This window comes from Mauremys mutica, chromosome 8, assembly GCF_020497125.1.
Source record: "Mauremys mutica isolate MM-2020 ecotype Southern chromosome 8, ASM2049712v1, whole genome shotgun sequence".
In the NCBI taxonomy this organism is placed as follows: Eukaryota; Metazoa; Chordata; order Testudines; family Geoemydidae; genus Mauremys; species Mauremys mutica.
The window spans coordinates 13,568,702-13,712,880 of record NC_059079.1 but is presented as its reverse complement, the minus strand read 5'-3'; the positions used below and the strand labels follow the sequence as shown (position 1 = coordinate 13,712,880).

General features: G+C 43.1%; 1 protein-coding gene across 1 annotated transcript; it reads left to right on the top strand.

Annotated features, from left to right (window-relative positions):
* Positions 1-23,913: 23,913 nt before the first annotated feature.
* On the top strand, positions 23,914-96,740 carry PLPP3 (phospholipid phosphatase 3). The gene is made up of 6 exons (XM_045027540.1): positions 23,914-24,555; positions 62,299-62,456; positions 71,954-72,234; positions 73,168-73,225; positions 86,726-86,902; positions 94,906-96,740. Exons 1-6 carry the CDS (start codon positions 24,288-24,290, stop codon positions 95,029-95,031), a joined length of 1,068 nt encoding a protein of 355 aa, XP_044883475.1. The 5' UTR covers positions 23,914-24,287; the 3' UTR covers positions 95,032-96,740.
* Positions 96,741-144,179: the final 47,439 nt, after the last annotated feature.

The window sequence follows — 144,179 nt, the reverse complement described above, 5'->3', positions numbered from 1 at the left end:
AGTGGTCTCCTCAAGGATTGAACTCACCACCCTGGGTTTAGCAGGCCAATGCTCAAACCACTGAGCTATCCCTCCCCATGAGTGCTGTGAAATGCCAGACTCCTTCATTGCTGTGTGCAGTGATACTGCTATATTATACTAGAGATATTATTTTACATGTGCTCTTTTGTATGTTTATGCGTCACCATAATTTTGCAATACCAGCCAATGCACATTTGAAGGCAACGGGTTTTCCACTGCCTTCAATGGCTCAGGGTCTTTCTGAATAATGCAAGAAATAGGCATTTTGAAGATTATTAAAATATACTAATTCACACTCATGGGATAGAAACCTTCCTTCTTCAGAAGAGAGATTGGCTCATTCTAGTGCATACCAGATAGAGTGACCAGATAGCAAGTGTGAAAAATCGGGATGGGGTGGGGGGTAATAGGTGCCTATATAACAAAAAGCCCCAAATATCAGGACTGTCCCTATAAAATTGGGACATCTAGTCACCCTAATACTGGATATTTGTCATGTAAATAAAAAATCTTTTCAGACAGTTTTTCTCTGTCCTCAGGAGATCTACTAATCTGTTTTCATCATGTTTGTAAATCTGGCATATTATAAACAATTCCTCTCTCTGTGAAGATTATAGTGCCCTCCCCTCCTTGGAATGCTTTCAGGAGTAAATTTAAGGACTAGTCTGAAACCAAGAAGCAGCAGCAATAACTTCTGGAGATATGTTCATTAATAGAAACCAGAATGTTTTCACATAGTTTGCTGAATCTGGAAAGGAGAAAAATGTTTTGGATACACAGATTTATTTGAATTCCCTTGAACTTTCGTAGTGAGACCCCCCGCCCCAGTACAAACATACACAGACCCACAACCGTACAGCTGGAAGCTTAGATCATTCAAGGTCAAATCTTGGTCCCAGTGAAGTCCACAGCAAATGGGCTTCAATGAGACCAGGTTTGGGCCTCCACTGACGTGACCGCCTATCAGTAGGGCTGAATTGGAGCTTGTAGTAAATAGGCAACAACAAATGCCACCTTGCATCTTTTAAGTCAGTGTAGCTAATGTCTGCTTACTAAGATTGTCCCAGAGATGCATGTTAAGCAAAGCAGATTACAATATGCTCACTTCTTTCTGTCTGTGGGAGAAGGGGAAGATAGTTTGGACATTTTTTCCAGACAGAAATGACTAATCAAGCAATAGTGAAAACAAAAGGCTTAGGGCCAATGAATTTGTCCCTCGTTTTTTTAGGTGAGTGGGTAGTAGACTTGGCCAATGATTAGTTGAAAAGACATTTAACCCTCTTTAATAAGTTGAACCCTCTTTATAATAAAACATTGGCCTTCAGTGGAGAACTGTCATTGGAAAGAATGTAGGCACAAAATCCAAAGCAGTGCTGCTCTGCAGAATGATTTCCAGCATGTCGTGTAAGACATACCCAGTGCAATAACTGTATGAAGGTTATACTAGGGGTGATCATTTATTTTTATGGGGAGGAAGTATGATGTGTTCCAGCTCATAGGGAAACCGTTTAGGCAATGCATTGCTCCTATTAATACTGTTATTTATTTATTATTTGTATTACCATAATGCCTAGGAGCCCTAGTCATGGACCAGGACCACACTGTGCTGGGCGCTGTACAAACCCAGAACAAAAAAAGAGGGTCCTGCCCTAAATTTCCTCTAAGCTGTGTGGCCACGCAACTGCCTATTAAGCCCCGAGCAGAGGCTCAGGGCTGTGGCAGGGAGAGATGTCTCTCCCCCCGCAAGGCCCTGCCATGGCGGTGAGAGATGCCCGTCCCCGCTGGCCCCGGCACGGACTTGCCACGGCGGGGGGAGAGGCGCCCCTCCCTCAGCCCGGCCCTGCCCAGGCCCACTGGAGAGGCCTGGTAAAGGAGCCCCTCCCTCGGCCCAGCCCAGCCCAGCCCCGCCAGCAGCGAGAGATGGCTGAGGGGAGTCCTTTCTCTTCACCACAGCCCCGGGGCAGCCTGCAGCCCAAACCTCTCATCCCCAGCCCCACCCCAGAGCCTTCATCCCTAGCCAGACCTCACACCCCAACCCTCTGCCCCTGCCCTGAGCCCCCTCACACATCCTGAACCCCTCATCCCCAGCCCCACCTCAGAGTCCACACCCCAGCCAAAGCCCTACCCCCTCGCACCCCAACCCTCTGCCATAGCCCTGAGCCCCCTCCCACATCCTGAACCCCTCATCCCCAGCCCCACCTCAGAGTCCACACCCCCAGCCAGAGCCCTACCCCCTCGCACCCCAACCCTCTGGCCCAGCCCTGAGCCCCCTCCCACATCCTGAACCCCTCATCCCCAGCCCCACCTCAGAGCCCACACCCCCAGCCAGAGCCCTCACCCACCCCCGCACCCCAATTCTCTGCCCCAGCCCTGACCCCCCTCCCGCACTCCGAACCCCTCGGCCCCACCCACACCACATGAATTTTGTTATGTGCACATAACAAAATTCATTCTACACATGGATGTAAGAAATTAGAGGGAACACTGGACTCCTGCCCATGGCTCTACCTGCAACATGCCACCATGTTTCCCTTTCCTCTGCCCCATCATTTAGGACCTAGGAGTCTCAAACCACAGCAAATAACACCAGGCTGCCAGCTAGGCCTTTTATACCTAAACATATATACATTACCACTGATTTCTAGGGCACAAATAATTGTGAATCCAAACTTGACTCCACTACTTGGAATACATTTATCGAACACTTCCATAAAGTCAACATGCGGAGTGACACTATAGCTGTCACTCAGTGGTGCCCATGGAACATTGCTTTGATGCTTCGCAAAGCCCGAGGAAGGAGGACCTTGCTTTGCATTCCCGTTTGTGGTTCTCGGAGGCCAAATGGAACACCAGCCCAACAGTGCTTTTGTCGGTATAGCTCAGTGGTTCTCAGCCTTTTGTACTGGTGACCCCTTTCACATAGGAAGCCTCTGAGCGCACCCCGCCCCCCCTTATAAATTAAAACACTTTTTTATATATTTAACATCATTATAAATGCTGAAGGCAAAGCAGGATTTAGGGTGGAGGCTGACAGCTTACGACCACCCCCCCACATAATAACCTCGCGACCCCCTGTGGGGTCCCGACCCCCAGTTTGAGAATCCTTGGTATAGCTTATACCTGATCCCCAAACAATAAATATAGACCAGCAAAAGCCCTTTTATGCTAGTATAATTGTGTCTACACTAGAGTTCTTGCTTGTATAGAAATGTAAAAAAAAAAAAATCACACTATTAACAAGATTGCTATGCTGGCAAAAGTTTCTAGTGTAGACCTGGCTTTATTCTTACATTACCATGGTTCCATGCCAGTACTAGTTTCATTAATTTTACCATAAGGGTAAAGTTCATCTGTGGAGGAAACAGCTTTCTGGGTGTGGAGAGGGGGAACGGGGAGGGCAGTATGTGTGTCTCTACATTGCAAAAAAGTAACCGGCGGCAGCAAGTCTCAGACTCAGGCTCATAGGCCCTGTGCTAAAAATAGCCATTAAGACTGTGCCACTTGGACAGGCTCAAACTGGAGGAAGGGAGGAAGGGTTTCCCAAACGAGGACATCGCCACGCACCATAGCGTGAAGCCAAGTCTGTAGACTCAGGCTCTGAGACTTGCTGCTGCTGGGTTGTTTTTTTGTTTTTTGCAGTGTAGACATACCCTATGATGCTGTTGAACAAACTCCCCCAGGAACTAAGGCCCATCCCAAACCTCACTACCTTCCATGCCAAGCACAAGGTGCAGTTTTTCAACCTGCCTTTTCCAATATAAACACACAGCAGCTTGCACATTCTTTTTTAATCCCAAAACAAAACCCTACCAAACCAAAACTCTCCACTGCACACACAAACCTCCTTTCCGAGTAGCAGCCGTGTTAGTCTTTATCTGCAAAAAGAACAGGAGTCCTTGTGGCACCTTAGAGACTAACAAATTTATTTGAGCATAAGCTTTCTCCTTGGAGAGGATGCAAGAGCTAATGACCCACCTACGACAGATGTTAGACACATTCCTTAATGCACTACTGGAAGGCACTTCGATACTTTGGTGATGGGAGTGGTACAAGACCCTATATAGAATATGTATTCCTGTTTTCTTATCTTAATTTTTCCCATATAGTGTACTGATGCAGCATCTACTGAGGTTTTTCTCTTTATACAATGCTATTGGGGTAGCTCATAGAATAAAAGGTCAAATCCTGAAGTCTTTACTCAGGCAAAATTCCTATCCATTTCAGAAATTCAGTATTAAGGCCTTCAGGACTTGGCTTGTTGAAATTAGAGATGAAAAAAACCTCGTAGGTTGGCTTCATCATCCTTTACTTAGATTATAAGGTCTTTGGGGCAGGGGCCATCTCTTTTGCTATGTGATTGTACAGCACCTACCACAATGGACTCCCATTGCACAACTGGGGCTCCCACACGATACCACAACATTAATCATAATAAAATGAAAATAACAGAGGATTGTTCCCCGCAATATACTGCTTTGTCAGTCTAGTTTTAAATATGTCTCTGACATGCTGTATTCATTCTTCATGACTGACTTGTTTCTCTGTTGCATTTTTTTTAAACTAACCATCTACCTACCACGTTGTTTGAATCTAAATTTTTGAAACCACGGAAAGATTTGATAAGGAATCCTATTCAATATCAAGGAATTCTTGGCTCAGTAGGATCTTCAAAGGTACTGCTATATTGATTTGGTAATGTCTGTTTTACCAGCAACACATAAATTGTAAGACAGCATGTGCAGTGGATGTACCTATTGGGCATAATCAGAAAAGAGAGACTCTGTTCTCTCAGACTCTTCTGCTTGCTAGCTGACATGAGCCAACTAAGAGGGTGAGTACTTTTTTTTTTGTAAACAAGGGGTGATGGAGTATGTGTATGAGAAAATGAATCACCTTATTCCAAATTCAAGGGAAGCTGTGTTGCTCCTGATTCACAGCCTAGAGAATGCAAGTGATTCATGTTCTGCCACACACCAGAGACAAATGCAGTCTGGCTCCAGCAAAACAGATGAGCTGAATAGTTCTTGAAACTGCAGTATCACTGAGTAGGGTCATATATAAAGGAACAAACCTGGAATATGGCATCAGAAGGTTCCTTTAAGTTGCACTTGCAATACAGTGAGTGATGGCACTGCAGCCAGACTAGCCAATTATTGACAGAACTGTCATTAGAAAGAATGTAGGCACAAAATCCATTACATTGCAGTAGTGCAGTGCCAGGAATGGTGCAAACGTATAATCAATGGCAGTCCTTGCCCCAAAGAGCTTACAATCTAAAAGAGAAAGCTTCATGGGATAGTGAGAAGAATGTGTGCGTCTGCTGAGTTTGGCTGTCTTTTGCAACTAAGGGTCTGGGTTGAACTGATAAGAAAGGATAGGCCATAAAGCAAACACACAACACTAAGGTAGAACTCATTTCAAGCACTGAGGGCCAAATTCAAAGGGTAATATCACTAGTCTAGAGAATAAGTCTAGTGGGTACAACTTACACCTTCTTCCAACACCCTAAATGTGGCAATTTCACAGCTGCCTGAGGAACGTGGGTACCCAGTTCCCTTTAGAAAAAATTGGCCATACAACTCTTCTGGAGGTATTGAAAAGTCTACTTTTTTCTTTCTCGCTCTCTTCTTTTCTCTAACTATTCATTTATTCAGGAGGTTTTATCAGGTTTACAAATCCTTGCCATGTAAATATCAGAAACAAAACACAACTATAGTCATTACAACACAGTTTGTTTAGAAAAACGTTATACAATAATATAATAATCAAATCTCTGTATTTAACAGGACGTTACCATGGAACAGAGTAAACATCTGTACACATTCCACAGCATAGAAAATTCTACCCTTAATGGTTAAGGCTTTGCTTACCCACAAGTTTGCAGCAACTTAATTAGGCCTTGTCTACATGGGAAAGTTGCACAGGTTCCGAAACGGATTTAATTTAATGGTTGCAATCCTGGCATAGACACTCATTTTGGCTTATTTGAGTTTAGTTTAAACTAATTCGTAATTGACTTAGGCTATGTCTACACTACAGAGGGGCCTGGTCTACACTGGTGGGCGGGGGGGATCGATCTAAGATACGCAACTTCAGCTACAAGAATAGCGTAGCTGAAGTCGACGTCTGTTAGAGCGACTTAGATTGACTTACTTTGTAACCTTGCGGCGTGGGATCGACGGCCGCCGCTTCCCCGTTGACTCCGCTTCCACCTCTCGCCCTGGTGGAGTTCCAGAGTCGACAGGGAGTGCATTCAGGAATCAATGTATTGCAGCTAGATGAGACGCAATCAGGGGCAGCTCTAGGAATTTTGCCGCCCCAAGCATGGCAGGCAGGCTGCCTTCCGCGGCTTGCCTGCGGACGGTCCGCTGGTCCCACGGCTTCGGCGGACCTCCCGCGAGGTACTCCAAAGCCGCGGGACCAGCAGACCCGCCGCAGGCACGCCTGCGGGAGGTCCGCTGAAGCTGCGGGACCAGCGGACCCTCCGCAGGCAAGCCGCGGAGGGCAGCCTGCCTGCCGCCCTCGCGGCGCAGGCAGAGCGCCCCCCGCTGCTTGCCGCCCCAAGCACGTGCTTGGCGTGCTGGGGCCTGGAGCCACCCCTGCACGCAATACATCAATCCCCAATGGCTCAATCATTACCCGCCGGATCGGCGGGTAGTATAGACATACCCGCAGTGTATGCTGACATAAAGAGTTCTGCCAGCATAGGAACACCATCCCGCTGACCAACATAAGTTGCATCTATTATGCTGAGGGTTTGGTTGGCAGAGCTCTGTCTTTGTGTGTGTGGGGAGGGGGAGTTTCACACCTCTGACTATCAAAGCTATGCTGGTATATGTTTAAAGTGTCAACCTGGCCTTGAACTGTGCAAAAAGCTGTGTGGACATTTATTTTGGTTTATCTAAATCTGTTTAACATCACACTGACCTTAAATTAAATTGGTATAATTCTCTCAAGTAGACAGAGCTTAAAACTAATTTAGTTAAACCATGTTAGTATAACCAGTGCAAATCCTGTGTAGGCATTCTGATACTGGTTTAAGAGTGGCTTCTTTTGGTTGATCTTAAACCAGTTTCTAATCATCATCACCACCATCATTCTTCCCATGTCATCAGTTGCATCAGGCAGAAGTCAAAGGGTACCTATCAACCCCCTCCTGGGCTCTTCGTTTCAAGTTCTTTATATTCAGATGTAATTATGCTGCTTCAGCCATTATTGTGTTATGGAGTATGCACTATTGTGCTAGGGAGGTTGGCCTCTCCAATATCTTGCCCTGGGGTCACTACATAAATGCTTGTTCAGGCAGCCTGTTATTCTTAAAAGATTCCCAGTGAGGCCCATCACTTCTGCTGTACTTTTTGGTAAGTAGTTGTGTCCGTTCTCAGACCTCTTCATTACTTATTCTATCAGGCCTTTTTACTTTGAATATTCTACACAGACCCCTGCATTGAAAGCTGTTCAATTTGGGATGGGTGGACATATTAATTTTCCAGAGGAGGATGCTCAGGTTGTTGCTTCTAAAGATCTTAAGATCTTATTGGTTTTCCTTATCCTATTGGATATCCATACTATATTGTTTTTAAAATACAGCACGACCCAGAAAAGTAAACTTATTAACAGATTTCAAGGCTTCACTTTCCAAGTAGATAAAATAATTGGTAGGTAAATTAATTTTCATAACTTCCTTCTTTGATGTATTGATAGGACCTATTTGCTTGGCAGAACTTGCAAAATTATCTCTCTTTTGCTGCATATCTTCATAAAACAGTTGTCATCTGCTAAATCTCCAGGCTTGCCTTTTTTCCATGCAAAGCCAGTTTCCAATCAGCTCAAGATAAATGGATATAAATCAGTTTTAAACTGATATAAGACTGTCTGCTCAGCCTCCTGCACCAGTTTAGGCTTGACTGCATGGGAAAATTTACCGGCAGAACTATACCAGCATAGCTATAGCTATGCTATGATTATACTGCTGTAGCTATGCTGCTATAACTCACCATGTAGATGCTCCTTTGGCTTTTTCGGGGATTAGCTTAAACCACTTCCAAAGAGACATAAACTAAACCAAAAAAAAAAAATAGGCATTCTAAATCCAGAAATGGAATGTCAACAAGAGGAGTTATATCAGCATAGTTATGGTGGTATAATTATACTGATATAGTTCTGTTGATAAATTTCCCCATGTAGACAAGCCCTTAGACTCCCTCTGCCCTTAGTTATATTCACATCTAATCACTAATGTGGAACTTACATCTTACCTGTCGCCTTTGAATTTGGCTCACTAAGTATATGGGTGACTAGGGCTGCACTACAAAGCTTTGTCAGCATAACAATGTTGATCCGGGTCCCATATCTAGGGTGACCAGACAGCAAATGTGAAAAATCGGTACGGGGGTAGGGGGCAATAGGAGTCTATATAAAAAAAAGACCCAAAAATCAGGACTGTCACCCTACCCACATCTCTTACTGACACAGCTATGCAGGCAAAAGCCCCTTGGTAGACTCAGCTTACCTCAGCAAAAGGGTCTTTTTGCCAATATACTATGTCATTTGGGAAGGTGGTTTAACTATACCAGCGAAGGAACTCCTTTTGCCAGTAGAAGGTGCATCTCCACTAGGGGGCTATACCGGTTCAGTTGTATCGGCAAAGCCTGTGTAATGTAGACTAGCCTGGGGAGTCTGAGCTGCTGTTGCTCACACAAGAAGTCAGAAGCAGGGGCGGCTCTAGCTTTTTGGCCGCCCCAAGCAGTCATGCGCGGGAGGCGCCCCGGAGCCGCGGGAGCAGCGGACCTCCCGCGGGCATGACTGCAGAGGGACCGCTGGTCCCGCGTGGCTCGGCTGGTCCGGTGGCTCCGCTTGAGCTGCCGCAGTCATGCCTGCGGGAGGTCCAGCCGAGCCGCGGGACGAGCGCCCCCTCCGCAGTCATGCCTGCGGCAGGTCCGCTCGTCCCGGGGCTCCGGTGGACCTCCCGCAGGCATGACTGCGGCAGGTCCGCCGGCCCAGCCTGCCGCCCCCCCCCGGCAGCAGGGGACGCCCCCTAGATTTGGCCGCCCTAGGCACCAGCTTGTTTTGCTGGTGCCTAGAGCCGCCCCTGGTCAGAAGAGAGGAACAGCAAGAAAAGCAATTAGCATGAGAATGTAAGGAAGTGTCAGTTAAAGTAGCCCTCACCCTGTTTTAACTTACACATTCTTACACCTTGTTACCGCTCCTCAGTGTGCTGCAAAGCCAGGTCTACACTACAAATTTTTGTCAGCACGGCTTTGTTGCTTAGGGGTGTGACAAAACCCACACATTCTGCAAACATAATGATGCTGGCAAAACCCCCAGTGTAGATGCAGCTAGGCTGACAGAAGATAAGGGAAGATAGACCTTTAGGGAGGAGGGGCTGTGGGACTGGGGTGAAAAAAATAAACTTAAAAGGAAAGACAAAGGAAAGGAGGGGCTGGGCCCCATTGAAACAGGAATGAAGACTTTGTAGGTATGAGTTCTATTTGGAAAGTCTTTGTGCAGGACTTAATAAACTGGATCCCAGAAGGGGAATGCTTTGAATATACGGACTGTGTGGACTTTTTAAGGGGAACTGATGTGGGCCTCAGCAGAGCTATGCTGGCCAGAAGGGGGTGCTGTAGGGCAGGTGCACCCTTCGACAACAAGACAGAAACAGGGTGGGGAAAGAGAGAGAGAGCACAGAAGCAGAATGATGGTTTGCAAACATGTTAAAATTTTCCTTTTAAATTCTCTCTTTGGTTTATCAGGAGGAGGTTAGCTAGATGGGAAGATAAATGAAGGCAGAGGGGCCAACCCACCCACCTACATACACAGGGAGAGGGGTGAGCAGCAGGAGCGCAAACCCACTTATCTTGAGCACCTGAATGTAGGGCCTGGATTGGCTGTGTTTGAGCACTGGGTTTAATTCCCCCATATGCCCTTATGCAGCCACACATCCTGGGTAATGAGCCGGCCATCAGTGAACCTTTCACTGGTCCTTCACTTCCTGCTTATCCTTACATCTGAAATGCAGTCTCTTTGATAGGCCCTTAACTAAATGTTTGTGTAGACAAGCCTTTAGGTTCCTACATGCCAATCTGACTTTCGAAAATGGGAATTAGGCTCCTAAATCAGTTAGGCACATGAGCAATTTTTTTCCTCAATTAAGAGGATACTCTCTTTCCAATCTCCATGTCCATCGGGGAAAACATATGAGTCTTAGAAAAAAATATATCAATACAGGGAGAAAAGATGGACCCTGTTCATATTAGTTGTTATTGGATGGCTTCCTAGTTATGTTTCCATTTCCACTAGTAATGCTGAGTGCTACTATATATCAACTTGCTGGCTTAACACTTTCTTTCTGAAGGTGTTGCCATTCTATTTAATTAGCTGTTCTCTCTTTATTTCCTGCCTTCATTTGGTTGTTTTTATTTCTTTTCTGTATTTCAAATTGTTGTCTATTTTTCTTCCATTCTCGCCTCTCCTCTCCTACTCTGTGACCTGTAGGAACAATCTCCCCACACAGACAAGGCAGCTAAATCAACATTAACAACCGGCTTAAACTCACTCAGCACATTAGCTGTTTTTTAGAACTTGTGTGCATTATATTGTGTTGGCTTCTGGCAAGCTATCTGAATGTTTGCGGACTTGATTTCAAAAGCCTGCTGATTGCCTGTTTGTGTTATCCTTAATGTTGTGTAATTTAACAAACAAAAGAGAAGAAATCAGAAGAAGCCCTTCCTCCCAACACCAGATATGATTTCTGTCAAGGTCCTGAAAAAAATTCAGCAAGAAAGTCCAGTCAGACAGGGCAAACAAACTCACTGAAAAATCAATTGGTTCAGTGACACAGAAAGGAAATGGCAGCATCTGGCAAAATCAGTAAACAAGGAAGACAATAGCATCTACCCCAGACAAGCTCAGACCATAAGAGAGTGTTTTAGAGGAGTAGCTAAAACTGGGGTATTTGCATAGGACTTCAAGCATGAAAATACTGAGTTCCACCTGCCCATCTAACTAACTAGCGAGCTGGCGCCTTTTTTGTTTGCTATATTAGTTCATCTGAATTGATAGAATTGGAGGTTGTCTGATATCCGAGGACAATTTCATGCATGGTGTAACTCCATTTAATGGAGTTGTCTCAAAGATAAATTTGGCTCTCTAGTCTTGACAAATCTGCATTTCATAGTGAATGAACACTAGATGGCGCACATGCCAGAGAATTAGAATTCAGGAATACTTCAATGCTCTTCAAGCCTCAGCTTGGACAGTGATCATTACAGCCTTAGGAAAAGAAAAAGGAGAAAAGTAAAGAAATGGTGATTTTACCATTTGCTGCATACATCCAGTGTACATAATGCTCTCCCTATATTTTACTTCACTAAAAAAACCCTCAGCTCTGTTTTACAGTCATTCACTTAGTAGAAACTAAGGTGTGAAGTCAAAAATTTGACTGCGTTTGAGTGGAAAACAGGCTGTTCTGTTTGGAAAAACATCTCCTCAGGCAGACTCTCTCCCCAGACTTCCTTAAAAGATTTTAACTGTCACCCCACCCAGCTCATCTCCCAAATTACACAAGTTGTCACCATGCTATCAGTATGCTCTGGAACAAAGTATAAACAATTACAGTAATGGGCAGCTTGAGGTGAGCTCATTTGCCTAGTGATTTTTTTCTCCTCCTGTTATTTTTGCTACAGTGGGAAAACAACTTAATAGATTTATCAGAGCTTCCCCACTCCCCAACACGTAGAATAAACATTGTTCATCACAGGCTAGAGGGACTGACATGGGGGTGGGAGGGAACGTAATTGGCAGTATCTGACTCCAAAAATAGCTGCTTGCTGTGATGAATGAGCTACTTAAACTGGCCACTCTTGCCCATAAGTGATGTCAGCCACAGCTAGTTCAGTAATACTTAGCTAATGAAGGCCCGGAATCAAGAAGATATTTAAGCACATGTGTGACTTTAAACACAAGGTAGGGGAGGTGATATCTTTTAATGGACCAACTTCTGTTGGTGAAAGAGACAAGCTTTCAGGCTTCACAGAGCTGAACTCAAATGCGGTTTCTTGTGTCCTCAGGCTGGGGCAGAATTTTAAAAAGACTCTGAAAGCTTTAAAAAGATAGTATCTCAACTCCACTATACAGATCAACATCCCTCTGCTCCTTCCCCCATAACCAGTCTTAAAAAATAGAATAAAATAGCAAAGGTGGGTACAGAACCTTCATTCTACAACTTGCATAATCACAACCAGGAACCTGATCACTGTCTCTCTTCCTCCTCCTAGTCCGATAAATTAAGGGCTTGTCCTCACATACAGTGCTAGAGCGGTGGTGTGGCACTGATGCAGCTGTGCCGTTGTAGCGCGTTAGTGAAGATGCTACTACACCAACAGGAGAACATCTTCCGCCAGTTAATTAATCCACATCCCCAAGGGAGAAACTCTCCCATCAACATAGCACTGTCTGCACGGGGGTGAGAGGGGAGTGTGTCAGAAGTTAGGTCAGTATAACTATGTCTCTCAGAGGTGTGGATTTTTCGTAATTATACCGATCATAGGTGTGTAGTGTAGACCGGGCCTCAGTTGTAGCACTGAGATCTGAATAACAGAGACATGGAAGTATCTGCTTGGATTCCTTGCCTGTTTGTCTGCCCGAAGCTCTGTCCCCTGGGTGGTTAAGGTGTCTTGGTCTCCTGGAAATCATTTCCCATTTGAAACACCTTTGTGTTTAAATAACAGGCACTTTCAGCCACTCTGAATAAGGCTCTGTGCAAAAATTCAGGAGAATTATTCCAGGGTCCTTTGGATGCTAAAACACTTTTCTTTCATAACATACATGTACCCATAAGAAATCTCTTCAACCCAAAGCACTGGGCAATACTTATTCACCACAGACTACTATTTGTATACCCTTTTCTGTTCCTTTCAATTATGGGGAAATTGACATCTTGTAACCAGTGCAAATGTATGAATAGCGTTATTATTTATTATTAGTCCTAGAGGTGTGTTTTTCTTCAGATCATATCTGCACAAATAGGAATAATAATAGTCTTTTTGGCTGATCATGAAGTGGCTTGGTTTGATTACTGAAGACTCTGGAACTTTTGAAGCAAGATCCTGTTTACTGCTTTTTAAAAAAATAAATGATATTAAAATGACAGTCGTGGCGGAAAAGCCCTCGCTTTAACCAGGCTGAGTTCCGTAAGGGCAGACTGTCATTCTGTCGTCCTTCTCCACCAGCGAAAGGCTGTCTCTTGTTACAGCTTGGTGCCAAGCTATTTTGAGAGTCCCCTTTTATAGAATTAATTTCTTCTCATCTGAATTTGACAAAGGCTATTGCATTTGTTGACATTTTATTTCACTGGTTTACTCTGTTCCACCAGAGCCCTCTCAATCCCAACTAGCATGCATAATTTATGGAGTGACACTGTCTGATATTAAGACACTACAGTGACAGGCATGGTAGAAAACCCTAAAATAGATAGATTAAGTGGATTAAGAGCAGACATGAAAAATATGCTGATTTTTCCACATGAACTTTAAGTATGGACACATGCAATCTTTTCAGTGAAGTCCAGTGGCAATAGATAAAATCAGCATTTGGGTTCATTAGTATTTATTGGTAACATACCAGCATTTCTCCAGGCTAATCATCGGACACAGAAAGCCATCCACATGATCCACCTTGATAAAGATTCTGGCAGCAACTGAGCGGAAGATGAAAACTAAAGTGAATGTAAAGCGATTCCATGAGTCAGCCATGCCATGACTTGTAGTTTTGGCATCAGGTAAGCGATACTGCCAATGAGTTGCAGGATATTTGATGTTTGACTTAAAGCTCCAGCTCTTAGTGGGGTAAGAGTCTCAGCTTTCATTTTTAAAAAGAGGATGTTTCTTGCCCTCGTGATTGTGCAGAAGCTTGAAAGTGTGACCCAGGTGCACCCTGAAGACTCAAAGCCCAAAGGTCAAATAAAAACAACTCAGCATTGATCATTTTAAAAAAACTCTGGTGATTTGGGGGGAAGGGATGGGGAGATGGGAGACTGATTCATGATTTTTATCGTTTGGAGTTGGCAATACTGGATAAGCCAGTCCAGAGAGTGAGGGATGTGGTGGTATACAAGCAATTTGTGCAGTGGCTGTTGATGAGTCTGTGCTTCCATATGTTTCAAATGTGTTTACTGGCATTGCCCTATCAGCTATTTAAATAGTCCCAGATTCAGAGAGGATTCAAAGATCTAAAGCCAGAAAGGATCCTCTATTCTGACCACAGGCCATAGAATTTCATCCAGATACCCCTATACTGAGCCCAATAACATGTGTTTGGCTAAGACATATCTTCCTGCAAAGCATCTAGTCTGGATATGAAGACTTCAGGAGCTGGAGAATCAGTGCTTAATTTGCTCCAGGGCTTGCCAGGGCCGAGCCCTGGCACCTCTAAATTTGGCAGTTCATAGGCCTGACACCTCTGGGCTTGCCACATTACTCATTAAAGTAAAAAAATTGCTTGAGCCCCAGCACCTAATGGCTTGAACCCTGGTAGCTCTTTCATTACAAATTAAGCACTGTGGAGAATCTTCCGCTTCCTCTGTATTTTGTCGCAGTGGATAATCAGCTGTTAAAAATGTGTGCCTTACTTCTAATTGGAATTTGTCTGGCTTTAACTTCCAACTACTAGAAGTTCGAGCAGGAGAAGGCATACCTATTAAGATAAAGTATGCCTCTGGCCCTTGTTGAAGTAGAAGATATCAAAACGTTTTGATGATATGCAGAGAAAGCAACATCAGGAGCATTCATCAAGTGGGTCTGTATTTCAGGCTAGTGGCAACATAAATTTTATCATTAAGTCAGCCAAGTTGTCTAAGGTCAATGTGAGTTCTTCAGCATCATTTGTCTCAAAGGTTCTTTTCATGGCATTTCTGCAGCCTTTCAAAATTGGGTGTTCCCCTGTGATGTTTAATTGGCTCTCGGAAACACAGTTTAAAACAAGTTTTGGACATAGGCGCATGGAACAAAACCAGCATCGGTGGGGAATTCATTCTGGCTGCAAAAAGAAGATGGTGAGAGAAGCCTCCCTCATGAGGCATCATATGGAAGGAGGCCTGAAGCAAAAAGCCCGGCCCACACCCTTTGGGGATATTTGAAATCCACACCCAGATCTGAACGTGAATTGTGTCAGTGTCTTCTAACTTGATAGTGGATCGATCCCAAAACCTGGATCCAAATACTCCTAAGTTTGGTGGCTTGGACTCATCTCTGATCATAGTTATCTAAACACCCTAGACAAAATTATTCAAGTGGAGAATGAAAATCCTTTGCCCAGATTTACACCAAACCATCTTTTCACTTTGTAGGAAGCTTGGCAGCTTTTGGGAAGGTCTGGAAAAAAGAACGTGTCAAGATCCCAACCAGGAATGAAAACGTTAATACAGCAGGGGTGTGTTCCGTAAATCTGTACTGCAGTGAAGCCCTTGATAAGTTAAATGAGAGCTGAAGAGCAGGCTTTGAAGATTATGGTTGAGATTCTGTGCTGAGCCTGTAAGAGATACAGTGCAGAATTCGTGGCCCAGAGGAATGGCGGCGGGGAGGATTGGGGGCGGGGGCTGGCTAAGGTGCCTTTAAGCCACCCTTGCACTCTGCTGATCCTGGAGAGGCCCCTGGCATAATGCAGACAGCTATTGAAGTGGTGGCAGCCTCCTTGGGCAGCCTTATGGGCTGCAGTGCTGCCCAGAATCTCTGCAGTGCAGTGGTCTTGTCCTTGATGTGCCCCTACATCATCCAGCCTGAGCTGTTTGACCCCTCTGCCAGGGCTTGAGACTGTCTCACAAGGCAGCCTTATTACAGCTGTCATCCAGAGTGCAGTGCTTGCACCTGGGGAAGGTCCACCAAGCAGAACGGGGGCTTTTATGGCCCTTTGACATCACTCTGGCTCTTCTGGGTAGCAAGAAGGGGCTGAAGCAGGCGGAATGAGGTCAGGAGCTCACCCTATGTGCTTTGACTAGTGTAAACCACAGACATTTTTATCTTGGAACAAATATTTGAGTAGTAAGCACAGTCGGGAAAGGAACTGAAATAATTCCCTGATGGATTTTATTTTCGAACAGGTCAACCTATCCTAAATTCTCAATTACTAAGAGACAATCTTCACTCGTTGATATATTTGCTTTCCACAACCAACTCTCTGTATAACTTTTTATGGGTGATGTACCTGAATATTTGGATGCTAATATCTAAATTGTCTCATTACATTTGTTAATCAGATTTGGGTTCTTGCTGATTATGTACTATATGTATTGTATTACTTTTAAACCAACGTTTGTACTTTTGGATAATTTAAGCACTATATCCAGATGTACAGAGACTTTTTCTTAACTTACGGATTATATAATTTTAACATTAGCTTTAATATAATTTTTAAATTCAGCTTCACCTTGTCAAATGTGTCAATGACCTGAAGATAACCAGCAGTGAGTTAACTATGGTAAAAACTCTAGTGTAGACAAGCCCGTGGCAAGAGTTGCATACAAATCTTTGACCCAGCTCTGCAGACATTTCATATGCAGACATCCGATTGGCATTGAAAGGACTGATCCTGAAATCCTTTCACAGGTAAAGCTCCCATTCATTTCAGTCATCCCCAATAGGAAACGTGGATTGATTTCAAAATTGGACCAATACTGGAAACAGAGCAGACCTGGGGACTAGATATGTTATTTTCCTTGTGCCTCCTTATCTCTTGATCAGTCTATCAACTATCCACATATATGCTTCTCTAAGACCCATTTTAAGAGCTTCTCCTTGTTTTTCCAGTAACTCATCCAGCCCCCATCAACATCAACCTGCAAGAGATTTTGTCTCCTGCTTAGAAGACACTAGCCTACACACACAATCTTCAAAACCCACTCTTCAGCTCTCATTTACCTTTTCAAGTGCTTCACTGAAGCACAGATTTACAAAATACATATTAATCTTCTCATTCATTGTCATGAACATGACATATTAATCTTTTAAGGTTTTACCAAAAGCTATCAAGCTTCCTATAAAATGGGAAGGTGGTTTTGTATAGATCTGGAAAAGGGATTTTTTCATTTGGCCTCTGAACACTTTCATGCAGGATATCTGGATAATTTATGATCAGAGATAGGTCCAATCCACCAGATTTAAAAGTATCTGTTTGCCCTATAAACCTTAAAACTTGCATCCAGGAACAAACATCTGGGGAGTGTCAAGACTAGACTTTACAAACACGTTAGCTACCGTGAGTTAACCTGCAATCAGTTTAGAAGTAAAAGCGCTAGTGTAGACATATCCTGTGAGGCTGCTGTTTACAATGAGACTTTCATTTACATGCTGACGTGTGTACATCATTAACACGTGCCACATTACCTGAATTTCAAACAAACTTATGGAAGCCGGCCAGCAAAAAGCACAAACTCAGATTTTACCAGACTTTACAAAGACTGTTAGATGATGTACCACTTCTTTTACTAACTATGGACTGTGAAAATACTTGTCCTGGGTAAATTGCACATCAGGGTGCAGTATACATACAACTCTTTAAGGTTTTGCTAATAAATGCATGAAAATATTTGGGGAGACTATATGACTATATAAACTGTTATATATAAACTCTTTTTTGAAAAAAATCACTAAAGCAATAAAATGACTATGATTTTATGCTGGATCTAGTCTTTATTTTAAAGTCAAAAACTTATTCTAATTCCTCAGTAAATACTATATTTGAGCAGAATTGCATTTTAGCAATCCAATGATGATAAGATCCTGGAAGATTTTAATTATGACCCTTTGAAATCAGTTTCATTGAATTTTTATTTTATAAGGAAATTCCAAAGAAGGGCACTAGATGGTGCTATCATTCTCTTTTTGAGCAATCAGGCTATTGCTCAAGCTTTAAATATACACATTATTACTGCTGCAAGTGCAGTTCTGCCAGCCACAAGTGATCAAAAATCATTTAGCCCCCCCCTACAATCATGAGATTGTTTTAAAAATCATGAATTTTTTAAAATCTAAAAAAATTGGCTTTCATTTCCCCCTGATCCCTGTTCTGGATTTTGAACCTTTAGGGTTACACTATTAGGTCACATTTTCCAGCTTTCCTCCCTATCCAAGAAACTAGAAACCAACTTGTTTATTTCTTTAAATGAAAGCTGAGATTCCCATGTAATCAGCTCATCCCTTGAGCGAAGGCTTTAAGACAAACACTAAATATCACAAAACTCATAAAAATCGCGAGAACTGATAACCCTGCAAATGTGTGCTTCAAAATACACTGGACTTTACTAAAAAGCACAAAGCCCATTTTATCAGCAGGGTGTTAATCACCTAAGTAGCCTTTTATGTGAGTCAAATATTTGTGACCTGATTCTTCGCTCAGTTACACCAGTTTTACTCTGCTATCCTTATGGTGCTACAGAGTGAAGAATTAACACCCCCTTTCAGTTTATGCATTTGTGCAAATGTATCCGTGTAACAGAACTGATCTTGTGCCCAGGGACTCTTGGACTTTCCTCAGACCTGGCAAATAGTTCTGAGCAAGGGGTGCCAGGCTGATGGTGTGTGGAACTGGTGGTGGTTAGGTGGCAGGAAAGGCAGATGATATCTAAAAGGGGGCATGGCCCGTCATGGAGTGCTCGGAGCCAAGTGACAGCAGTAATTAAACACCACTCTAGCTCTGACTCAGATCTCTCTCTCGGATGGTAACCCCTCAGATAGTATTCCCTCAGAATATGCAACAGCTTGTGGCATGAGAAATGGACCCCAGCTGAAAAGTTTCAATCCAGATCTGAGCTTTCCAAAAATATGGTGCTGTTCAGGTCTGGGGCTTTGATTCAGGCCTATTTGGTATGCACAATATATCCCAGCTTGGTTCCTCCATCTGCGTTTGAAGCTTGTATAGACAACAACCAATGAAACAAACATTTCCTCCTTTCTCGTTTTGGTTTTGTTATATTCTTGTTAGTTAGTGACTTAAAAATAAGACCCAGGGTCTGATTCTCCACTGCCTTGCATCTGATGCAGGGACTTGCACCCGCAGGAAGGATCTGAAAGCCCATGAAAAAGTCAATGAGAGTCTTTCCACTGACTTCAATGGACCTTGTAGCTAAGAGGCCCAAAGTAAGAGTAACCTGGGTATAAAATACTAGCATTGGTTTGAGGGGAGAACTCTGATTTGGCAGTGTTTTACACAGGGGTAAATGAATATAGAAGGAGTATGCTTTAATAACAAAAAGATAGGCAACAGAATTCATTTTTATGGTGTGGAGTATTGGCAATAGAAAGATGAACCTTGTAGATGAACAAGAAAAACTGACCTGAGAGGTCTAACTTGAATCATGGGGACAGATCAGTTCTGCATTGCCATTTAAAGCAGCTCTCCTCTTCCATCCTGTCAGCCCCACGAGGAAGGAGTCTTCAGGAAGGATGTTCTTCTGAGGAGTGTTTTCTCAGCCTTGCACCTGTTGCATCTCCAAGTAGAGCTAATTCTTCTCTCAGACTTGGGATGGTGGATATCATCTTTGATATTTGGCTCTGCTTACATAGGTGAAATTCCCAATAACATTAAAGATAGTCTAAACAGACAGGACAGTTAAAGTGGAGAGCCACTGTGCTGATCTGAGAGCAGAAATTTAGCCTAACAGTGCACCATCTCAGATAAGGAGCAGTTCAGCTTGTTAAATGGAAGCATATTTAGAGGTGGCTGTTGCTGCAGAAAAGCCCATCTGCCATGGTAATAGTCATTTATAGAAAGTAGCTACAAGTAAAATAAAATAAATGATCCGCCCATAGCATGGAAGTTTGGGAATATAGGAATTGCCAGACTAAATCAAACCTAACATCAATCTAGTCCAAAATCATGCCTCTGACAATAGCCAAGACCAGATATTTCAGAGAACTGTGTAAGAACCCCACACTAGGCAAGTGTGGGATAATCTACCCCCTAGTTTAGGTTTGGTTTAAGCCTTGAAGCATGAGGTTTAATATCCCTTCAAAAAATGTTATAATTTATTATGATAATTCTGGATATTCTTCTTAACCATATAAATGTCCAATCCCTTTTTGAAACTTGCTACATTCTTGTCCTTAGTGACTTCCTAGGGAAATGAGTTCCACAGCTCTGAGTCACCTTGATTTGCACTTCTGCTTTTCTCCATCTGAAATTTCAAACAATATTTTAGAAATTGAGAGTGGGAGATAAAGAGGCACACCAAGGAGAAAGATGGGAGAAGACGTGAGATAGGAGAACGGAAGAGTAAAAGAAATGATAGATAGCTAATATCCTGCATTTATCTAGTGTCTTTCTTTCTGAAAGCTCTCAATGCATTTTACAAAGAAATTCACATTAAAAAGTACAAATTGGAGCAATTTGAGATTGAATGAAACCACTCTGTTGTGCTGAAATGTAATGACTACTCATGCTTCTCTTAATTTTAAAGTGAATATAACTGAATGGGAAGTTTTTAGTGATTAAACTCAGTTATTTTTCAGGAAATTATTCATTAAAAATATCAAGATTAAATAAATGAAATGTAATTGTCTATTTAATATATGTATTTAAAATATTCCCGTTAAACAATTACATACAATTCTGGTCAGTAACGACCTTTGCTGTGAACATAATATACCCTGATGAAGCCTGATCTGGCACTCCTTTTCTCCATTATCTGCAATGCCTTTTACACCCAGTGCCCAATCCTGCCTCTGCTGAAGCTGATGAGTTTTATCATTGACTTCACTGGGATCAAGACTACGTCCCCAAACCATCCAGGGCCAAATTCTCTGCTGGTGTAAATCAAGTGACTAAGTGAAGTAAATCTGGCCCCCATTTGGAAAGTTTAGTATGGGAGAAATGAAAGATTGGGCCCTAAAATGATAGCTAATGCATAATTTATTAAATAATTGAATTTATGAATAAGCAACGTATCAAATTATTATGACTCTCTCTGGCATTTTATTAACTAAAGTCTTAAAGCTGCTTTTCAGTGCTAACAGCTTGATCAGCTCACACGTTACAATGGAGAATTGTAGCATTCTTTGCCCTTAAGAAAAAAATCCAAACTTTGGACTAATATGTGTGCAAGTGCATGCATCAATTAACAGCACAATCATTTTGTTATAAAAACGTAAACATGAATAGCCTGAAGGGTCTTGTAAATGGAAGCGAAAAACTTTCATTTAAACACCCCTCACTTTCCCTTGAAGTACAAGAAGAGCCTCCTTTTTTCTTAATTCACTGTTACAATAATAGTCCCCCCCCCCCTCCCCCCGCTCTCCACTTTAAAAAGATAATTGAATTTAACCCGGAGAATTCTAAACTGGGATAATCTACAGGCAACATATTTTGAAACAACCTAATGCAGGCTCAAAGAAAGTGTTCTTAACCAATGAACTCATCTCGTAGGCCATGAGCTACCAAACAGAAAAGACACATTTGACTACAGTCAGTGGTAAGTCTCTTGCTGTTTTTCTGAGTGTCTAACACTGATGCAAGAAACTCTCTGGATACTGTTATTGTGAACCAGTTGCAAATTTCTTAGGACTAGACGGGGCCTTTAAAAACAGGCCTGAGCAAGGAACCCTGAAGTAGCCCCTGGAGATACTGTACCCCACAATTCCCTGGATGCTTCCTCTTGCTCCAGAGCAACTAATTAGCTTGTGATATAGGCCAGCAGCAAATTATGACACCCCCCCCCACACCCACACCCACACCCCAGCTCAGATGAGTGCATTGTAGGAAGCACTGTGTCATAGACATGGCTTCTACTCCAGTGGGAGAATAAAGTGAAGACACTTGCATGCAGATCTAAGGTCCATGTAGGCCAGTGGTTCTCAGCCAGGGATATGTGTACCCCTGGGGGTACGCAGAGGTCTTCCAGGGGGTACATCAACTCATCTAGATATTTGCCTAGTATTACACCCAGCTACATAAAAAGCACCAGCGAAGTCAGTACAAACTAAAATTTCATACAGTGACTTGTTTATACTGCTCTATATACTATACACTGAAATGTAAGCACAATATTTATATTCCATTTGATTTATTTTATAATTCTATGGTAAAAAGGAGAAAGTCGGTAATTTTTCATAATAGCGTGCTGTGATACTTCTGTATTCTTATGTCTGATTTTGTAAACAAGTAGTTTGTAAGTGAGGTGAAACGTGCGGGTACACAAGACAAATCAGACTCCTGAAAGGGGTACAGTAGTCTGGAAAGGTTGAGAGCCACTGAGGTAGGCTGTACTGGGGCATAGGACGGATACCTGCCAAATCACAACTGATAATGAATTCATGTGAAAAATGAGAGTAAATTTGATACCCAAACCAGACACTAGAGAACAAATCCGATGAGAATGACTAAAGCAAGCAGGGTTTCGCCAGAGGTGTATGGATGCAGACGTACCATTATCTGCAATGCCACAGGAAATGTATATGCATGGAGTTTCAGGCTCATTTGGGCTTTGTCTAAATAGGTTCCCAGGGAACTTTGGAGGTGCTATCCTGAAGTCGTTCACATACAATAATCCCCTTGACCTTCATGTGAGTGTTCCTTAGAATTTTCAAAACATTGTTTTTATGTTACTGGAAATACCACACTTGGATGCTTGACCTAGACATGTTTCCTCACTGGAAACTTACTACCCTATACATAAGCTTGTTATTGTAGGGTTGCTCTTTTCAGAGTTGCTTCTTATTAACTAGAACAAGTCCCCCTCAGTGCACACTGGAAGCACTGGGATTGCACAGGATGTAAGTCAACACAGGGTTTTGGTCCAGTGGGTGCTTTGCTTGTGCAAGGACTGAAGGGACCACTCCAGTGTAAGGAAAAAGATGTGGGCAGGTGCCATCCTTAAGCATAAGCGCTCTGTGTAAGCTCAAAAGCTTCTATCTCACATCAACAGAAACTGGTCCAATAAAAGATATCACTTCACCCTCCTTGTCTCTCTTGCATAATGACAGGCTCCCGTTCTTGTATCCTGGGACTGACTGACTACAACGACACTGCTTACATGTCCTTAACAGTGTCCTTTTAATTCAATTTCAAGCATCTTCATACTTTAGTCTCCCTGCCTTCAACTCAGGGTCATTAAAATTACAATCCCGCCAGTCAGGATTCCAAGGTAGAATTTCCATTACTTCCTAGGCAATTTTTAATCAGATCAAAGGGGAGATCAACAGAGGTAATAATCCTGGGTAAATAGTGTGTGTGCAGCCTTGTAACGCTGGGACCGTTCAAGCCAAAAATCCAAATGCTTTAGTTATTCTAGCTTCATTAACACAACATTCCTTCTGCAGCCGGGCAAAGCAGCCAACTTTGTGGAGGGATTATGCCATTGGATTCAGCAGCCAGGAGGGATGTCTGTGGTCAACCTATTCCCTACATACTGTGCAGTGGTTGTGTCCAGGACCCCAAGAGCAGTTGAGACCCAAACCTGCTTCTGTATCCCCGTTTGTGGTCTGGCATAGCAGGGTGCTTGCAAAGAGGTTTCACAATAATCCCTATACTAGGTCACAGGGCACAACAGAGCGCTCCCTCAGAGGGGGTTGATCTTAGCACACCTCACCTGTAGTCGAGCCGATCAGAAGAAAAACCCAGTGGAGAGATTTAAAGAGGCAGTAGCCACCACATACCCCACCCCCAATGTGGAAATCCTCCAGCCTGAAAACATTTTCTTTTCTTTTTACACTTGGACTGTGAACACTAGGGGCTCCCTTCTGCTTGGAGAGAAGCTTTTCCTGACTTTTTTTTTTTTTTTTTTGTTGCTTTTCTTCCCTCTGCAAAAAAAAAAAATGTGGAGTTAATTATCATATGTATATGTCAGCCTCAGGAAGGGGGCTGTACTTGGATATCCCATCAGCGCCAGAGTGACTTCGGGTTTCTTTTCTTTGTGTGTGTGTGTGTGTGTGTGTTGTTAAAGGGGTGGAAAGGACCTGGTGAAATAAAAGTCCAGACACCAGCCCCTGCCAGCAGTAGAAGCTGCAGCCCCCAATCAAAAGCAGAGCTTTGTGTTAAAGCGGCTGGGGAAGTTGCTTTTGCAAGATCCCAACTTCCATTCATTGAGCCAGCATCCACAGGCGGCTGCGGTGCCGTTACTACGACACCCCCCCAGGACCTGGTGATTTCCAAACTTGGCCAACTTTTCCCCCCCTTGTATTTTTCTCCCTCCAAGGACATTGATCGATCTGAGACGAACACAAACGTCCTCTCGCCTCCCTCTGTCCCTCCCCTGCTTTCCCCCGCCGGGATAGAAGTTTATGCAGCAGCCTAAACAAAGTCTGTCCACCAGCGAGCGCCTCCTGCGAGCCCAGCCCGGGCAGCGCGCCCCTGCCGCTCCAGCGCCTGGATTGCCGCTCGGGGACCGGCTTCGCTTCCCCCCCCGGACCATGCAGAACTACAAGTACGACAAAGCGATCGCCCCGGAGAGCAAGAACGGCGGCAGCCCGGCCCTGAACAACAACCCGGCCAAGAGCAGCAGCCAGAAAGGGCTGCTCGTCTGCCTGGATCTCCTCTGCCTTTTCATGGGTGAGCGTCGCCGACCCGCAGCTTTCTTCTCTCTCTTGGGCTTCGTGCACTTTCCTGGGCAGCTCCGCGGCTCTGTCTCTGCTCCCCCCCCCCCCCCACTCCTTGCAGCTCAGCTCTCTGCTGACACCGAAAAGGAAGAGCTTTGGGGTTTGCTTTTTTATTTTTTTTGCCTTTTGCAAATGCATCTGACTTGCTGACTTCTTCCCCGCTCCCCCCTTGCATTTTCCAGTTTTGCTGCTTTTGCAAGAGCTTTCTGTGTCCCCCCCTTTTTCTCCTGTGCAGACAGCTGTATAGTCCCCATCTACCCGCCCTGTTTAAAAAATTATGCAAAAAAAAAATCCCACTGCAGAGATTTGCTAGAGTGGCAGTTTACACTGGCTGTGACCAAACCAAAGCCCCCTCCCGAGGGGTTTGTTACCAAAGTAGGGACAAAGTTGCGAAGATGTTGCTAAAGGCCACTGGGGCAACGAACGTGGCTTGAGTCGGCTTTCGAAAGCCTCCCCCGGTGAAAGCCACAGCGATGTATTGAAAACACAAAGTAGTCCTGGTGTCAATCCAAATAAAATGGATGTCCCAGCAGTGAGCAGAGCTTCTGTCTGTCCTCAGTATGTAAACACAGCATCTCCCACCCTTGCTAGCTTTAGGAGCAGCCTGGGGACCAGGCATGGGTTTCATTTTGCTGCTGTCTAAACAATAGTTTGAAAGGTGCCATCCCAGAGTTAGTCTGTTGGGAACATGTAGTATGTGTCCCTCTGCAGAGTACAAGAACCGCAGGGGGGGAGGGGAAGCACTGGTTACAGTTTGGGAGATAATGTGTGATTTGTCCTTCCAGGTTGCTGTCTTCAGGGTTTTAGGTGTTGTCAGACTACAGAGCGGGTGTAGCTCCGTAACTAAGCAAAAAAAGGGGAAATGTATTGGTCTTATGGGTGGACTTCGTACTATACAGGTCAGTGTAAGAGGTTGAAAAGAGTGAGATAAAGTAGTTGATATGCCCCACTGCTGACAAACACTCATCTGCCACGGTAGCAATGGGTCTCATTAATCAAGAAACAGGCCTGCCTCAAGTTTAGAAAACTCATTGAAAGAGATCGGGGGGATGGGCGGGGGGGGAGGCAAGATTAAGTCAGGAAACTGATGAAATCACAGTTTTTACTTGTAATAGGTTTAGCTACCAAGCCTTGTTTTGATATGATGATAGGCGTTTCATAGAGAGATTCCACCGATAAAGAAACCAGGCCCTGCTTCCTCTTGAATCAGGCCAGGTTGTGGCATTAAAAGACCCCTAGCTGGTGTAAACTGGCACCAATCCACTGACTGCATTGGAGGTTCACCAGTTTACACCAGATGAGGCTCCGACCATGTGCCGAGTAATTTGTGTTGATACTGCCCAGTGCCATGACCTGAGGCATGTATATAATGTGTTAAAAGCACTTTCCCAATCATAATAGTACCTCCCCAGTGTAAATTAATGCAAGGACAAGACATAATAAGTCACTCTTGTGAAAACAAACTCGGCCCGTTCCCCTCAGGCGCTGTATAGTTTGTAAATGCTGACTGAGATGCTGTGTCAAGCTGCTGGGCTCAGAGACATTATTTCAGGAGGTGAAAGCTCTCTCTCATTACTCTATTATGTGTCATGTGATGATTAACACTTAAACGCAAAGGAGTCAGAACAAGCCTCTTAATCTCAGAAAGCCTATGTCAGATGCTCATTTTCCCTTACTGGCTGTGTGGAACCAGATAAGAATGTGTTAACTATTTGCAGTAACCCATCCCTGACTCATAAGGCAAACTCAAGAAAAGTGTGGGCACGTGTGTTTTGGTGGCTGTGAGAGGTTGGCAAAGGTGATTTTGTTTTCTTAAGCAAATAGAGACCAGATCCTACAGTGCTCCCAGTGAGAGTTTTGCTTCAGTGGAGTAGGATCAGGCCTCCTGCTTCTCTTCATACTCTCTTAGATGCAACTTTGTGATGCTGGAAAGTAGCAGCACTAACTTTTCTGACAGCTGTAATTGACAGGAAACAGAACCAATGGGGTAGGCTTTTAGGTTGATTTTTCCAAGCAACAATTCCCTTCTCCCCACAGAGGGGAAAAAAGTGCATAGAAATGTATAAAATCCAAGCGCCAAACTGGAGAAAACACTTGGGGTTTATTACAGCTCCCCTCCCCCCCCCAAAATCATGTATCACAACACATTGTGCTGGCAACAAAAGAAAAAGGATATGGCTGTAAACAGTATCCAGGGGGCACTGTAGTCTAGTGGATCAAATGTGTGGCTAGAAATCCCAGACCTGGGTTCCAGTCCTGTTTCCAGTGCAGACTTGTTGTGTATCCTTGGGGAGTTCAACTTTCTGTGCTTCAGTTATCCTGTCTGAATAGCCATACTTACTCACCTTTTGTAAGCTTCAAAGACAGCTACAGATGGAGATGGGTGCTGTGTAACAAACAACTAAGCACATCATAACAAATGTCTAAGCACATTTCATGAAGTTTAGAAACAGCTGAGAAGGAAAGGATGGGCATTGTAGGTTATTTTTGGTTGTTGGGATACATCATTTGCTCTAGTCCAGTCTTCCCTTTCCCCTTCAAAGTACAGACGTCTCATTATATGTATTTATAGAATAAAAAATAACTATTTCCTTGAAGTATTGTGTGTGCACTGAAGAAAGTGATTTAAGACATCTCGTAGTAACATATCTAGAAATCTGTTGATTTGCTTTGCTAGAGAAACTCTGCTTTGGCATTTAAAGAAAAGTATGGCATTGTCAACAGTTTCTTTCAAAATATCTTGCATGCTGAAACATCTAGCATTTGAAGATAGTTTTGTATAAGGTTGACTATTTATTTGACGCATGCAGGAAAAGTCGACTAGCTTCCAACAAATAAATTAATAACAGAAGCATGTGACTTTAATATTCTAGACACCACAGTCTTTAAAACAATTGTTTCTGCTTAGAGCACATTTTTCTGAAGACTGTCAGTTTGATTTAATTTTTACGTAGTTTATTGATCATCTGGTCTCCATTACTAGGCACTAATATATTAAGAAGAGAGACATGGTTTTCTCTTTATATTCCCACAGGAATACAGACTAGTGCAGAAAGCTAAATCTTCTTGTATCTGGAAAAAATAAAATATTTGATATGCTCTATATAAAACTGATATAAGTAGAAAGATATAAACTGATTCTTCTAAAGAGAAGGCTAAATTCTTGGTGAAATGATTCCTACAGGTCAAATCCTCCAACCCTTTGCTCACGTGAGTTCTGTTGACTCTAACAGCACTCCTTGCACGAGCAAGTACTACTTGAATGAGTAACGTTTTGCAGGCTGGAGTCCTGAACCCTACAGCAATTATTGACATATGTTACCAAATTTACAACTGATGTTAGAGGTGGATAATGTATGCAGTGTAACTATCTCTTTATGTTGTTTTGATGCCAATTATTTCAGGTGGGAGCAGAAAGGGAATGGTGAATATTCTAGTATATCTAAGTAACATTTGAAAGTGAGAGCATAATTTGAACAGCTGAAGGAAGGAGTCTGAGTCTCACTTAATCATGTGCAGATGCAGAGAGCCGGTAAAACGTAGTAAGACAATTATATACCCTGTAACCATGATGCACGTGTGTGGAAGGTCTTTACAAATATACTCAAATTAATAATGATTTCAGGATTGTTGGGGGATTATTCTGTGACACAACTACCATGTGCGAATACACTAACAAAGATCAGAAGTTATTAATTTCAAGGGAAGGAACTTTTCTGCTGACCAGCTGGCAGAAGAAGAGTAATTACCTTCTTAATATAATCTCATCCAGGGAAGAGAATCCAGTAAAATGTTGCCGTGTTCATGAGCTCTTGATTCCCATCTAATCTTCATTTTATACCTTTGAGCTCTTTAGAAAAAGGCTTCTTTTAGTTCAGTGTGTCTTGTGTTCATTTGGTTTGTGATGCAAAGAAGGTATTTCAGTGAAAGGAAATGTGATCTATTGGCAAAGATGGGACAAATATAAGAAGATGAATATTCAGTTGTTTAGTAAAATGAAGAGTAGTGACTCCTGTTCAGAACTATAATGAAAAATGTGATCTATTTTATGGTGATGGGAGGCAGTAGTAAAGACACTGAGCCAGATTCTCAGCTGGTGCAAATTATTGGATTCAGTGGACCTGTGCCGATTTATACCAGCTGAGAACCTGGCCCATAACATACAGAGTTGACAAGGGGACAAGTCCTTAGGCTCTTCTGATTTGGAGGTAATTCATAAAAATTAGTAAAACTTCCCTTCATTTGCAAAAGAATAGAATATCAGGGTTGGAAGGGACCTCAGGAGATCATCTAGTCCAACCCCCTGCTCAAAGCAGCGCAAATTCCCAGACTTTTTCTTTTCTTTAAACCCTATGATGCCATATTTACTTCTACCAGTGTGAATAAATATTGGGGGAGGTGGAAGAATATAAAATATTCTTGAAATTTCCATTAAAAACATGCTTTCTCCACTATTAACTTTCCAGGATTTAGTTCTGTAGAGACTCCCTTGTTTAAATACATAAGCAACCTCCTTCTGAGAGCAAATTACCAATGAGAAGGAGATTACCTAGATTATTATTATTATTTTTTTGCCTAGATGTGAAACATTTATTCTGGGACAGCCAGATGGAAATAAGAACAGTAGCCTGTCTCAGGTGTTTCCTTTAACTTAACTCTAAGTGTGAATAGTTATGGGAACCTAACCCACCTTTCCATTCATCACTAAATAAAATGTTTATCTTGATGTGGGGAGAATGGTAAACACTTAAAAGAAGGAGTCACATCTTTATTACAGAGGGATCACTGGGAATAAACTAATTGAAAAGCTGGCAGAAAAGGGTTCATTTTACTGGCTGTCAATTAATTACAGGTTGAATGGATTAGACCTGGATGAAGATCTTTTGAAACAGACCAGGTCACGTGTCTTGCTTGTTTACATATTTACCTTTCATTCCTTATCAGAGTTCTAAAACTTTCTAAGCATGGGACTCTGAGGGTATGTCTACACTACCTGCCGGATCGGTGGGTAGCGATCGATCTATCGGGGATCGATTTATCGCGTGTAGTGTAGATGTGATAAATCAATCCCCGATCGCTCTCCCGTCGTCTGCTGAACTCCAGCAGTGCGAGAGGCAGAAGCAAAGTCGATGGGGGAGCCGGGGCCGTCGATCCAGCGCTGCGAGGACGCAAAGTAAGTAATTTTAATACGATCTAAGATACGGCGACTTCAGCTACACTATTCTCATAGCTAAAGTTGCGTTTCTTAGATCGATCCCCTCCACCTCCCCAGTGCATCTCTACAGTGTTCTAGCTACACAGCAGCTGTGTGATTTAACTCCTTCCAGGCAGAACTCTAACCAGACCTGTGGGCATATCCTTTTCTGGTGAAACACAACAAATAACCAAGAGGATAGATGACTAGGGACTCTTGACTGGCTTGCTTGCTGTCCTAACTATTTCAAGGAGTATCCTCTTATTCTCTAAACAGAGTGATGATTTCTTATTTCTGTTAATGAATAAAACTCTGACATAAAATCTGTGGACATTGCTCAATGCCAAAAATAAAGGTTAAAATCATCCACGTTACTCATAGACTTTAAGATCAGAAGGGACCATCATGATCAGCTAGTCTGGCTTCTAGCTCACTGTAGGAAAGGTTTATAGCAGAGGAGGGAGAGGCCCCTCCTCTTGATTGGAGTGTCTAGCTCCACCTGTATATTAAGCTCTGCCCAATCATATATTCCTTTATCTTTGCCAACAGTCTTTGACACTTCTCCCCCATGCACAGAGCAGCATTTGGCAGCAGTAATGCATAGCAAAAGGAAAGAGTGTCTGCTACCTGAAGCCCAGATGCAGAAGCCAGCCAAAAATTCTGTGTAGGCAAACTGCCATTAGTTATGGCAGGAAGGATTACAGGAAAACGTAGTACCGTGGAGGGCTGTAGACTAGAGCATGTGCACTCAGGATAGGGTGCAAAAGCAACCAATACGCACACAGCTGTCCCTGGAAAGCAAACACAGGATATTCTCCAGCTCATGTTAATATCCATGATGACTTTCAGAGTGGAGGCCTCACTGCAGCAGTACAACTGACAGTAGCATGACAGTCCGACTGAGCGGCAGTGTTTTCCTGGAGAGTGGGAAACATAGATTGAGGCAAACTAGTGCAGGAGGATCCACGTCTGGCTATTATACAGACTGAACTGATGAGGGAATGTCCTTGGCCAGGTCAGCTTGTAGATAGCCTGTTACTCCATCTATAGACTTGTGGACAAACTGGACCGACAGTTGCCTGGTGCATTGGTTGCGTGCAGGTGGTTGAGTAATGGGCCAGACAGACCTGCCTTTCCACTTTGCCTCCTGCACAGCAAAGGCCCCTTCCCCTATATCCTATAGTTGGGCTGCGTTGGAAGATGCTCAGACCATTGATGAATGCAGGGTGCTCTGCACAAAACAGCTTTTTTTGCTTGGCAGGGGACCTACATCAGGAAAGCTCTAGCCACCTAAACTTTGTCAACCGGCTCTCAGTCAAGCATCGTTTCTATGAAAGGAGGGAGAACTCTGCCAGTAAGGACGATGGGGCAGATTAGGAACTTTTCTATAGCTCACACAGGTGCAGTGACTTTCGAGAAGTCCTAGTGGTGCCACATGACAGACAGATTTCATTTAGCCTACGGGGTTGTTGGAATCCTGGAAGTCAAATGATAGACTTTCTTGAGTCTTGAGGCTTATGTAGATTGCTTTTTACTCTGGACAGCTGTAAGCCACCGTTTTCTTTTATACTCCACTCACTACACTTCTCATTCCTCTGTCTGAATGTAGCTTTAGTTTTCTCCTTTACTGTCATCAGTCCAGGGCAATCATTACCACAGACAATTGCTGCACTGGGGAAATCTGGAAGCGACTGAGTTGCAACCCACTGAGCATTTAAAAATCTCTTCACTTTCCTCAAAGGACTTCGTGACTCTCTTTTATATATATACATAGAGATTTAGTCCCGGCATGATCCTAAACCGCACTTTAAGAAATAAACCTAAATATTATATTAGCAAAAATGTCAAATGTATAAGTGAGCAGAGGATGTAGTCTAGCAATTTGGGAACTAGTAATCTAGTAACTTTTTCTATGAGGAAAAATGTGTGTACAAAATTGTGTCACCTTCCTGCTTCTCAGGAGCAAAAATCCACCTGGGACCTGATCCAGGTCCTGTACAAATCAATGGGAGCAGTATGTGGATCATGATTTAATTTTAAGGATAGGGGCTAGTTAAAGATGAGGGGTGTTGCAAAACTAAGACATGTTGGACCAAGCAGCATTAATGATGATGTTTTGAAAGAAGATTCTGAGTGTGCAGTGTCCGTTTTAGCTTTAGACGGCATCGCTCGATTCACTCCTAAAAAAAACCAGTGGCGACCTAACCGTTTTGTTACTTTATTCAAGAGATAAATCTATCTGAAAACACTAAGCAACAAAGACTCCACAGCTTACTGGCACCATCTTCCCCTCTAAGGTGGCTGATACTGAAAATTTTAATATCTATTGGATCTGTTATGGTGACTCACCTTGATACATTTTCATGGGGCTGTCTCTGCCCACTCTTCATTGGGAGAAAAGTTAAGTACAAGCTGAACAGATCTGGCTTTGTGGAGATACCATGAGGCCCAAGACCCTTCAACATAAGCATTACCTAGGAACTGGCAGGGGCATCTTGCGGATGTTGGAAATGTTGTAAGAAAAAGGCTTCCTGAAGTGATATCTTGACATTGGACTACATTCATTTGGCTGGTTACTTTCAACCTTTGTTTTGGAACAGTGGTTCCTTTGGTATTTGGTGGGTTTCTAGTTAGGTCAGAAATTAGCATCCATGCAGAAATTAATCAGTGATGGGTTAAAGTGTGGGGAAACCTTTGAAATGGTTTCTTTTATAATTCTTGCAGGCTTTAAAAGTATGTACAGTGAGCAGGATATTACTGGTGATTATGTTGTAGAAGTTAGTTATCAATTAACTAAGTTATATACCTCCTGGGCCAGACTGTCATCTGGCTTACAACTGTTGAGCTCTACTCCTATTAATGGAGCTACACTGATAACTCTGGGTCAAAGGAAATGTAACCACTTAATTGTAATAAGAAATATGCTCAGATTCCTATTTACCTGTTGTGGCAGCACATAATATACGTATTACATTATGCCAGAAGAGCTCTTTTAATCGTCTGTGTTTACAGAGGGAACAGAAGTTAATGTAAAGCATCAAGTTTAAATTGATTAATTTTGGACTTTTTAAATCTCATGTTATCACACATGACTCTGTAGGCAATTCAGATTTGATTTGGGTTGCCTTGATATATGCCATTGTCTTAGTGTATGCCAGCCTCACTATATAGCTGATCATTTCATTTGTTTGAATTGTTTATAATGACAATGACCTAGGCAAGTTTCAGTGTGAAGGTTGTTGAGAGGTATGGCAGAAGCTTGCTGTCAGATTGTTGCAGTAAGATGTTTTCCAAAACACTACGGGCATGTTGTTCATAATCTTGGTATCCCATTTTGTGCCTGCAAGATAGGTAGGTAGACATGTACATGCCCTCATCTATGCCTGAAATGAATTGTGTCTGATTATGTGCGGCTGCAAAAAGGAAAGTTAAGGTTCCTTTAAAAATTAGGGACTATGGTGTTGCACATGGCAAGCTCAATCCTCCATACTTACTCACACAATACACCTGTTAATGCCAGTGGAGTCAAAACCAACAGCCTTCCCACCCTTTGGGTAGACTAGCTTTATGAAAGTACAATATAATTCCAGTTACCTGAATTCCCTGTATCTGAAAATCCTACTTATCCAAATCCACAGTGTGTCCCCTGGGTAGCCCTACATTAGTTAATAGCACTTCCATTTATCCGAACATCCGGTTATCTGAAAGCTTTGGCTGTCCCCCAGGCATTTGGATAACCAGGAGTGTACTGTGCATCCATAGCTGAGAACTGTGTTGTCAGTGCAGAGTGCAGCATGCTGTGCAACTGTCATTAGGATTAAGTAAATCTTGTGTACATAAATACATAGCTGCATGGTCTAGTGATAAGAGAAAGGGGAAAGGTGGGGAACAGGGAATCTCCCATCCCCAAATAAAGCTTTCTCCCTTCACACAGAGGGGTATTAGCACAATGTTGCCAAATGTCATGATTTTATTTTGTGTCTGATGACTGTTCTTAAAGCTCCACTTCCTTCATTTATGTTACTGTGGGAGAATCTCGGCTTTTGTCTTCTAAAAAAAGTAGATTTCTAGCCCTTATGGTTGTCGGGTTACGCTTGAAAACATGACGCAGGTGAACGCTAAAGACTCAGAAAACAGGTGGTAAATTAAGAGAGTCAGTGAGGGGCTCATTGAGTACTCTTTGTCTCACCATTTGGAGGCTGCAGGAAGCCATATCTTTCACCTCTTCCTTGTGCACCTGAAACCTGCCTGCTTGCAGATTTTGGCCTGATCCTGTCATTGCCCCAGGAATGGAATTGCCATTGAAGTCAGTGGGAATCCCATTTGTGGGGCATCTTCACAGCTTGGACATAGGTAATACAAATAATAATAATAATTAATGATTACTTTTTCCTATAAGAGCTCTAACCTATCAGGAAGACTCATTTCTATCACTTTTAAACATGCCTTATATTTCTTTAATTCCATTCTCTTTTTATCTGCTGTCTCTCCTGCACCTTCCAGCATGCTAGAGTGCTTAACTGTCATTTTTCACATTTCATTGTATGTGACGTCCTAATTACAGCTGTGCGGTTTAATCAATAGAAGGAGCTTCTGAACTCCTGTGAAGTTTCCTTCATGATGAATAGGCAGACAGATGCTGAAAAGAAGAATTGAAGCATCTTTAAATAGCTTTTGATGGAAGGCTCAGACTTGCAGTAAGAGTAAGATAGTTCCCAAAGGAGTATATTTTAAAAGTATGGAAATTGTGTTCATCCCAAAGAAATTAGGTGTATCAGAGATTTCCACAAACTCCAACTCTGTCAAATTTTGTCCTTTATTTCACTGACAGCAATGTCTTATTCTTAATTTTGTTGGGTATTTTGGAAGTTAGTTCTAACTAAACTAGTGGAAGACAGGGCAATTATTTGACTCCCCAAGTCAATATTAACTATTAAACAACATTGTTTTGGCATATTTAATGTATTGAACTCCAGGTCCTGTGACGAGTTTGCTTCTCAAGATGGTTATAATATTTATGCCTTTTGTATTTGTATCACTGTGTTAAAATTGATCTAAATAATGTGTGCGTGTGAGAAAGTGGTTAATAACCTAGGAAGGAAACTTCCCCAGTGGTGAAAGAACAAACGCATGTGTTTAGTCTCAGGTAAACTTAACAGCTCAAATAACCGAGGATCCAGTTCTACAGTCCACACTCTGGCTAAGCTCTCATTGATTTCAGCCATGCAAAGTACATCTTGACTGCAGAGTAACGTGGGCTGTTACTCGGGTGTTGTCCCTAACCTCCCTCCTGCCCATGCACAAAATCTTCTCACCTGGGTTTAGTGGCACGTTCAGCCTGAGATGGCTGGGCTGTCTGAGGCTGTAATAAAGCCCAAGTGAGGCTGTCATGCAGGCTGGTAAACCTAAACCACCCACTTTGCAGTGAAGATGCAGGCTAACTCCTTTGAGTGCTGATAGTCCTCTAATGCCTTCCCACAATTCACTGGGAAAGAATCATAGAGTGGCTCAGCTTACTGTAGCACGGAGAGAACCACGTCTGTCAGTAGACGCCCTAGCAACACACACAAAGGTGAGTGCATCCAGGGCACAATAACTGTAGTTGGGCTTTGCACTGTGGCTATTCACACCAGTGCTAGGCTAAGCTGTGCGCTGATCATCCAAATTAACTGCAGTGAAGACTTGCCCTTACTGAGGCCATGATCCGGCAAACACTAATTAATGCCTATGGGTAAACATGAGTGGGTCCACTGAAATTTAATGGAACTGTGCTTACGGTTAAATGCATAGATAAGTGTTTGCAGGGTCAGGGCGGTAAAGACTGCAGGATCAGGAGTCACTTTTGTTTTATCAGTAACAGCAGCCGAAAAGAAGGCCTGTTCTTCCCTTCACTAGATCAAACAGGAAGACTGAGATTCACTGGTTAGCAGCTGTGGGCGTTCCTCTCTTTCATGCAGCAAATGACAGGTTTTCTGACAGTTTGCTGCTTCGAAGGGGGGTAGTTATTGATGCTTGCCACCACAAAAAGGAAGTGACAAAATGGTATCACACCTATATGTAACTAACCACAAAATGGTTTTATTGTAAACCCGTCAAAGTTACAGCTGTTTTGGAAAGTTTTTACAGCATTGCCCTAGGGTCTGATCATGCCTGCGCTGAAGCTGGGATCACAGAATGCATATGAATTCCATCTCCGCTGTTTTCATGATACACTTCTTCAGAGCTTAGACATAATTGCATGACTTGCAATGTATTTGCCCAAACATTTAATTATAAAGAGGAAAAAAAAGACAGTGAATGTGGTGGAAGCATTTTCTTCTTCCCCGGTCTTTCTGGTATTTTCAAAGTAATTACAACTCGGCATTTTGGATGTTATGCCACATTCCTTAAACCCTCTTGCAAGGGTTAGTTCATGCTGTATGGAACTAATACAGAAGACGGCTCCAGTTATCTTTCCCACTGATGTTTACAGGCAAGTCTTCCCTATAGTCATTGTACAAGTGCAGTGTCCATAGCAACTATCCAAGAACCCCAAACACTTCTTAGCAGCAGCGATTCAAATGCCATGGCTTTTCATAAAGCCCTAGCAAAAATATATTGCCCTGCTCCTTGTTTTTAAACTGAGATTTTCATAAGGGAAACACTAGTTAAAAATATCTCATTACGACATTGTCTTTACTGATCCCCTGTTGAGTTCCTTTTAGTGGATCTCCCTGTGCATTTGTTTTCTAAATGATGTTCTGCAGCTGGTCTAATAATTTGGGGCAGATTCTCAGCTGCTGTAAATCAGTGTCGCTCCGTGGAAGTCAATAGGAATGGGACAGTTGACACCAGCTGTGGGTCGTGCACTTTGTGTTAAACAAGAAGTCGATCCTATGATTACTTAAACCATCAGGGCTTTTTTCCTTCCTTGTGACACATTATTTATTATTATTTTTGTATCACAGAAGCACATAGAGTCTGCAATTGAAATCAGAGCCCCATTGGGCATGGGGCTGTCCAGAGGCATAGTAAGAAACAGCCCCTGTCCCAAGGAGTTTACAGTCTAAATAGACAAGGCAGACCAAGGATGGGGAAAAAAGGAAGGATTTTTATCCCCAGTTTTCAGGTGGGAAACTGAGGCACAGAGAGGCCACATTTTAAAAGATATTTAGGTACCTAAAGATACAGAGAGGCACCTAGTGGGATTTTCAAAAGTGCCTAGGCACCTAAATCACATGGGAACTAGGTGCTTAGGTGCTTTTGGAAATCCGACTGAGTGCCTAATACCTTGCCCAAAGTCACACAGGAAGTCTTGTGGCAGAAGACGGAATTAGACCCAGATCTCCCAAGTCACAGTTCATTGCCTTAAACTTCATCTCAAAGGAGGAATGTGTATAACTCCTGTTAATATTAATGGGAGTTCTGTGCATCTATCAGTAAGACACTAGATTGCTAAGACTTTCAAAATTAATGTTTGATTAACTGAACCTATTAATGTTTACAAGTTTAAGTGACCACAGTTTCATGTGTAATTCTCAAATAAGGGGAAATGGGTGTCGTGCCATCTGGCTACCTTTTGTATTTGGAACTGGCTTGTCCAAACCCGGAACAGAAGAGTTGTGGTGTACCTTGATAAAAACATACATGAGACATCTGTTAAACAATGACACATAGTTCAAATGGTTAATCCTAAAGATAAATGATTTACCAAAGTTTTATCCTACTTGTAATTGCCAGGCTAACAAAAATCTTCCCGATTTTACTAGCCACAAAAGGCTGTACTTTTATTTTAGGGCCTAATCCTTATTTATATGAGTGTTTGCAGGATGAGGTCCTATATTCCATTCAAATATGTTAAGTAGGATAATAAAGTGGTGTTTCCCAAGAAATCGTTGTCACTTTCATATCCCCACAGAAGGAGTGCAGCTTTAGCACGCAGCTGTCATTCTGGTGCAGTTTCCACAAAGCAGTTAAAAACCAAGGTAACAGCAACATTTTGAGTGAAGGGGCATGAAATGTGGAATAGGTTCAGTGTATTTCTATGCCATTGTTGGAGTCCTATTCAATCTGAAGCTGAATAGTAGAGTGATTAGCATGTGGGCAAGTTTCTAAAGCATTGGTCTGTATGTTTTTTTCTTAAATGACAAGTTTTGTGGCATTTATTTTTCTGACTGAGTTGGCATGAATCTTTGACAAATACAAACCCGTGAAAAGTCAGATGGGGTTTTGGAGAAGGCCCATTTTGATAAAATCTGCACATTCGAGGTTACAAAGAAGCTTTCTAAAGACTGGGCTCTAAGCGCTGTTACAGAATGTATTCTGGACACAAAGTTTTTTTTAATGAGTGGCTACAAATAGGATATGATATTGTCAACCATAGGCCCCTGCATGGATATAATTATGCCTTTAGAGACTCTCATAATGCTTCCACTGAAGTCACTTGCAAAACTGCTGATTCTCTATCATTGGCAGGATGAAAAATGTGAGGTTGATAGGAGTCAAATGCAGTTGAGAGCAAACTGACTGCTTACAGAGAGGTTGATTAAAGCTGCAGGGCCTCAGTCTGATTTCAGACAGGCTTATAAGTTCTTTGGTTTCAATGCAGTTACTCTCATTTGACAGTTATATGAAATCTTCAGATCAAGACAGAATACCTTACTGGACCATATGCTTTAGTCAGATACAAGCTATTAGCTCAATATAGGGCTGTCTGGATGAAATTCCGTGGCCTGTGTGTTATATAGGGGATCAGACTTGAGGATGTAAGTCTATGAATGAAATCAGAGTCAAACCACTCATATCAGTGGAGCTGCGCCAGTCCCTCATAAGGGCCAGTTCTCAGTCAAGTGGTTTGAAAGTGTTCCCATTATAGCCCATTGTTTTAAGGGAGTTATAACATGCCTTTGAAACTCTGCTGGGCTGAAAGGTAGATGACATATAATCAGGAGCGTTTTTTCCCCTGCAGTGTATATTGTAAAATAGTCTAGTGGGTTGAATTTACAGTACAATAAATGAAAAGCAAAAATTAACCTGCTTTGAATATTTTTGAATATTGACTCTGTTACTGTCATTGAAAAGCATTTCATAGCCCATTATTCCATTCTATGCACTGTGGCCTTTGATTGCCATCAAAAAGGTATGTTTAGACTAACCTATGAATTTTGATTAAAGGCATGAGCTAAATCCGTAAAGGCCAGGGATATTCTCAGTAAGGGTTTGGAACCCAGTCCTGTTCCCATTGCAGTCAATGGCAAGAATCCCACTGACTTGGGTACTCTGTTCTGCCCTGCCTTTTAGAGTCATTTAACCTGTGCAACTGGGTGCAGTCGGGGCAGAAGATGCCAGCAGACCAGAACGGTGGCATTTCTGCTCCGAGAGAAATGCTTTCACAAGGGGCGAGGCAGGGGAAATCAGGCTCTCTGTTCCTTATCTCACTTTGGGCTGCTCAGGCAGGGCTTTATCCAAAGCCTACTGAAGTCAAGAGAAAGAACCCTCCCCCATTGGCTTGAATGGGCTTTGGATCAGACCTGTATCAAGGGGGGGTCTCGAACAACTGGCTGGGTTCTGTTGTAGGGCTGTTGCAAAATCTAGGCGCTATGTAGCGAGTCACAACCTTCATTCATGCTGTGATGTTCAGGTTAGTCACTTAAAGGCATTTGTGTGATGTAACAGTAAGTGGGATTCTAAACTGCATCTCTGATACTGGTAGAAAGAGGCTGGGCTCAGAAGTCAGCACAGGACAGAAACCAAGATATGTTGGGCTTGGGTTTTTTAGGTAGATCAGATTTAAACATTTGGGTCTGAAACACTGAGCTCAGCATCATATGGCAGGCTTATTATCCTCATTTTTTCAGATGGGGCATAGAGGGTTTTAGTGATTTCTCTCAAGTGGTACATGAAGTCTGTGGCAGAACTGGGAATTGAACCTAAAACCTCCCTAGTCCTAGTTCCATGAGTCCACGTGTCCTCTCGTGAAATGTGGTGCCCATGATTGTGCTTTCAGATGAGGAAGGTACACTTTTTTTTTCTTTTCCCTTTAAAATATTCCGCTTTGGAGAACAAGCTGCATTTCAAGCTTTCTGGTGTATCTTACCCTATATCATTTAAACTCGGGGAGAGGTGAGGGAAGGAATTTAGTTCTTCTGGTAGCAATTAATGATTAAAGAGTTGTTGGAAGTAATTTTGTAATACTTTCTTTTTTCTCTCTTTTAACTTGAAACGAGTTCCTTAGCAATGTACGTGCCCTAGCACTGAGGTTTTGAAAGCTATTACGGGACCACAAACCTGCTGGCGGATCTTTCTGCTGCCAAGGCATCTGAGCATTAAAAAAAGCATTGGGGGTTCAATCTGAGGATATGCTGATTTGGAAAGAGAATACAAACAAAGAGGCTTTTCAGTGGCGAGGCTGAGGCTTGGCTTCTAAATGAGAGCAGTTTAGGGTTGATGAAGCATCTGCAGGACTAGAACGATGTGAGGTGGATGCAGGAAAGTATAAGACTTCTCAACACAGCATGGTTTTGTTTTCCAGGCGAGGGAATAAGCTGTAGGTGCTTGTCTCTTTTCCCTACTGGCAGGGGATTCGCCAAAGTGGTGTGAATATAGTTTTGCAGGGAAAGATTCTCTTCCCACGAAGATAGGTGGATTTCTCTCCCTAGCATCTCTGGCTCCAAGAGTCTTGCTTGTGTCTCTGTCTGACTGCCCCTCAGTGCCGTAAGATGACCAGAGTCCTGATTTTATAGGGACAGTCCCAATATTTGGGGCTTTTTCTTATATAGGCTCCTGTTATCCCCTACCCTCATCCCGATTTTTCACACTTGCTATCTGGTCACCCTACAGTGCCGCCACAATCCCAGCACTCCACAATGAGCTGGTCAGGAAGGGCCATTTACTTCTGAAATCACAGTCCCATCGCTGGTTGGCTAAGGGGACAGACACGGGGGAGAATTGAGGAGGTAGTTACCGAGAAATTGTGGTACAAGGCATGATATCAGATAAAGGGGCAGAGTCATCGAAGGAAAAGAATGGAGAGGGAAGAGAAAGCACTGTACCCTGCCCCCAGTAATGAACTCTTACTTGGGCTGCAGGAGAGAGAAAAAGGAGAGGAAGAGAGATGGAAGGGCAAGGGTCTGCATCCATGTTTGTCCGTGTTCATAGGGCAACCGCTGAAGGTGGAGAGTTGTGAGCTCTTTGGAGCAGGGACTGTCTTTTCATTGTATGTGTACAGCACCTAGTACAAAATCGTCCCAGCCCCCAACAGGGGCCTCTGAGTGCCACCACAATACAAACAAATAATACTCATATAGAAGGAGGGCGCTGCCTGTAAAGTCCCAGTCCAGCCAACTGGATATTTGGTTGTAATAGAGGAAAGCTGAAGTATTTATGACCTCTCTCACATATTGTTTGTTGTTTTTGTATTTGTGGCCTGGATAAAACCATGCCCCATAACCTGCCAGTGAATGCCAGGACTCAATAGTTTGATGCTTTCTCTCTCTCTCTCTTATTATGGTATTAAGTTTTTCCCCCAGTTGATTTTCCCATAAATTATCCAGGCAGTGATAGTTGGCATAAGGACTCAAAGCATTAAAACAATCCAGGGAAAGCAAATTAGCTTGGTGAGGGATAGCTCAGTGGTTTGAGCATTGGCCTGCTAAACCCAGGGTTATGAATTCAATCCTTAAGGGGGCCATTTAGGGAACTGGGGTAAAAATCTGTCTAGGGATTAGTCCTGCTTGGACTAGGTGACCTCCTGAGGTCCCTTCCAACCATGATATTCAAGCATGAGAACAAATGGAAGAAAACCTAAATATCTACATGTCAAGCACAAGGAAGCAATAAAATGTCAGGTCCATATTTTCACTTCCTGTTTATTAAAAAGCCTCATGATAAACAAAAAAGCTTTCATGGCTGGACAAGACATGTATCCTGTCAAACACATTGAAAGGTTTATTAGAAAACAGAATGCAAGGGTTGGGCTAAGCTGCAGGCCTGCTGACATCAGCAAGCCTTGGAGTGTAGGCTGTTCAAACATGGCGAAAGTAATATTGCAATGACATGTGAGAAGTGGAGAGGTAAGTTCAGAAAGGACTCATGGAAGACCATTTCCTCTATGGATAGCAAAGAACACAACGATTTGGAAACGGGAGAAAATGTGGATTTTTAAAAGCCCTCAAAAAAATAAATATAGTGAAGCAGTTGCTCCTGGAGAGAGATGTAGGTAAAAGCTGAAGAATGAAGACTGAAATCTTTCCTAGTTAATGCTAATGAAGGACCCTTGGTATTTTAAAATATACCTGACAGGCATAATACACTCAAATGCTGCTGCTTCTCCTTTTGACTTAACTGGGAGCAAAGTTAAGCCAATGCTGAGCACTTTGGAAGAATCTCACCCCTCATGTATATTTACTATGATTTCTGTCTGAACACTCTAGGCATTTCTGGCAAATACTTAAAAACTCAATAAATCCAAAAAGCAGCAGCAGTTCCATAGCAGACAATAATGTCAGATAATGAGGCAGCACAAAAATTAACCATATTCCCCACTTCCCTTAAATTTTATCACCAAAGGATTTGCTTCTTTATCACCTCTCCAGAAAAGATGTGGCTTACAGCCTGTCCTGAACGTCCACAGACGTGGGCTATTTGGGGGCCAAAGGTCAGGATACATGTATTCCACATTAAAGGTCACAAGTTTCATTATTCCACATATGTTACGGATCCAGCCCAGCGCTCAGTGAAGTCAATGGAAAATCTCGAATGGTCTTTGCTGGGCTTAGAATAAAGCCCCCCAAAGCAGATTGGCTTTTCAGTGATTTTTAAGACCTAATAGCAGAGGCCAAAATGACTCTTTGGGAACTATTACAATGTATTCTGTATACATATTTAGAAGTATACTTCAGTTTCTGCTCTCATTATACTTGTGCAACCCAATTGTGGTCAATGGGCTATCCAGCTGCAAATGAGGGGAGAATGTCTATTAAAAAGGTAAATTCTATGAAAGTTAGTTCTACAGAAAAATTCTAAAACCTTTCCCCATTGGCTATTTTTCATTTCATATTTTTCAAAAACTCACTTTTTTGAAATTTGATTTAAAGACCCCACTTCTTGGTTAGCCTCTGAGAAGTAAATATCAAAATAATAATATGGCACTGTCGCCGTGTGATTCCTGTAAGCAAAGATCTCTATATGCTTTTGAAAATCCTTTTTTTTCTTTAAATTGTTTCAACCTAGATCCAATGTTTACAAGTCAGCTAATACACCTTTTAATATAATGGAGGTGTGCTGATTGACTACTGACTCCATAGGCAGATGACTTTGGCATGCGGCCCATCAGGGAAATCTGCTGACGGGCTGAGACAGTTTGTTTACCTGCAGCATCCACAGGTTTGGCCGATTGCAGCTCCCACTGGCCATGGTTCGCCGTTCCAGGCCAAGGGGGGCTGCGGGAAGCGGCGCAGGCCGAGGGACGCTGCAGGTAAACAAACTGTGTCGCCCCACCAGCGGATTTCCCTGATGGGCTGCGTGCCAAAGGTTGCCGATCCCTGATTTAGACCAAGATTATCAATGGTGACTAGTGATTTTGGGTGACTGACTTGAGATGCCTTAAAGAGGCAGTGCTTAGATACACTGATGCTCATACAGGCTAAATATCAGCTTAATTATTATTTATTATTTTGTATTACCATAGTGCCTAGGAGCCCTAGTCATGGACCAGGACCCCACTGTGCTAGGGGCTGTACAAACACACAACAAAAATAAATGAAGATAGTCCCTGACTCAAGGAGTTTACAATAGAGTATAAGACAAGATACAAGAGATGGATACAGAGAGACCGGGGTTACAATGAGGCAATATTTATTAGTCAGCATGATAGGCATTGGTCTCAGCACAGCAGCAGTCTTATCTGCAAACACCTATGCATTGAAATCAGAGGAACGCCTCGTTTGCTTAAAGTTAAGCACGTGCATAGGTGTCTGCAGTATCAAAACTTTAGTAGACCAAAATCTGGGTTGTAAAGTGATAACACCATTTGGTTCGCAGTATGAACATGCATGGTACAAAAACCACAACAGATACAAACCTACATCTCCTAATAATAGCTATCTGGAACAAAAGGATTACAATGGACAGTGTCAACTATCACATTTATGTCACGTTTTTTTTTCTTTCTTACTATTTAGGTGTTACAAATAATGCCTAAAATGAGTGCAACTGAAAAAGATTAGAGTAGAAAAATATTTTTCTTTTCTTCCCCCCCGTTTGTTTACACTGTGCATCTAACTGCACAGGGAGTCTTGTCACTGACTTCAATGGATCCAGGATTTCTGCATATAGTCAGTTTCACTATTTCCCCTGTGCAGTCCTGCAATCTTGCTTCATGTGAGTAGACCCCTGTGCGCCAGTCTTGCAATGCATTACTGGATTGGGGGCATTAGTCAATTTCTCCTCTTGTTTATGAGACACTTTCACACTACAACAGGGAAGGAAAATATTTTTATTAACATAGAACAAAATGTGATGGTAAAACCATAAAAATTAGCAGGGGGTCTCAGTGGGAAGCCTGAAATTACTTTTAAATCATTTCCCTGTATTGTTTTTTAAATCAACTAGATTAAAGCTTCCCCTATTCCTTCAAAAGCAAATTAATTGGAGCAGTACACCTGCCATTGTATTACCTTCCTGCCGGAGTGTATTATTATGGAACGGTTGACAGACTATTTAACGTGTATGTTTAATATTAGGCTTAATGTAATAACAAATGTACCTCTGCAGAGCTCTGATAGATCTTCTGAATGGCATCCAAAATACTATACTCACTGGGTGCCTGAGGGCATGTCCATAGCAACACTAATCAGTTGTTAGATATGTGTTATCATTTTTCCATTCTTTTGTTTCCTATCTTCCAATGGATTCCCACTATAGGCTTCCAGAAGAGGCTGCCTCTTAGCTATGAGATTGGAACCAAATCCAAGATAGGCGTGAAAGTCCCTATGCTTTTTCATGGGTTATGGCAAGTGGAACAGCCTGGAGGGACAATGATGGCACAATCTATCAGCACATTGTTCTCAGGACTAAGAGCTTGAGAACAAGATGAGTCATTGGTTTTACGGTGCCTCTGCAAGTTGTTGGCTAATGCAGGATGCAGATGAAGATTGGCTGTCAAAACAATGCATTCGATCCAGGGACTGTAGAAGCGCTATACAAATCATTAGAGAGTGTCAAGTAGGATAAGAAAGAAGAGACCTGGCAAACCAATCATTGTGATAAATTGGGGTATTTGGAAATCTGTTATTATGTTTAGCCCGTTCAGATGACTGTGGGTCAAGAGAGCGAACAATCCTTAAATCATAGGGTTTTTGCACAGAATTGCAGTTCTACGTTTCCTAAAAAATGTATCATTTAGAGGATTTTTTATAACAATGCACAGCAAAAAAAAATGTCAAAAAAATTGCCACTTAGCCTATGAGTGAAGAATACCCTTTTAATAAGATCTCTTGAATAGTTGCACTTTTGCTCATTATTTTTTTCTGGTTTATGATCGAAAGGTTCAAATTCTGCATATACTCACATCATATGTACAGCCGTACAATCCCATGAAAGTCAAAGATGTCAGTGCAGCCCATTGTTGTGCACGTGGCCCTTTAGGCTTGACCCACAGAGAACATGAACGTGTTATAGCTGCCAGCTAGAAGAATTAGTCTTTTCTCTCTGGCTACAGAAGCTCATGCTTTAGTTCTGGAGGTCCTGGGTTCAGGGCCATCCTTACCCATACGCAAAGTACCCAACTGCGTAGGGCACCTGGTGCCCTACGTAGCTGCGTGCTGCTCCAGCCCCTGTCTCGCCTCTTCCCCGTGGCCCCTGCCCCGCCTCTTCCCCATGGCCCCCTCCTCTGTCCCCCCTCTTCCCACCCCTACCCAGCCCCACCCCCACTCCCCTGAGCTCTGCAGCAGGGCTGGGGCTGCACTCACCGGTGGCGAGAGTGCAGCGACCAGGCCTCAGCCGTACCACTGGTGAGTGCTGGGGGTAGTTTCCCCCTGCCCCCCAAGCCAGCCCTGCCCCCCCGCACGGAGGCCTGGGGCCTGCTTCCCCCCCCCACGGAGGCCTGGGGCCTGCTCCTCATCCCCCCCCCCCCACAGATGCCTAGGGCCGCAAAGGCCTGGGGCCCACCACCCGCTCCTCCCCGCAAAGGGAACAGCAGTGACACTAACCAACCATAGATTCATAGATTCATAGACTCTAGGACTGGAAGGGACCTCGAGAGGTCATCGAGTCCAGTCCCCTGCCCGCATGGCAGGACCAAATACTGTCTAGACCATCCCTGATAGACATTTATCTAACCTACTCTTAAATATCTCCAGCTTTGAAGGATGTTAATGCTCAGGAAAAAGTAGGATCCTTTGGTTAAAGATTGTAGTGTTTATAAAATAGATTCACTCCTGAAAACTCCCAGGCATTACTCAGTTTGTATGCCTGTCCAGTGCCATGGGGAAGCAAAGAGACGTAGCCTAGTGGGTGGGTAATGAGCAGTTTAATTCCAACCATCAAGGTTAAAGATTAATATAAATTTTGCTCAGTTAAATTGGATTGTAGCATGATGCCTTCCAGTGATGGAAACTCATAATTATTTCTTAATCATTAATTAATTCCTACATAGTTGCGAAATAACTGCCTCCATGCATCGTGCTTCACTGAATGTTAGGTGGAGAATGCTTCTTTGTTAGTAATAGGAGTAACGTGCATTCTTGGTAGGGGAGGTGGCACTTTAACATTGAGAAGTGCAGGAAGAAAGCAATTTGGTGCATATGATTGCGGGAGGAGGGAGGGAGAGATTTTTCCAACTAGTGTGATAGTGAGTGAAAAATGACACCATTTCCCATAGTGTTGAGGGCAACTGGTTGATCCTTTGCTGGGATTTTAGGTTGCTTTTAGAAAGGTGTTGACAGGGGAAATAATAGTGGGTTTGATATATACAGGAGCCTTTTTGCCTCTGAAGATCTACATTGAAATTCTAATCAAGTCATAAAGAAAATGAGCTGCATTGTCACAACCTAGTTCCCAAGGGAACGTTTGCCTACAGAAATAAAAACCCCTTCAAAGTATGGCACAACTGTGCTCATGAAAGAGAGCAACAGTGAAATGACTGGGCTTGTATCAGATTTAGGGCCCTATCCTTCAGTTCTCATTCAGGCAAAACATCCACTGACTGGGCAAAACATGAATTCCATGGGAGGTTTTGCCTGGGAAAAAATTGCGAGATCAGGCTCATTGATTTGTCTCCTATTAGCAGAAAGCATGAGGAAGCTTGTTCGGTACTCTCCTACCACCTGTCATGGTAATATCTCCTTTCCCGAGCACCACAAAAGTTCAGTACTTTAAAAAAAATCAACTGAAATCAGCATATGAAGTTTGCTGTGTGGGGTGCATACGTCTTGACATTAACTACCTGTGAATCATCCAGCAGCATGTTAATTGGTACCCCTTAATAGATTAAGATCTGGCATCAAGTCTGCATGTAATTACAAGCCACACACAGAAAAGACCAAGGCAGCTAATGAACTCTTGCCAAACCCGAGCTCAGTTTGTGAAGCTTTTGAAGTTTGCTGGCCTTTCAACAGTTTATATAGTAAGCATATTGAAAAGCATCAAATCTTTCCTTTTGACAGGATTTAATAAAGGTTAGTTTGTTGAATAACTAAGACCCTCCAAGGCCCAGTCTGAGGACTAAAGCATCTATTTGCTTATTTTTAAATGAGGCAGTGATTGGAAATAGAAGGCATTCCTAAGAATTCTCAGAGATCCTGTCTCTTAACAGGAGCCAGGAATATTCCTTTTTAAGAAAATAAACTATTTTATTAGAAATCATGAAATAGTTTTAATGGTGTGGAAAAAATGCTTTCATGTAATTAGAATGCTTAAAATACTTGGCTGTGAAAAGATATTTAAAATGCATTCTCCATATCTATACTAGGCTCAGTGTTATAAGGTAGGTGGTAAAGGAGTTTGAGAACGTTACTCTCTGGGAAGGGAGTATACATTTTAATGAACTCCGGGAGCCGTATTGTGCAATGCTGAATTCAGATGTTATTTGTGCTTTTCTCGTAGTTGCTGTGGCATTTGCTCAGTGCTTTGTTCCTGTGATTAGATTTCAGCCTGAGCGCTTCTCCTCCTCTTTTCATGTCTAATTTTACAAAGGGAGTTGTTGTGGAGGAAAAACAATTTCCATGAAAACCTACGATTTTCAGGCAAACATACCAGGCTGATTTCATGGCAGTACCATGGTGAAGAGGAATAATGTTACTTGGCACTAAGCCCTTCAGAAAAAATGGAGAGAACAGTGAAGGCTTTGTCGAAATTTACCGCAATAAAGAAAAAGGGACTGCCATTCCCTTGGGCTTCTTTAACCTTTTTTCCCCAATTTATTCACACATTGCTTGACAGCAGGGCACTGCATTGTTACAAGAGGTCTGAAAAGGGAAGTTGAGAGTTATCCATTTTTGTGTTTAAAAGAACACTACACACATTGTGTCCTGGGAGTACAGTGAATAGCAGGCTAGCTGCTGCCTGCACCATTAGAGTTAGGAACAAACTTGGGCCTGATTTAAACTGTAATCGATGAAAACGTGTGCATAAACCAGCACATTACCTGCCTGCTTGCAAAACGCAACTGGGCAAACAAAGCATCAGCCCTTCGAATGCATTGCTATTGCCGTTACAGTGTCGACTTCAGCTGCATTATGGTAGGAGCTAGTTTGATAAGGGTGGGAAATTGTGCCAAAGTGTAAGCTAAGATGACATAGTAAAGGTCTAATGCTGCCCCTTGCTTACATGGAAGCCAGGGCCTGTATTTTTGAAAGCGGGTAGTATATTTTTAAGTGCCCAACTTGAAACGCCTACAAGGGGCCTGGTTTTCAGAAAGTAGTTGCTCAGCAATTTCTAAAAAAACAAACCCATTTAAGGTACCTGCAATTTGGGCACCCAAAAATGGAAGTGCTCAAAATCCCTAGTCGCTTTTGAAAATCTCAACCCAAAGAATGTTGGGAATATAAATAATATGCAGGCAAATTAGTTGCCTATGAACCTTTCCGCAGAGTGGCAGGAACGTCAGGGTGGGGAATTCATCCTCCCTCCTCTGGTAATGGCTTGTGAGGGATTTTTCAGTCCTGTAGACAGTGGCTTTCCCTTTCACTGTAGGTTTTCCAGCTACTTCACACTGGAGTAATTGAAACCATGAAAGGTCTATCAGTTCACTGTGATGTGGTTGTGTATGAACCTGTGTGCCCACATAACAAATCCAGGAGACTTAGCACTTCTGTATTCCCAGTGAAACCAGGAGATTGAGGAGACTGAAACAGGATTTTCAAAGGTTTAAATTTCATTCCTAGTTAAAATGGCTCTAAGGGGACATCTGATTTAGTTCTGCTCTCCCTGTTATCCATTTCACAGTGGTCCATATCCTCAAGGCACTATGGTTGCTATGGGGATCTGGTTTGCAAGCTCCTTGCCTGAAAGAGAACATGGGTTGGTATGAGGAGAGAATGGGCAAAGCATAGGGGCAGGGCATTCAGAACAGGGCCCATAATCTCTGTGGGCAACTTGGTTCATCAGTCCTTTCTCAGAAAAGCTCCCATGGACCTCAAAAAGGACCGAGTAACGACCTCAGTGCTGGCCTTTTGATAAGAAAGTGTTTATTGAGGCCTGGTCTACACACACAATAACTATTTCAGTTATGGGTGTTTTTTTTTTTAACTGATATCTTTAGATCAATGTGACCTCTAGTGTGGACACTGTTACTGTGGTATAAAGGTGTCTTATGACAATGTATCTTATTCCCCTTCCTCAATGGTAATAAGCTATACTGATATAATCACCTTTATGCTAATGTAACTGCATCCACGCTGTGTGTGTATGTGTACTGCTTTAACTACAACAGCAAAGTTAAACTGGTACATCTTCAGTGTGTAGACAAAGCTTGTTAGGGTCTGATCAAAAGTTCATTAAGGCCAAACTCCTGTTGATGTCAATGGGCTTTTGACTGGTCCCTTAAACACCTGCCCTTTTCTCTTTGTTGTGTTGCTGCATATTGCTTCATGGACAGGTCTGTGGAAAATGTACCAACCCTTGATTATCTGGCGGGGGGGGAGGCGGAAGTTTCATTTCCACTTAATCATGGGAGTTATGTAATACCATTTATTCCTGGGGAACTTCCAAAAAAAGTGTATTATCTAAGGCAAATATAGCAAGAGGAAATAAATTATAAATAAAAAGTGATTAGTGAACTTTTAAGTAGAAGGTCGAAAGGGTTTTTTTTGGACTACAGACTTTTTAAGCTTTCAGTGCTTGTATTCAGTTACAGAGTTATATCCCGCGATTATTTGTGCAGGTGGCTGCTGCTTCAAATCTGAAGAAGGTTTCTGCCTTTACAATAGGTACATTAACAGAGCTGCGTCAGAAAGCTCCTCACTGCAGTCTTCAGTGCTACCAGCCCGGGGCTTGTCGTATCCTGAGCAGGCTGGAAAGGGAAAGTTGCTCCAAAAACATGCGTAATTACAGCTGAAATGCTTGGGCAGGAATCTCAGGGGGGAGAGCAAACAAAGCTTGGGAGTAAAACAGATGAAACTGAAAATTTAATTTAAAAAAAGGCCACACATGGAAAAGGTGAACTGGTTTCAATTTCATTTCCAAAAGCTTCTGCATTCACCTTTTCTTTTTTTTTCCCCCCAATGTATATGAAGTTTTGTGAATGTCAAAATGTGGACTCATGGAATTGCAGGGATGTTATAATGAATGTTGTATGACAAGTAGCCAGGGGTTATAGCTTACGCTGTTTTAGGGCCGTGTACTGAGATATTGAGGCCACTGTGGGAATAATGGGAATAATCCCATTAAATTTCAGCATATGTAACAATTGATGGAATAGACCTAATTCTGCCACCTCTCCTTGCACCCAACTCACATTGACCTCAATAGCAGGATCTGGTCCATAATTACAATAAAAAGTCTCTGAGTACTTGGGTTTGTTCATGGTTCCTATTTGTGTCAATGGGAGTACTGTTTCTCAAGGAGAGAATAGATTCCATTTACTCTTAAACCAGTTTAAAGAAGAGCTCCCAGGTTTCCTTGAAAGAATATAATTTGGGCTTTGTGGAATTCCTTCTTTCCCACCCCCACCACCTCTGCCCCCCAAATTATGAACTTAATCATGGGATTCGAATCCAGAGGCCTTATGTGGTCTCAGGCCCTTCCATTGGAATGACAAGTCATAGTCGAGCAATTTATACACAAACATGAACAAGTCATGATGAAGCAAAACTCAGTCCAAAATTCCATTGACCAATATAGTAAGCTACATTCACTGCATTTATAACTGAAAACATAATAATCTCCTCAGTATATTTTTCACACGGTGTATTTTCCATGAGTATTGGAGACATTGCAAACCCATTCTAAAACCATTTCCCCTTCTAGCTGGGACATCCAAGGTCAGCCATGTCATATCTGCCTATTTCTTCCAAACTTTCAGAGTTATAGAGGTGTCTTGTAAGATCTTGACACTTTGGGTTTTTACTGCATATCATATTTTATTTCTTGCTGTAGACCATCTAAAATGATGTCTTTGTTCCCATTCTTGTTGGGCTGCAGTTGGCTCCGGTTTAGCATTTATAATAACTTTTGTATTTACCCTGTCCAACACTGGCTGTCCTGCCCATCTGGCCCTGTGTTTCAGCACATGAATTTTATATACACCTGGGTAGTGTGTCTTGGATAAGGACTTTTAATTCTTATTAGTGCATTTTTATCCATTACAAAAATAAATGTGTACTTTAATATATAAGCCTTTTTTAAATATAGAACTGCAGGTAGAACTCCCAGGAGGAACAGCTGACTTTACTGCTTGATATTTTCTTCTTGCATAATTTTCTCTCTTTCTTTGTATGTGTTGTTTACCTCAGTAAATAGATAACAGTCACTTTTAGAGGCCCAGTCTTGCTCCCACTAAAATCAAGGGGAAAACTCCCATTCATATAATTTAGAACAAGACCTGGCACGTTAAGATTCCAATAGTAGAGTGAAGCCTTTTCTGCTTAGACTTTGAATCAGAAAGAGTTTGATGATGATCTGTCAAACCCGCCAGTGTGTGAGGATGATTTGCTATTTGTTTTAAATGTGTTTGCTACCAAGATCTTTTCTATATAACCAGCCCGGAAAGCCCACACAGGTAATCACTGTCAGGATCTGACCTTTTAACAGTGTTATACTTACAGATGTACCTCAAAATCTTGAAATTGTTCATTGCTGCTTTCCTGATAAATGCATTTGACCAGTAGGTGGAGACATAGTTTACCTTGGGCCGGCAGTTCCCAAATTATGGTTCATGTATCACAAAAAATGGTTGTGAAGTGAATGGATGGAACGTCAAGCTCAAGTACCACTAGTAAATTCCTGCCTTAGGCCTCAGCACTCCAGTGGGATTCTCTACACTAGTGGTTCTCAACCTGTTTTCATGTGTGGGCCCCTAAAATATTTCAAATGGAGGTGCCAGACCCCTTTGGAAATCTTAGACATAGTCTGTGGACCCCCAGGGGCCCGCAGTTCATAGGTTGAAAATCACTGCTCTACACCAAATCACAGTCTCATTCACTTCAGAAGGAATACACATGTGCATAAGGGTCATTAGTAGCACATCTCATTGGGGCCATAAACATTACAGGGATGTACATGCAGGAATTAAATATTCTTTCCTTCCAGGTTATGTGAAGCAGACTGCAAGTATCATGTGGGAAAACAGAGAGAGATTAATGTTGCTCAGAAAACGTGAATAACGAGCTGATTGCAAATAATGACACAGCAAGATTCATGTCTTGATCACAGCGTGCACTGCTTTCCCATTAGCACACCTCTAGGCTCTGTAGCAGATGATGGACTTGGCAGTCTGTCCGTGCTTAAGTTAAATTATGTCTCTACCTATTGGCTTAAATGCAATTAATAATAGTAGTGAAAAAAGGTGAAATGAAATGCCACCCCTTTTGTAAGCAGGAGGGACACGAGACCAGACTAACACAAACAGAAACAAAGCTTAGTGAGTTGTGTAGCAAAATCTGTTGTGAGTAGAAAATAAACTAAAGCCTGTATATTTTCATTAAAATCAACATATGGTATCATATGACGTTTTCCATAAACAATCAAACTGAATAGCGAGTGATGACTTTCTATAGGATTTGTAGGATTCTAAAGCAGGCTTATGACCCATATTAAATTGAGTGGGTTTTTAGAGTCATTTTTATCCCTATTCATTTCTGTAGGTCTTTTCCATAAGAGAAGTGGAACTGCTAATTGATTTGAATGGGGAGTTCTATTTAAAATGTGGATGGTAAAATTTGGCCACTTGTTAATGAAGTCAGATCAATTTCCATGTAGACAAGGGCAAAGAGAGGTCTACTGGACTGCTGGAAACCAAAGGAATAACAATTAAAAGAAGCAGACATTAAAATACGGAGCTAAAGCGATTTCATTTACTTTCAATAAGACACAAATACTAGTAATTTAGGCTGAGATTTCCATAGGAGTCTAAAGGAGTTAGGCATCCAGATTCATTGGGAGTTGGGCAGACTGCTTTCGAAATCGCAGCCTTAGGGCCCAATCCAACACCCACTGAAGTCAACAGGATCCTTTCTATTGACTTCAGTAGGCATTGGCTCAGGCCCCTCAATTTTTTTTTACAGTTGATAAAAATCCCGCTGGTTTCATTGCAGTTTAAGCTCCTTGATAAGGCTGGTATGGTAGGATTCCCTGTGTTTGACATGGGGGAGGCACCTTAATGCTCAAGTCTTCTTATAAATATTTATTTTCTAAATGAGCCATACTCAGACTATTTCACATTAGCAGCAGCAGCCAGGGCTAGTGCTTTCCTTGTCTGAAATGGCAATTCTTCTTTAAGAGCTGGGGAAAGTCTCAATAGGGGCCCACCTTAGTCTAATCTGGATTTTATCCAACCTTCAAAATCTGAAGAAATATTGTAAACCAAATAAGTTTTATACATTCCCAAGCCCGGCCATTAATTACTCTAAAAGGAACCCCTGTCACTTACATGTAACCCAAATATTTATACTCTGTGTCCTGACTGAGGAATCAGATACACCACGCCGCCCCACCGTATTATTCAAAGATCTTTTTCAACTATTAGGCTAGCACCCGAATGCGGTGAAACTTTAAAAACCTCCATGGGGTCTGAGCATCGTAGACTCTAAAGCAAATACAGGGCAGAATACTTGTAGCAACGGCTCAAGTAGCAATTCCTGACATTTAGCTGAGATGCCTATGATGGGAAATATAATTCTTGATGACTTGTGATGTCTAGGGAGAGCAAAGAGTAAAGATTCTTCCAAGGATTTAAAAAAAAAAAACCTTCAAAAAAAAAAAAAGACTGTTTAATTTAGTGCACAGGTGAAGCTTTGGCTGGGAAGATCAGAGCTTCATGGCTGGGTCACCCCAGTAACACCTCCCACATGACTTTATCAATGGGTGGCCAATGAAAGCTTATCCTGTTTTTTTGTTTTTTTTTAAATCTGCACAAGTGCTAGCTTTTCAAAGACTCCAAGTTTCAAAGCATTGAACCCAACACAGAATCCTTTCTTCAGCCTTTGATTTTATGCATGTTGGAAGCTGGTCAGTGAGTGCACGGTTTTTTGTTTTTTTTTCCTATAGGTTGTTAGCATTCCCAGGAGGTATTGAAAATGAATTGATTGTTGGGAAAAGGCATTAATAAAGAGGGGAAGAGATGTCTCTCCTCGATGCTAGATTTCAAAACCTGATTAGCCTCCAGGATAATGTGCTTTATTAAATATAAAGGCAAATACATTTAAACCCTTTACTGAAATATCTTAGTGTAGGACACCAGCAGTGAGGGGTTAGAAAGTCGCTTTGACTTCCTCCCAACAAAAGCAACATAATTTTTCACTGCACAGCACCACGGAGTCCTGCAGTGCCTAACTGAATTCATTAATATCCACACCTGCTTCATGCTGCATTTAGCAGAGGCTCGATCCAGCTTCAAATGAAGTCAACGGCTAAACTCCCATTGGTTTTAATGGTCCGGGATCAGGCCTCAAGAGATTTCTATTATGTTCATGGGTTGGAGCAGAGCCCTGTTGGGGAGCAGAGCATATCTAGTTCAGGGTGTGTGGTTGAATTTCATTGTTTTGTTATTACACCCAAAACTCTTTATATGACCACAGGCTAGAAAGATGGTCCTGCAGTTAAGAGACTGGACTAGGAATCCAAAAAAACTGGATTCATTTCCCAGCTCTGCCAAAACGCTCTGTGTGACCTTGGGCAAATCCCTTAATTGCTCTATGCCTCAGTTTCCCTATAGGTAAAATGGGGACAATAGCACTTCCCTACTTCACAGGGATCTGGTGAGGATAAATCTGTGTGTGAATGCCTCAGGGCCAGGCTACACTACAGTGCTACATCTGCACAGTGTCGCTGTAGCGCGTCCAGTGAAGATGCGCTGTGCCGATGGGAGGCTGCTCTCCTGTCGGTATAATTACTGCATCTTGGTGAGAAGCGTGAGCCATGTCGGTGGGAGAGCCTCTCCTGCAGATGTAGTGCCGGTGTGGACTGTGCGAAACTTGCATCACTTTGGGGTTGGGGAGAGGCTTTTTCATACCCTTGAGCGACATAAGTCAGATTGACTTAACCCTTGGATAGTAGTGAAATGGTACTTTCTTGAAGCATTACAGTAAAGTCTGCCTGCCATTATCTAGGTGTCCAGAAGGGAACTGTCAGTACTAAAGAGGATGTGATCCCTTTGCGCTGCAGCGGTATTAGAGGACAGGTTTATTCATGCCAACCTTTCCCATGGAACTGAAAGCATAGGTCTCACCCCCCTTTACCCCATCTTCCCCCCTCCCATCGGCCAGGGGCAAGGGGGCCGATGCTGGGGCTGCAGCTGGGGAGGGTGTCGGGGGCTGGGAGCGGTGCTGCAGCCAGGGGCCGAGGCTAGAGGTGGGGGCGGGAGCTGGGCTGCAGTTGGGGCTGGCACCTGGGCCGGTGTCCAGGTGCAGCTCCGCTCCTGGCTTTGCCCCCAGCCTCGGCCCTGGCCCGGGAACAAAGATGTGGCCAGCATGAGAGGCTGGGGCTGGTGCGAGGCCGGGAGCTGAGCTGAGCCACGCCAGAGCTGGGGACAGTGCCAGGTGCAGGGCCGGGGAGTCGGTTATGTGGCTGGGAGCGGGAGTGGAGTGGGGAGGGGCTGGATGGCACTCCCTCCCAGCCACTGTGGGGGCTGGCATGGCCCTGCCCTGCCCACGCTATACCCCCCCCCGTTTGTTCCTCCATGCCCTTCTGTGGTGGGAGGGGGCGCCCCACACTTTGGGGATTGCTGGCATAGAGGAACATGAGCCATGAACAGAAGCACCAGGATAAATAGCTACCAGAGATCATTTTAGGATGGAGTGATCATTCCATTAGTACAATCTATTGCCTACTACATGGATCAACCAATCGCCTTGGTATGGACTTACCACCTCTCCCCTGCTTTCTAAGGGCTGCCTCTTTGACTGTCATTACTTTCTAAACACTCTGAGGGCTTCTGCCATTGTCTTCTAGTGATATTAAGGGATCATGGAGGATGGTAGCTTTTAAATGGTGGGTGCCTTAAAATGTTGTCCAGATCTTGAATTTGGATACACAAATCAGTTCATAAGGACACAGTGTGTACGTTTATGGGAAAGTGTCAATATGAGCATCCAAAATGAAAAATGTGGATGTCTTATTAAGATGCCACAGTGGAAAATTGGACTTTTTATTTTCCTTATGGCACTAGTACAGGAAAAATCATGGGGCCAAACTTTGCTCTCTTGCTATAACTTGATTGATTTAACTCCATTGTTTCACCCTCCATGACACTCGCCTTCTCTTTCTGATAGACAAGTGCAACCTCTCTAATCTGGAAGTCTTTAACTCTCTGGTGAATATTCCAGTGTAAATGAAAGCAGAATCAGGAACATCTCTGCAAGGAACCCTCAAGGGACCTTTCCTTTTGTTCCTTTACTGTGTTCTTTTTCATCCATAGCATCTTCAGTAAAATCCATTCTCCAAATAGCTTCTGGTACTAGTACAGGCTTCCCTATGTTGCAGTCTCAGTGCTAACCATTGCCAGAAAGCATGTGAAGTGCCTGAAAATGTGAGTGGTGACAGTCACTTAGGCCTGGTCTACACTACGCGTTTAAACCGGTTTTAGGAGCATTAAACCGATTTAACGCCACACCCGTCCACACTAAGAGGCCCTTTATATCGGTATAAAGGGCTCTTTAAACCGGTTTCTGTACTCCTCCCTAACGAGAGGAGTAGCGCTAATATCGGTATTACCATATCGGATTAGGGTTAGTGTGGCCGCAGATCGACGGTATTGGCCTCCGGGCGGTATCCCACAGTGCACCACTGACCGCTCTGGACAGCAATCTGAACTCGGATGCAGTGGCCAGGTAGACAGGAAAAGCCCCGCGAACTTTTGAATATTTCCTGTTTGTCCAGCGTGGAGCTCCGATCAGCACGTGTGGCGATGCAGTTAAAAATCAAAAGAAAGAAAGAGCTCCCGCATGGACCATGCGGACGTGATCGCTGTAAGGGCAAGCAAATCTGTTCTATCAGCGCTCCATTACAGAAGACGAATTAAAAAACATTTTTTAAAAATCTCCAGACAGACGCCATAGCAGGGACTCAGCGCACTGCTGCGTGACAAGCATAATGGAAAGCCAAGGAATCAAATGGACACTCATGGACTGGAGGACTCAAGCTATCCCACAGTTCCTGCAGTCTCTCTGAAAAGCATTTGCATTCTTGGCTGAGTTCCAAATGCTTCTAGGGTCAAACACAGTGTCCGCGGTGGGTCAGGGCATAGCTCGGCAATTTACGCACCCCCCCACCCACCCCCAGAAGTGAAAGGGAAAACAATCCTCTCTTGACTCTTTTACATGTCACCCTATCTTTACTGAATGCTGCAGATAGACGCGATGCTGCAGCACTGAACACCAACATCCTTGCTCCCCCCCCCCTCCCCCCGCTATGGGTGGCTGATGGTGCAAAACGACTGGTACCCGTCCTCATCATCAGCCTATTGGCACATGGGGCAGTGCAAAAGGGCTGGTAACCATGCTGACTAGCATCCGTCAGGTCGATCAAGGGCGCCTGGCCCTAATTTTTCCTGGTAGATGGTACAGTATGGCTGATAACCATCGTCATCATAGCAACAGGGGGCTGAGCTCCGTCAGTCCCCACCCTTCATGTGTAAAAAAAAGATTCAATTGCCCCTGGACTAGCAGAGGGATGCTGGGCTCCTCTCCTCCACACTCCTTACTGTCCTGTCTGGACTATCATAGCAGCTGGAGGCTGCCTTCCACTCAATTCTCACTAACAAGTCAGTGTGTCTTATTCCTGCATTCTTTATTACTTCATCACACAAGTGGGGGGACAATGCTACGGTAGCCCAGGAAGGCTGGGGGAAGAACGGAATCAACAGGTGGGGTTGTTGCAGGAGCATCTCCTGTGAATAGCATACAGCTCATAATTTCTGCAGGATCTGACACAGAGCAGCTGTGCTCTCTGATACAGTGGTTCTCTAGTACACTTGCCCATATTCTAGGCAGGACTGATTCTATTTTTAGATAACAAAAAGGAGGGATTGACTCAGGGAGTCATTCCCAATTTTGGCTTTTGCGCCCCTGGCTAAGAGCAGCCAGGGGCACTTATGACAGCAGCAAATGGTGCAAAACGACTGGTAGCCATGATCATCTTTTTACCAATTTATGGATTGGTAGATGGTGCAGTATGGCTGGTAACCATCTCTGCTGTCATGCAAAAGCAAAAGCATGCTGCTGTGTAGTGCTGCTGAATCGCCTCTGTCAGCGGCATCTAGTACACATATGGTGACAGTCACAAAAGGCAAAACAGGCTCCATGATTGCCATGCTATGGTATCTGCCAGGGCAATCCAGGGAAAAAAGGCGCGAAATGCTTGTCTGCCGTTGCTTTCCCAGCGGAAGGAGTGACTGACGACATTTACCCAGAACCACCCGCGACAATGATTTTTGCCCCATCAGGCACTGGGATCTCAACCCGGAAATTGCAAGGGGCGGGGGAGGCTGCGGGAACTATGGGATAGCTACGGAATAGCTACCCACAGTGCAACGCTCCAGAAGTCGATGCTAGCCTCGGACCGTGGACGCACACCACCGATTTAATGTGTTTAGTGTGGCTGCGCGCACTCGATTTTATACAATCTGTTTTACAAAACCGGTTTATGCAAATTCGGAATAGTCCTGTAGTGTAGACGTACTCTTAGACAATCTGTGCTCAGAGAGATAATCTTTTCAAAGATGGGCCATCTTTAGCAGGGTATCTGGCAGCACATTCTTTATTACAAGAGTGGTGCCTTCTGTCACTTGGCTAATAACCTTTGAAAGAACAGCCTCTAGCCCACAGTCTAGAGTATATTATGTCTTCTAAGCAATATCCGTTGAGCTATTGAGGGTATGTTTATGCTTCTCCTGTAAAAAAGAAAAAAAGGAAAAAGAAATGAAGGGAATCTGAGGTTACTGTTTTGCTGGAAAAATGTCAAGACTCTATTGGCAATATCCCACTAAACCACAAGTTTATAGGAGAGAAAACAAAACCATTGGATTTTTCTAAACTATATCTATGTGCATTTTAGGAAAATATACACAATGTATGCCACTTATGCTCTTATTATAGCTGTGGCAATCAAACATATGATTGAACACACAGAAATACTACAACCTCATGCTGTTCAATGAATGAAGGGAAAACAAATCTTTATTATTTCTGGGTTCATATAGTACACAGGAACACTATTGTTCTTTCTTTCTTTCATTCTTTCTTTCAGATGTGTTTCATTGTCTGTGGGAACATATGTTTTACAGACTTGTCATGTGAATGCTATTAAAAAGAGGAACTGGAGAAATAACAATAAGCCATGTAACTGTGGTATGTCTACTCCCCAAGTTCAACTGTTATGCTGCAACAGAGTTAGCTTTTCTGGTGCGATTTTTCATCAGGCTACTCTGGATCTTTAAAGAAGGCTATTAATATCATATTGCCAGCTTAAGAGATACCTTTCAGAACCAAAGTGGCTAGGTTTCAAAACTCTTAGAGAGTGGAATGAAGATGAGCTGGATCCACATGAGATGTCCAATTTTATTTGCAAAGCCTGAGATGAGCTGACAAGAGGAATAGTTCTGAGACATTTATTCACGATTTCATTAGTGTGTTGGAAAACCGACAGCCCATTGCAGGCAGCCTGGATCTCTGTGCGTTTAATATTACCAGCTCCTTATATTCTTATAGAAAATCACACACACAATAACCCGGAACACTGTGCCAAATTGTGGTCTTGGCTATATTTGAGAAACTGAGAACAGAATTCAGCTCTGTGTGTGTGTGTGTGTGTGTGAGAGAGAGAGACCTTTTTCAGAGTTATACATTTCACATTGTGAATCTTTTATTTAAGGCAATCAGCAAAAAGTAATAACTATGGATTAGAAAAATCTGTTAAAACAGAATGAAGGAACTCCAAAACAGATTACAAAACGTAAGCACCTTAACTTGTTTACACACAAATTGAAACCATTTTTAAAATGAGCCTTTGATTTTACCTTTCTGGACAAAATCCTTCACTAATTACAGAGTAGCTGTTTATGACAGCAGTAAAACTTTGCTCTAGGCAAATCAAGTGAAAACCAGGAAGCAACATTTCTTAATTTAAGAGAAAAAAATCTGATAATTTTAAAGTTGTAGGAGTGTAAACAAGAACTCAGACATTTAATCCAGTTAGTGGTCAATAAATATTCCATGACACTTTTTGCAGCAGTAGGGTGAGCAGTCCTGGTGTTTTAGCCAAATGCCAACTTGGATAATTACATTTTGCTTACCTAAATGCTATCCCCTGTAGTTTCAGTCAAACATTGTTTTTTGTTGCTGTTTGCGTCATGTCCCAAACTGTTAAGTAGTGTTGCTGCATTGTTAAATTGTTTTTTGTTGTACCTCAATGGGGCTATTATTTCAGAGACGGAAGAAGATTTTCCTATATGTGTAGTTGTAAATCACTTTGAAAGGGTTACAAAGAGCTTTTGGATCAAGTGTATTGATCCTGCTGTTATTGAAGTCAACAGCAAAACACTTGGTGAAACCGAGGCACATAGATGTGTTAAGTGGCCTGCCCATACTCATCCAGGATCAGCGACAGAACTATGAAAGATTCCCAATTCTCTACTCTAACTTCTAGACAAGGGATCGGCAACGTTTGGCATGCAGCCCACCAGGGTAAGCCCCCTGGAGGGCCGAGCCAGTTTGTTTACCTGGCATGTCCGCAGGTTTGGCCGATCGCAGCTCCCTCAGCCCACGCTGCTTCCCACAGCCCCCATTGGCCTGGAGCGGTGAACTGTGGCCAGTGGGAGCTGCGATTGGCTGAACCTGCAGACGTGGCAAGTAAACAAACTGACCCGGCCCACCAGGGGGCTTACCCTGGCAGGCCGCGGGCCAAACATTGCCGATCCCTGTTCTAGACAATGCTACATTCCTCTGAAATAGCATTATTATTGTTATTATTGAATTATACAATTCTAAGTTTTATTAGCTTGTATTAGAACCAGTTTCTATTGGTCTGTGACCATATATTGTACATCTGGTTTGAAGTTCCAGCTACAGTGTGCAATTAAGGTCTTTAAAACAGTGTTTTAAAAAGGTATTTCTCATGGTTGCAGCCAATAGGATCTGATGCGGTTTCATCAGCTATTGTAGATGGTTGGATACATGCTGTGTTTGACTGGCATTCAAAAAGTGTTCAAAGAAAGATTGTGCTAATGATGTTTATATCCTTTGTCCACATTGGCCAGGCAAACTATGTTGGAACCCCTTTAAGACACAGAGGTATATTAACCGTGGAAATGCAGCCTTGTTTTGTTTTTTAAACACTGTATCGAAGCCAGTGTAGATAGGGCTTGGCCTGGTCAATATGGCAGGAAAAGCATGACCTGATATTTGATAATTTGAGTTTGTTTATTCAATAACTCCTCCTACAGCCCTGCTGAACTCAGCTTCCATCATGTCATAGAGACATTTTGGTGCTCTGGTCACAGCACCAGGCACTCTGTGGGGAATAGTATCATATTATTTTCCATGCCTTCTTGCAGTGATGCTGTTGGCATTCATTCCTGTAAGTTAATATTTGCAGTGCGCAAGGCTTCAACTGGGACCATGCAGCATGTACATCTGATAACCATAGCAGAATAGGTACTTTCCCCCCGGAGAAACTCAGTAAAACAGTTCCCAACACTATGCACTTTGGAGATGGATTAGGAAAAAAAGAAAAGCATCATCGAAGTTGTGGTGCATTGTGTTTTGTGGAGTTCTTGGGGAGGGCTCTTTGTTGCTTTTTGTTCGTATGTGTCCATGTTACTGATTTTTTTTTCTTTTGTGTTGTTCTCTGTTGTTTGTCTTTTCTCTCCCCCAGCCAGTCTGCCCTTTCTGATCATTGAAACGAGCACAATCCAGCCGTACCAAAGGGGGTTTTACTGCAACGACGAGAGCATCAAGTACCCTTTGAAAACGGGCGAGACGATTAACGACGCTGTGCTGTGTGCTGCAGGGATTCTCATTGCCATCCTTGCGGTAAGTAGAATCGGTCACACTCTTCTGCCCCTCTCTGACAGGACTGTGTGTTTGTGTCATCTCCTAGGCAGGTAATGCCAACAGAGCCCTATTGACACTCCCAGACAGCGTGCCAATCAACACAAAAAGACTGTTCTAAATTAATTGCTGAGCACAGATTTTCTAAGGATTGGGAGTTAGGACTGTGCCTGGAACAAGTTAAAAAAAAATCTTCTCAACAGCAACAAGGACAAGATGGTATTGGTAATAGGATATGAAGCCTTTCACCTCTGGGTCAGTTGTTCAAAATCAGTCCAGGTTAGTGACTGAAACTCATTACCAGCCAAAGACAGTCTGGTGTCCCTGGTGAAATTAACCCGTTAATAATTTGGTGGGTAGCTGAGGGTTGATTTGCTTCATTTGTGGCAGAAGAGCTCCCCATTTCAAATACCATTATACTAATGAGCACTGACCTGTATGCAGACAGTTGAAGCAGAGAAACTAGAAGGCCTAAGGTCTGCTCCAACACCTATTGAAACCAGGCAGCTTTTCTGTTGACTTTTAAATGGAAATGGATGGGGACTGATGAGATTGGCCTACTGTCCCTATGCAAGAAGCCCTTTCCATATCAGATTATCAGCATAGGGAAGCATCATCCTATTGATGTGCCTTTACTGAGTATATGAGGCATAAATTTCCAGTGCTGTTAATCATCTTCCACAATACGCACAACAATCTGCAGTCATATGCAAATGAAAACTTACAGCAGGAAGAGTAAGATTACTTCTGAAGCAAGTAAACAAGTCTTGCAAACTTTACAATATAAGATAGAGTTCACGTTTCAGGAAGCATGCTCCTTACCAGCTAAAGGATTTAGTGCCAATAAGGATTTGGCATGTTGTGTCCACATTTGAGTGATTGCTGTGGTATTTACATGTTCCACATTTCATGCAGTTTTTAAAAAGAGGTTGTGCCTTTGCAGCCAACGGCTGCATGGAAAAGTTTTGGAGGCAGTATTAGGCTTTAATAAATAATAAGCTAGACATCCATTAAAGCGCAGTTCTGCTGCTGTGATCTTACTTGTGTCGCCTTTCTGATTACTTTTGATTTTTTTCCCCCCTATCAAATTTCCCACTGCTGTGTGGAGGGATTATGTTGTGCGTGAACATATTTGCTTTAAGTTTCAGCAAATGGGCCAAATCCAGCCCTGGAAGAGTCAGCGGAGCTGAGGCTCCTTGCACCAGTACATTTGTCAGCTATTTACTAAAAACACTTTGGGCTAAACATGTAACAGGAAGCCTCATTACACTCAAGTCACAGTGCTCTACTAAAATGTGACCGGTGGCTGTAATGCCATCATGAAAAGCTGAAATGAAGCGCAGTTTGTTATTTAAAAACAAAATAACACCTTTGGAGGTGGTAGATCTTTGCCCCTGTTCCAGTCCCTTGGCTCCACTCCTGCAGTGCGAAACGATATCTGGGGATTCCTTTGATGTGGGGACAGCCATTGGTGACACTTACCCAGCTCAGCACCACCTGCTCCACCTCATCCCATCCTGATGGAGGGGGGCGTGGACAGAATTTGCACTCTGACATTCCCCAGCTGCATAACGGCCCCAGGCAGGTGTTAGTGGCCAGGATAAGTTAAAGCAGCCTGCTGTCTACTCTAACGTATGATGGGTGCCAAACCCAAGCTCCCCACGACTGGGAGAGTTCAAAGGGGGTTTTGACCCACCTTCCTCCCTGGCCCCCCGGGTCTAGCACCGAGCATAGCTCATTCACATGCAAGGTTCTGGCCCTTAATTTCTGTTTAAACACTTATATCAAGATACCATTTCCATTCCCCCTCACCCCCAGCGTTTCTGTATGAGAAGTACCGAAGTTTCCCTTTATCCCGCTTCGAGCATAATTTAGGTTTTTCCTTAAGGAACCACTTTCAGAACAGTCCTTTGCTTAGTTCTGTCTGCTAAAGCAACTGTATTGTGAGTAGGTAGGTTAAGGCAGGGAGTCTCAACCTTTTTCTTTCTGAGCCCCCACTCTCCCCCCTCACACACACACACACTATAAAAACTCCACAGCCCACCAGTGCCACAACAACTGGTTTTCTACATCTAAAAGCCAGGGCAGGCGTTGTAGCAGGCAGGGCGATTGCCTGGGGCCCCCTCACCACAGGGGCTCCCGCATAGGTACATTGCTCAGGCTTTAGCTTCAGCCCCAGGTGGCGGGCGTCAGGGCCCTGGGCTCCAGCCCCATGCGGTTGGGCTTTGGCTTTCTGTCCTGGGCCTCAGCAAGTCTAATGCCGGCCCTGCTTGGCAGCCTGCCCCCCCAGGAGGCCTCGGACCCCTGGTTGAGAACCACTGGATTAAGGGACAGATATGACTTTAAGCTCGTATTTCCCCCTAGCTTTCATTCTTTGTCCTACAAGCACTGTAATGTCCAATATCTTTAGGACGCCAAAGCTTTATACTGTTCGTTCATATGCTGGTGGTTCAAATAGTAGATTGTGCACATGAGTTTTCCTTTCCTTTTACTCCATCAGAAGCTACAGCTGTAAATTAATCAGAATCATGATACTGTCTGTTTGATTAGAAGGTTCATGCACTCTGGGTAGAATTCACTTCACCTGAATAAAGCCAGAGCTGTTGGGCATTGCATGGATGAAGTGCACAGGGTGTGTGTGTGGGGGGGGGGGTTGTTGGGCACAGGAGGTTGTTGGGGCTGTGGGGAAGAATTAGCAGGGAGAGAGTTTATGTGAAATCCACTTCCCAATGGGAGCAGCTTGAGGAACTGATGCACAGGCCCTCAGTAGCTGCTATGCAAGCCTGTGGGATACAGTAGCAGTCACAGCCTCCTTATGCCCCTTTCAGGTGAATGTGGATCCTGTGAACCCTCCCTCTGATTTGGCCCAATCACTGCCTTACCCACTAGCCTTTGCAGGGCCATAGGGAGAGAGCTTAGCTTGCATAGTGTACCAGCTCAAGTCTTAAGCTGTGCAGAGGGGTCCTGTGCTGAACCTGCGCACTGGGATGAATTTCATCCTATGAATTTTTCCCTCTGGGAAATATTTCACATGTATTTCAGTATTACTGTCTGAGCCTTTCAGCAGTGATTAAAGCTACATGATAGTCTGCGCAAAGCTAGGAAGTGATCCCCAGTGGAACTCTCTCTCCCGTCAATGGGAGTCACGTATGTATAGGTTGAGGGTAGTATATGACTCATTGTGTTGTGTCTACCAAACAGATGGCTGATTTCTTTTCAAAGTCATCCTTTGGCTTGTTTTTTTTTCCATTTCCAAGATAATTATCTGTTAGTTTTCCCCCTCCCCCAAGCAGCATTGAAATGAAGCCAGGTTTCAGCTTTCCTTGATCGCAGCATTGTTTGCCAGCCAGTTTATTCATAGAGCCATGGGCAAACAGTCCCAATAATTCTCTGTCTCTCATTCCAAAAGTGAAAGTGGAAAAAAAAATCTATAAACAAGGAGAAATTTTTACCCTGCAGGTAAAATTCCATACCCCCAAGTATGGAAAAGCCATAAAATAAAATGAAAAAAAAAATCTCATTTTCACATTACTGCCTGACATACCGTCATGTTGGCTCCATGCAGAATCTGCTTCTGATCAGTAGTGAGCCAGTGGCAAATATGAGTTGGAACTGAAATTGGAAACATAATCAACTGACTATTTAATCCATCAAGTTTCTAACATGAAATGGCAGGTCAATTAAAAAGAAAAAAAGTTTCCCTGAAAGAAATGGATGTTTTCTATGTAGGTTTCACTTCACTCACAACAAAAGTAAATTGGTAAGGAAAATACAAAAGCTCAGTTATTTGTTGCTGAGTGATACAAATGGCTAACAAGTGATTTAAGAAACAGATTTCTTGCTATGGCAGAATATGTGGAAAATTCAAGTCACACTGACCTCTTTTTCAGATGTAACCCAGATACCAGAATTTTTGTAGCATAATATGAAGTCCTTCCAAATCCACAAAGCCCCAATATCTCTCCTTTCGTTTGAAATGTTTGCTCTTCAAAGACATGACTGTAGGTAGGGGCAATTTAGGACAATAAATAAAACAAAACCATTTCACATTCCCAACTCCCAGCTTTAAATACTGGCACCGGCAGAATCTTTTGGCCAGAGTGAAAGGTCCGGGTTGTGTTTTCTGTGTCTTGAAGACTGCCAGAGTCAACTTTAGAGGTGAATATTTCTGCTTCTGTGAGGACATAGAGGGATATGCATTTGTGTTCAGTGCCCACATATTTACTGACTTGGAGACAAAGACTGCTCTTGGCATTGAGATACTAATTGCCCCTAAGATTTTTGCTCTCAGACCTCTACTAAATGCTCATAGACCCATAGACTTTAAGATCAGAAGGGACCATCATGATTATCTAGTCCAGGGGTTCTCAAACTGTGGGTTGTGACCCCAAAGTGAGTCGCAACCCCATTTTAAATGGGTCGCCAAGGCTGGTCTTGGCCCTGGGCTCCCGCAAGTCTGAAGCCCCACTGCCCAGCGCTAAGGTTTCATGCCCCCACCCAGGGCAGAAGCCCTTGGGCTTCAGCTTTGTCCCTCCCGCCCCCCATGCCTGGGGTGGTGGGACTCGGGTGGGCTTGGTCTTTGGTTCCCCCCTCCTGAGGTCGTGTCATAATTTTTGTTTTCAGAAGGGGGTCACGGTGCAATGAAGTTTGAGAACCGCTGCTCTAGTCTGACCTCCTGCACATGGCAGGCCACTAAACCTCATCTACTCACTCCTGTGCTTTTACTTGTGGAAAATATTTGACCCTCATGGAGACTGAAGGCCTCTTTTTATCCATAGACGAGGCTTGGCATAAGCTATGATAATACAAGATTCTCCACACTGACCAGCCAGCAAGCATTAAAAGCCAGTTGTGGAGGGACTCCCTGTATCAAGGAGAGAATTATTCATGTCCCTTCAGTTCTTGGGCTCTCTGTTCCTAATGTTAACAAGTGAGGGGCAATTGCTCACTAGGACTGAAATTCAACCTGTGCGGAGGACAGCACAAGGCTTATGCATCACTGATGTCCTCAAAGAGGGCCGTCTGTGGTGCACAAGCTTTATGGTGGGTTTCTGCACAGGGATGAATTAAACCCTCTGATCTTGAGTGAGGCCACAAACCTATTTCACATAGGCCACCGAACAGGTGATAACAACTGGCGATCACTTCCAGCTAGGCTTGGATTTAAAGCCATTTTGGGGAGAGGGATACCTCAGTGGTTTGAGCATTGGCCTGCTACACCCAGGGTTATAAGTTCAGTCTTTGAGGGGGCCACTTAGAGATCTGGGGCAAAAAAATCAGTACTTAATCCTGCTAGTGAAGGCAGGGAGCTGGACTTGATGACCCTTCAGGGTCCCTTCCAGCTCTATGAGATAGGTATATCTTATTTTATTATTATTATTACACCATGCCCTAGAGGCAAAAAGTTCTTTATTCCATTTCCTGAGCCTCCTTATGGCTAATACTGTTGTTCGTACCCAACTCCATGTACTATCAAATCTTGACAGCTTTAGAAAAAAACCAACAAGTTTTCTAGATCAGCTAATTTATAAGAATACAAATGTGGATAGTCAGATACTTTATATTTCAATGTTAAGTGGTCCCATTTGGCAAGCCACAGAAAAACAATACCTTGGAGACAAAACTGATTAGAAAGACCCTGAAAGTGTAATTACTGGGCCAACTGGATAATTGATGATAATTGTATATAAAACTTACACTTGATCAGAAAGATTGTAAAAAATACTAGAGAGAAAAGTTTGATATTTGTATCTTATAGTGACTATGTTAAATGTTTCCAGCAATTCACACTGGGAAATTCTCTATATACCACATGCAAATTATTTGCTGGAGACACAAGTCAGAAAAGGAGATTAATACCTTTAAGACTTGTTTGTTCAGGATGAAGTTTCAGTTTGTGCACATCTGTGCTGAATTAGTTTTCTAAGTCCCTCTTTATCAGGGAGAGCGTTGCCAAAAAAACAACTTCGCCCTATTTTAGCTTTTCATTAACGTTCAGCCATGATTTTAACTAAAATAGGGAGGGGTCATGACTACCCAGCAGTGTGTTAGCGGGAGACTGAAGTCTCCAATTTACAATCTGCTACATCTGTGCAATTACCAAGACCACCAGCAGTGAGAAAAAATATTAATCCCTAGACTTTGTTGGTCCCTGTTTAAAATGGTCACATGTCTAAGCTTTAAGGGGATCCATTTGTGAACTCTGAGAATAATGGTACATCCTGTGGTGTCAAGTATCATCCTTAATTCAATTTATTTTCCCTCTGCAGTTCTAAGCCTTATAAGATGCAGGCACCTCTTCCCTGCATGACTATATGCACCCAGCCATCAAAGAAAGTTGCAGTAAGCAGTTGGGGTGAGGTATCCTTCTGCGGTGTGGTTGCAGACTGGACACCTTCACTTTGAGAGTGGCAAAATCCACAGGCCATTTCTTTGGGTGTGTCGACACTATGAGTGGCACAGCTGCAGCTATGCCACTGTAGTGCCATAGTATAGACACTTCCTAAATTGATGGAAGAGCTTTTTCTGTCAGTGTAGGTAACCCAGCTCCCTAAGTGGCAGTAGCTACCCAGTGGTTAACTACAGCTAGGTCAATCTAAATTTTACATGTAGACCAGTGCTTTGTGTGTAGTGGAAACAGATTCCCGAGTGCCCACAAAACCCACAGGAGATTCCTAAACCACTCATTTGCAGATAAATGAGCAAACACAGAGAGAAATTGAAATGACAGCGGCAGGGAGAAGAACTGCCTCCAAATGACAATTAGAAAGCATGAATGTCCTTTCCATGACACAAATGAACTGTGTTCTGCCACAGGAGAAATGTCCAGGCATTCTTTTTTGGTCCTCATGCAAATATACTCCCTGGCTCGCAGCCTGCATTTGAAGATAGTCCAAAATCTAGATAAACCATCATCTGCAGAGCATTTGGATTCTCAAGAGATTACAAATGACTCTGGAACAGGTCAGCTGTAAGACCAGACAACCTCAGTCAAGCCCACAGGGAGCTCGATACTAATATTCTTTTGTAAAATGTGACTGTGGTTTGTAAACTCTCCATGGCAGGTCAATGGCCCCGATGTCTTTCTCCAAGAAGTATGGAAGTATAAGTGCCTGCTTGCAGCATTTGGGGTTTTTTTTTTACTTCCCTTTGATAAAGCCTGCATAGCTATTATTTCAGTTACTTTAGGTCAACCTTTGTTTTTCAAGCCCTAGTACTCAGAGTTCAAACCATGATACAGTTTCATCTCTTAGTCTAATTGCAATACTTTTCCAGTTTATTAGTTTCCAAAAGTTGTGCCAAGTTTTTAAAAAGGTAGGCAGGGGAGAATTCTCTTCAGCATAGAGTTGGCTGGCTGCCATGCTGTGAAGAATATTGCGAGCTGTTTCAGAAAGGGATTAGCATGAAGGTATTTTTCCTGACAGTTAAATTTACATATCACAATGCTGCTGACTGGATCAGAAAGGGGAGTGAGGGAGAAAAAAAAACACCTAATTTTATTACTCAGGTATAAAAACATTGAAAGTAATGAATAAAATCCTAAAGCTGTAAATCTGGAGCTCAAAAACTAGGTGTGTAACGTGACAGAACAATTTAAGCCTTTGCCTCTTTTGGAAAGGTGAGACATTTGGACTTCATTTCATGGCCTGATTTTCATTAAATTGCCTTTTAAGAGTTAGGATTACAAGAAGCCAGGTCCTCAGGTTCATAACTATGATTTATGACAACATTGTCAAATCTACAACACTCCCCCACTACATGGCACGAGAAATACATAATTTGCTGCTTAATAACTGCAAGGACCATTGGAATTCCCAGGAAAGTCCTGTGTTTATGGAAGCTTTGTATGATTTAAATTGGGTCTGGCCACTGCAAATTTTGGGCCAGATTCTAAATACTTTGAGGATCTAAGAATCTGATTCTCTGTGTTCATTTTTTTTAAAGCTATGAAAAATAATTAAAAAAAAACCCACCTCTGGAATGTTAGATTTTTTTTTTCTATATGGAATTTAACATAGTAACCTTGTTCCTCAAGGAACCTTGATTCTTTTGTCTCTCTGATTAGGTTGTAGTTGAATTCTGATCTCAGTTACACTGGTATAAATCTGGGGGAGCTGGAGCATTTGAAGTCAATTCAGTTATTCCGGCTTTACACCAACGTACACGAGAGCAGATTTTGATCCAATGTCTAGCTCGGCCTTAGCATTTTTCCTTATGTTTAAAAAAAAATATTGGTCTTGATTTCTGGAAATTTAGGATGTGTCGGAGAAGAGAATTCCAAATGGTGAGATCCTGCAGGTGGCGGAACACTCTCCCATTTGACATGGTGGAAGCCTCATTACTTGAGATATTCAGAACAAGAAAAAGCAAAGCATTGTAAATTATACAAAATATAATTAGGGAACAATTTACACTAGGATGGAGAAGAACAGAACACCTAGCAGGTGTTTTTTGTCTCTGATATCTATGATTCCATGAACATCATCCGGTTACAAAGGTTTCTCTGGAACTTAAAGGATCTCTGGTTTGACCAAGTTCAGCTTCATCCATGTGTGAAGAAAATGAAATGGCTGGATATTTCTGAAAAGGAGTGTACTGATACACTGGTCTTTTATTTACCTTCCTGCTTTATGCATCAACAACATAGTGAAAACACAGCAAAAAGGTGAAAATTCTGTAATCCACTGTGGTTTTGTTATATTAAGAACAGTGGCATTCCTAGGGCTCTTTCTCTCTCTTGCTCAGCTGACTGACTCAAGCCAAGTGAGCACTTCTTAGGAAGTATTCGCCTTTTGGAATCATTTGCTGTTGATTTGCATTGTGTCTCTTGCTACGTCCATGAAGCAAGTGTCCAATCGCTGATATGGTGTTGCCAAATTTTTTTAGGTGTGACTGACGGCTTTTGTTGACACAGGAATATGGGATAGCTAGACTCTACAAAAAAAAAAAGAGGTTAGATCAGTTTCTTCATGTCTCTGGGCATGTCACTGTAACCTACAGAGGGGGGAAAGAGAGAGATTGGTAAGTGCCATTTTACAGTGCTCCCTGCAATAAACAAAAACATGGTTTTTTAACCCCGTGTTGCATTCTGAGGTAGAATTGTGAGTCTGAGATATAATGGAACCTAATAGTTTTCAGATGGGCAAGTTGTTCTTGGAATTCCGTCAATATTTATTTAACATGAGTCTGCTTCTAAGACAGGATTTGCGGATAAATATGTATCATTCAGAAACATGCTTGCCTTCTGTCTGAAACAAAAATTCTCTCACTAAGAAGTGTTAATATGCACCTGGCCGTAAGCCTACAGTAATTAATGGGGCTCTGAAAGACTTGAATGCAGGACCCTGTAGTTTATTTCTTAACAAATGCTCATTTATTCTGAGATCTTATTATCTTGTGCGGTTGCACATTTACCTCATGTGACCTCTTAATGCAAAACGTGTTTTTTATTTATAGATTTTTTTAAATTCCTCCCTCAGATCATAACCGGGGAATTCTACCGGATTCACTACTTAAAGGAGAAGTCTCGGTCCTTCATCCAGAACCCATATGTGGCGGCTCTCTACAAACAAGTGGGCTGTTTTGCCTTTGGCTGTGCCATCAGCCAGTCCTTCACAGACATTGCCAAAGTGTCCGTCGGACGCTTGCGACCTCATTTCCTGGACGTTTGTAATCCAGACTTTTCAGTAATCGACTGCTCTAAAGGCTACATTCAAAACTACACCTGTAGGGGAAATGACAGCAGAGTCCAGGAAGCCAGGTGAGAGGCATTTCCTTGACAATATAGGGGGGGAACTGTTGTTTCTGCCAAAATGGTGTCCCACAAAATACTCCTCAGGTCCCTTCTGCCAGCAATGGATCATTTGGAAACTTCCTTCTCTGGAAAGACTGTCATTGAGCTACTACTATTGACTGGCAATTTCCCTAAGGAGTTACTGAACTCGGCTGAATAATACTTCTCCTTCCTTCTATTAACTCCCACACCATTGTTTTATGAATGCTTGCTCAATGTGGGAATTTACCATAAGAGCTGACATCACAGTTCAGTGGTTTGGATCTACACGGCAAAGCAGCCCTTCCTTTGTGTAAAGACAGCAAACAGCGTCAGGAACTCTTTTTCAAAGTCTTTTTTGTGTCGTGTTCATTGGATATTTAATTTTGATTTTTTAGGGGGTGGGCGGTTTTTACAAGTTATACTTAATGCACCTGGATTGGTGTTTACCTTTATTTCTATAGAAATTCCCAGATATTTGGGGCTAGTTTGTAAGTTAGCAGTCTGCTGAGTATATAACAGTTCATAGCCGTGCTGCCCCAAAAGCAGACCAGGAAGGGAACTGCAATCCCATGATTCTCCACCTATTCATCCAGAGAGGAAATAATTTGCTACTGGTCTTCTTGTCATGTCACCATGCTCAGCTGCATTGGCTGGAGTGTCAGGATGGGGGTGGAGCCAATGCTGGATACATACCCTGCTCATCCACTCACTCTCCACCCGGCTGGGTATGGGGGGAGCAGCAGCCCCAGAGAGGATGCTTCCCCATCCACAATGCCAGGTAGCCCATACTGAAAAAATAAGGGTGTACCTTACATCTTTTAATTCCCCTGTTGCAAGAGGCAGGTCACAGTCCTGCCTCTTCATTATTCATAGGCAGGTTCGATCTAATATTTCAATGGCTGGTTCTTTGTCTTGCAGGAAATCCTTCTTCTCTGGTCACGCCTCCTTCTCGCTCTATACCATGCTTTATTTGGTGGTGAGTACCCTTAATTTTTTGAGAGCCAAACCTGTTTCCACACTGCAGCATCCCCACATGGGACGCTCACCCCCACTTGTAGCAATCTGGCAGCTGATTACATTGCTCTGACTGCATCAGAAGACTGCAGGGACTGAATAAACAACTGCCATTAAAAACTCAAAAATACTTGTACTTTTAGCATTGTTTGGTCTTGTGACTCCTGAAATTTCTGTCCGGTTACACAGACCTTGGCTGCACCAGGACTGTTACCAAGTCTCCAGATCAATCCTGCATTCCTTGCTCAAACTCTCACTGAAGTCAACAAGAGTACTTGTGGCACCTTAAAGACTAACAAATTTATTTTAGCATGAGCTTTCGTGAGCTGCAGCTCACTTCTTCGGATGCATAGAATGGAACACACAGACAGGGGATATTTATACATACAGAGAACATGAAAAGGTGGAAGTATGCATACCAACAGGCAGAGTCTAATCAATTGAGATGAGCTATCTTCAGCAGGAGGAAAAAAAACTTTTTGAAGTGATAATTAAAATGGCCCATAGAAGGTGTGAGGAGAACTTAACATAGGGAAATAGATTCAATTGGTGTAATGACCCAACCATTCCAAGTCTTTGTTTAGGCCACAGTTAATAGTATCTAGTTTGCATATTAATTCAAGTTCAGCAGTTTCTCTTTGGAGTCTGTTTTTGAAGTTTTTTTGTTGCAAAATTGCCACCTTCAAGTCTGTCACTGAGTGGTTAGAGAGGTTGAAGTGTTCTCCCACTGGTTTTTGAATGTTATGATTCCTGATGTCAGATTTGTGTCCATTTATTCTTTTGCGTAGAGACTGTCTGGTTTGGCCAATGTACATGGCAGAGGGGCATTGCTGGCACATGATGGGTGAGCCAAACAAGAAAGCTGCATCGCCTAAGATCAATGCACAGGGGCTCTATTTAGGGTTATATTAGGCAGCTTGCTCTGGTCTCTGCACTTGATGAATATATAAGCCTAACTGGCTGCCCCTATAGCTTAAAGTCTGGTTTCCATGTCACATTTGGGGCCAAATCTGAAAGCAAAGCAGGTGAACTGGCCTCCCGACACAGTCTGATCCAAAACTGTGAGCTGGTCTGTTTTTCTTTGTCAATGAAAAATGGTTCTGCCCTTCCTCTACTCTGCCCTTGAATTGAGCAGTGTGCCAAGGTGCTTCCTGCTTGTAGTTGCTGAAGGCATGCTTGATAGCACTCATGAAACAACCCAGCACAGGTCAATTATGGGTGGAACTACAGTAAACTTTTTTGGAAAGGGGATTTGGGCAGTGATTTGTGCAAAAAATAATTAGGAGAAAGGTTTTTGGATACTTTCAAAGATTTGCGGCCCCCATATCTCCTGTAACCTTAGCTTGGAAACCGAAGAAACAGCCCGGTACTTATGAAAACATTAAACATGAACTTTTATTTATCCACGAGCTGCACTTCCCCACCTCCTCTTTACTTTGCCATCTGAAAAGATAAATTACCACTGCGCTCTCCTGGTTTTTTACCCCCCTCCCCCAGGCTGGAAGCAGTTTCTGTAATTTAATTACTGGGTTTTTAGACAGTTGTGGGGGTTCCATTCATTGAGTTCCTCATTTTCTTTTTTCTTTTCTTGAAAGATTTCAAATGTATTCTGGAAACATTCACGCCATTTCCTCTCAGCGACGTTAAAACAACGTTGTCAGTGAATGGCTGGGGATATGTGATGTGAAAGGAATCGGACATTTCCCATCCTACCCAACCCCCCAAACAAAATTGGGTTGAATGTTGTGTTTGTGTGTGTAAGAGAAAGGGAGACTCAGGGTTGTGGCAACAGTTCTGCACGACAGATTTCTGAATGACTGTTTTGTTTTACCCATCCACAAAAATCACTACTTCAGTTTTCCGTGAAATAGTAACTCCCCCCGACCCCAGCATGCTGTCAGCGAGTGATCTCTATTTATATACCCTTAAGTGCAGCAGCTTTAATTAAAGTTAACAGGTTAAAAGTTCCTTTGCCGTGTCAGGAGAGGAGGGGAATCATTCATAGTGCCAAAGCCAACGCAGTGACATTTCACAGAAATCTAAGCCCTTAATGGCTGATTTGCAAAAACTTTCCAAACTGAGCTTGGAGCCATTGATTGCCATGAGTATTAAATAAGGTTCTGCAAGCAGTCAAGTAGGTCATCGCTAAGAAGCTTTCAGGCTTGGCTTCAGGAAACTATGAGGACTGGCGGCTTTAATTAAACAGGTGGCTGGTTCTGTCAGAACAATAAGCGAGACTGGTGCTGTCTTTCTGTGTTTGATCCCATTGTTTGCTAGATTCTGCCACCACCCTTTCAAGGCCTCTGCTGATCCTGATACCACAAAGGAGTGGCTCGCACTCTTTAAATCATAAGGATTCTGTTCTGCTGCTTCCTTTATTAAAATAGATGGGGACAAATCTTGAAGTGCTGACTCAGGCAAATCCCCTCCACCCAGGGCCGGTGCAACCATTTAGGCAACCTAGGCGGTCACCTAGGGCACTAGGATTTGGGGGGCGCCATTTTCTTCGGCAGCGACCGCGGGGGCCGGATCTTCGGCCGCCCCAGTCGCCGCCAGCATTTAGGTGGAGGGTGCTGGGGCAGGGGAGGGCTGCCTGCAGCAAGTAAGGGGAGGGGGGCGGCACAGAGGGGAACTCCCCGCCCCAGCTCACCCCCGCCCCGCCTCCTCCCCAAGCACGCCATGGCTGCTTCACTTCTCCCGCCTCCCAGGCTTGCGGCACCTAAGCTGATTGGCGCTGCAAGCCTGGGAGGCAGGAGAAGTGAAGCAGCGACGGCGTGCTCGGGGTGGAGGCAGAGCAGGGGTGAGCTGGGGCGCGGGGGGGTGCCTCAGGGTGGAGGGGGGGTGGGGAGCTGCCACAAGGGGGGCGCCTCAGGGCGGAGGGGGGGAGCTGCCGGGGGGGGCGCCTCAGGGTGAGGGCACGGAGGGGGGCACGCAAGGTGGAAGTTTCGCCTAGGGCACAAAACATCCTTGCACCGGCCCTGCCTCCACCCCCTTCCCAAGATGTGCCGGGTGCCTTCAACAACAGTTAGAGATGCAGGTTAGCATCTCTCAGGATTTTTGCCCAACTGGCTTCAATGGAGGTTGACTAAAGACCTCTGAGTTTCTCTCTCCTATGTTAAAAGCACTGGGTGGGTTGTTTTATTCTCACAAACTTTGCCAGGTTTTTTCTGCAAGGGCAACAGTTACACAGCACGTTAGAAACAAAACGGCACACTGGCAGTTCAGATACGCAGGATGGGCCTGACTTATAAATGCTCTGTGCACTGGGTTCCCTGCAGAGGCCAGAGCCAGGTCTGGAGATGGCATCTTGCATGAGATGCTCCCATGGGATGTTAAGAACAATGCTTTTTTTGTCCTGCCATTTTTCACCACTTCGCCCCAGTGCCTGCCATATATTTTTCTCTGAGCTCCACAGTAGGCTACCACTTGGCTTTTAACGACTGCCCTGTATTTGGGGTAGCGCACAGCTGAATAGCTGCGGCCCATGAGCCTTCTGCTAGGCTCCTCCAGAGGGGAAGCATGCTCATCTGAATCCACTGAGAAGTGCATTGTGGGACAGGGCCTTGGTTGCAGCTGTTAGCAGGCAGCAGTGATATATCACAGAGAGAGAGAGAGATTGCGGCCATGGCACACACCAACAGTAATCAAGCTCTGATTTCTCTTCCCTGTCCCTGCCCTTCTCATCGTCCTCATATGGAAGCACTTCGGCTATCAGCGCTCTGCAGCGTCTGCCTCTCTCCCCCAACCCACTAGAGACTGTAAACAAAACATTGTGGAAACCGGCTTTTGACCGGTACAGCCTATGTTCTCCAAGACTACAGTCTGGAAGGCACCGACCTCTGCTCCTTGGCTGGGATATAACAGACTGACCTGTGACACTGGATTGGTTCCATTTATCCCTCTGGATGGAGGATTACTGGCCCAAAATTCCCAAAGGTTTTTAAGGCTTGAAAGACTGAGCTAGGATTGGTAGCAGGCACAGTCAGGCTATCTGTTCAATTGTGCTCATAGAGCTGGGGCAAAAATTACACTAATGGGTTTGATGGAAATTGAAGACGGGGAGAAAAAAGAAACAAACAGAGACATAGTTGTGTATAGTCTATGTCTGACATCAGCAAGCCAGTCCCTCTCCTTATCCAGTAGTGGCCTCCTCTTTGTCATTCCACACGTTCCTACCACTCCGTGCGAGAGTCTTCTCCTTTGTGTTTTCTGCCACCAAAACCATAATGAAAATGTACCACCCCGGCACAAAATCCATTGTACTGAAAGCTGATAATGATAGAAAAACTAATGATATTATATTAGCGGGTGTTAAAAAACCCTCTCTCCTTCCCAGTTGATTGGGTGAGAGAAGCTTTGTAAGACTGGTTTGAAACACAGATAAATCACGGCAAAGCACTATTTTTGCATGCTTTTAACATGTCTGGGTGTCAGTAAGTTTGATGGATCCAGTCAAGGAATCATCTTGATATAAACAAATCGTTTGCTCTCCGATTCCTGAGAAGCTGCTCAGCAAAAGTTTGGCTGCTGCACTGCTGAGGGCTTGTATAATGAAGGGCTTGGCAGGGGCCCGTGGAACAGGGAACTGGCTGCATTTTTTCAGGCATCTCCTGCAGATTGGGGGTCATTAGTCACCAGGACCTTTTTTAAAGACATGCTTGGACAAATTTATGGGGGCTTAGTGAACAATGCAGAACACTCATTCAGTGGTGAATCTCACCCTCAGCAAGTATCTCATTCTTAAATGATCAGCCCCAGGAAACCATCGAGATGTTGTGTTTGTGAGTGGGTGGGTATCTAAAATAATTCACCGATGTGCAAAAGCCTATATAAAAATATCGTTCATGCAAACCTTCCTTTTCAACAGGTCTGTGCCATTCATTGGCCAGATCTTTGGCCATGAGACCCTAGATGGAGACCTCAAACTCACTAGGAAATATGTACCTGTGTGGGGAAACACTACCAAAAACTGTCAGACAGCTTTAGAAAATGTGCACATTTTGTGGTGTCCAAATATGGGGTGGATTTAGCATTCCTGAAGGGTGCCTGACCGATATCCCCAGCCTGTCATTTATCCACAGAAATGATCTAGAGTAGAAATAGCAGTGCAAGATTCCCCCATAGTGCCCAACCCACGGGCTACAACTTTGACTTGGAGAGTTTAGCCCTGGGGATGAGAAGATGGGACAGTCCTTGGCTTCCCCTGGAGATGCTGTCAACTAGTGTAAATTGTAGTGGCTTTTTTTTTCTTTTTTTTCCCAGTGAGAACATTTATCCACTAGGAACTGGACTGATAAAATATCCAAATGAGGCCAAGAGTTTTGTTACTATTTGCCCCCATTAGTGAAATAGGAATAAATACTAAGTACCAGAGGGGATTCTATATTCCTAATCCTTATGGAAGTATCTCCAGGAAGACATTTAATACACACAAAAAGCACTTGGGGCTCAATTTGAAACACAGGTTCAGGGCTACGTTTTGTGTCATTTTCTTGTCATCAAAAACATGCAATTAACGTCACTTGCTTTGTATAACAGTTTACAAAGGGAAATGATTCTCTGGTAATCCTGTTTGTACTAATTTTTCTTGCCCTGTTACCAGTTGGCTAAGTAGAACCATAATGTTTATTGTAATTTTTATAGTGGGATGGGTGAAGAGGAGTTATACAATTTGGTTTGGAAATGGCTGAGAAAGTTTAACTGGATTTGTGTGCACACTAAGGGCGTGACTTTAGTAGGGGAAAAATGGGAGGTGTTCTTCACTCAAGATAAAACCCTACTGGAGACAAGGTGGTTTGTAGTTTTCACAGGAGTTAGCAGGTCAAGTTAAAGACTCCAGGGAAGCTGGGGGTTTATCTCAACCCGCTAATGTGAAAACTACAAACTGCCTGATCTGCAATAGGATTTTACTTCCTGGTAGTTAACTTGGGTTAAGAACACCATTTTTTCTCCCCTGAGTGAAGACAAGGCGGAAGGTCAGATAAGGCCCATAAGGATGTTGAACTATGAGGATGCAGATGGCCTGTACAATAGGACTTTTGAGACCATGTGGATCACAGAGCTAAGCACAGTGGGGAAGAAGGGGAAAGCCGGTGGATTCTAGGGTGGTCATTAACCTGAAGTAACATCTTTGGACTAGCTACGTTGATGCCCTAATGCCCTGAACTAGGCTGAAGGGAGATTTCTATTCCTCAAGCCCTGCAGAAAGTTTCAGCTTTGTGCTGGGAACCAGGCTTTTACTCAGAGTTCTGTTCTCTGAAAGCAAGAATAGCAGAGAATTTCCCCCCACCTGTCAGTGAGCATAATTAAGGAGAAACATGAGTTATTAGCCTGCAATTCAATGCCACATGGTGACGGAATCTTCCTAATAACCTCACAACTATCTGAGTTCTTTTGTATTCCAGGGAACCTCGTTCCCTCATGAGAACTGAGATGCCAGCAGTTATTACTTAGGTTTGCTGTTATTATGTCACCCTAGATTAACTGACTGATTGCAATCTTTTAGCATTGTTCTTTGCGTGTGGCTTAGTGGGGAGAGCTGGGTCATGGAATACTCTTTCTGGTCCAAGAATGGTGTGAGTTTAGTGGTATGCAGATACAAGCTCAGGGGGCATCTGGAGTCATAGAATCATAGAATATCAGGTTTGGAATGGATCGCAGGAGGCCAGCTAGTCCAACCCCCCTGTTCAAAGCAGGACCAATCCCCAACTAAATCATCCCAGCCAGGGCTTTGTCAAGCCGGGCCTAAAAAATCTCTAAGGGTGGAGATTCCACCACCTCCCTACGTAGCCCATTCCAGTGCTTCAACACCCTCCTAGTGAAAAAGTTTTTCTAATATCCAACTTAAACCTCCCCCACTGCAACTTGAGACCATTACTCCTTGTTCTGTCATCTGATACCACTGAGAACAGTCTAGATCCATCCTCTTTGGAACCCCCTTTCAGGTAGCTGAAAGCAGCTATCAAATCCCCCCTCATTCTTCTCTTCTGCATACTAAACAATCCCAGTTCCCTCAGCCTCTCCTCATAAGTCATGTGCTCCAGCCCCCTAGTCATTTTTGTTGCCCTCCGCTGGACTCTCTCCAATTTATCCATATCCTTCTTGTAGTGTGGGGCCCAAAACTGGACACAGTACTCCAGATGAGGCCTCACCAGTGCCGAATAGAGGGGAATGATCACATCCCTCGATCTGCTAGCAATGCCCCTACTTATATAGCCCAAAATGTCATTAGCCTTCTTGGCAACAAGGGCACACTGTTGACTCATATCCAGCTTCTCATCCACTGTAACCCTTAGGTCCTTTTCTGCAGAACTGCTGCCTAGACTGTAGCAGTGCATGGGATTCTTCCATCCTAAGTGCAGGACTCTGCACTTGTCCTTGCTGAACCTCATCAGATTTCTTGTAGCCCAAGGCTCTAATTTGTGTAGGTCCCTCTGTATCCTATCTCCACCCTCCAGTGTATCTACCACTCCTCCCAGTTTAGTGTCATCTGCAAACTTGATGAGGGTGCAATCCATGCCATCCTCCAGATCATTAATGAAGATATTGAACAAAACCAGTCCTAGGACTGACCCTTGGGGTACTCCGCTTGATACCGGCTGCCAGCTAGACACGGAGCCATTGATCACTACCCGTTGAGCCCGACAATCTAGCCGGCTTTCTATCCACCTTATAGTCCATTCATCCAGCCCGTACTTCTTTAACTTGCTGGCAAGAGTCATTTAAGAAAAACAAGTGCTTGGTTCAAGTCCTACTTAGCTGATAATCTGGGGGGTTTGATGGGATCAGGGCCAAAATGGGACTCCTAGGTAATCATCTGCAATTAAATTTCAGACTATACAGTTGACAAAAGGAAGAAAATGCAAATGTGCTTTTGCTCCTATGAGGTCTTTTGTGTTCCTAATCCTGCAGTTCACAATCGGTCAGCTAACTGCATCCAGTCAGGCTAGTGGACTTTGCCAGGGGTGAATTTGGCTTAGAGAGTTTTGCCCAAATAAGCATTCCAGGATTTGTGCCCTCTTCAAAGGGGGACGGAGGGCGGGGGGCATTACATGGAAGATAACATCAGGTCAAGTGTAAAGAGTCCAGTCAGGGACACATGATAAGGCCCTGCCAATGCTCAGAGCAAAATCTTAGGAAAGAAAAATTTCCTAGATCTGGCTGAATGCAGCCATGTGATATGGATCGAGTGAGTGGGGAGTTCTGTTTGACAGCCAAGTTACTTACTCAGCACCTTCCTCAGTAAACGACTCCAAAGTATAAGGATGAAGTGTATATATTCTTCTCTCCCTGCCTGCTCCTGACTTGTGATCCTGAAGATGGACACAAACTGTTGTCTTGTTCTGTTTGCTTAGGCTCACTTGCTGACCACAGTCTGCTCTCCCTGACATCAGTGGAAGTTCCCTGGCAGGAGGAAAGCTATGTATTGCTCCTCAAGCCATCTGTTCTGTGGTAACTGCTCCTCTGCCAGCACTTCTAACAATGGATAGGCTCTCTAAATAGCTACTACTACATATTATTGCAGATCACTTCATCCTTCCTTCCCTCTTGCGTTTTGTCAGGCCTGCTCCTTTTAATCATTATGTGTTACTTTCTTTTAATGCTCTACAGTGGGCTGCAGTGGGAGTAACATATTTTACATTATTATCTTACCCCCAGCCAGGCTCACCCATAAACTTCTCCTACATGGCAGCATTTACACATTTAGCAGAAGCCACTTGCAAATTGCTTACAGTCTGCTCTGAAAAAGATTAGCAGAGAAGCTGCTGGGGGTTTCCTGCCTTACATTATGCCACTGACTTTTCTGTGCCAGGAGAGTCTGAGGCTTTCTGTTTTTCCTTTAGCTTTCTGATTTGCTTTTCTTTTCTTCTCCTATGATATGTATTTCACACACCCACACACATCAAGGGCTACAGTTTCAATATAGCTTCAGTCCAGCCTCCTAAATTCATGCCTGGAAATGTTATGTTTTAGGTACAATATTCTATGTATTTATCCTCACTACCACCTGTGAGGTAGGGAAGTGCAATTATCCCCATTTCACAGAGGCAGAATTGAGGCACAGAGAGGCTAAGTGACTTGCCCATGATCACACGGGATGTCTGTGGCAGAGCAAAGAATTGAATCGGGGTCCCCCAGGTCCCAGGCTAGTGCTCTGATTTTTGGACTGTCCTCCCTATTGTACTTGCATGTTTTTTGTATGTCCAAAATCAGGTGTATGTGCATACGAACATAAGGCTGGCCATAATGGTCCAATCTATCCCAATATCCTGTCTTCTGATAGTGGCCAATGCCAGGTGCCTCACAGGGAATGAACAGAACAGGCAATCATCAAGTGATCCATCCCCTGTCATCCACTCCCAGTTTTTGGCAAACAGAGGCTAGGGACATTCAGAGCGTGGGGTTGCATCATTGATCATCCTGGCTAATAGCCATTGATGGGTCTATTGTCTATGAACTTATCTAGTTCTTCTTTGAACCCTGTTATAGTTTTGGCCGTCACAACATCACCCAGCAACGAGTGCCACAAGTTGACTGTGTGTTGTGTGTTGACGTGCATGCAACTTGGGCAGCTCGAAGCCTTAATGACCTAATACAGGCATGCATTGCTTTTGTCCCATATTTACAGGAGGACAGGTGCCAGTCTGAACTGTGTGCACGCAATGCCTGATGTGTGGCACAATTAGGACACAAACAGCTGCACGGGCACATTTTGAAGCCGTTTTTTCTCATTTTACCCCCAAATGTCTTGAGTCTGTCACTGTTGAGCTTATGTTCTGTTTAATTTCAATGCTCATTTTTAATCGGTCATTTTTTAATTAAATTCTTGCTTTCTCTACTCTGATTGAACTCTTTAGTCAAAGCCTTTGGGCTGCATTGAGGAGAGGACAGGGAAGTAATTCAAATCAGTATACAGAAGGGGATAGATGCATTATTGTTGCACATCAAACATTTGAAACCTCTTTCTTAAGGAACTGGAATGAACCCAGCATGAAGCTTTATGTGTGAAACTAGCTCTTGAGTTCTTCTAGCAAAGCTGAGGAGCACTGTGTGTAAAGTGTAATGCTGTATACAGGGTCCATGCTTGTATCTGAATGAGGCAGAGGCTGCAATCTTGCATCTGAACATCAGTGGCAATGCAAATTTAGCTGACATTCCTCAGCTGCTTTAAAAACCACCACCCTTGCTCCCAAAATGTAGATTTTTAAAGGGACAGCACTGTCTCTGTATAACAACATCAGGAAAGTGCATTTGAATGATAACGGGAGCAGATTGTGAGACCCTTAAATCCTGTTCCATAGTATCTTATCTCCACAATTAGTTCTCACTGATTGATTTCTTAAGGAGTAATGGACTATTCAGTATGACCAAAGGTATCAGAATTTGGCCTAGAATGAGCACATAGACATTAGAAAACCATTCAGAAGCCAGTTCACTGTTAGTGAAACACTTGGAAGGTGCTGGTTCTGTGAATAAAGAAGTGCCTACTGTTAAATAGTGTTAAATTGCTATGTAGTGTTGCACTGTGCTATTAAACATCTTCAGTTTTCCACTTCAGAGATGACTGCATTTTAGCAGTATCTGAAGTGCATGTACTTTGAGCAGTGCTTTTAAATCCTTCTGGATGAAAGATGCAGTGTGTTTTTAAAGCATTTTTATGATTAACTAATTCTTTCCCTAGCATATAAATTATTAGTAAAACTGGAAGTACAAATGTGTGGGAGTGAATCTACCGGTATATATGTTGCTGTATTCCACAGACTCTGTAATGTGCTTTGGCCAACACTGAGCTGTTTTGGTACTGCTCTATTCAATCCTAATTGGTTATCAATTTGGATAATTTGAAGCATCTGCTAGATTGGTGCAAATGCTTCTTAAGATCATTTTACTTTTTCCAAAAGGGGCAAATGAAAGGTTTGTGAAACAGACCCAACATATTAAACCATTTAGTACGGCTTTCCAGGTTTGCCTTTGCACAGTGTTACTGTGTTTTGGGGGATGCTATGGAAGTATCCCTGGGCTTGATTCTTATTTGCACAAAGGCCACATTACACCATTCTGCCAGCAGAGCGGCTGGCCTAGAAACCTTACTCAATCACCATTTTTTCCCATGTGGCTACTGGCTATATTGTCTATTTCATTGGTAAGGATGGCAGAGCTGTGCAGGGTGTTTAGCTGGGCTACAATTCTAGACATTAGTGGGGTTTTGTATTCAGTCTTGCAAGTGTTAATGAAGAAGCTGCTGCTCCTGTCCCCTCCCCAGGCATCCACACACCCCAGACAGTGTTATGACTTCCTGACCTACATCCTTTCCACATCTCCCCCATCCAGTTTTCCCCACCCCCGTCTCCACTTCCTCACTCATGCACAGGAAGGGAGCACTTTCTGGGAGGGCACTGCTCCTCTTGGCTCTGCCTTGGGGGGTGATCGGCCTCAGGCAACTTTGATTTGTGGACAGAAGGTTCCAGTTTTCCTGTCGTCTCTTCCCGTTTGGTTTCCCCAGTTCCCACAGGAACCTGGGAAGTAGGTTGTGCCCACCGTTTGCAACGGAAAAAAGCTCAAGATAACTGTAGGGGGGACAATACCCGTTTGACGTCACTTCAACTTCTTCCCTTCGGGTCAAGTCCTTTTGTTTCCCCTTGTAAGTAAAAGTAATGTTACCCCCACGCCCCCCTCTATATTTCGAGTAACACAAAGGCACTGCAGAATTCTGTATGCTGAAGAATCAGGGCTCAAGCTGTCAGAGAGTCTTTCCTGATAACATGAGGTCTGCTTGTGCGAGTAGTGAGCGAACCCCACTGTAACACGTCAGTCATTCTGGAGCAGGGCTGGCTCTTTGTAGGTCCATTAATAATTATCCTGTTTGCACAGGATGACGGAGGTGGCTATGGGCAGAGCACCAGCTTTTTCTTGCTGAAGAGTTCCTGCCTTTAGATAAGCAGCTCGCCTCCCTCTCAGATTAGCTTTTTATTGGTAAATGTCGGTAAATGTCAAGTTCACGGTCTCCACACAAACTGACAAAACATATTTCCATTGATGATCACAGAAATTGACAGGTGGGCAAAGAAAAAAATGAGAACTTATCAGCGTTTGCTATAAGGACATTTGCTTTGTATATTTTGACACGTGCGGTTAGCACTTTGTGTTCTACACTGCCCTTAAGTAATTATTGTCTGACACCCCGACGCCCAATTTCCCACGGTTGTGAAAATATAAATGGATCATAGAAAAAGATGATTAAATCCCATAGTTCTGCATAACTGAAAATTTAAATAGATAAAATTGGAAAAAATGCTTAAAAATAAACATCGATGTGATCTGCTGAAATTATAAAAATGAAATAAAAACTGAATTCTGCCAAGCCTAATTCTGAGTCTGACTAAATAGTGTTAATACGAACTCGCATTGCGCTGCTTGGCAAATGTTAGAGAATTGCTGTTTTTCTCCTTTACCTTCAGCAGGCTTGTTAATGCAGAATGAACTGGAATTGAAAACGCTCAGTGGTGTGGACTGCTTTCTTGTAGGGTCCGTCTACACCAGGGGTTTCAGACTGGGGGTTGGGACCCCTCAGGGGGTCGTGAGCTGTCAGCCTCCACCCCAAACCCCGCTTTGCCTCCAGCATTTATAATGGTGTTAAATACATAGAAAAGTGTGTTTAATTCCTAAGGGAGGTCGCGCTCAGAGGCTTGCTATGTGAAAGGGGTCACCAGTACAAAAGTTCGAGAATCACTGGTCTACACAATGAGTGGCAGCCCACAGCAGCCGGTCTCAGTGTCCGAGTCCACAGACTCAGGCTTGTGCTACGGTGCTAAAAACAGCTAGGTAGACATTGCGGCTTGGGCTGGAGCTCAGGCTCTAAAGCCTAGGGGTTGGGGTTGGCTCACAGTCCAAGGTCCAGCCTGAGCCCCCAGAAATCCAGCTCCCCCTGCCTCTGACCACTGGATTAGAATCCCACCAGTTGTGCTGCCATGACGACTACCTCAGGCACCCGTCTCAGGGCAGCTTTTGTTATCTGGAGTAATTATGCTGGAGGATTCTCTGCAGCTTGAGGTCTTCAAACCGCAATTTGGGGACTTCAATAACTCAGACATAGGCTAGGGGTTTGTTATAGAAGTGGAATGGGTGAGATTCTGTGGCCTGCATTGTGCAGGAGGTCAGACTAGATGATCATAATGGTCCCTTCTGACCTTAAAGTCTATGAGTCTATGAGTCTAATTCGTCTCCTTGAAAGAACCCCCCTCCCCATCCGCCATAACACACTAAGGACCAAGTTCTGCCCTTGGATACATGCATGAAATTCCTGCTGTATCCAGCGGCAGCCAGCTGCATGCATCCGAGGGCAGAATGACCTTCCTCCGCTCCATTGCTACAGCTAGCTAGAGCATTTGTTCTCCGTTGCTGCGCACATTGTGACCAAGGTGTAAAATTAATGCTCCCCTTTGTTTTTCTTTTCTCTCCTTAGTTATATCTGCAGGCCAGATTCACATGGAGAGGAGCCCGTCTGCTACGTCCCCTTCTGCAGTTTACCCTGATCATGATGGCATTTTACACAGGATTGTCCCGTGTGTCTGACCACAAGCATCACCCTACAGATGTGCTGGCAGGATTTGCACAAGGAGCCCTGGTGGCTTACTGCATAGTGAGTGGCATCTCTTACTATTGCAGGTCGGGAGTGATATGAGACGGGAGGCAAAGAGGACTCAATCCTGCATCAGAGAACTACTGCAATGCCACCTAGTTACTCCTGTGCAGCAACTGCTCTGAGGCTTAAGAGGATGGCTGTTAAGCCCCTGTGTCCTCAGCTGTGCACGTTCTCCACCCCTGAGCCCACGCGAGGCACTTGACAAATGCTTTGCAATGAGGACAACCACACGTAGTGCTTTCCCCTGCTTCGTGCTAATGAGTAATGACACCAACAATGCACCAGCCAAGGATTTGCAGGATCAAAGTCCATATGTAAAATGTAGAGAGTCTCCTCTGAAACTCTAGTTATGTAAAACCCACACAGCATCTTAAGTGAAGCAGCTGAGTTCTGCTCTGCCCTATCAGCATTAGGGTCAGTATGTTCGCTGATTAGCAAGGATTCAATTATTAGTGGCCCTCTCCAATCCAAGCAAATTACCAGTGCAGCTTAGGGAAGCTAACATGCAGACAGTGGTGGCAGTTTTTCCTCAAAGGCTAAACACACCTTTCTTGATGAAAGCTGTGTTGCTTTTCAAGGCTCTGCAGAGGATCTATACAGAATCAAAGATCCCAGAAGACTGTGTTGGAGGTGGGGAACATATATGTTCCCTTCAGAGTTAAACCAAAAAAATTCCCTGCCTGGGAATGTGGATCTTGGGTTTGTTCTTTTGATTGCAGGTTTTTTGTTTTGTTCTTTATGTGGCAAAAAGGTTTGTGAGAAAATGGTTTACAAAAGCCATGATTGCTTGTCTGTCACTGCCTGGCTTGTTCTCATGCAATTTACTTTCCAAAGAGTGACCTGATTGCACAGTCCTTTAACTCAAAGTGACACATGTAAACGTTTAATGTAGGCAGAATGGGAGTCGCCGGCTCCGTGTAATGACGTGATTGTTTTCAGTGTAGTTATCTTGTTTAGAAACAAAGGGACTGGGGACTAAAGTAATTATGTGGCTTTAGAAACTCCTAAAACCAAGTTTTCAAAAGGTTACACACTTTTTATTTTGCTTGATCTGAAAGTAAAGTAAACCTCAAGGCAAGGAATAAAGTTCCCTAGAGGTTTATTCGCAGGAGTGGAAAATAGGTTGTTTGTGCATTTTCCACTTATTGATAAAATGCTAAACCTGAGCAATAAATAAATAAAAAAAAGGCTGTAATCTAGTTGTTTAAAAAATGATTAACCCCTTCGGGGTGGGAGTTGGGTTTTGCCATTGCCAAGTGCCCATGCACCATTATAACTTAGTGTCAGTAAATCCTTAATACCAGTGCCAAAGGGTTAATTGGTGGAAGTCTTCCACGTAGACCACTACTATGGGTGACTTTCCTTCTTAAATTTGCCTCTTTTATGCATAGCAGGAGCTGAACCATTATGGTTCATATATATCTTCTGTTCAAATGTCACAGTTCTCCTCAAAGCCTTGGAAACCTTTTAATATCCTTAGCAGCCAATTAAAGAAACAACACATCACTGTTGAAAGCTCTGGGAGCAAAAAGGTCTTGGGCAAGCTTTGGAACAGTGAAGCAGTTTTTCTCAGTTCAGGTGCTTCATATCACGTTATGTGGCTTTGTCTAGGCCAGTGTTTCCCAAACTTGGGCCTCTGCTTGTGCAGGGAAAGCACTGGTGGGCCAGGACAGTTTATTTACCTGCCCTGTCTGCAGGTCCGGCCGATGGCGGCTCCCACTGGCCGCGGGTCGCTGCTGCAGGCCAATGGGGGCTGCGGGAAGCAGCAGTCAGTATGTCCCTCGGCCCACGCGGCTTCCAGCAGCCCCCATTGGCCTGGTGCGGCGAACTGTGGCCAGTGGGAGCTGCGATCAGCCGGACTTGCAGACGGGGCAGGTAAATAAACCAGCCCGGCCCGCCAGGGGCTTTCCCTGCACAAGCGGCGTCCCAGGTTTGGGAAACACTTGTCTAGGCACTAACTGTGTATGCAGTCAGACTGTTTTTTTTAACGTGTGCAACATGAAAGATCAATCTCATGTTTCATCCTTTTATCATATTCTTTCCCCCCTCTACCTGTGACAAAGCTGTCAAAAAGTGACAGAAAGGTTTTGTGGATTAGGAAGTGCACACATAAAAAAACAGTCTGACTGCATACACAGTTAATGCCTTCTGAAAGACAATAGAGGTCCAGATGCTAGGGACAGACATTCGTACATTTCCTGCCTAGTGACAAGTTGCAGATCTGGTGGTCTCCTCCCTGACCCTTTAACAGATGGCAAATTGTAGTGGGCCAGGAGGAGGGTGAGAATGTTGCTCCCATAGGCTGACTTTCCTGTGACGAAATAAATCAACATAGGAAGCAGCTGCCTGGTTATTTCACAAACAGGCCTGGTCTTTCTCTTCTAGCTCCGGGCACACCCACTCTACTCACTGCTCTTTTGTATGCCTCCATGCCTAGCCCGGATATGGAGAGGGCACTGGTCATTCATTGCCCTGGTCCTACTGCCTGGAAAAGACACAAGGGGCTTCCAATGGGATTCAGACCCAAACCCCTGTTGCGTATTTGTCCAGGTGCAAACAGCTAAAATGTTCTTGGAATCCTGAACTCACTTATTTAAAAACTGAGGAGCAGGGTTAGTATTTGCCCGGTATGGGCCTACGTTTCTTTTCTTCTTTTCGGGGGGATGGTTGGAGGCTCCCTTAACAGTAAGAGCCACGGGCCCTAAAAAGCTGCTAGGCTGCTGCCACTGAGAAGCCACTCCAGGGCTCCCTGCAGCTGGAATCAGGGCAGTGGTGTAGGAACGAGCAACCTTCCCACCTCCTGCCAAATTAAATTGTCGGTGTGTCAGAAGAACGGCTCGCAGGAGTAAAGGAGCCAGGATCAGGCTCTCTCTAAGTCCTACCTTAGACCTTCTCTTGTAAGCAGTAGGCTTCTGTTTTCATAATGGAATTCACTAGCTTCCAGTTCCATCCTATGCCTAGGGTCAGACTCACCCCAACTGATAGCCCTAGATCCTAGAAATGAGCATGCCCCATCTACCACTATGTCCCAGAACAGCTCAGAGATCACAGGGTTGCATCCCTCCCTCCACCCTGCAACTTCAGAGTCAGATCTCATTGGCTGGCTGCACAATGTCCCTGCACTCCCACGCCCAGCTCTTCACTTTCTCTTCCTCCCTCTCTTGCCCAGCTGCTAACTGCTTGTAGACTAGAACTCTGCAAAGGAACAAGGAGTCCGTTGGCACCTTATTTAAAGACTAACAGATGTATTGGAGCATGAACTTTCGTGGGTGAATGCCCACTTCGTCAGACGCATAAGCCACAGCGCAGCTGCAGAGCCATGCCGTAGCCACAGCTGAAACCTTGAGGTTGCTGCAGTGCCCACAGTCCTAATGCATCACATCACATCCCCTCCTATGAAAGAGGAGTTAGGCCTCGGAGTAGGATGACCAGATGCCCGGATTTTATAGGGACAGTCCTGATATTTGGGGCTTTGTCTTATATAGGTGCCTATTACCCCCCACCCCATCCCGATTTTTCACACTTGCTGTCTGGTCACCCTACCAGGGGGTGCCCAGCTCACTTCCCTATGCTCCCCACCAGATCCTAGCCCCACTCTCACTTCCACATCAACCTAAGCAGGGCCGGCTCCAGGCCCCAGCACGCCAAGCACGTGCTTGGGGCGGCATGCCGCGGGGGGCGCTCTGCCAGTCGCCGGGAGGGCGGCAGGTGGCTCCGGTGGACTTCCCGCAGGCGTGCCTGTGGAGGGTCCGCTGGTCCTGCGGCTCCGGTGGACCAGTGGACCACCGGAGCTGCGGGACCAGCGGACCCTCCGCAGGCACGTCTGCAGGAGGTCCACCGGAGCTGCAGGACCAGCGACCAGCAGAGCGCCCCCCGCGGCGTGCCGCTGTGCTTGGGGCGGCAAAATTGCTAGAGCCGCCCCTGAACCTAATGACCCCTCCCACCAGGATTCTGCTACACCTTTGCAAAACAGATTTCAGACCCGTTCTGAAAGCTGGAAACTCACTGGAACCAGTGAGGCAGGGGCAAGATTTGCCTTGAAATGAACTGCTAGTTAATATCAACTGTTACAAGTTATGCAGTTCTTTGGCTTGCGCTTTCCTTGTTGAGCTAATCAGCTCTTCTCATAGAACAATAAACTCGTGCTTGTCAGGGAAACCTTTCTGGAGACGCACACTGAGTAACTTCCCCTTCACTTGGCTGGGGCTCTCTCTCTGTTATGTTACTAACTGGTGAAGATGATAAAGCCAGGCTTGACCTTTGATTCACGGGGCATTCAAGGCCTCCATGCTTAGCCACCGTTTTATCATTCCCTACTACATTGTGTCAGAGAAGGGTGACTCAAAATCATTCTGAAGAACAGCCTTCCGCTGTGACTCAAGAACTGAGTCTCAGGCTGTTGATATTAAAAGACTGTTAAGTGCAGTAGTAATCATGCTGTAATTCTCTGTGGAAGGCAGTTGTGTGTTTCATCTCCAAGAGTTACCAAAGCTAAAAGTTGTAGCAGATGCATTTGTCCTTCTCGGCCTGAAATAACAAATGCAAGACATTCATGTCAAGCACTTCCAGCTGATGAAACATTTTTACTTGGTTCCAAAGTGAAATATGATGAGAATTTCCGAAAATCAAAATAGCAGGATAAGCAGACTAATACATATCACGTAGTTTACATGAGTGGAAGCATTTAAAGAGACAAGATACCTTTTGGTTTCAACTCTTAAAAGTCATATTAGTTTGTTTTACTGTTGTGTATCTGAGTATGGATTTCTTTCATATGATGAAAAGAAATGGGATTATTAAATGGAAATATAAAATACTGACTTAGTTTGTATAGTTCAATCCCAGTTCTCTGCTGTCAAATTTTCTTTATGGGTGGAGAGCACCTTCTACAGGAAGTGGAATAAATCCAAGTAAAAACTTTGCACATTTACTAGCTTTTTTTAGTCTTAAACAGTTCAAGCGTTAGGAGGATTTAACACACTGTTTTGACCCTAAAAGATCATGTTTCAGGATTCCTGTAAGTGTGTACATAGCCTCAAGCCACGCTAGAGAGAAATACAGTTTAAAGGGGAATTAAAACTACTACCAAGTATTTGAATTAAACCCTCAAAAGCAATGAACTGCAGAGGAAAGGCTAAAAAACAAACAACCACAGGATGATACTCCATCCATAACGGACTCATTTATAAAATAAGGCCACATTCAATATAATCTCCATCTGCCTCTTGCACAGAGCAACCACCACCTACCTCCTCCCACAAATTGATTTGTCATGGATTTCTTGATGTAGAAGTTGGACACCTTTCTGATTGAATCCAATGGTAGGTGGCAGGCATGTGAGAGAAATGGCAACAGAATTGCTCCAAAGCAGCTGGTTTATTTTATTTTATTTTTTGAGTACTAACAACCAAAGAAAGAAAAATGTTCTACAGCAATGCATTCTCTCTCTGAGCATGACTTTTGTTTGTTTTTAAAAGGACTCATCCAACCCTCTGTTTTTGTGGGTGCAATTTTACTCCCTCCGTTTACTGTAGCACAAATGCTAGCATTTATTTGTCTAACCGGCAGATATGTGGGCACAGTTATTTAGCTAGACATCTGAATGTCCGCATTTTCACTCAAGGAAAAGATATTTTTTTAAATGTTGGGCCTCTTACGCTTTTCTGCTCCAGACAAATATTTATGGATAAGTAATAAAATTTGAAAAGTGAAGGATTCAGACTCCCAATTTCTCAGTTTTAGAAGTAGCAATAAGTAGTCATTTCAGATCAGGCCAATTGTCCATCTAACCTTGTTTCCTGTCTCTGATAGTAGCTTAGAAAGATGCTGAGGTGGAAAAGGAATACTCCTGCTGAATAGTGCATCTGGACAGCCATATGATGAGCAAGGGAATGAGAGGGAAATGTCTTCCTGTCTTTACCAATAAACCACCCTGAAGCATGCGGCTCAATAACCCTTGTACTTGGACTAGCTAGTGTAATTGTGTAGTCTAGTCTTATTCATGTAAGCATCTTATCCCTTTTCCATTTGATTGTGTTAAATCAAGGGCACTTCCAAACACTGCAGTAGGAAGAGATACAAATACATTTATTATTCTAAGGCTGCCATCCTATAAGCTTGATAGGAATGCAGGACTTGCTATACCAGATCAGCTCACCAGTCCATCCAAGCCAGTATCCTGTCTCCACCAGATGCTTTAGAATCCCCATAATGAACCATTAAAAAAGGATAACCCTTCCTTAAGGGAACCTTAACCCCACACCGGCCAATGTTTGGCTTATGCTCGGAACTAATAAGCTTCTATGGAAGGTTGTGGAATCCCCATCACTGGAGGTTTTTAAGAACAAGTGGGAGAAACACCCCTCAGGGATGGTCTAGGCATACTTGGTTCTGCCTCAGCAAAGGGGGCTGAACTTGATGACCTCTTGAGGTCCTTCCCAGCCCTGCATTGCTCTGATTCTACAAAGGTTAAAATACCAAGTATCCTTCTCCCTATCACTTTGGCTGAAGTGAAATGCGATGCGTTCTCTATGGACAGCTGTCAAATTTCAGTGTCAACATAAGTTTCAGCTCAGCTGGTAAATTCTGACCCACCGACTTATCAAAAGTGGGGCTGGGAAGTAGCCATGGTGCTTGCTGGCATGTGTGTTCACCAGTCACTGAAGTTTGTTTTTGTTTATATCAAAGTTCTGGTGCTAAATAGCAAAGATGAGTCCTATCTGCGTTTTGCTGTTTACGGAGAGTTATACTGTCTGACTGTTTTCCCTTCTGGCTTCAGGTTTAAGTTTAGTAAGGGAGAAAGTGCAGCAGTCATGCTGGACTGATAAGGGTTAGGCCAAGGCTGCCAAGGAGGAAATGAAGGTTTCCTCCCAGCACTCTGTTTCTTATTGTGTTTCTGCCTCCCTAAATTGTCAAACGCTGGCCTTTTCACATCCGGCAGCGCGGTTACGTCATTGGGTATGCAGGAAAAGGGATTCAGGAATATCTCCTCCTTCCGTTGGACTCTGACTGCTAGACAGTCATCCTGACTAAACTTCAATTTTGTAGCTCATGTGTCATGAGAAAAGCAGAGTATACCAAGTGGCCCTTATTCATAGATAATTAGGGTTGAAAGGGACCTCAGGAGGTATCTAGTCCAACCTGCTGTTCAAAGCAGGACCCATCCCCAACTGGCCCCTGCAAGGATTGAACTCGCAATCCTGGGTTTAGCTATTCTCCCCCTTTACAGATAGCATCATTTGTAGAATAGCTTTAACTTTAGGGCTTTTAACTGCCCCTCAGAGAGCATTTTAAGTCAGTGGGGCTATTTGTGTGAGTCAGGCAAGCAGGATTAAAACTTTGGGGGGGGGGTCTTTGAGCCTAGTATATTGATTGTCATTATTATTATTATTATTATTTGTATTAATGTAGTGCCTAGGAGGCGTATACCTGGACCAGGACCCTATTGTTCTAGGTGCCATACAAACAGAACAAAAAGATAGTCCCTGCCCCAAGGAACTCTCTTTATTTCTAGGCTTTCAAGCCCGTGCTGTGGAGTTGTGTGTTATCAATCTATTTATAGCAAATAAATGCAATAATTTATTAATGCCCACCACAGTTCATACTGAGCCATTATCATTTAACCTCCCAACATCCTATGTGGCTTGTAGTCAAGTATTGTACATGCCTTTGCCACAGCTAGGAAAACAGCCATACACAGGCTAAGGGCCCAATCTTACAAAATGCTAAGTACTCCCATTGCCCCAGTGGGAGTTGAGGATGCTCAGCACCTTCTGAGACCAGACCGTGAGTCTAAAGACACACAGTGAGGTGGTTTCAAAGCTGGGATTCGGGCTCAGGAATTCCTAGGTCCCAGTCCTGTAGTCAGTCAGACAAACAAACAAAGAATTTGGTTGCCGTAAAATAGAACACGAATACTTTCTCATTGCTAATCTATCAAATAGTGTTTAAGGAAAACGTCTTCAAATGTCGCTCCATTGATTTCTAAATTCTATTTACAGGTGTTTTATGTGTCAGATCTCTTCAAACCCAAGATGAGGACCTCCCTGCCTCCTCCTCCAATCCGGAAAGATATCCTTTCACCTGTGGACATCATTGAACGGAACAATCACCACAATATGGTGTAGACCTTTGCAGTCCTCCTCCCTCCACAATCCTCCCCCCCCCCCTTTTTTTTTTTTTTTTGCAAAAATGACTGCTGACAGCAACTACCTGCTGCTCTCAAATCTCATCAGACAGTAGAATGTAGGGAGAGACTTTCTTGCCCGACTAATAAGGTCTTACTCTCTGGCCTTTTCACTTGCAACATTTGCATGAAATGGGTATTGTTCAACTAAGTCAAAAGCAACAATGAGAAAAACAAACAAACAAACAAACAAACAGTGATGCCGGAATTCTGGATGTGCAATTGGTTGAGTGTTCATGTTGTAGTGAACCCAAATTGTTCATCGCACAATGAACACTAAACGATTATGTAAAGCCGGCCATCTTTGCTTTTACTAGAAAGATTTCCAATGCCTGTAAGAAAAACTCACAACTAAATTATATAGCACTATATACAAGAAACAGCACTGATTCAAGATTTGGGATTGGTTTCTAAGTGTCACTGCTCTTTTCCCCTCCTTCCTTCTTTTTAATATTGCTTTGTTTGACTCCGTTCCATACTGTGATGTTGATTCAGAAGAAGCTTGCCTAGTCAAAAATGTCAGAAGGGTGCCTGGTCATACTACACAAACTTAAAAAAAAAAACCCAACAATCTAAGGTGGTTCCACAACAAATTGTGCATGAATGAATCCGTTATCCACTTAGAAGCCAAATCTCTTCATTTCCACTTTGTACCTGGTGACATTAGTACTGTACGAGGCATCAAGCCTACACAAAATTGACAAATGGCCTAATTTTAAAAAAGGCTCCCTTCACTGCTCCTGGCCCTGATAAATTGCAGAAGGATTTTCTGTGCTATCGCCGCCCCCTTTGGGAGTTCACGTCACGTCAGTTGTTAGTGGTCGATCTTGTTGAAGATATGTTAGCACTATGAATTTGGGATTGAGTCCCAGGGAACAATGAGTCTGCAGTTTTAGGACGGACTGCTGGGTAGAACGTCCTAGCCTGGATTTCAAACAGTTTTGAGCATTCCCTCATCTTCTCTGTTTAGGGTCCTGTTTATAAGCCATTCAATAGACATTAGGCCAAATTCTGATCTCAGTTACATCGGTTGTGTATCAAGAGTGTGTAAAAGAGAGCAGAATTTGGCCTATTTCTCCTCGCTTTTTGGCTTTCTGGTGGAAGTTAAAGACAAATATTGAAGATCTATCTTAAAACTTTGAAAAAAAGCTAAATTGAAAAGGGATCATGCAAACCACGTGGAATGGCCATTTGCACATCTATATTACACAATCCGTCCTATCATTTCAGCTATAGCAAGCTATGATTTTTATATATAAATATTATATAAATAATGTATAAAACATTAAAAATTAACTATGTAAAATATTATTTCCGAAACAATTTTTTAGATATATCCACTATGATTATAAACTGTGTCTTGACCTGTGTTATTTACATTTTGCTGCTTAAAAAAGCATTGAATTAATTTTTTTTTGTAGTTGACTAAAATATTGTAGGTCTGTGGTAGTAATATTTTAATGAAAATAACTACAACTAGAGACAATTGTATAAAAAATCATATTAAATTGTCTGTATTTTTGTAATGTTTCATTTTGTAAAGAGAAGAATATTCAAAGACTTTTGTAGAATACAAAATTGAAGTTTGTATCTGCGAAATTATTGCTGTATAAATGTGCTTTTTAAATAAAAGCTCATAACACAACTAAATATCCTATTTTAACCATGTTCTGCATTTATGTTGTTCTTGGATTAATCTGAAGAAAATGCATGGGGTGGTATATTTAGGGCTTTATGCTGCACTGGGTAGATGTTGCATATACCTGTTCCAGGCTCAAAACAGCCCTGAACCTGATCTCACTTTAAATGAGAGTTCTGATGTGGGGGTCACCAAGGGCATGGCCACACTGTGGGTGTTACAGAAGCACCATTGCAGAGTGGTAGTGTAGATGCTTCCTACATCGATGGAAGGGGTTTTTCCGTCAATGTCAGTAATCCATGTCTCCAAGTGGCAGTAGTTAGGGCGATGGAAGAATTCTTCTGTTGACCTAGCCGCATCTGCCCCAGGGTTTGGGTCAGCTTGACAGCAACACTCAAGGCGTGAATTTTTCATACCCCTTAGCGAAGTCGCTAGGCCTGTCTAAATTTTAAGTGTAGACCAGGACTTTGGCTTATTTCTGTCACAAGGCAGAAGTAACTAAGATGGAAGCCCATAGCTAAATCCCTTTATTTACATAGTAAGGATGAGCTCGCCTCTGGCTACACCTCTTTCTCACCCAGTGCTCTTGTGTATGAAGGAGTGGTGCTCAAGGAGCTTGAAATTGACTTCTACTTATTTATGTGAAGGTAGGTCCCTCTCTGCTAGGCACAATGCAAATGGGAGAGCCAGTCCTTGCTCTGGAAGGCGTATAGTCTAAATAGAGAACACTGAAGAGGGAAACAGAACCATAGAAGTCAAGTGACTTGTCCACAGTCATGCAGAAGATCAGTGTCAGGGCGAGAACCAGCTTTCCAGTCCAGCGCTCTATCCGCTAGAGTAGACCACAGTGCTTCTAATTAACATCAAGGGCTGCCAGGCACTTAACCTTACATGTGCCCATGGGTTATCTCTGCTCGCGTTTGCACTGGAGCACAACAGCCTCACGCTGTCTGTTGTGTACTGGCCAAAGACCCGCAGGCCACAGTCTGCAGCCCTGCCACTTTCCACGCTCTACCTTTCTTTCAGCATTTGCAAAGAAATCTATTTTGTCCCCGTTCTATTCCACATTTTTCTTCTGAGACCAACAACTCTCCAATGTAATAGGAAACTTTCATCTGGATGGATATGGAAGAGCTTTATTGAGTGAAAAAAAATAAAATAAAAACTGCCCACATCTATTTATGTCCGCACACAGGTGGCAGTTAGAAGTCAAGGTATCTCGCTGATAGCTCACTCTGGAGTGAAGCACAGTAGCAGCAAAGATGCATGACAGTTTGTGATAGGATGTGAATTCCACATCAGAGTGAACTAGCAGGGGGGAAATAAGCAGGCAGAACATGGTAGGAGTTGCTATTACTCATACTGAAACTTGGTACAGCTGGGTAAATGCTCCCATTTTAGTGCAAGGGGATTTTTTATATTAACATTCATCGGCAGGACTTATCTGAAAGATGACATCTCTAGCTGCACTGTCTGATAATATCTCCAAAACTTTCTCAGAGAGAAGAGTCGCCCCCTATTGAGTCATCTTCAGCAGCCTGAATTTTCCCTGGAGGGAAACCCTGTCTGGGCTTAGCAACATGCAGCCCACAAACAGACTGTAGTTGAATGCAAAATTCTCTAAGTGCTGTGAAGGTAAATTTAAGGAAGTCTTCACTGTTGGACTAAATTAAGTGCCTGCTTGGATTTTAATGTCAGGTCTTAAACCACCCAGGCAGGAGGGCAGGAATACAGATCTATGGGTGGAAGAGTAGGAATTGGAGGAGTGCCAAAGGAAATTGGAAGCAGAATAGGAGGTATTAAGAGCAGTGGGAGAGACTGGTGTTTCTGACTGCTTCAGGGAAGTATTAATAAGCGCAAAATGAGGAATGGCAGAAAGACTGGGTCAGTTAGGAGAGTGGAAGAAGAGGAATGAAGTGGAAGAACATAAGAACGGCAATACTGGGTCAGCTCAATGGTCCATGTAGCCTGTATCCTGTCTTCCAACAGTGGCCAGTGGCACATAACTTCGGAGGGAATGACCAGAACAGGGCAATTTTGAGTGATCCATCTCCTGTCATCCAGGCTCAGCTTTTGGCAGTCGGAGCTTTAAGGACAACCCTGGGGTTGTATCCCTCACCATCTTGGCTAATAATCACTGATGGACCTATCCTCCAGGAACTTTATCCAATACATGTTCTACTGGTTAGGGCACCAGACTGGGCCTCAGAAAACCTGCGTTCTATTTCTAGAGCCTGGTCTACACTACGCGTTTAAACCGGTTTTAGGAGCATTAAACCGATTTAACGCCACACCCGTCCACACTAAGAGGCCCTTTATATCGGTATAAAGGGCTCTTTAAACCGGTTTCTGTACTCCTCCCTAACGAGAGGAGTAGCGCTAGTATCGGTATTACCATATCGGATTAGGGTTAGTGTGGCCGCTGATCGACGGTATTGGCCTCCGGGCGGTATCCCACAGTGCACCACTGACCGCTCTGGACAGCAATCTGAACTCGGATGCAGTGGCCAGGTAGACAGGAAAAGCCCCGCGAACTTTTGAATATTTCCTGTTTGCCCAGCATGGAGCTCCGATCAGCACGTGTGGCGATGCAGTTAAAAATCAAAAGAAAGAAAGAGCTCCCGCATGGACCATGCGGACGTGATCGCTGTAAGGGCAGGCAAATCTGTTCTATCAGCGCTCCGTTACAGAAGACGAAATTCAAAATCATTTTTTTAAAATCTCCAGACAGACGCCATAGCAGGGGCTCAGCGCACTGCTGCGTGACAAGCGTAACGGAAAGCCAAGGAATCAAATGGACGCTCATGGACTGGAGGACTCAAGCTATCCCACAGTTCCTGCAGTCTCCGAAAAGCATTTGCATTCTTGGCTGAGCTCCAAATGCTTCTAGGGTCAAACACCGTGTCCGCGGTGGGTCAGGGCATAGCTCGGCAATTTACGCACCCCCCCACCCACCCCCAGAAGTGAAAGGGAAAACAATCCTCTCTTGACTCTTTTACATGTCACCCTATCTTTACTGAATGCTGCAGATAGACGCAATGCTGCAGCCGTCAACACTAACATCCTCACTCCCTCCCCCGCCATGGGTGGCTGATGGTGCAATACGACTGATACCCGTCCTCGTCATCAGTCTATTGGCACATGGGGCAGTGCAAAAGGGCTGGTAACCATGCCGACTAGCATCAGTGAGGTCAATCAAGGGTGCCTGGCCCTAATTTTTCCTTGTAGATGGTGCAGTATGGCTGGTAACCATCCTCATAATAGCAACAGGGGGCTGAGCTCCATCAGCCCCCACCCTTCATGTGTAAAGAAAAGATTCAATTGCCCCTGGACTAGCAGAGGGATGCTGGGCTCCTCTTCTCCACACTCCTTACTGTCCTGTCTGACTATCATAGCAGCTGGAAGCTGCCTTCCACTCATTTCTCACTAACAAGTCACTGTGTCTTATTCCTGCATTCTTTATTAATTCATCACACAAGTGGGGGTGCAATGCTATGGTAGCCCAGGAAGGCTGGGGGAAGAACGGAATCAACAGGTGGGGTTGTTGCAGGAGCACCCCCTGTGAATAGCATACAGCCCATAATTTCTGTGGGATCTGACACAGAGCAGCTGTGCTCTCTGGCTCTATGATACAGTGGTTCTCTAGTACACTTGCCCATATTCTAGGCAGGACTGATTCTATTTTTAGATACCAAAAAGGAGGGATTGACTCAGGGAGTCATTCCCAAATTTGGCTTTTGCACCCCTGGCTGATCGGCCAGGGGCACTTATGACAGCAGCAAATGGCACAGTGCAAAAGGACTGGTAACCATGACCATCTTATTACCAATTTATGGTATGATAGATGGTGCAGTATGGCTAGTAACCATCTCTGCTATCATGCAAAAGCAAAAGCATGCTTCTGTGTAGCGCTGCTGAATCGCCTCTGTGAGCGGCATCTATTACACATACGGTGACAGTCACAAAAGGCAAAACAGGCTCAATGATTGCCATGCTATGGCATCTGCCAGGGCAATCCAGGGAAAAAAGCCGCGAAATGCTTGTCTGCCGTTGCTTTCCCAGAGGAAGGAGTGACTGACGACATTTACCCAGAACCACCCGCGACAATGATTTTTGCCCCATCAGGCACTGGGATCTCAACCCGGAAGTTCCAAGGGGCGGGGGAGGCTGCGGGAACTATGGGATAGCTACGGAATAGCTACCCACAGTGCAACGCTCCAGAAATCGACACTAGCCTCGAACCGTGGATGCACACCATCGATTTAATGTGTTTAGTGTGGCCGCGCGCACTCGATTTTATAAAATCTGTTTTACAAAACCGGTTTATGCAAATTCGGAATAGTCCCGAAGTGTAGACGTACCCTAGGACTCTGCCACTGATCTGCTGTGTGACCTGAGGTAAGCATGGCCCCTTCTGGGGCTGTTTCTCCTCCTATCCTTTGTCTGTCTTGGCTATTTACATTGTAAGCTCTTCAGGGCAGGGGCTGTCTCTCACTTTGTGTATGTACAGCGCCTAATGCAATGGGACCCTGATATCAGCTCATGCATCTAGGCACTGTGGCAACACAAATACTAATAACTGAATGGAGATGGGTCTAAGGGAATATGCAGGAGTATGCTTGTTTTGGGGGAGTGCCTACAGGGAGGGAATATTAAGGAGTGGGGAGGTGCTCAGATGCCACATACAGAAGACAGTTTAATAGAGGAAGATTTAGCAAATGGGGAGGAAAGAGATAGATTGCTGGGATATGGGTAGGGTGCATTAGTGAAGAGCCTATAAAAGCTAGTAGAGAGTAGGTTTATGGGAGACAGGCATATAAGAGGAGAATAAATTGATGAAAGTTAACAAATCATGGATTTAAAGTGTATTATGGAAAGGAGCCATGGAGGTTTGTGGCAGTTTCTGGTACCACTTGAGTAATTTTCTGACTTTTACAGAGAAATGAGGTTGCAGAGTTAAGAAGAGCAGAGGCCTTCAATAGCTGCAGAGGTGTGTGATTTAGCTTGCAACCATTGTACCACTAGCAAGCAGTAAAAAAGTATTTTAAACATCATGTATGTGTTGGTAATACAGCATAGCTGGATTAAAATAGTGAGGAGGAGATAATGAAAATTAAACAAAAGTTTTTTTTTTAAACTAACCACACCGGAGAAGACAGACAAGAGAAGCTGACAGGCAAGCCAAGGAAGTAACATTTGCTTGAGCAGAACAAAAACAAAACAGAGAACAGGCTAGATGAAGAATGGCATCAGAAAAGAGAAAAAGGAGAATCTCAGGGGATGCAAGCTAAAGACCGATAGCAAGTTATAGGAACAGGGTTCACTGCAGAGGGCCTAGTAAAGGTCAGAGATGATTGGGTCCAAAGTAGCAGGACTGTCAGGTAGGAGAAAAAGAGGGAAGACTGGATAGTGTGAGTAAAGGTCTGCATAGGTCTAGCATACCCTGTGGGTGCAGCATAGGTCTAGCATACCCTGTGGGTGCAGAGGAGGCTTAACTAAAAAGGTCTAGTTTCCAGAAAGGGCAGCAGACACTGCAGATAATAAAGGATTCATCTGGAGAAAAACAGATAGGTCATGATCAAAGTGTAGTTGGCAGGAGGGAAGTGATGAGAAGCCAGTGAAATGGAGAACCAGACAAGGAGACAGGAAACTAAGGCAGCAGACTGAAGGCCAGTGAGGTAAGTCAAGCCTTTTAGAAGTGGCCAAAGGTCAGAATCTCTCTGCAGTAGATGGTCTTCAATTTACAGCGGTAAATTGAAGCTGTCGAAAGAAGGGCCAAATGCAGCCCGCTTTCATCTGTACAATATAGATCTTGTCCACTAGGTGAAGTAGAGCAGATATGGAATTTTATTGTTGATGAACTCAATCAGCCAGCTATTCCAGTTACACTGGGAAAGCTATCAGTACCTGGCTGGTTGGCGGGTTGGATTAAAAAATTAAGCGCATCTCTACAAATTAGGAACATTGCTCCATCCCCAGGTAAATTGCTGATATAGCTCTTAGTACTGCAAAAAAATTGGACGCCGTTCTTGGAAGTGATAATGCCAGCCCCTAGAGAGCATGAAAAATTGCTTTGAGCCGTTGATCCTTTGGCCTTTCTGTGAAAGTGTCAGAGCTATGGGGGAACACCTACCCAAAACCTATAGTTTTGCATGCAAACATATTTAACATTTTTGCACGTGTGGCTGCATGCAAGCACCTGCATTTCATGAAGTGGAGCCTTTGGCTCCAAGGTAAGATTTGAAACTTTCTGTGACAGTAAACTGTCATCCCCAAAAAGAGGTCTAAGCAATCTTCAGACAGTAAAGGTATTCTGGTACTGTTCAGTAATTTTGGTGTGTGTAGCTTTCCAGACCAGGAGGAAGATCACCGCATGTTCCACAAGCAGAGGCAATTTAATACTAGAGATCTTTAAGTTAGATTTTTAATAGCCCAATGTTTGGGTACAGGGTTTTTCATCGCTCTTTATAAAGATAAAACCAAGAACAAAATTTGGATCCAGATTCAATTAACAAACACTCCTAACATTGAGAGCTGGGGTTTGGGGCCAGACCCAACTCTAAGACTATATGCAACCTGGATCCAAGAAAACTTTGAGACCTTCCAAAAACATTGTCTCCCGCCTCTGACTCCATGATCTCACTCTCGCCACCGTACCTGTGACCACCTCTTCCCCTTGACATACTTCCCTCCTTATTCCCCACTCCCAATGAACTGACTGATTTCCCCCTCGTCACCAACTTTTATAGACTTGTTTATATAGCCTGCCAAATATCTCCAGTGTTTAATGGATACTTGTGAATGGAGGCTGACATTTCTATTGAATGAAGCAGAAGTTAGGGAAAGTTTGGGGGTAACAGGAGGATCAGTTAAACATCACCTTCTAAGACACACACCTCCCAAAAAGTCTTTCAGCCGTGATCTTTGCACCCTACCCCCCAAGCTCATATTGGTTCCAGATGCATTATGTATGTCTGAACTGTGTTATGTCTAGATTGTAAATTCCTCAGGGCACAGACTGTCTCCTTATGTGTTGGTATAGTACTGATCAAACTGTCAGCAATGACTAATTGCCCAATCCCTTGTTTTCACCCTATCCATAGCTGATAAGGGAAATGATCCTGAATTTCTTGTTCACCCAACACTCGCAGGGAAGTCACAAGAGAGATCAATTCTCTTATCCACATGTATCGTTTGTTTTCCTTAGAAAAGTCTATGTCTACAAAGTTTATTCTCTACTTGTGGACTAAACTCCTATAGAATACACTCTGAGGTGTTATGGTAATACTACTAATAATAATGCCAGCAAGTCACTAAGTAATCGTGTACCTTCCTAGTAATCATGGAATTGGTGCTGCCTCAAGTAATAAGGTATCTTTTTATTTAATCTAGAAATAAACTTGATCTCTCTGTAACCAGATAACTTTCAATGTCACGCTTTGGGACACCTCACAATACAAGTCTGTTAGTGAACTCACTGGTAGTACTGTAGCTAAAATATCAGCATATGCAGCCTGTAGTGGCATGAAGTTTACAGTTTTTGATCTCACTTTATATTAAAAGTTCATAACCAGAAGGAACAACAAGCTGTTATTTTAAAAAACACTTTTTAGTGTTGCCATGTCAGCAGAAATTTGTATATATATATATATGGGATATATTCTTATCCCAACTCTGTCACTATGACCCCTTTGTGTAGAAATTAATTCAGACCACTTCTGATGGGAATCTTTGAAGTAATTAAAATTGGGCAAAAGTCCAAAATATTAAAAAGTATAATTTCTCTCTCCACTCCAAACTAAGAAAAATTCACTTCGTTTCTACAGGAACTGGTACAAATAGCTTGGCTTTTCTATCCAAGATTTTTATAAATACGTGTGTGTGTGTGTGTGTGTGTGTGTGTGGTTTCTGTAGTGTTGGGTGAGCTCATGCTGAGGTATAAATTAAGCAAGAGAGCACACACATTACACTATGCTAACTTTTTCCCAAAAGAGACACCAAAAGTAATTATGCTGTTTTAATAAAGGTCTCAGAAATAAAACTGTTTTCAAGATAAAGTGAGGGCGTGTACTGCCAACTAATGGACAAATATTGTGTTCTCATCAATTTACGCTGGAGAATGAACACTTTTTCTTTCAGGAAAATTTGAATATTGGTGGAAGGTGCATGAATAACATCTGTGGAGTTTTAAGGGCTTGTGTATACAATAAAGTTGCACCAGTTTGACTTAAGATGTGAATTTAAACCAATTTAGATAAGCCAATGCTGAAAACTGTGGATGCTTTTCTTTCATTTTTCACCAAACTTATTGCGGTTCAGTTTAAGTTGGTTAGGAACAGGATTGAGTTAAACAGAAATAATACAGTTGAAAACAAAATAGCAACTGGTTGGAAGTTTTCCATTCAAACTGTGTTTTTGTTTGTTTGTTTTTTGTTTTTTTTTAATACTGGAAACTGGGTTTCAATTAAATGATTTTTTCTCCTCTGGAAAGTTTCAGTTTTTGTTGAAAAGAATGACATCCCGAAAAACTGAAATATTTGAGCCAAACCCCAAAATATTTTGATTCAGATATCCCTCATGGGAGGGTCTCCCATGATGCAACCACCTCCCCACACTATGAGAGGAGACCATGATTCATCATGGGAGATGTAGTCCAATCTGGCAGTCCAACCTTTAGAAGAAAGCTGCAACTCCCACAAGGCACCACAACAGCATTTCCTAATCAAACTATTTTGGTTTTCAGCCAAAATATTTTGGTGTTTGAGTTTTCACTGAAAAGTTGCCCTCTTCTGCAAAATAAATAAAGCTAATTTTCCAACCTGCTGTTATGAGCACACAGGGGTTTGCACTGATTTAACTAAATAGATTTAAATACTGATTTAAGTTAAACCTGTGCAACTTTCTTTTTGTGTACAAGGCCTAAGTCATTCTCCTTTCCACAGAACAGGTACAGCAGGGGCATTAGTAAAACCAGTGAGGCATAGCTAATCCATGTGGTTAACATAACAGCTCCCCTCTCCTGAATGTCACCCCAAAACTGAATCAAGACCAACTGGAACCATATTTGAGATTCATGCAACAACTTTGTCTAAATTAGCCAAAGGGATCCATTATGGTCATGTAGTCTGACCTCATGCATAACACAGGCCAGATTTCACCTACTGATTCTTCATCTACCTTAACAAGTTGCTGCAGAGATAGAGCATATCTTTTAGAAAGGCATCTAATCTTGATTTAAAGATTCCAAGTGATGGAAAATTTACCACATCCCTTGGCAATCCATTCCAGTGATCAATGCACTGCTAATTCTTTCCTTATTTTTCATTTTCAGCTGTTTGTTTGCTTCAAATTAAATTGGAAGTGGGAGTGTTGGGAAAATTTCAAAATTGTTTGCTCATATTAGATCTTTGCCCCAATTTTTTAGATAAGCATCCATGCTGTAGTTGCTCATTAAATATGGGGATTTGCTCATCACTAATTATTCTAAAATTAGAATTACACTCAGTCTGTCTTTTGCTCTCTCTGAGACTGTCACATCAGTTGATATCAAATGTGTTGGTAGTGATATGGCCACTTAGCACCACACTGTGACCATCAACTCATATAATATAAGCCACCAAACAGCCATGAGACAAGAGTAACTTTTAGTCAGAAATCAGATTTCTCCTAGTGTCCCATAAGAAAAAGGCTTCTTATTCCATTTTAAGGCCCCGAGCCTTCCAGTCCCCTGGAGAATGACAATTTTGTAAACTTTTCCTACTGTACTGATGCCATATTCAACCCAGCGTCTCCAGATAATGGAGCCCAGAGTGCATATCAGAGGAGATAATAATGTTTCAAGTGGATTGTTGGTTGGTTCATCACTGTAGAGCTGGCTTCCAACAGCGATTATACTCCACCAAGCCTTGCCACTTCCGTGGCAGGGTACAAGACACATCTCTTCATTAAGCCTAATGGATGGTGTGACAGAATTCTATCTTTAGCACCCTGGTCACTTAGGTCATTGCATAACCAAAAAGTTAACTGGCTTAATTGGAATCAATTAACCGTTATCATGGGGATTGCTGACATGGGGACAATGGTTGGGCTAATGAGGTAATTAGCTCAATACTGGGGATCTTGGCTGTGCTAGGGCTGAGGATCTGGATGCAATGGATGGATGAGATGCTGCACTGGCTAACTGAACAACAAAAAGAGATGCAGGAGGACCCAGTAAGCAGAGAGACCAGCACTTTTGGGTTGACAGGTGAGACAGCAACAGGCCGTACAGGAGTCCATCAAGGAGCAATCCCAGGTACAGCAGCATCTCCTGCAGAGGCTGGTGAATGCTAATGAGGGAACAGGACATTGGACAGTAGATCTGGGATTATGTACAATGGCTTTGGAGGATTATCCTGATGCCTTTTTGATAATGTTTGAGCACTTGGCTAGGAGTGTCAGATGGGACAAAGGGGCATGGGGCTGCAACTAACCCCTTAACTCACCGGTGAGGCTCAGGTGGCTTAAAGGAACATCACGCCAAGGACTGTGACACCATGAAGGCTGCTATTTTGGATAGGTTGGGCATGTCAGTGGAGAAATACCACCAAAAATGTAGGGCAGCCAGATGGAATGATGGGGTACATCCCCAGGCATTCATACAAAAGCTATTGGATTGGGCCAATTGGTGGCTGAGGCCAGAAAGACAGGACACAGGGGCCGTAGTGGACTCAGTTACTCTGGAACAGTCAACACAGAGCCTCCATGGGACTCTGAAAGGTTAGGTATCAGCTGGTGTTGCTGGAGTCCTCTGTGACATTAGCACAGGAATATGTGGAGGCAGACTTTCCAAGAAGAGAGCTTCCCCCCCAGGAAGGGAGTGGGAGAAAAAGTTTGAGAAGCCGCCGTCACCAAAGCCTGGAAAGGGGATGATGTCAGAGGTAAGAAGGGTGCCTCTAGTACCCACCCAGTGGTGTGTTATCAGTGAGTGGGGCAAAGGATAGATAAAGGAAGACTGCCCGTGCATAGACTGTGGGATTCTGAGTTCTGTGGTGGGCAGAGGTAAAGGCTAGTCTGGGGATACAGACAATTCCAATCAAAGTGAGCTGGACAGCCACAATTATGGATTCTGCAGCTGCACGTTCGCTGGTGCAGAGCACCTTGCTCAGGCTGCCGTGGTGACAGAAAGGGGTGCTGATTACAATGAATTGTGCCCACGGGGAAAGGAACACTTAGCCAGTGGCTGTTTTTCCAGTGGAGGTAGAAGTGGCAGAGAGTGGGCATTCTGAAGTTGTTGCCCTATGCAGGAATGATTAAAATGGACTGGTCTCCATTTCTGGTAGAAAAAAGCAGGAGGACGGAGGAGGCAACCTCCGTGGTAGGGGCTTGTGTAAAGAACTCTCTGTCGTACACCCTCCAGGCAACCCTTCAGGACTAGTGTTAAATAACGCTAGACACATCCCAACAAACTCAGAGAGAATCCAAATGCTAGTGGACTTGAGGGTGAGGAGGGAGAAGTACTGAAAGGGGGCACTTTATCTGGGAGTGATGGATCTAGTGGACAAGGAGGGCAGAGTCTCAGCCAGCTCCCAGAGGAAGCAAGCCATTGGCAAAGCCCAAGATGGAAAAAATACTAATGAGGGAGACGAGGTCCCTAATAATGGGACCCTGGGGGGAGAGGAGGAGGATCTTAGGCAGATAACCTTTAGCCTGGGGCACGGCAAATTGAGGGAAGAGAGAAATCCCTGTATAGATACAACCCAGGGGCAAAGACGCTGGAGGAAAGGTCAATGGGACGCGAGTGGTGCAGTGACCTAGAGGTCAAGGTGGAAATATGGGACAAACCTCCAGTCTCTGAGTTAACTTTGTCCCCTGTCTTCCACTGGTGCCCCATGGACAGCCAGTGTAAAAGGGCACACAGTGATCTGGTAGAACCCCAGCCCTGCAAAGTGGGTAGGGCTCCAATGGGGAGGCCCCTTCCAGGAGGCAATGAAAGGTCTCAGATGACATAAGAAGGGGGAAGGTATGTGATAGCGTGCTAGTGGTAGCACCCTGGTTACTTAGATAATTGCATAACAGAGAAGATTACAGGCTTATTTGGAATCAATGAACCTGTTATGGTGGGAATTGTTGACACTTGGGGGCAATGGTTGGATTAATGAGGTAATTAGCTCAATAAGGGGAAGACGTGTAATTGGCAGGAAAAGTAAGTAAAGGGAGAGCTCTGAGGGTGTGTGGAGAAAGCTGGGTGGAAGACTCCTCCTGACACATGCCTGTGCTATGTTCGGCAGTGCTTGGTATCTAAAGATTAAAGGTACACATGGGGAATAGAAATAGGCTGTGTGTGTGTTGTGAATGAGAGACCACCCAAACAAGCCAGGCAGTGCGGCACACTGGGTAGCTGAGGGAGTGTGCTGAGGCAGATGGGCTGCATCCTCCAAACGCTACCTCAGGTCTGATTATCCTCTTACTTACACTGGTATACATCGAGGGTGGTTCCTATCAAGTCAATTGAGTGACCAAGTTGGAAAACCAATACAACACTAGATTTAGGTCTTTGGAGCCTAATTCCTCTCATGAGAAGTGAGGAGGTGAAGTTGGAGAGTTAAGCTCTTTGGGAGCAGACTTTGTCTGCTGGTGATGAGCACCTTAAATATTCATGCAGTAGAAGTATTGTGTATAATAATTTCAGCTTTCCAGGGCAATGCAGACACATTGTTACAAAGAAATGGTAGGAAATCCGCACAAGTTCTTGAAATGCAACTATTTGCCTGCAAAGACACAACAGGCAAATGTAGCATTGGCCTTGATTCGAACAAACAACAGTACATTGTGTAAATAATGGATAGACACTGGCTCATGTGATCTTAAAATAATTCATCAGACTTTTCTCTCCCAGTGGCTGCTCCCTGACCTACTAATCTACAGGGAGAGAGTCAGTGGAAGGTTGTGCAGAAGCAGCAAAGAATCCTGTGGCACCTTATAGACTAACAGACGTTTTGCAGCATGAGCTTACGTGGGTGAATACCCACTTCTTCGCTTTTTTCACTTGTATTTGTTAAGGACAAGATATTCAAAGATCTTGAATGCCTTCTGTGCCCCTGAAAACAGCATTTACAATAGGTATGTAATTGTATTTTCAGGCTCCCACACTGGGATTTGGGTATGGAAGGCAAAGTCACGCAGGGTGTTAATCCATGCATGCACTGTCATGCAATACATACAGTAGCTCCCAAAAGCAGATGGAGAATGGGCCTGGCTATAAATTTAACATGCGGATTAACTCTTCAAAGGAAACGCTTGTGCAAAGCAGTATTCCTGTAGGGCAGCTGTATTGTAATCTCTAGGGACAATAATTAGAAAAAGGAATACCCAGGGAGCAAATTGACCCATCAAAATACAGTCCTTTTCTGATTTATCGGGGAACAACTGTTTGAACATATTGGTGTGACATTTGGACAATTTAGCATCTCTAATCAGGCTGGAGGGTCAAACATGCATGAACTACAGCAGTGATGTATAATATATGGAGTATTGTATATAACTAAGCTATCAGTATACTCTGTATACGTTATTAGAAGCAAAATATAAATATTTCCAGTGCAGGACACTCACTGTACTTGGAGTTTGCTTGCCCAGTAACGCTTGGTTAAGAAACCATTTTTGGTTACCTGGTGGGAAAAACGGAGGAAATTTCCACAATCCGCTTTCATCTTTTTGTCTGCCAGCCTCTACACTGCCCCTTTGCCCCTAGGCCTCCCCAGCACATAGGGAACAACACAGGATAAGGAAGAAACAGGCCCATGTTCATATATTGGCTGCCACATTTTACCTATACTGTGTGTGTGGGATGGAGGTGGGAGGGAATCACATTATACAGATAAGAGATTTAATAAACAGCATGGAGGAGAAGCAAATGTGATTGGAAATGGGGCAAAGGCACCACATGGAGGTTAGTATTACTACACTATATTCTTTCCCTTCTCAGCCAATGGAAAGCCATCCACACTGTGCTTTGGGGGCTCTGTGAGAATTCAGGGCAGTTGTAAGTCACCAGAGGAGAAGTGTCCTCAAGGGACTTCTGTGCGGCGTTTCCCTCTGAGGGGACGTTACTACTGCTCAAGACAAGAGTAACTTGTAATTCAGTCTAGTTTGAAGAGACCAAGAGGTGTGCAGCCGTGCCTGGCTGGTAGGGATGGAGACTAGCCAAAAGCAGCAGAGCATGGTAGAACCACCAAACTAGTACTACAGGTGGACCTTTGGTCTGCAAGAACCACACATACTGACCCTGCTCCTGCAAATCTCAGCCTTATAAAAGGAAGACCGGCCTCAATCCTGGCCTGTCCGTCATTCTACTGCAGGTCCTTCTTCCAACAGGTGTTGTGGAGCACAGAAGCCATGTCTCTATCCTTGTCTTCTGGAGCTTTATTATTTATGTTACAATAGCATTTAAAGGTTCCAACCGACATCAGGATCCCATTGTGTTAGGTGCTGTACAAACACATAGTAAGACAATCCTTTCTCTGAAGAGCTCAATCTATTTAGTAGCCTGAAAAGGGACTGGAAAAAGGAAGCATTATTATTAATTTACAATGGAAAAGTAGGGTATAGACAGATACAGTGATTTTCCTAAGATCACACAAAGTCTGCAGCAGTGCCAAGAATTCAGCCCAGACCAGAGTTTCAGTCCAGTGCCTTAACCACAAGACCCTCCTTCTTCCTCTCTTGGGAAGTGGAGGAATCTTGTAAATGGATTCCTGAATACAGTTCTCTTTTTTAGGATGCTTTCACAAAACTGGCTTATTTTAAACTATATTCCTATGTTGTCTTATCTTTATGTATGATTTTTTTCGTAATAAGGGGTAATTTTCAATGTTGAGAGTGATTAGCCATTGGAACAATTCACCAAGCATTGTGGTGGATTCTCCATCACTGACAATTTTAAAATCAAGATTGGATGTTTTTTTTCTAAAAGATCTGCTCTAGGAATTATTTTGGGGAAGTTCTGTGGCATGTTTTAGACAGGAGGCCAGACTAGATAATCACATGGTCCCTTCTGGCATTGGAATCTATGAATTATGCAAAAACCTTGAATTGAGTCTCATAATGATGAATGAGAGAATAAGACATTCATTTATTTCCTTTAAGAATGAGTGACAATCGGATTCCAGATATCATTTTTGGTCAACCATAATACACTATAATTCAAAAGTAATTGTGTAGTCTTGTGTAATGTATTGAAGTTATTTGAAGGCAGCAGATATGCTAGATGTATGTATTTACTTACGCCAAATATGTTCAGAGTTTCTCCTACACATTTCTGTAATTACTGGCGCTGGTCAAACATTGGAATTTCTACCCCATGAGAAATTCTGATATTTTGATGTTTGTTTGTTTCATTCTGAATCAGGACAAAAAAAATCAAAATACCAACATTTTTCATTGAATGGAAAGTTCTGAAAAATTTCCCTTTGGAAATATCAAAATGTTTTGTGTAGGTATTTTTTGATGGAAATGAAATGCTTTGACGTTCCTGAATCAAAATGTGTCATTTGGGGTCAGTCTGACATTGAACTGCATCTATCTGAGCTGCTGCAGTGCCTTTGGGTGCCTCATGACCCATTTTCTCCCCTATGGGCCGGATGATTGGGCCAGACTACCTCTCCCATGATGCACTGTGGCGATAAAACTACCATGATGCAGCACACTGGTTCCACAGATGAATCATACTTTCCCTACAGGGGAGCGGGAGTGGAGAGGGAAGGGAAAGATTTTGCAGAAAGGAGTTTTCCATCAAAGAACCAGTGACAGAAAATTCCTGACCATCTCTGTGTGTTGTTACTATTGGTATTGCAGCTGTGCCTCTGGACCCCAGTTATAGTTCAGAGCCCCTCAGTATTAGGCAGCATACACAGAACAGAAAGGCTGTCCTCGCTGTGATACATTTATAATCTGGTGGTTGTTTCTATTTGATGTTGTTTTACTTACTCTAGAAAGTACCTCAGTATACTCCAAAACAATAGAAGGGATTTCTTAGCTATTCTAAGTGGCAAGACTCATCGATGGCCAAATCTTCAGCTGGTGTAAATGGACATTACTCCATGGAAGTCTATGGGTATATGTGTACATGGAAGTCTATGGATATATATGGCTGACAGGGGCTTGTGGGGCTTGGACTAAGGGACTGTTTAACTGTGGTGTTGATGTTCGGGCTCGGGCTGGAGCCCAGGCTCTGGGACCCTATGAGGGGGGCGTGGACCAGGCTCCAGTCTGAGCCCAAACGTCTGTACCTCAATTAAACAGCCCCCTAGCCCAAGCCTCATGAGCATGAGTTAGCTGACATGGGTTAGCTGTGGGTGTTTAATTGCAGTGTAGACTAAACTCATAGGGCTATACCCATTTTCACCAGCTGAGGAAGTGGTCCAATATATTTACTCAGAATGGGCCTTCAGAAATGGATGTTGACTGGAGTTTTGCTATTAACTTCAATAAGAATCAGCTCATATGCCATGTCTCTCAGGGTTCATTGTACAGAGTGCTTACTTGGTTCTTTTCTTTCACTCCCACACACTGTATAGCCATTCTTGGATAATCCCCAATTGATTCTCAGCGTAAATTAGCCTTGATACCTCTCTCATAACCTCAGAAACCTCCATAAAGGTGATCTGCACATTTTCACCTATTGCAACAACCCACTTACACGTTGTTCACAAGAGCGTAAGTCCTGGCAATAAACGGGGCCCATTGCACTCACACTGATATACTGTGCATGTCCTAAACACCATAACATACAGTACTTAGAGCTGCATAAGCAAATCATAATTAGAGAGCAGGCAAATGAATCATCCTTTGTTACATTATGTAAATAACTAAATCTGAGTCAAAATAATTGCCAACAGAGAAAGTGCAGACTCATTTAAGGAAGAATACAGAAATGTTGCTTTCCTTACTGAAAATATCTGTTGTCTAGTAATACTCAATGTTTGAACAAAGTCAAAGTAAGAACTGACTGCCTGGGCCTGGTGACATATGTTTTATATTAAGAAACTGTCTGAGGGGCCTGTATGGCTTAGTGGATAAATCATCAGGTCTGTCCCCTTGCAACTCAAGAATAGCCTGTGGTCCTAAAGGAAAAGAAACTTGGTCTGAGCTTAGTTCTCACTGGAACAATAGTTTACATCATAGAACTTACGCTTCACTAAGAAAAGGTTGGCACACCAGAAAAGGTTGTGGACTAAACTAATAGGAAACCTGAATCCTATATAAATTACTTGTGTCAGGCCCTGTAATCTGTATTTAAGAGGTGACTCTTCAAGACCTGCCATCATGGACCTGTTCTACAGGTTTCCTTTTTTTATCCGTATCCTTGAATGTGAACTTTCTGATTAAATACGGACAAAGGGATGAAAAGGATTATAAGAAAGGCCAAGGATATGGAACACAAATAGCAAAGGAAATAAAGAGAAATGCTAAGATGGTCTTTAAATATCTGAGAAGGAAACCGGCAAGGAGTCAGTAAGGCGACTAGGAGACATGGGCTGGAGCTTAATGACGGATGATGCTGATATTATTAGGAAGATGAATGGGTTATATACTGCCACATTCACACAAAAAGCTGAACATCACATCCTAGAGATTGGAGACGTTTTCCTGGGAGGGGAAGAAATGCTAAAAAGCTTTTAATAGCTTCTGTCCAAGCAAGATAGGTAACAAACATGAGCATTAGGAGGAAACATGCCTCAATGAGTTACATGCCAGAAATCTGAAGGAATAGACATGCTTCTTGCCCTTGTTTACTTCATTCATAACTCTCTCCAGGTCCATTTCTAGTATTTCTCATTTCTAATAAAAAGAAAAGGACAAAAATAGGTGAGGAAAAGTTGATTTTCAGCTGCTAAATGTGAGTTACAAACAAAAGAGTAAAAAAAAACCTCTCTCTCTCTCTCTCTTTCACACACACACACACACACACACACACACACACACACACACACACACACACACACACACACACACACACACACACACACACACACACACACACATATACTTGGCTGTATCCTTTTAAGAAAGAAGTAAATATTACATTATCCAGCTAGAAACTTTCATTTCAAACCGGTTCATAATTAATCAGAGTTCAACTCCATTCCAAGAGCCAGCTCCAGGAAAAACATCAACTAGTTTTTTGACAAGAAACACTGCATCTTGGGGGTGTGTGTGTGGGGGGGAAATAAAAACCCTCAGTGCAGTTAAAAGAAAACAAATTTTTGAACAGTTCTCCTAATATTTGAGCAGGGATGGTTTATAATGTGTGAAGTCACTCGTACTTTGGGTTTTGTAATGTGTTGGGTTCTTGCCTGTGACTGGGTAACCTTTTGTGCAGAAACAAACCAACTTGCAAGGATCACTTGGGTTTTGTGATTCACATTTTGGTGCCAGAGGGTATTTGATATCGAAAAGATGGGAAAAAGTCATGTCCCACAATTTTGGCAGTCTGCATATGCTTTATTCATTATGTAAATCAACTATAGGAACTTTTACATAGGTACTGTGTTATCTAGGCCTTTTGTACCTACCGTCACGCATGTACACAGGCGGAACAGGTACATTTCCTACAAATAAATAGCTTGAGGATTAAGAGCAAGTATAATATATTGGCATTCTAAAGTCCTTAGGAGTACGACAGGGTAAATGTTGCCAGCTTTTGTTCAAACAATCTATTAAATCAGTTTCAGGTAATTCAATTTTAATCCTCAGAAATTGTTTCAGGTTTATTTGATCCCAGCATAGTGAAGGGAGAATTACTAGTGAGTTCCATTAAGCTCTGTGCTTAACAAGGTTTTATAAGAATTCAGGATAACATGGTTTGTTCAAAACAGAAGACTTGGGCCAGGTCCGCACTAGCGAGCTTACAGTGGCACAGCTGTACTGATGCAGCTGTGCTCCTATAAGATCACTCTTTTAGCCACTCTATGCCAACAGGAGAGAACTCTCCTGTCCACATAATCAAACTACCTCCAATGAGCAGCGATAGCTGTGTCGGCAGCTGAGTGTCTCCCACCAACATAGTGCTGTCCACACCTGTGCTTCTGTTGGAGTAACTTATGTTGCTCAAAGAGTTGGTTTTTTTCACACCCCTGAGTGACATAAATTATACAGACAAAAGTGCTAGTGTAGACATTGCCTTACTGTGTGACAAACAGTTGCCAGTAGTGTCACAAAATCAAAACGAAACCAGGAAACTCAGTGTCAAAACCCCTTTTTTACTTTTAGGGGCAAAAATAATTCCTGATGTAACTCTTTACACCAGCGACAATTTGAATTTGACCTAAGTTTCAATGAAAGATTTATGTGCTCAACTAAATTTTGCATGAAACTCACCTGGTTTCATTTCTCATTTTGAACCTGAAATTTACAAAGTTTTGTGTGGCCTCCTGTTTTACACGGATCACATGGACTAAAAGGAAACTGAATCAGACATCAGGTGATATCCATTGCCCTGAATGCACAGATCAGGTATTTAGGTGCTAACGGTCATGATAAATGGATCAATGATGAGAGAATAGTAAGTGCCACTTTTCTGATTATGCAACAGGTTAAGAGGGTGTAACTGTCAACATTTCATCACAGCAAATGTTTGAGCTGGCAGAAAAGACAGTTCTCAAGTTAATTTGGGAAATGAAATTAATCTCCTGAATAATCAGTCAAAGGGGAAGGGCCAGGGAGAAGACTCAGACTGGGATATTCAAAGTTGCATAAGGGAGTTTCATAGGGAACTGAGCACCTAATTCTCTCCCAGCTCCAGTGCAAGGAATGTGTAGGACCAAGTTGTGGACATCAAATAAGATTAGCAGATACTTTAGAGTTTCACACAGAGATATAAAATGGAAAAGGAATGAGATTCCTAAAGGCTTGTGAGAGATAAAGTAAAAGCAGCCTGGCTAACACCCTTCTAGAATACTGGTAGAATGTCAGGTCCATACAAAAACTAGCAACATTCCAAGCTAGGGAAAAGGTTATTATCAACAGCCTGAGCTGCATTGAAAAGGTGAGTGACTCAAGACTCAACTGATAACATCCACAGATACAGTCCTGTCAGTCGAGTGGCACCATAAACACTCCTCAAATTCCAAGGAGATAAAACAGCTCCGAAAACCTTATCCATTTTAAGACTTTCTAGATATAAAATTGCATCTAATGAGTAAACACGTTTTATTACTCTTGAATAATCTACCCATTTGCCTCCAGGGTTACATTATCAAAATTCCCTCTGCCTGGCCACAAAATTTGAGCCGGTGACTATTTTTTAATGTTAATATTTTAGGTTAAGCCCTTCAGAGCCTATCTGGTGACTGGTTTCAGAGCGGTAGCCATGTTAGTCTGTATCAGTAAAAACAACGAGGAGTGCTTGTGGCACCTTAGAGACACAGGCTTTGGCTACACTTACACTTCAAAGCGCTGCCGCGGCAGTCCTGCCGCGGCAGCGCTTTGAAGCGCTAAGTGTAGTCAAAGCGCCAGCGCTGGGAGAAATCTCTCCCAGCGCTGTCCATACTCCACCTCCCTGTGGGGAATAACGGACAGCTCTGGGAGCTGCGCTCCCAGCGCTGGGGCTTTGACTACACTGGCGCTTTGCAGCGCCGCAATTTGCAGCGCTGGAGAGGGTGTGTTTTCACACCCTGCTGCAGCGCTGCAAATTTGGAAGTGTAGCCAAGCCCTAACACATTTATTTGGGGAATAAGCTTTCATGGGATATACGTCTCTAAGGTGCCACACGGACTCCTCATTGTTTTTATCTGGTGACTGAAGACACTTGATGAAGCTTTTACAAAATGGTCTGTGCTAACCCAATCAGCTTAGTCTGGCATTTAACCGCTGCTCCTAGAATTTAATGGCTGAATCCATGTTCTTCTCATATAGTAAATACTATAACTCTCTGTGACTGTAATGGAATATCTGATAAACATGCCATTCATATGGGAGCTTATTCAAATAGAAACGAGTAAGATGAAGCTAAGAATAACCTGGACAGCATTAGGACTTTTTAGATTGCTCTACCATCAAACAGTACAAATATGTTTAGCAGCGGTACAGCTTGGCCATGAGATTTATACTTATATTTATATTGTTTTGATCATTGTGCATAATAAGCAAGCACAAAATTGCACACAGGAACAGCAGAGAAGGGGAAAGCCACGTAGTAGGCTGGTTTGGTTTTATAGTGAAAAACAAATGGGATTATAACACGATGCTGGAAATAAGGGAAAACTTCCAAGTGTAGTGAGGGAATAGCCTGTCAGAGTGTGAGAGCAGCACTGAAAAGAATTCTCCAGTTAAGTGAGGTAATGTAAACAAGACCTTTTCTTGGAGCAACCTAGAATGATATAACATGGATCAAAATAAATACTGTGAACATTACGTCCCTAAGCCTGGCCTGGTTGGGGAATCTTTTTTTTTTTTTTTGGCCACAAACAAAAAGGTTGGAAGTTAGTTTCAAGAGTGTTTTAAAGCTCTCACTGTTCTATCAAGTTCCCCTTTTCTCCATTTATTAGGGGCCAATTCTAACAAGGATGCGAGTCTTCACCTCTTAGGATGGAGACCCCCTAAGCTGGCCTCTTTCTATCAGACACTATTTTGTAAAATGTACTGTCACTGGGGTTCTGCAAAGAATTTTGCATGTAATGGGAAACATGTGTCACTTATCTGTGCTTGGAATCTTCTAAGAGCTGGAGAACTCAGTCAGCACTGAACTGGGACCCTTCTCCATGGACAGAACCGATAGAGGAGACTCGCAAAGTTACACAAGAGGTGACAACTTGGCTGTTTTTGTGTGTTTGAAAAGTGAAGGATCTTGCTTATAAAGGTTATGAGCAAATCCTATTTTCTTTTCGGAAGAGGGCAGGTGAGTGGTAACATTTGGCCATAGTGACAATAAAGGAAGGAGGGGAAAAAACGGAGTGAGAGAAACTGTAGATTAGAAGATGACAAAAGCAGAATAATGGGGACATGATCTTCAGCAACCAGATTTCCAGCACTTCCAGGAAAGAGCTAAGGGCAGACGTGTCGACTGCAGAAGATGCAGAAATGTCAGGAAGATGGTCATTTTCTTTTAATTGCTGATTTATCATCCAAAGGGAAAAAAAATAAAGACAGAGATAACTATTCTAAGTTGTTTTCATTCCTGGATTTAGCTATTTGAAACTGTAGGCTGTATACCAAGGAGACACTATATGGCAGTTCACAACACAGTGATACTGGGCTCAATTCTCAGGTTTGCTCCAGCAGTACAAAGCAGCTGTATCCACCTTAACAGCCTCCTGATGGATTTTCTTTCAGGGAGGGAATCCCAGGGGATGTAGAGCCAATGTAGTTGCTCTGTACTACCCTTCCTCCTAGCCTTTGGGAATTTCCCAGGAGAAAGAGATGTCCAGGGAATCCCTATGACTCAGTGATTCTCAAATGCCTGAACACACTTCTTGGGAGAATGGATATGTAATTAAGAGCAGCCCTGAGGCTGCTCTAACTTATACCAGGCCCTAGCCAACCACAGGATTGGTGTGGGGGGGGGGGACGACAAAAGGTGTCATAAAGTGCCCCCTTCCACTCAGGTAATATATCTCAGCCACTGTCCGGGTTCTAGCTTACTAAGTCTCAATACAAAAGGGAAATATGGGAAATAATAAAGACTAGAGGAGTGACAATAGCAGAAAGAAGTAGAGGGGTGAGTATGTGGACAGATGTGAGAGAGAGGGGGAAAGGGAGGTTAGCTCTATTGCCCAGCTTTAGACAGAACTTTACACTACAGGGTAGACTAACTAGAAATGAGGGGCATGGACCCCATTATCCTGAGTGTAAGTTTGGCGTAAGTCAGGCTTGGTCTCTCAATGAGCAAGCCAAGCAGGATCCTGCACTATCTAATAGAGATGCTTTCTGAGCTTCTGGGAAGCACCCATTTTTATACAGCCAAGACAATTTTAAGAAAGAACCTAGCTACACGACTGAGCATGTTATTTCCTAACCAGTTCCCTTGGGAAGGCCACTGGTCCCTCTTTCCCTGACTCTCTTATTGTAGCAAACATCATTTGAGTTCATCAAGCAGACCACCACACCACCACATTTTCCTGGTTACCAGCAGCAGCGTAGCTTTCCCCCGTCAGATCATAAACCCTGACAGGAATGTATGTACTATACGTAGTGTTGCCACCTTCGGGTGCAAAAAACCGGGACCCCTGCGATGATGCTGAGCCCCTAAAACTGGACAGCTGGCAGTGGGTTCTGAACACCCTTACTGATTTCCCAGGACAGCTACCTCAAAAAGGGATTAGCCTAGGAAAACTTGGCTAGGGGCCACTCTAGCAATAGGGCTTGCAATGTAAGGTTATCTTTCAATGTTGTAGCTAACATAGACTCCCTCACACGTTAGAAGAGCAGACTTACCATGATAAATTACACAGGATTATACTGGTACAGGGAGTTGCCATCACATCAGGAATAAGCAAAAAGGTCATGGGGCAGAAGAGACTGTAGCTGCAGTGAGGGAAGATCTGTGGGCTGGGGGCCAGGATGAGTGGTGGAGAAAAGGGGAGTTATCCACTGTGGGGGAGGGGTACATCACGGGCCTGGGCTGGGGGGCAGGGTCGAGATATGGAAAACAGGGTGTCACCTGGCTGTGGGGCAGGGGTTACATCCAGGGGACAGTATTTACTGGAGAACTGCACCCTTCTGGCTCCTGTCCTGCAGGGGTGGCTGGATTCAGCCCACTGCTCAGGGCATTGCAACCTCCAGGGTCACGGTACCACCTCAGGTTTGGCCCAGCCCCCTTGATATGTGAGTGGCGTTGTGACTTGGTGCATGGGGTCGCAGTGCCACTCACTCAAATCAGGCCCAGCCAGCCCCCTATCATCATCATGGACGGGTGACTGAGACAAAACTCGGTGGTGCTTGACTCCATGCACCAGGTCACAACACCCGGAGCAGCGAGCTGAGCCCAGCCAGCCCCATGACTCTTTGACGCATTCTGGAGACCCAATTTTAGGTTGTGACCCAGGGGATGAGAAACCCAGTTCTATACCTCAAATCATTCTCGCAGCTCTTTTCTGAACCCTCTCCAGTCTGTCAACATCCTTTCTAAACTGTGGGCTCCGGAACTGGACACAGTCCAGTCCTGTTCTCACTAATGCTATACACAGTGGTAATAAGACCACTCTACGTTCACTCTAAATGTAGGCTTTTGTCTTTGTTTTGTTTTGCTATGCTATTATGTTGCTGTAATAAATATCCAGAGGAATTCTGGGCATCTGTATCCTTTGTTTGACGTTCACCACTGCATCTTCCCAGTACTATAGTAGCATATGATTACATACATGCCAGATAAATAATTCTCGATGTCAGTGTTACTTTTCTATTGGCGCTCTTCCTTCAGATCCTCTCTTTTGCATTTCCCATCCACATTCACACGCTTGCATTACTTGTCTAGCCTATATTTTACTCTCTTGGTTCTAGCTTGAGTTTCTTTTAGTAAGGGAAGTCTTGATTATATGTTATAGCCTAGAGACTTAAATCACAGAAAAATGAACACAGAGAAGCATTCCCTTGAGGTCAAAATGTAGTCAGCACTCTCTGATCAGGAGTCAGACTGTTTCCAAGAGAGCTGGCAGGCACAGTGCTGAGGTGCACCTTCTATTTGCTCCAAGTGACCCTATCCATGAACATAAGGATTAATGCAGCCACACCACTTCCTTACGGGAAATTGTAAACATTCCAAGTCAGTCCAAGGTAAACTGGGTGTAGGTCAATTTTTAAAAAAAGGCTGCAATCTTCATGTCTGGGAAGATGCCTATATGATTCCAACACTGGGAAAATGTACAAGCAAGGAAGTAATATTTATATAAGTTAAGGAAAACACTGTTTCCTTCTTCAGCAGGAAACAGCAGCTATTCTCAGAGCGTCAGCGATAGGAGGAGAAATTAAATAAAGCATTGGCAGCCTACACTTGTTTTATTTCTGTGGTTTTACAGTCTGAGTCAAAATAAACACATTTTTTAATCTCAAGAGAATTATTAGGGTAATAATTGAGAAAAAATGTTATTTACAAGTTTCAGTGGAACATTTCAGTAAATCACTTAAACTGAAACAAAAGATTCAATGCAAAAAAAAAAAATCTGAGCTCATGCAATCATCCAGTTTAGTTTTAAAAGCATTAGGGCTGTGATCTGGCAATCTCTGCACAGACAAACCTCCAATTGATATCAGTGAATGTTTTGTCTGAGTAAGGACTGCAAAAATCAATGTTATTGGGGCCTGAGTTTGGTCTCATTTAAGCCAGTTTACCGCAGTGTAATTCCATTTATTTTCATGGCTTTTTGCCCCTTATTTATAATGATGTGGGATCCAGCCCCACAGTTACCAAAACAACAAGTTTCTATGTCCAGGGATTGATTGGGTCATTATTTAGGTGTTAGTTTATTTTGCCTTAGGATGTACAATGAGGCAGACTTAATGGGAATGATAACTTTACATTTTCATACTCTTATGTGTTTAAAATCCCAATCTTACAATAAATTCATGAATAACAGATGTTTACATGTAATCTCTTTAGGATGAGGGGGAAGATTTTCTTAATATGAAATTGAAAACAATAGAAAAGTTGGATCACACCTTCAGGTGAATGCACGAGTGGCATCTATTTCCATAATTACGCAGTCCCAGGTTCTGTAGCTACACCACTCATGGACCCCCAAAGTCTCTGTGAAATCAGTGGAAGTTTAGGTGGGCATGGACTGAATAACTGAGACTCTCAGTGCGTTTATTTGAAAGGTCTCACATCCTCCATGGCATATTTAGTGTTCCTGCCCCCAACAATTTATTCATTGTCTTGCTTACTGAATCAGTTCCAGGACTGAAATTCATTTTCTGTGACCATGCAGAAAAACAAAACTTTGCATGAGCATTTGTACAGATCCCCGTGTGAACAAGAAGAGGTGCACGCGGAACTGAAGCAAGATTTTCTTTAGAAATTGCTGAAATGGTCACAGACCACTTTTCTTACTATTTGCCCAGCTGGAACCAGTCAGCCCATGGGACTGCCAAGCAGTACGTAGTAAAACCAGAAGACAAACCAAGATATGAAGCAGGAACTTCCATGGGTCTGATCCCACGGTCTTCCTCCACATAGAACTCCCACTGGCTTTGATGGGTGCTCTGTATGGTTAAGGCCAGCAGAACCAGGCAAGGCACTTACACTGATGAACTCCCAAGTGTTTTCTAGACTGATTATTCCTGGCATGCAACTGGCAATAGCACTTGCAGCTAGAATTTAGGAAAACCAGAGCTTTTAAAATCCTTCATTAGATATTTTAAATACCTTGTGTTGATGTCTCCAACCATTTACACGTCTTCACTTTTCTGTCATCCAATGTTGTGTGTGATCACTGAGCTGATAAAATGCAATTTCCACTGATACCCTAAGATTAGAGCTTCCAGTCCCTGCTTGCTCAACTGAGACAGGCTTAGTCTGAGTCACAGGGCTACTGTAAAATTCAGAACTCCATAGAGCGTTAAATGCAACTGTTTCGAAATGGAATTCCTTTGCCTTTCTTTTTATTTATAAAACTCCAAATCCGGGACCAATGTAAATCACTGGTAATTTTGTCATTCGTTGTATTTTACAGTAACACTCAGAGGCCTCAGGTAGGGCTAGTGCTCCATCTTGTTAAGCATTGTACAAACATATACAGTAATAAGAAACAGTCCATGACTTGAAGATTCTATAATCCATGAGCTCAGTCTAGTAAATCTTTACACAAAGGAGTAACTTTACTCACACGATCAGTCCCATTTATTTCAATGAGAGCATTCCTGTGAGTAATGCTGCTTCTGTGTTTATTTTCAGGGTCATTAAGACAGGACACAATCTGATAGCTGCCATTTTAACCAACATCAGAGATTGAACTACAGCTCTCTGAAGCTCAGAGCATGACACTTCACAGCTTGAGCTAAAAAGCCAGCCTGTCTGAGAGCTGTACTGGACTCACATCCTGTATGGATTGTGCACAGAAGAGGACATGTAACAAACACTGACCAGTGGGTTACAACAAAAAGAGGTTAAAACAAACAATTAGATGGTCTCTACTAATTAAACATTTGTTTGTTTTGCATTATAAGAAATATTCAAGGAAAATGAAATGAAATAGATGTCGGTATCTCTTGCTGGCTACCTGTTTAGCTATTATCAGAGGGTAATTTATCATAAGTATCATGTTAGTCTTGGGGAGTGACTAGAAAGAGGACTGGGAGTGGCTTTATCGACTAGCTCATTGAGGGAATTTTACACTGAAAGGCCTGTATGGAAGAACGCACACAGGTGTTTGTAGAAGAAATGGTCAAATGGGTAATGCAGACTGGCCTCAGTGCCGGAGTGGAGGGGACTAGAGGCTGCAATAAGCTACAAAAGCAGATAAATATGAAGAAACAAAACTCATAAATGTGAGGCCAAGAACATGTCGTTGTATATGGTAGGGAAAGAGGAGACTGTGGATGGACTCAAAAAGGGTGGGGTGGAGTGTGTGTGTGTGTGTGTGTGTGTGTGTGTGTGTGTGTGTGTGTGTGTGTGTGTGTGTGTGTGTGTGTGTGTGTGTGTGTGTGTGTGTGTGTGTGTGTGTGTGTGTGTGAGAGAGAGAGAGAGAGAGAGAGAGAGAGAAAAACCATCAGAACAACAGGTTCAAAAGATGATCATAACAACATTGTTTTCAATGGACATGTGAGGATAAAGATGGGTGTCGGGAAGAGTAGGTTCTGAGTGGTATATTATCTGCGGACCCATACTGGATCACAAGGACACCTTGCCCATTCAGAATTATTCGCTGACTTAAGACACTGTTTAAAGGCTAGAGGTTAAATACCCAAGAAAGGGTGTAATTTTCATAAATAGGGGTCATATTTCCCATCTGAAAATATATCTGGAAAATCATGTATGGATGATGTCTAAGAAATGCACAAGAAGAAGTACAGCTAAGCCTGATTATCCTTGCTTTTGTTCTGCTTTCCTGATGCTTTTTAAATACTCTTACCGGTATTGACCTGGGCTTTACTGCTTTTTCCACTATAAACTTTTTACAAGGTTGAAGATTCTTTGTTCTGTCTCCCCCACCCCCATCCCTTTGAACTGTTTGTTGTGCTGTTCCTTGCGTGTGCTTTTTCTCTTCCAGGGAGCCAATGGTGAGGCGGAAGAGGCAGAGGATGTGAACTCCCATATACAGTACAAATATAGAGGATGACCATTAAACGTTATGTTGAAATGCTTTCCAGACAAACAGAGAGCTCTCGAAGATGATAAACAAAGTACACTGATAATAATGGGGATGGGAGATGTAACACTGATGACTATAGTGGCACTAGGAACTCTCATCAGTGACTGGTTAACAAGAGGGATAGTTCAGTGGTTTGAGCATTAGTCTGCTAAACTCAGAGTTGTGAGTTCAGTCCTTGAGGGGGCCACTTCAGGATCTGGAACAAAAATCAGTACTTGGTCCTGCTAGTGAAGGCAGGGGGCTGGACTCAATGACCTTTCAAGGTCCCTTCCAGCTCTAGGAGATAGGTATATCTCCAGTTGTTATTATATTCTCAATGCAAGAATGCCAACATTTGCAGCACTCTGTTCTAGCTATGATTCCCTATTTTCTGAGGTGTATATCTGTGATGGAGTCATTTATGTTATTTCCAGATACAAAATGCATGGGATCCCAGGGCTCTTGCTGCATATATAACGGTTAAAAGAGTAAATACATATTAGTATTACTGGCACATTGGGAAAGGGCCTTTAATGATAATTCAAGGGAGGAATACAATATTTCATAGATAAGTAATTGATCTAGTAGTTAGAGCAAGAGGCAGGGAGCCAGGAATCCTGCGTTCTATTCCCTGTCTTCCCAATGATTTACTATGAGATCTTGTTCAAGTCACTTAACCTCAACAATCCTTAGTTTAACAATAGGTGTAACAATATGTAAGTACTGTGAAGCTTACATAGTTAGGACTGAGTTGTGGCTAACTCCAGTTCACACCTCCAGGAAGCAACCAGAAAGCTGAGTGCATTGTGTGGTGGGGGCTGACCAGACTTGCATAGCCATCAGTGGGTTCTAGTTCAAAGATGGCATGAAGGTTGTTGCATGGATGTAACATGAAGTACACAGTACACATAATATAGTGGTGTCAGGAGTGATATGAAATCCTAGAGATGATGGAGGGCATAGGACCAACAAGGCCCTGCATATTGTACAAGTGCCAGCACTGGGAGAAGTGGGCACCACATATTTTTAAAGATATATTAAGTCCCACTTCTGAGTGTTGCTCATGAGGAATCTTCAGCTACCCTTGATGAACTACAAACCCACTCACTAGTAAGGCTCTGGCTTCTGAAGTCACAAGAACACAAGAATGGCAAAACTGGGTCAGACCAAAACTCCATCTAGCCCAGAATTCTGTCTTCTGACAGTGGTCAATGCCAGGGGCTTCACAGGGAATGAGCAGAACAGGTAATCATCAAGCGATCCATTCCCTGTCGCCTATTCCCAGCTTCTGGCAAACAGAGGCTAGAGACACCATCCCTGCCCATCCCAGCTAATATATATTGATGGACCTATCCTCCATGAACTTATTTAGGTGTTTTTTTTTAACCCTGTTATAGTCTTGGCCTTCACAACATCCTCTGACAAAGAGTTCCATAGGTTGACAATGCGTTGTGTGAAGAAATACTTCCTTTTGCTTGTTTTAAACCAGTTGCCTATTAATTTCATTTGGTAACCCCTAATTCTTGTGTTATGAGAAGGAATAACTAACACTTCCTTATTTACTTTCTCCACACCAGTCATGATTTTATTCATTTCTATCATATCCCTCCTTAGTTGTCTCTATTCCAAAGTCCCAATCTTATTACTCGCTCCTCATATGGAAGCTGCTCCATGCCCCTAATAATTGTATTGCTCTTTTCTGTACTTTTTTCCAGTTCCAATATATCTTTTTTTAGATGGGGCAATCACATCTGGTTGCAGTATTCCAGGTGTACCATGGATTTATATAAAGGCAATATGATATTTTCTGTCTTATTATCTATCCCTTTCTTAATGATTCCCAACATTCTATTAGCTTTTTTGACTACCATTGCACACTGAGTGGATGTTTTCAGAGAACTATTGGCAATGACTCCAAGATCTCTTTCTTGAGCGGTAACAGCTAATTTAGACCCCATTATTTTATATGTATAGTTGAGATTGTGTTTTCCAATGTGCATTACTTTGCATTTAGCAACATTGAATTTAATCTGCCATTTTGTTGCCCAGCCACCCAATTTAGTGAGATCCCTTTGTAATGCTTCGCAGTCTGCTTTGGACTTAACTATCTTGAGTAGTTTTGTATCATCTGCAAATTTTGCCACCTCACTGTTTACCCCCTTTTCCAGATCATTTAGGAATATGTTCAACAGCACTGCTTCCAAGACAGATCCCTGCGGGACACCACTATTTACCTCTCTCCCTTCTAAAAACTGACCATTTATTCCTGCCCTTTGTTTCAGAATTAAGCCCAGATGAAAGAGGCTGTGTAAATGTATTTTGCCTCCATTACCCTGGAGCAGCCACCCTGTAGAATTTGGCCAACTTGATTTAAGATTGGAAGCTCTTTGGGACAAGGACCATCCATGTGCACAGAGCCAAGAACACTGGTGGTCTGGGCCAGCATCTTAGGTGTTTCCACACTACAAATAGTAATAATAATTAAATTCCTGTTTTATTTTGGGCGAAACCTGCTGATCATGTGACCACATACAACCAAATGTAACTTTTCAATCAAAAATAAAGAGGATGTAATGTCTTCACCTCAGCGCCAGCTGTTGCAAATACCTTCAGGAGTTAAGCATTCAGTTGACAAAGCTAATGTTTTTTACAGCGCACAGACATTTAACATACAATACAGTGCTATATCTTCTATTGGTTTCTTTAAAAAAAAAAAACTTAATGGAGAAACAGGCTGTTAAAATACAGGCTACTTTATAGGTTAGCTCTTCTCCATACTTCATCACTGGCTATTTGGCCAGTTTGTGTTCATCAGATTTGACAGTGTACAAATTCTTGGATACAAGCTCGTCAAGTCAGCTACAGGTTTCTTAAGAGCAGTTTGCCCATTAAAACATTTACATAAAAGCTGCAGCTGTTAATGAAACTTATTCTCATCACACTGCTTTGTCTACAAAATTGTCACAAATCCTGCATTTCATTTTTCAATCAAGTGAAAACAAAACCACCGTTATTTTGTTCAACAATTGTTCGTATTCTTTCTGAAGAATGTAGAATGCACTAAAAATGGAAAGCAGCTGGATTTTCTTCACATAGAGTAGCTTCTTCTGCCTTTGAACATAAGCAACGTCCTTATTTTCCAACAAACAAACAAATAAATAAATAAATAACCAGCACACTGTTCCAAAATGAAAGCCTGCAAGTCAGAATTCCCTTGGGGATTTCATTTGCACTCTGGTCACTTGCACAGTTGATTACTGTTTCTTACAGGATTCAATAGATGGCTTATTTCCTAATACACCACAGCAAGCTTGGTATCCCACAACAGAAGGGCTTTTTTTTTTTAATATGGGGGGATTTAGTCTGTGGACATTTGTGTATTCTTTTGTTGCTGCTGTTGGCTTGTGATAGTACCATAGGAGAGAAAAAAACTGCCTTGGGAGGAGGTGTGTGCATGGGTGTTTTTGGGCTGGGTGGGAGAAAGGGGTTGACTTGGTAGTGGAAGAAAGACTTTCTAAAATGACACCGAAATGTAATGGAAGGGAACATCCCCAAGTGATCTGTCACTGCTGCAGGGCTACAAATCTGAAATTCCTTGTGGTCTTCTGATATTTTCATGCTTACATTGTGACTTTATTGTATTACCTGACAGTCTCTGTCTGTGGCAGCCTAGCAAACAAAAAGTCCTTCCTGGACAGTTAGGGCACATGGTATTAGCACATTAGATCTGGACCAGCTGCACACTAACAAGATGACTTCAGATGTTGGTTCTAAAGGTTTGCCTACACTTATAGCGCTGCCCTGGCCACAGCAACATGAGTGCAGCTACCTACGCTGATGGGAGAGTTTCTCCTGGTGTGCTGCACCTCCCCAAGAGGCAGTAGGTATGTTGACAGGAGAAGCCTTCCCATCGACATAGTGCTGTCTAGGATAGGGGGTTAGGTTGGTTTAAGTCTGGATTTTCCACACCTATGAGCGACATAGTTATACCGACAAAAGTTGGTAGTGTAGATCAAGCCTCCGTAATGCAAACAAAAATGACTTCTGTAAAGGTAACAGTTTTCAGAAGAAATGCCACCATTAAGAATGGAAATGCCTAAGGCCATTGGAAGTCCAAAGAAATGGCACTAGAGAATTTATAAAGATGGAGTCAAACCAAAACCGTGAATCTGAACGACCCCAAACTTCAGGGGAGTTTGAAGCAAAGTCCAGAAGAACCATACTTGGTGGCTTGGACCCACTCACAAAAATAATGTAGACTAGGCTAACATTTTTGATGTTCAAAATTGGTTCGGGATTTGTTCATGATGATTCACATTTTTGGACAAAAGGTTAAAAGAGGCTCTTACTGTATCTGAACTGCATTGTCGAGCTCTAATAAGCAGCCTTCCTTGGTGAATATCTCCCACTCATTGCTCAACAGCCAGCATAGCAGCAGTTACAAATGGACAAAGATTTGTGAAGTTCTTAGGGAACATGTGCTGTGGTTAATTATTCCGCTGGCTGCTGGAGGAGTAAAAGCAGATGGTGCCATTTTGTTTTTTTCCTGCCTCTACCTTTTATTGGTCATGCTTTGTAATTGAATTTTTGTTTCTTAAACTAAAACATCTGCTATAGCAATGGTTTTAAGGAGGTTAAGGATTTTGTAGCACAATACTGAGAGGGGGCAGCAAACAGTACAGATGGGAGAATGAGCCTTGCAGCAGTTTTAATTCACTAGTTCAAGCCATCGGTTGGCACAGTACACAAGCAGTGCCTAGGAGGTGGTTGGTAATGGCTCCCAAAATGAAAAATCTGGCTAGATCGTAACATTGTCAGAACAAGAAAGCTCTGGCAGGGATGGACTTTGATTTGGCCGCTGACTCGTTGTGGCTATAAAAGTCTCAGCTGGCGACCAGTCATCGCATCACTGTTTTCTGATTAAATCCTTATTAAGTGCAGAAATGGCAAAATGTGCTTTGAGTGGAATGAGAAATGTTGGAAGGAAAGATCTTCATGGGGGTTTGGGAGAGCTATGAACGGGTAGCCATCACTAAACCAGCAGACAAGGGGAAAATGGCTTTAAGAAAGCCAAAGTTCTGCTTTCGCGTGCTATGGTTTAATGTAGCAGGAGGAGCCCAAAGACAAGTTTCACATTTCAGCCAAGGCCCTTTACACCGGTGTGGCAAGTAAAAAGGGCTGTAGAGGTGAAGTTAACTCCTCTAAGTGAGAATAAAGCCCCAGATCCTATGACAGCATGGCTCTCACAAGGAATGAGGTGAGCTTAACAAGCCTCTTATTTGTGTCTGATTTTTGTTCCACTGTTTTGATTCCAACTGTCTGAGCCTTTTCCCATTATCCTTCTCCTTCCACACCTGTCTGACAGTCAGGCAAACAAAGCTTGCCAGTGGACAGAAGGACCCAGAGAATACTTCTGCATCACACAGTCCAAATGAACATGAAGACGGACCAGTTAGAGATTGGTCCATGGAACAAAGTTTGGATCCAGAATGCCTGAAGTCCGGGGATGTGTGGATTCAGAGTTCTTGTTTGAGCTCATTTGTAGCACAAAGAATTATCAACACTCGGCACCAGCATGACTGGGAACAGTACTTTAAGCACTATTTATTCCAGTTTAGCCTATCATCTCTCTTCGTATTATAAGTGTTGAGGGCTTGATTGTAATCTTTCACCATCCGCTCCAAGTAGGGGCAGCACGTAGCTATGCAGTGTAGATCATCTCTACCTTCCTCTTCACAGAGTTGCTGTCTGATCCCTGCATCCTCCTTGCTTCATGGTGAAAGCAAGCTGCACCAGCATATTTCCTGGCAGAGCTTACTTTGCTTCCACACTGGCTCAGCTCTGCTGACTGGAGCACCAGGGGGACGGAGCTAAGGCTCAAGTCACTTCCCATTCCTGCCTGCCTGCTTGGGAAGGGCAGTGGCCTGGAAACATTTGCTCTTCCCACACACAGTTAACCTCAGTACAGGTAGGAAATACAGGGAAATAGGGGGCTCTTTATCTGCATTGGTACAAAGCAAGGACCAGGATCTGGTCCACAGTAATGCAAAAGACGAGGAGAGGTAGATTTATCAAATGATTTACTGATGATATATACCAGCAAAATAGCACAAATAGCATCACTTCATACCAGCCTGCCATCTTATTAATTAGCATCAGATGCCAATAACGTGGCACTTCATCAATTGCTTTTATATATTACTGATCAATCATCTGTGAAATGTCCCCAGCTCTGACATTACTACCTGGTTAGCTGCTGTGCAGTGCACTACTCTTCTACTGGAAGTGTCACAACTCTAATAGGAAGCTGATGAGCTGTCATGTTGCTAGTGTTGTTAGATCAGTAACAAGATGCAATGTTAGTAACAAAAAGGTGAGGCTATATGTTACTTGGTATTCTGATCCCAACAGCTGCCAGAAGGAGAGTGCCTAAACAGATAATGTACTTGTCTGTGGTTTGGCAAATTTCTGCTTTCATTTATAGCTGTTCAGCAAATCTGTACTTATAATGCAGTATTTTTTAAAAATGCGAACAGATTGAAAGGTAATTTGTATCATCGCTTGGGGCCACTGTCTGTGAATGCTAGGAAAGTCAGAGAAAAGGCTTTGTTGCAAAAAAAAGCAACCCATGCAAATATTTGAGATGCCAAACCTGACTTTCTTTTGTCTTCCTGTACCCTATTTACAAATCAGACAAGGGAATAGGTTTTCAACATTTGCATTGCAACATTTCCCTTTTCCAAGGAGATCTTACTGATTCCATGGTGTTCCAAAACACATACAAACTGATTTCAAGCTGTGAGGATTGAGTAGAGAGACACAATATTTAGTTCAGTGTAAACTCCAGTTGGATTGGATCAGCACTATCAGCGTGAATAAACCACAACTTAATTGTCTGCCATTTTCTAAGATAGTTGTCTTCTTCCTTGTGTTAAGACCATCAAATGGGGTCTGGTCTGTAAGTCCTCTCCCTCCAAAGTGCTCCGCTCAATGCCATATCCTTGATCATACCACATGTTAACAGATCTTCCCTTATGACATCCCACTACTTCTTCTTGGGTCAGCCTCTCTGTCTTTTTTCTTCAGTCCTGATCTGTTCGACATGCCCACATATGACCAAACCATCTGAGCCTACACTCTCAAATAAAGCGTTTTCTAAAATAGTCCAGCATGTTAATTTTAAATCATGAAATATTAAGACTAAGGAGTTAATTAAGAACCTCAGAATTTGGTCCAAAGAAAGGAATCCAGAATTCTAGATTCTTCTCCTTCTTGCGGCTTCTTATATGGGTTAGTTTTTTCATGCATAAAATGTCTCCATATTTGGTTAAAAGACTCAATCCCATTTGAGCAGTCAGGCTTCTTCAAATGTTATTTATTTATTTCACTGCTACACTGTATATTGTTATATTTGATTGTCTTCTAGCATTTTTATTTATGAAAACCCGGAGGCCCCAACAGGGGATCAGAATCACATTGTTCTAGATACACATCTGGTGTCTGGCTTCTCACAGTACAAACAATGAATTAAATGTTGGGTGCCATGGTATCATGGGGGATTCAGGAGCCTTCATACTGGCATCCTCCATTAACCCTCCAGGATGGCTGGGAACCTATCCTGAGCACTTGGCCATTTGCACTCTAACAATCTTACAGCTGAATACAGAGGGGATCTCTGCCCCTAAGTGTCATGTTTTTCAGCAGCTAGCCGCTAATATGATCCTAGATACAGAACACACATAATAAAAAGACAAACCCTGCCCTAAAGAGCCTTGATGCAGCAGCCAGAAAATGATATTGGTTGTCTACTGTTTTCACGGCACACTTCCTCCATCTTCATGCCTAGCAACGAAACTAATGAGTCCCAAAGTCGCTGGGCACTTATTAAGGATAATGGGATAAAAGATGCTCCTAAAAATCCTGGGTAACTCCACCTGAAATGCAGAAAGGGTCTGATAGCACTGCAATTTCTGCAACACCCCAATAGGGAGGTTGTGCTATAAATCCGTTGTAGTCTAGCTGGAGTTAAATGACAATGACTGAGTGTTTTAGTAATGGTCTCTGTGTATCAATCTACAGATGGAGGAAGTGGCTACCCTCTGCTCATTTTGCTTGTTTTCCCACTACTCTCCAAGCCTACATTATATTTTTTTCTTTATTACAATCATCTTCAGGGCCCTGTTTACCCAGAAATAGTGAAACATACGTCTGATCTTACAGCCCACTAGTCACCCCAATCTGTACCCAAAAAAAGGTATAATGAACTACAATTCATAAATGGGATATAACAGAGGGAACATTAGGAAATAATTAATGTTGGACACTACGGCTACGTGGAAAAATTCTGACTTGGGTTCTGTGTATTCCAAGCTTGGCCCTAAGGTTTATAGGGCATTCTTCGTTTTTCTTTTCTTTTTTTGGTGTCATCAATAATAGAAAGCTTATTTTGTGTATTGTGATGAACTGGCTAGTATATGTATCTATGCTGTTGATTGGAATAAGAATTGCACACCCATGTCACAGACCCCTGTACCACTAACACTTAAAGGAGAGTCACATTTAGCTCATGTGGTAGGGGTTAGTGCTTTTGTAGGAGAATCAGAGTTCTAATTCAGCTGCGGTTTTGCCTGGCCTTGGTGTGTAGCATAGTGACTACTCTGAAGTCCTACATAGGCCTGGAATATTTTTCCGTTTTAAAAAAACAGTGAATTAAGATCAAACAATAGTCATCACCAGCCTTTTCTGTTACGTGTTCTAATCCTACATCTGGAGGCAGGAAGGACTGCAGGAGTCAACGTGTGATATGAATGCTGGGTAGATGGGTTTTGACTTGTTTAAGGACTAGCCCCTTTTATACAACAGCGAGGTGAGAACAGCTGATTTTTGTAAGGGTTCATTCAGAGTTCTATAGTGCTTGTCTAAACAATGTTAGAAAATGCTTGTCTGCACTTTGTCTTACCCATGCTGGGGGCTACTCTCCCCCTTCTGATGTGCCTGCCTAACTCCCGCGAAGAGTGTGCACTGAAAAGAGAACATACCCCTTTCTTTGTGGAGCTGCATCAAACTGTCAGAGTTGAGAGCTCTGGTGATCAAGCCCCTTAAAGCTTATGGGCTTTCTGTCTCCCACCCAATAAGCTGCCCATGAATGCATCCTATAGACTCAAAGAGCAAGCCTGAAAAAAAAAGAAAGGGGAAAAAACCAAAAAAAAGACCACAGGTTAGTTAACTGAGCTTGTGGGAGATTCAAACTGTGCCAAGGTGGGAGTCAATGGATGAGAATGTTTGGAGCAGGATCCTGGCATCATGACTTTTGTCTTGAATGTTTATTTCTGACATGTCTTTCTGGCAGTCTGTGTGGCTTGTGCCTCTGGCACTTGGACTGGTGAGTCTCAGTGAGCGAGGAGACAACAGGGGAGCGGGTGTGAGAGCGCAGATTACGTGTTTGTAAAAGAACGAAGTACACAACGTAAATACTGGGACATCGGGCACAGTCGTCTGCTGTGATGAGATCATGCATGGTGCAGCTGAAGGGAGGAGCCAAAGGTATCTCTAAGTCACCTTCATGCCTATCTGATTTTGGGCCAGCTGCAGGCCAAACCAGCCTCCAGGGTAAGTTAGAGCAGTGGAGGGCTAGGACAATGTTCTAGGGATTGTTCCACCGTTCATCAATCAGAGAAATGAAACACACTTTGGCCCCTCCTCCTCCTCCTCCCCCCAGATTGCCTCCTTCCATGCCCAGCCAGCCCTGCCTTGTCTCCCAGCACAACTCCAGCTCCTTAGCAGGACCAAGGATCTGACCAATCAGCTTTCGGTTTACTCACTGTTTGGCCTTTGACATTTTTTGCCCTTTATTGAGTCAGATCTGATGTAAGCAGCTGATTGAATACAAGAGTTGCACCTGCTTACAACAGCTCTGAATTTTGATTCTTCACTGGAGCTGGAATATTTCTAAAAAAAATGTATGCAGGTGATTCCGCTTCCCTCCATCCGTCCTCAGTTCCCAGGTTCTGTTTGTCTGAACAGCGGTCACGCTACGTGAAAAGCAGTCTCTGATCTCTGTAAGTATTGATCCCTTCAGATTTCTAAACAGGGGCCAAATCCAATGCCCATTGTTCCAATGGCCCTTACTCGTTTTTTTAACTCTTCCCTTCCTTGGATTTAATTCTCACTGACACCAGAAATGACTGAGCAAGGGACTCAGGATTCGGTCCATTAGATGTTGCTCCTTCCTTGTCTAATTAAGATAATAAATCCCACTGCATTTCAGCTTGACCTATGAAAAATAAGGGTAGAACGGGAGAAGTGAAAATGGAAGTCTTGGTGGCTTGAGGTGTTGTTTTTCTAAACATTCCCCATCAGTAAGCAAGCGGTCTCTTAATGCTGCACAGTCCCATAGAGATCTTTAAATAGCATTGCTAGGATTTCGGTAAAACAGGCCCTGAGCTTTTAAACACAAAGAAACTAGGCAATGGTTTATTTTTCACGAGAGCTGAGCAGATCACTGTTTTCTTGGCCTCTCCTCTTTTTTTTTTATTGGACATCTGCAGGGATCTGTATTTTTTTTGATGGGGCGGGAGTAAAGGGGGTTGGGGTGGGGGTAATCACAACATATTCTGGAAAAAAATCCCGGATGCTATAAATGGAAGCCCCTAACAGTTCAGATCATCTGAAGCAAGATGAAAATATCAGGCATCCAAGAAACATATGTGCACATGGCTCATAGCCCAATCTCCTAGCTAGGGCTCTGCATTAAATAAAATGCAGCAGGTCATGTTGCTACAGCTATGACAGATTACTAGGTGCAGTGTGCACTCCTCTATGAAACTGCAGGTTTTTAAACAACTGGAAATATAGATCCTGTTTATGGATAATGCAAATGGCTTCAGTCAGCCACAGCCGCATTTTAGGAGGTGAGGTTATGAGGCTTTTTTGAAGATTTTGGTATTTTGCAACAGAATCCTTCAGAAACAGATCCGTGCCAAAGCTAAACTGGAGACCAGTGTCTAAGAGGACTATTGACTATGACCTACATTTTTAAAGGATGATATGAATCAATCCAGAACTTTGGCAAGAGTTCGCAGCTGGGGGGTTGTGCTTTAAGCCAATGTCAATTAGGTCATTACTGAGCCTGCAGAAGCTATTACTAATGTTACTTTTACAGTTCACTGCCGACCAGAGAAAAGAGTTTTTCACACTGTTGTCGTTTTGTTGGAGCAAGACTATACGAATCGCAGATGGCTTCCTTGCCAGATGTAGCCTCACGGGACTGCAGTTTTGAGTTTACAAGAGGTTTAATGAAAACTTGGCACTTTCCCAACTTTTGGCGAATACTCTTGGGCTGTCAACTCACGCAAACAACTGAAGATCCCCAAAACTTCCAATTACTTCTTCTCGCTGAACAGGGAAGCGGAAAAAGTATTACCTGAGAAGCAAAACCCAAACAAACAAACAAACCCAACATCCCACCACCTCCGGCCTGAGTCAGTATCCATTGAAGTCAATGGGAAGGCTCTCACTGACTTTTGTAGACACTGGATTAGTTCCCAAGTCTTTGTTGTTGTGGATTACAGCACTAGCATATTTCAGAAGATGAGGTGCATTGAATAGGAGGGGGAAGCTCTAATGTTCAGACATGTCATGGTCCCTACTTTTGACGTCCGCTGTTCTTTTTAAGTTGTGCCTTTTTTCAGCTCCTTCCCGGATTAAAAGTTCATTTGCTAGCCTGTGTGTTTGCTTTACTTTTCTCAGTGGTACAAGGAGTTCAAGGGGATTGGGTTAAAAGGAGTTGTCAAAAATATGCCACAAGAATGATGACTTCTCTTTCTCGCAACCCAGTCCTTGGGGAGGGGGTATTGAGCTAACTGATTTCACCAACACCGCACTGTCACATCTTTTCCACATGATTTTAATTTTAAAGTATATAATTCCACTCTCTTTCTCCTCCCCCCAGTCCCAATATTTATAACTAACATAGCTTATCATGCCTTTAAAAAAAAAAGGTCATTGGCTTGGCATTCCCAAACAATATCTCACAATAGCTGTGTGACATTCACTTAAAGTTAAACAACTGGATGGCTTTAATCACAATAGGAACAGGTGGTAAATCTACCTTCACTATCATAACAAACCCCACCTTTAGAGGTTCTTTGGAATAGAGAGTGCTACCACCAGCTGGTAAGTATGGTCACCTGTACCTATCTACTGCTGGCCTCAAAATATTATCTCAGCTGTGGGATGGGGGTGTTTGGGAAGAAGGAACCAAATAGCTGGATGAAATCTCTCCTAGAAAATGCATCATTATTCCTAAAAGTATATGTGAATGAGGAGGGCATTTCAGAGAGTAATTAGAAAAGCCTGCCGTTATTCATAATGGGTAGAAAGGTAAAGCTCCCATCTGATATGTGGGCCTTTAACAACCCTGTCCACCCACCTTGCATTAGCTAGAAAGTGTTTGGATATATTTAAATCTCTCTGGCTCGACTCTAATATATTTTGGTATCATTCCCCACCTGAAGTTCTTATGACAGAGGGTTTGATTCGCCACTGCCTGGCACACAATAGTGCCATTTGCATCTGGGTAAAGTGGGAGTACCAGAGCAGCAAAATAGTGTCTAAAACCCACTCGGCACAGGCACAAATGCCTGTGCCATAAGATGAAAGCCCAGGGGAGTTCATCTTGTTTCCACAGATCTAGGGTCAGATCCCCAGCTGCTGTAAATCAACACTGACTTCAAGGGAGCTATGTTGATTTACATGGTCTGAGGATCTGGCCCTTCATTCTGAAGCGCTGTTATTCTATTGCCTTTCACAAGAACTAAATTCACTGTACAAAACCAAAAACAACTGGAGTAATTTTCACTAGATTCAAAGCACATTGAAGCCAATGGAGATTTTTCATTTGACTAGAGTGGGAGTTGGATCAGTCTGTAGACCACCACAATGGCGTGTCTCTTGTCATTTGAAACATAAGCCCTTCGCTGTGAAGTGATGGACTTCGCCAAATGCGATATTCATTAGCCTTAAATTCTGCGGCAATGAATATTAGAAACCACACTAAAAGAAATCACTGGTGATATGATTAGACTTTACAATCTATGTCTCTTGCATATTTTACTTATGCCTGAGTCTCTTTAGGCTGTCCTGCCTACCTCTAGCTAAGCACCTTAGATACCTTCATAGATGCATTTTCTTCCTTGTTTTACACAGCAGGGAGCTTATTGTTCGTACTCAAAATATAACACCAATAACAACAATAATGTGAAACTTCTGTTAGCAAGGAGCAGGGTGGTTGTGAAATAATTTTCAACTTGCATCTGGTCTAAATCTTTTAGACAGCCATTTTTACTTTGGTGATACATCAGAAGCCTTTATACTAATGATATATAATACCGAAGCTCCCATCCGGAAAAGATTTCTATGCAGGTGGAGCCCTGACCTTGAGGGGAGTCTCATTGACTGTTGGAGTTCTGCACAGAGCTCTTTGTAGGATTGGGACCCTAGACTGTTATCACTTTGTAGAAGAGGAAGGATGGCCCCATGGTTAGGGTGCTAGGGGACTTGGGAGATTGGGGTTCAGTTCCTTGCTCTACCACAAACTTCCTGGGTGATCTCAGGCAAGTTACTGATGTTATGTTTATGCTCATGGCAGCAGGGAGTGCAGACACAGTATGCCCAGCTGGCATGGGTATACATAGCAGGAATGGCTTAGGTGAACCTCCAGGGCTCATGCCTGAACCTCCAGGGTATATATATCTTACCCAGGTCCCTACATGTCTACAATGCTGTTTTTAGCAGTGTAATGTTCCGCTGCCTCCCCCTGCCTGAGCCTTTCCTTGCCACACTGCAGTGATAAGTGTGGTCAGAGCCTGGCTTTCATAGTGGTGTGTAGTGCCTGTATTCTACATGCCGCCATAAGTATAGACATAGTTTTAGTCTCTTGCTGGGCCTCAGTTCCCCTGTCTGTGAAATGGGGATGTGCACTTCTCTCACTCATAGGAGTGTTATCAGGATAACTACATTAAAGAGTATGAGGTGCCACAGTAAGTTCCTAGAGATAGACAGTGTGCCTGGCTGATAACGTACAACATTACCCAAGTTTAAAAAAAAATACCACAGTATTGTGCACTTAACTCCTTTGGCTTTTATTCCCGGTAAACACAAGACAGGAAATCTGGCTCCATGATCCATCGTGTCAGGCTCTGAAAAGGAGCCCGCTTGGGTGAAATTTGAGTCAGCCATTAAAAATGCATTGAAGGTTAAAGCAACATGAACATTTTAGTGAGCTGTGACGTCATCTCTAATACTTTTAAATGGGGGCTGGAGGTAGGGCTGGGGGAGAAACTGTTTACCAGAGGTACAGGAGAAGAGAGGGGGAAATCCCACACATACATTTAAATATTCAAGGCTGCTACAAGACATTACTTAAATACTGAGGTAATTTCCTAGATGGGTTTAAAATTTGATTCAATTATGAATCAAAAGGAAAAAAATGAAAAAGGATGTGAAATGTCTGCTGAATAATTGCTTCATTATTTGAATGGGAACTTGTTGAGCTATGATATAGGGCAATGACTGGGGAACCGGCTAAGACAGCATATGAATAGTTACTACTAGGGGCAGTGCAATGTGAATGGGAAGTGATTACTGTGTGAAATGAATGGAGACTGGGTACAGTATTGTACATGGGAAATGGAAGCAGACCGGAACTTGAAACAATATGAATCAACACTGCTAAGCTGCACCTTTGATCTATTTCTGGCTGGCTGTGAACAGTGAGGTGGCAAAATTAAAGAGAGAAAGCTCTGATAGATGTAGAATAGAGCAGGAGATCTAATCAGATAGCTTGAGCAGTATCTGATCTGCTCCCTGATTGGTTTAGTTACCTGATAAAGTAACATGCTTTAAGAATTAGCAAATAGCATCATGCTCACTTATGTGTAAATATGCAAATTGCGCCATCCACAATCATGACGACCATAATTCCGAATGACTAATTGTTTTCTAAGTACCAGGGTAGGAAATATATTGTCTCAAGAAGAAAAGCTGCTGGAGGAATTCAGGTTGAAGCTAGAGCTGGGTGGCAAACTAGACTGGAGGTCCTGGAGAATGGGCTCAACAACTAGGAGCGAGCTAAATAATACAGTCTGTAACTTGGCAGCAGATTATTCCCCCAGGTTTGTGGAGGGCATTCCTCCACCTGTCATTTGCCCCTGCCTGCCTGTTTGTGGGTAGGGCAGTGTCTCCACAGATCCATTCCCCACTGTTCCCTGACCCAGTGAAGAGTCTGTCATGGATCCATACATGGGAAGAGAGACAAGGGGGCAGGCTAGGGTGCACTATTCACATCTCTCCCTCTTGCTATCCTCACTCTAGACACCAGTAGATACTCTGCTGTAAAACCGGAGTTTTTCCATTTTGTAGAATGCCCATTTGGGCTCTGCCAGAGCCAGAGGAACCACATGGATTACATGCTTGTCATATTCCTTAAGGCTTTCTTGGAAAGGGCTTAGGTGATGAGTGCCGTACAAGGAATACAATAGAATGCTGGGAGTAGGTAGGGGAGAGCGGAAGCACAGAGTCTGCTTACAGATAGGTCTTGCTTCCTGCATATTCACCGTGATCCTTCTGGATCTCATCAGATCTATGCGCATGGGTGCCAAGCCCACCACCCATTCTGTGGGTCAGGACCCTGTTCCCTGCAAGAATATTCTCAGGTGGAAATTTCATAAAGAGGACCACAGAGGGGAGAAATCTGAAATAAATGGCACCAGGCTCAGCAAACAGGTATGGAGTAGGAACCTAAATACCTGGGTGAAGAGTTGGTGCAGAGAGCCGAATCTTGTATTTAAGAGCTACACTCAGAGAGAAGGAGCACCCGTGTAGTAGCTGAGATGGCAGACATAGCTGTGGGGGGATGTTTCAGCTGGTGGATGAGTAAAAAGGGACAGGTAGTTCTCTGGGGCATGTCTATAGCAAAGCTACCACAGAAGGAGAAAATGCACCTAAAATAGGTAGATGAGTACAGAGGGAAGAGAGAGCTATCTCCATTACTGTTGTGTACTAAGACTAGAGAAGACAAATATACAGAATGTTGTGAACGAACATTCAGAAATAGCAGAAAACAATAAACCTGCCAAATGTGTCTATGCTAAAAGCCATCTAGGTGCTTGACTCGGCATACATCAGATAGCCAATACAGCTACGCCGATTTACACCAACCAAGGATCTGGCCCTCGGTACTTACTCCAGAGCTATAGACAAATGTTAAGAGTGTGACAAATGAAATAAAGCAAGGAGAATAAAGCTACATACACAGATGTGATTTTGCCATTTTTATGTACTTATATGCTAACCGGAATCATGTTAGTAAAGAAAAATGGAACTGAGGTTTTTTTCTGAGGAAGATTGGCTTTTCAGAGGGAACTGGAGAAAGCAGTGGTTAATATTATAGGTCACATTGAAGACAAAAGGACTATTGACATGAATAAAGCCAGAAAGGTTTGGCTTTGTATAGAAAGATGAAGCTGAAATTAACAGACAACCACCACTGGAATAGCATTAGTGAAGTTCAAAACAAATCAGCAGTCGGCAATTATTATTTCATAGAATTATAGAAGATTAGGGTTGGAAGAGACCTCAGAAGGTCCAACCTGATGCTTAAAGCAGGACTGACCCCAACTAAATCATCTCAGCCAGGGCTTTGCCAAGCTGGGCCTTAAAAACCTATAAGGAAGAAGATTCCACCACCTCCCTAGGTAACACATTCCAGTGCTCCATCTCCCTCCTAGTGAAATAGTTTTTCCTAATATCCAACCTAGACCTCCCCCACTGCAACCTGAGACCATTACTCCTTGTTCTGTCATCTGCCACCACTAAGAACAGCCAAGCTCCATCCTCTTTGGACCCTCCCCTTCAGGTAGTTGAAGGCTGCTATCAAATTCTCCCTCACTCTTCTGCAGACTAAATAAGCCCAGTTCCTTTAGCCTCTCTGCATAAGTCATGTGCCCCAGCCCCCTAATCATTTTCATTGCCTTCCGCTGGACTCTCTCCAATTTGTCCATATCCTTTCTTTAGTGGGGGTGGGAAGCAAAACTGGACGCAATACTCCAGATTTGGCCCCACCAGTGCCAAATAGAGGGGAATAATTATTTCTATTGGTCTGCTGGCAATGCTCCTACTAATGCAACCCAATATGCCGTTAGCCTTCTTGGCAACAAGGGCACACAGGACAGATCCCTGGGCACTCCGCTTGATACCAGCTGCCAACTAGACACTGGGCTGTTGAGTCCAACTACCCAGCCAGCTTTCTATCCACTTTATAGTCCATTCATCCAGCCCATACTTCTTTAACTTGCTGGCAAGAATACTGTGGGAGACCGTATCAAAAGCTTTGCTAAAATCATGGTATATCACATCCACTGCTTTCCCCATATCCACAGAGCCAGTTATCTCATCCTAGAAGGCAATCAGATTGGTCAGGCATGACTTGCCCTTGGTGAATCCATGTTGACTGTTCCTGCTCACCTTCCTCTCCTCCAAGTACTTCAAAATGGATTCCTCGAGGACCTGCTCCATGATTTTTCCAGGGACTGAGGTGAGGCTGACTGGTCTGTAGTTCCCCAGATTCTTCTTCTTCCCTTTTTTAAAGACGGGCACTATATTTGCCTTTTTCAAATCATCTGGCAATTGTATTGCTAGTGCCTAGGAGCCCCAGTTGTAAATCAGGACCACATTGTGTTAGGTACTGTACAAACAGAATGGAATAAAATGGTCCCTATACCAAAGTACTTACAATCTGCATTTCTAATGGTACCGAAGATTTCCACTTTCAAGGGGATTTTTTGCAACCTGGAGGAAGAGATGATAGTCTGAAATGACTGGCTTTCCTGGTTAATGGCACATGGTTAATAGGGTCAATTTTTTTTTAAATTCTAAACATTTCTTTTGAAGAAAAATGGCTTTGGGGGGGGCAATATTTTTTAAGTTTTTCATTAACACCCCTCCATTTTTTTCAGCAAACAAAAACATCCTCAAATTCAGATTTTTAAAATTAAAAAAAAATAAACAGTTTTTAGAAAATCAGTTTTTGGCAATTGAAAACTGGGGAAAAAAGAGAGCCTCCTCATTTTTTTTGGTTTCCAGGAATCAAAAACCAATTCAATTTTAGGGCAAAAACTGAAACAAATTCAGCTGGTGGGCAAAAAACTTCCAGTAAGACTAGAGACAGGCGCATTTTATTTTTTATTTATTTATTGTTTTTGGCCAAAAACCGGAAAAAAAGTTTTCCAATGAAAACCACAAAACATCTGTAGAAAAATTGACAAATACAAAAAACTGTTGGGAAAACATATATTTGTCAGACAGCTTTAGTAACCAAGCACTTTGACATAGTTTCTCTTTTAACAAGATATGTGTATTTCCAAGTTTCATAGATACAAAGGCTGGAACGTAAAGCTAAAGCTGCCAGGAAAATGGAGGCTGCCTTTCCCCTAATTTTGATAACACCACTGCAGCACTTACACTCCAGAGTGGCTTCCTGGTAACCCCTTCCCCTCCATTCTAGCAGTCCCCATGGCAGTATTGTACGAATCCCTTTGCAACACATTCGTGGTCCACACAGACTCAATCCCTTTCATCTGCAGCGAGGCCCAACTGCTTGTTGGAGCTCTGTGACTCACAACCTAACATCCAATTGCTGCCCTAGATATAGGTTTGCTGGGATCAAAACACAATGATTCAGAGATCAAGAAAACATTGCCAATTCAAGCCATTGGAGTTGGAGATTTTTCCCCACCTAGTAAATTTTACCTGAGCTGCATAAGTCTTGTAAAACACTGGACTGTCTAAGAAGAGCTGCCATTATTACACTGGCCTGTAAAAATGACTTTTTTTCCTCTATGTCCCAAATCAGAGATGGGCTTTTGTTTCGTTTGTAAAAACTAGTTTGTGAGGAATCTGTCCTTTGCACGAAGGACTCTTGAATTCAACAGCAGCAGCGCTTACTACTTGAGTCAAAGCAGCATTGTTAGTGGAAGTTGCTAGGAGTAGCAAATATCCTTTCCCAGTCTTTTGCTACTGCAGAGCCCATCAAATGTTGCTGCATAATATGGCTGAGTCAATACAGTGGCATTTCAATTCACTGGAAGTCTGAGAGGTCCCTTGTCAGCAAGACTTTGAATGGAGTAAATC

Coding starts and splice junctions, on each gene's coding strand:
- PLPP3 (XM_045027540.1), top strand. CDS start 24,288: ATGCAGCAGCCTAAACAAAGTCTGTCCACCAGCGAGCGCCTCCTGCGA. Junction 62,457..71,953: donor TTCTCATTGCCATCCTTGCG/GTAAGTAGAATC, acceptor TTCCTCCCTCAG/ATCATAACCGGGGAATTCTA. Junction 73,226..86,725: donor ATACCATGCTTTATTTGGTG/GTGAGTACCCTT, acceptor TTCTCTCCTTAG/TTATATCTGCAGGCCAGATT.